This window comes from Ixodes scapularis, unplaced genomic scaffold (genome assembly GCF_016920785.2).
Source record: "Ixodes scapularis isolate PalLabHiFi unplaced genomic scaffold, ASM1692078v2 PGA_scaffold1__304_contigs__length_218370807, whole genome shotgun sequence".
Classification (NCBI taxonomy): Eukaryota; Metazoa; Arthropoda; class Arachnida; order Ixodida; family Ixodidae; genus Ixodes; species Ixodes scapularis.
Genome location: NW_024609846.1, coordinates 79,228,495 through 79,350,390, shown reverse-complemented (window position 1 = coordinate 79,350,390; position 121,896 = coordinate 79,228,495). Strand labels below are relative to the sequence as shown.

Below are 121,896 nucleotides of genomic sequence, written 5' to 3'. Positions count from 1 at the left end.
AGAACAGCTTTAGTTTCCCTTTAAAGTTAACACTCAGTTTAAAGTAGCAGGCTGATGTACTCGTACATTTTCCAGAAACGGTGTACAAGAAAAACAGAAGACAACAAGGCTGACTTTCTTTTACTTCACGATGAAAGTATTGAACTCCCCAAACGTTCAGTGGATCAAGCATTTACAAAGTATTCCAGCTGGTAAGCCTGGTAAATCCTAGCTCTTAATAATCTCATAAGTGCTACCACTTTTGTCTTCTGGGCTGGGGAATGCATTCAGAGCATGCGCAGTAGCTCTTCCGTAGAATATCGGACATCATACACGCGACCACAGCCAAGTAGCAGGCGCCTATTGCTAGGGTGACCAATAATGGTGTGTTTGGTCAAGACAAATTCAACATTTCAGATTGTCTTTAAGAATTTTATTATCCGGCACAAAAACAAATTTTAAGGCGAGCATCTCCAACTGCACATTCACATAAAAAAAAGGACTTGTAGACACTGGTTTTTGCAGTATACCTTGTAGCGAAACACCGTACAAAGATACAAAAGCTACCAGCTACATCTGTACAAAAAAAGTGCCGTCTTGAATTACGACGCTTTCCAGGCACGCTGTGGGCAAAGTTAAGCCGCTGCATGACTCCCTCTCCCTTTTAGCACTGCAAAAGGAAAAGAAACACGCGTTCCTTCTCTCCACAATATTACTCAAAACCAAAAATTAATGTTTTACGAGGGGGTATAGCCCGTAAAGCTCGCTTAAAAGTGTGGACCTCAGTTTTCCGCTGATAATCCGTGCATTTTCCGGCAAGGCATCGAAATTGGAAGACGTGTAATCGTTCCCCTTCTTGCCTCCAACACAATCAATGATTGCACTTGCACAAATATACAGACTATAGTCAAAAAACAAAACAATTCTCCTGTCATCTTTGTGTCTTGGCCAGTGCAAGCCATGTTCTCAACATTCAAAAATATTAGAAAAAAAAATGCTTTGTTGTTGTGATGAGGCATTTTTAGAGCTGAAAACAATTGTCGCTTCGCTTTACAAAAGTTTGGTGCCCGAAAAGCGAGAAGATTTTGAACGTATTGACATGCTAAGTACTTTGGAGCACATTTTGAAAACCAATTCTTCGCTAGCCCGGAGCTTTCCCTTTCATGCCGAAGAACCAAGACGAAACTTCTCAAGGCCAAGACAAAAAGGTGTTGACCTAAAGGCAACTTTGGATGGAAACAATAATGCCGATTCATAAGAACACAAGGATTAGACTTGCCAGAGAAGTGCTTCTATGCTCGTGCGGCAGGACAAGCAAGCAAAGTGGCATCATTGACACATTCATGCGGTTCCTCCAGTGCAAAAACACTTTGACCTGGTCGGTTCACCCGATATTGACTGACACCAAAGCAGGGAAACAATTTTTCTTTTTTCCTCCGAGATGATGCACTTGACTTGAACAAGATATCATTGAACAAGATATTTCATGTAGATGCAAAATGCCAATGGTGTAATCTGTGCTTCGAGAGATACTAGAAGTGGAGAAAATGCACGCAAACAGTTTCCTTTTGGTTACTTGGCGCCAATCATGACCTTCGGCAGGGACTCTTAAGGGGTGAACTTATCGTATGTGCATTCCTCCTCTACCAATCAACCCTTTTGACCAGTAGCCCTAAAAAATACTTTAGTAGCAAAGGAGCCTGACCACACACTCCAACCTAAAAGTGTTAAATTCATACTTTGTCCCTATTGCACAAATATAGATGTTTCCGAGGACAGATAAACTGTAAACTGCACCTTAGACGGCAGGTTAAAATATCTACTAGTCTGTACAACCAAAACTCACACATACTGACTTTACCTACAAATTAAATCAGAGTTGAAACAATTATTAAATTTTAAAACTATAAATTCTTACCACGAGCACAAACGGAACCTAAACACCGTTTCATACACGGCATACATGGGTGCAAAGCTGCAAGCAGCACCTCATTTGCGCGAGCACGTGCGAAGGAAACGTTCCATCAAGCCACAGATTCGTGCCTATAGCTCTAACAGCGTTATACGCTACGTAGGAAACAAAGTAGTTGTTTGAGCAAATCACAATAAAAATACTTAAAAGTCAGCCACACAAAGAAGCTATCATGAGGCAAGAGTTTAGGGCCAAAACTTTCTTTAGCGCAAAACTAAAAATAGCGAAGGACGAAAACTATGTGATCCAATTCAACGAGACAATTACCCAACTCGCTAGCAAGAGGCCTTTGCTCTTTGACTGCAGGAGTAGTGAGCAAATCAAGATTAATTTACACTAAATGAGACATGGTCAGGAAACAAGCTCTCTATATAAGGTGGTCCCAGAAGCTTCCAATGGCAGAACGATCAAATATAAAGGCAACATTACAGCTTCCTTCCTCCACTTGCTAGACAGAGAGTCCTCCACTCAATGGTCGTTTGATGGCTGCCAAAACAGCAAACAAAAAACCACAACTCGATTGCAGTTAAGAAAGGAAGAGGATAAGGGATGCCAAGCATTAATGGTATCCCTCTACCAGGCAAGCAGAAAGGCAGAAAAATTAAGCTCAATTTAATAGGTCATTCCCGTTTCCGTTACAAGCTTGACCTTCGACATGCAGGCACCGCAAGGTTGGAAACCACAACAATGTTCCATCGCATAAGGCAGTGTTAGTCACAGCTCGGTAGCCGAAACTTTCAGACGGTGTCCCGTTGGCGTTTAAGGTTCCAGTACAAAACCAAACAATTGTAGCCATTGGGCATTCCGAAGTAGAAAACCCACTGATCGGGCATGCCGACGACTGGACCCAGCCGGGCCCAACTGGTCGTCGGTGACTTTGGAGGTGGGACTGGCATTTTTTTCCTTCCCCACGATATTGCAGCCAATGAAGAGATGGTTCAACCAAACATGGATGCGACAATCCAACAGCAAAACCGACAGAGACGTCGTGGATATGTCGAACGCTGCGCAGGGCACCACCGAGCTTACCTCGGCCGCCGTCATCTCGCTCCCATACGTCTAGGAGTGTGTAGAAAGGCTCCCTATAATGCGGAAAAGTACTCCCGCCAAAAGCTTTAAGCAGCCGTCACCATCCGAGGAAAAGCTCGCCTCTCCAGAGATCAACTTTACGAGACCCTTCCAAAGGCAGGACCCTCGGACGACGCTTTGCAGGTGTCGTCGAGCGCCACGGGATAGTTTCCCACGAAGGGAACGGCCCCGGATTTTCGTCACCCTCCCCGAATGTGCGACAATCGGGGCGTAGCGTCCCGGCGTCACATGTGGGTCACGTAGGGTGCGCAGTCCCCATCGCCGCCGCCGCCACTTGCGGCACCGGCAACTGCGCCGCTCGTGCCGTTGGCCATCACAGCGAGCTCTTCGGCCTCAACCTTCCTGCTCGGCGGCGAGGAGGGCAGCGAGTCGTCCCGGAGGGCGAGGCGCGGCCGCAGCAGAGAACCCTCGTGGGAGCTGGGAGCACTCGTGATCGACGACTCCCGCGAGAGCGGGGCCCAGGGTGACTGGTCCCCTCTCAGCTCCTCCTGCAGCTCCTTGTACGGGGGCCTTCCGCTGTAGAAGCGCATCTGCACCTGCTTGAACAGGAAGCCCTGCACAAAGTAGTTCTGCAACGAGAGGAAGGGGACCGTGAGTATGACTGACGTTCGGGGAGTGCAGAGGCTCTCTCTTGAGTTTCTACCAACTACTACGACTTGATGATGAATGCATAGGGCAGGGCTGGGCACAGGGACGTATGCACCCAGCCATAAAAACAGACACTCTAAGTGTAGAGCCACGGCAGAAAGGTGATGTGGCAGTTTTATTTCATTTATTTTATCTAAGTTGGTGGCCACAGGGTGTCTCCCTCATAAAGTAATTGCTCATTATGTTTGTTTCCCTACTCATAAAACAAGCACCTTGAAGATGACGTCGTTGTGGTCCCGAGCAGCTTTATGTATGGTGGCACAATGCTCCAAGAATGCAAGCCATCTTTTATTCTATATTTTTTTCTTTCTGATCTTGCAGGTGGAGGGCAATACGTTTACCAGAAAGCCACGAGCCGTGGCCACCCCTGGTATGGAGCTAGCATTGCTGAGCAAAGTTTGTTAGTCGGCGGACCGACCCGTGGAGCTTGAGGAGCAGAAGCTTGTATACTCTCAGAACCCAGAGATCTCGGCTTTAGCCTCCAAGGTAACATCCAGGTTAGCGGCTGTACTGTACTGGCTAACTGGCCCTCCACAGCATTGAATCTGTACTGGGAATCTTAAAGGCAGATCGATCCCACACTGCATGAACATGTGCTTTGTTACTTGCTGTCACTTTGGCATTGGGCGATCTGTATGAACCAGCGTTTCACAAAAAAATCCAGTGTTGCACCAATATTCAAAATTTAAAGTAGTAGTAACAAATAATACACTCTTTGATATTCGCTTCGGGACGAACTACGATATTCATAGTTTTCAAAGTTTTGATCGCGCCAAGTTAGCCCCGTTCAGCGTGCCTCTTACCGAGCACCGGTGAACTGCGGAGAAGCAACACTCACGCAGCTTGCTCCCATGGGTGTTGCTTTTCGACAATTGGCCGGTGCTCAGTGAGAAGCGCACTCAACGGAGTAACCCACCACGATCAGCATTTGGAAAAGTATGAATATTGCAAATGCCTGCTTGAGAGAAGAGCACACTTTCAAAGCGGGATGGTGCACGCACACGCCTGGTGTAAAAATAAACGGAAACTTTGTGAATGTTGATATCTACATTTCAGTAAAATTTTTAAAATTAAACTGTAGCTTTTATGCAAGAGTATATGTTAGGTAAAGATGCACTGATAACCTCCATTCATCATTCACACTTCCTTTTTTTTGTTTCTTTTTCTTATCTAAGGTTGAGGAAAGAATATTTGCAGATAGCCAGATTTGTAAGCCCACTCAATTAGGTATAGCTGGGCATATCTACAAGTTTAATTTTATGTCAAATCCGTCATTCACTTGCCATCCCAAGGCATTGGACTTTCTGAGGTCAAAGTTCATAAATATAGTTAGATTAAAATTATCTTATAAATGGACAAGTGGAAGCTTGGGAACAAGCTTCACAAGTTCAGCCGGGTTTTCGTTTAAGGGGGAGGGAGATTGCTATCAAAAAATTTTATTCCAGTAGGTAAAGTATTTACTCCAAAATAAATAATTTTCGACGTGCCAACGTGCTTCATAAGAATGAATGCGGTCTCACAAATTTGCTATTTTCAAACTGCACTTGCTCCGCATCCCCTAGTCCTAGTGCAGACAGGCACCCCTCATTGGAAAGAGCATTTAATGTATTAATCAAGTTGCAAAACTGATGTTTACAGGCCTAAAATCCTTCAAGAAAGCTAAGAAAGGTCTTGGCGGAAAGGGGAAGCTCACAAACATCAAGGTGAAGAAACCAGCCAACTACTCTGCCCACAAAGACAATGCACCCAACGTTACAGCCGTGCAGCGTGGAGCCCACACCAGTCCCCCGCATTCATAGTCCACTGACGAGGCGCCAAGGCACATCGATGGCCCCACTGGGATGACCTCCTGGTGACACTTAAACTGAAGCAAGCCCCTCGAGGAAGCGGGAGAATCACCAGCATCTTGGCCACACAAGCCAGCCTTCTCCAAGGAGATGGCAAAGGAGCTAGTGCCCTTGTACAACCGCCTGCCACGGAGGGATTTGCTTGAAAGATGTTCCCGGATGAAAACCCGGAAAGTGAATGAATCTCTCAACGCTTTGGTTTGGAAGAGGTGCCCAAAGGTGGAATTCGCTTCTCTAAAGACTGCTGAGTGTGCCGTGGCTCTTGCAGTTTTGAAGTTCAACCTGGGTCCCCGAGGCTTCGAAAAAGCTCTTTTGGGGATGGGCATTGGAGCCAGGAAGCCACCAGACATCACAAGCCGCGAAGGCTACTCAGACGAAGGTTGCAAAGGCCCAAGTTAAGGTACTCAAGTCCTCCGAGGCATTGTGCAAGAGACGAAAGATGGAAGGTGTGGCCAAAGCACAGAAAGACCACGCAGAGGAGGGACTGACATATACTCCTGGAGCATTTTAGGTGGAGTGGCAAGTGCCATCTAAAGTGGAGCACAATTGGGATTTTCAAATGCGTTTCCTTCAGCTTCGTGTTTTGACTATTTTTTCATTGCTCAAGAACTATCGTTGGATGACCGAAGTGCTTTTACAGTGCAACCCATTTATAACGATACTAGATATAACAATGTACCGCTTATAACGATCAGTTCCTAGAATTTCTAGACTGGAAATGATCAGTTTCTAGTCCAGATACAACAATAATTGGTTATAACGACTGAAATTTCGAGTTTTCTCCTTATCGTTATAAGTGGGTTGCACTGTATAACAGCTGTGCGGTTTTTTTGGAGTGAAATTTACTAGAGATCTCGACTATGCTCTTACTTTTTCCAGACTTACTTTTTTAACAACAAAATGTTGACTTTTGTAAAAATAGAAAAATGAACGTCCTTATATCCAAGCAAAAAAATTGTCAGATTTTAGTACTGTTTTGCAGTCATTGGTAAGTTACTTTTAAAAAGCAATTCATTACAGTTACTTTCAGAAAAAGGTAGCGAAGCTACCATTACAGCCACCACAACAAAAGAGTAACTCGTTACAGTTCCAGTTACCTTTAAAAAGTAACGACGTTACTTTTTAGTTACTGTTCTATAACACGAAAAATTTAGAAAAAAACGAGAAAATGCCACTCACCAAGTTTTATTGCATAACATTAAAAAGTATGCTTTTTACTTCATATTGCAACTTAGCAGCAGTTGCTTCTCGAAATTAGTGTCTGAGAGTTTCCCTCGTTTGATGGCGAACACGTCCCTGCCCTTGCTGAACAGACCCCGCGCAACCAGAGCAACGAGCGAACCCCGCGCAAACAGCAGTAAATTTTGCCTCGACTGTTAACACCACGCCGAAGTAGTGGTGTAAATCAAAATATCATACATGCGCAGTGTGGATTAGTGGCGATAATCAAAATACGACACATTTACAATGCCCTCTGTGTGCATTGTTATTTCACGGTTGACTCACCCGATTAAAAAGCGTTTGCGCAAAAAAAAAAAGAAAGAATAGCCGCAACATAGTTAGTGTTCCAAGATACTATGACGTAAGTGTTCAGTCACAAAGCACAAGCGCGTGCGTAAATATAACTAGATTCCTCTTTCATCACATCTACACGTGGCTATATTCGGGTCATGACTCGCGAGAAAGAACGCATTTACAAGTTTGTGCAAGGCCAACTTAAAACTCGAAATGTCGGAACAGAAAATTTGGAAAGTGCAAGGAATAGCTAGATTGTGCTCGTTCAATCATATAGTATTGTTCATAAAAAAACTGGAAAGTAACGAATAAGTAATGTCGTTACTTTCATAGCTGCCTGAGAAAAAGTAATAGAACTACAGTTACAAGTTACATTTTCAAAAAGTAACTCGTTACAGTTACAAGTTACCAAAAAAGTAACAAAGTTACAGTAACTTGTTACTAGTAACACGTTATTACCCAAGACTGCTGCTTTGTAAAGATAGTTCTTTTCCCTTGGTACTACTATTTTTGACATATGAAATAACTTGGCACGGAATGGACCTTTGCAGCAGAAAGTTGGTGCAGCCTCCTAAGCAGGGATGGGCAAAATACATGCAAATATGTATCGAAATACAAATACAAAATACTTCATCAAAAATGTATTTAATTACAAATCTAATTACATTTCCAAAAAAGTATTTAAATACAAGATACAAATACAACCAAATGTATTTGATCTCCTCCAAATACTTTTCCAAATACATTCCTCAAAATCTGCGTGAGCGACTTCAGGGCACCTGCAACGGGTTTCTGGGTATCTCATTATAATTTTGCATTGCACACTCGGGAGTTCCATCGTAAACCGGAGACACGGAAAAATAAAAAAAACGGACAAAACAACAACAAGTCTCAAACACAGCTTCTAGTTTATTTGAACACCTCCGCTCTTATATACACACCACAACCCTCCTCTCCAAAGGTCGACACACCTCCTCTCCACTCCATCAACGACATCTCAAACAGAACCAATGACACATGCTACCTCCCTTCCTTTCATACCAACCAAAAACTGACCCCTTTCCAATCCTTGAAACAGGCACTCAAACCCTGCTAACAATGAAAACACCCCCCCCCCCCCCCAAAAAAAAAAAAAGAAAAAAAAAAAAAAAAGATAGATTTTTCGGAATTGACCAGCCACAACTGATAACAGGCCTATCGAACAGACACAATGTTAGCATTCAACCACCCCTCAAAAAACAAAAAAATTTAAAGACATAGAAAGCGTTTCAGTTCACTTCCGAAACCCAAGGACGGTGTGCTGACACAATTGCCACGCTCCAAGATACATAAAGTCTCCCTCACAACTCTCCTACCATTTTCTTTCTCTTTATGCAATACCTGGGTATCCCCCCACTCAGGCTGACAGTGATTGCAGTCTACAACATGTTTAGCTATTTCTGAATGCTGCGCATTGTATTTTACCGCCCTTTTATGTTCCAGCAACCTATCATTCAAACAGCGACCAGTTTGGCCTACATAAGACAATCCACACCGCAACGGAATGTCGTATACGACTCCTACTTGACAAGTTAAATCAGGGTTTTGGTGTTTCTTTAGGCAACCCTGACGACCACCCGAAAAGGGGGTTAAGCTTTCCAATTTATGTTGTGCCTTGAAAACTAAATTTACTCCGAACCTCTTGGCCACTGACTTCAAATTGTGAGATTTGAAGTCTCACAACTTCACATTGTGAGGTGATTCTTCACCAGCTCGCCTGTGCTTTTAACCTTTACTCGGGAGTTAGTGTGCGAGGCTCTAGTAACGTAATAGAAATATAATCACAAAAAAAAAATGTAATCAGCTTGGACGTAATAGGCGAAAAAAGTACAGAGTTTCAAGTAGCTTTTTTTGTCGATTACATTTTGGTATAGACCAACAAAGAACCGAGACGACCAAGATGCGCAGCACTAGCTAGAGAATTTTTTATTGTTGCAACTCGCACCAGTTACAAAAATTTGGACGACCCGCGCATTTAGAATGTTCCAGGCAAAAATATGAAGGGAAATCAGGCTGGAAAGCTCACAAGTTGTCACAGGCACTTATTTAGCCAGTCTGCCTCTGAACATTGATTCCGTCACTATTCTTGCCCTGGACTAGCACCGTAATCGCAAAGTCACCAGACGCTTGTGCTTGATTGAGAGACACTGCATTCGGTGCAGGACATGGTTTTCTTTCTGCTCTGGACAGTGACAATAAATTTGAGGGATGTATTTTCGCCCACAAAATTGTATTTAATTACAATTGTATTTGAAATACCCACGTTTTAGTATTTAAATACACACGTCAAATACATTACCCAATTTGTAATTAAATACAAATGTAAAATACACAAAGTATTTGAAATACGCAATTCAAATACTTGTATTTGAAATACTGCCCATCCCTGCTCCTAAGTTTGCACGCTATTTCAATGAAATTGGCAGGGTATACTATGCCAATTTCATTAAATTAACACCAGTACTTAAAAAGCAGACCCTCCAAGAGAGTGCCTCCACTTAACATGGTGCAACTGTGGTGAAAGACTTGAAAAAACTATTGGAGGTTCAATTCGAAAATATTCGGCCAAACCACTACGCACTTTGAATTCACTTCAAACTCAAAATCCACTATTCACATGACTACAAAAAACACAATTTTACCGAGAGGCATAACTGCTTATAGGCGGTGACATGCAGCATTACCTGTTGCTGCAGTTACCATATATACAGTAATCCCTCGTTATAACAAAGTCAACAGAATGGAAAAATTTGATATAAGCGGTAATTCAATAAAAGCGACAGCCGAGAAAACAGTGACAGCAGCCTTGAAGGTGAACGGGAACACTGCAGTACACTCTAACCGTATATTTAATAAAAAAAACTTTCAGCCTTTCCACTCTGGTGAAAAAGGAAGACCAGCGAAGCTGTACTATGGTGGGACGACCTCAAGGACGACGCCTAGAGGATAACGTCTAGGACGACCTCGAGGACTACGTCTAGGACGACCTCAAAGACAACTTCTAGGATGACCTCAAGGATGACTTCTAGGACGACCACAAGGACGACGTCTAGGATGACTTCTAGGACGACCTCAAGGACGACGCCTAGAGAAATTCAGCCTTTCCACTCAGGAGAAAACCAGAGTGGAAAGGCTGGAAAGGCTGCCGACATACATGAGCGACGGCGGCAACCAGACGCGGGCAGAGAGCAGCGGGACGCAGGTCCTACTGCTCCATGCCCGCGTCCCCGCGTCAGAACATCGGCGTTGAAAGCAACACTCTGCCAGCTCTGCACGCTCTGCCCTCTATCAGCCGTATTAACTCCATTTTCCCAGTCTGTCGTTTGCTTCGGTAGAGAAGGAGGAGGGAACGTGTAGACCTCCGTGCTTTCGCCGTGCAGCCTTTGTAATAGGCGTGGTCGGCCGCCGATACACTTAGAATCACCCAGTTAAAGATGCGTGCATTTCGGTCGGGACCACGTCGAACTTCGATAAAAGCGATAATTCAAAAAAAGCGATTTCGTTATAACGAGGGATTACTGTAATTTGAAACATTGGGCTTGGTGTCCGAGAGATGAACTGTTGCAGTGGTGATTGTCTGTCATTTTGTGACTGTGAGGTGGTGGCTAGTTTACACAAACGGTCTTCAGAATGAGGCATTGTTCTGCTCTACTCTGGTAACCTTACAACATTCTTTATGAAACGTTGTCCCAGGTTTATTTCAATATACCAAATGAAGAAGTCCTCTATAAGACCATACGCGTAGCTGAGCAAAGAAGACTTACTTCTGGCATCTTGCAATAATTCCCAGTGTCCAGAATTCTTCCAAAAGTCGAGACCATAACTAAGATTCCGCATTTTCGGTTTCTATTTTTTTCAAAATTAGGCCTACTTTTTTCGGTGTTCATTTTAAAATCAAATTTTCGTGTTTTTTTTTACGTATATTTATGCGCACAAAAGATTATCGGCTTTATTCGGTGAATATAAAATAAACACAAATGGACACCAGATCAGATTATCCTTGTAGCTCCGATATTTGTGATCACTCAAAGAATATAGGCACAGGCACATTGAAAAAGAAATGGACACTTTATTTGGCTAATATGTGCAACTATAGACCATTCCATTTAGCGCTCTATGGGCGGCACCATTTTGTTCGACCGCAGCGCCCTCTCCATACATCCGGGAAATTCAGCGGGTTCAGCTGGGTAAAACGAGAGAGAGGGCACGCGCCCGGCTCCGCTAGCAGACGACAAACCGGGAGGTCGCCGTTCTCCATGTTTGAGTTGTACCGGCGGGCTGTACGGAACTTCGAACTCTCGCTCGTGGCTGCCGTTGTGAAGTGGTTCGCGTTCTTAGAATAGTTATGCCTACTCCAAAATCATCTTATAGCTCTCTGTTGCTCTATTTCTGTAAATGATCAACTAGCATATCTTTTTTCCGTTACTTAAATAGCAGTTGAGTCAGCCGGCAGCACTACCCTCAACTACTGCGTATATTGCGGCGGGAGAGCACGTTTTTATTTATCATTTCAGACTTCCACTCATGGTCGCTAAAGGCCTACACCAGTACGAACTTTGTATAGTAAAAAAGGTACAGCAACCGGATTTACTTTTCGCCAGAGAGACCGGCCAATCTGACGCAGTTTTCTCTATTTTTTTTTATTGGCACACAGGTAACAACGCAATTGGACCCTGTTAATCTTTTTATCTAGCATACTATTACACGACAACTGGTATACTAAAATCTGCGCATCTGCGCTCAAAAGTTCCAAAATGACACAATTTTTAACACAGTTCGCACGCCAGCCGGACGCTAGCTACAGCCCACTCGGGGGAGCAGACGACATTCGGGGTGAGAGGGGGAGTGCATTTTTTTTCTCTTTTACCCTCTCTGCTATGACCCTAATGGAACGGCCTATAAAAGAAACAAGAAAAAAAAAAAAAACACAGAAGCACATGAACCCTATGCCCAAAATCATGGAACTTCATCTTCTGTATATCAGGATTACCGTGATCTTATTATAGTACACACACACACATGTACTTTCCCATGTTCTCCTCGTTGATCTGAACTCTTTCTTTGCTGTTAATATGACACAGCTTCAAGAATGCCCTCTCAACGCTAACGCTGGACACTGGTAGGCTGAGGAGATGAAGCGCTGCCCGAGCCAAAATTGGCCAAACAATCAATTGTGACCGCCAAAAGAGACACGGTGCGACGTTTTGAAGCACAACACAACATGCAGAGCTTGCATCAAGTCAGTCTTCCTTACAACGAGTTTGAAAATGCACTCGTACATGGCGAAGTCTTGGGCATTTCGGACTTCACGTTCCGATCGATAATGCTCACATTAAACCAAATTGTTGCACGTTTCGACAGACACTGTCGTTCCATTTTTTCGCCACAGCTCTGCGGTACAACTGGAGGGTCAAAGTGACCTTTTCCGGTTAAAACTGAATTTTAGAAAATAAATTTGACGTACATTTGTCGGTTCAAATCGAAAATGCCGAACCTAAAAACTGACCTTTTTTGGTTAAAACCGAATTTCCGAAAATGGATTCGGCATACTTTTATCGGTTTAAACCGAAAAATCCAAACCCTAATCATAACTAACTTCGCTTCACATCAGTCACACAAGAACAAGGGACAGAAAAGCTATGCTTACCTCCAGGACGTAGGCGATGACGAAATGGCTCAGTGCAATGGCAGCGCATATACACCGAAATCCAATATCTGCGTCTGCGATGTCAAGCTGAAGAAAAAGAAAACACAGAGAAAGCATAAGTGCACTGTTGGCGTAGGGCCAACAGTACCAGGCACACCTAGAGCTTGCATGGAAAACACAGAGCCGCAGAACACGTCTACAAAAGGTCCTGCGAACAATTCCGGGAAAATGTATAAACATTGGAAACTATATTAAGATCCCACTGCGTCGCAAAAATTAGAACCCGCAAATTATTCCAAACCTTCAGCTTTTACCTAAATTGTGAAACAATGAGCCTGCGAAATATAAGTAATTTAATATCAACAACCACTGACAGAGTGCAGTGTAGAGAAATGAAAACTGCAGGAGGAAACAAGGGGGGGGGGGGGGGGGTCGGAACAGCTTTGAGCATGGGTGCAATCTAAACCACTGGTTTAGAACCTGTGGGGGCGACTGCCCCCACTGTGCCCCCGGTTCCAGAGCCCCTGGCTGGCTCCTTAGCAATGATGGTGACGTTGCTATAGAGCCACATGACCTGTCACAGCCAGTGGGATTTTAGGTACCGTTTTTCTGCTACATATCGCTTTAGACAAAGCCAACTTCGCTCCATAAGACAGTTAATGCTTTTGCATTAATAAAATTAAGGTGCACAAGGGTTTCAGGGTGCCCTCACCTCCAAGGCATTGACGAGGAAGTCCGCTGGATAAAGGATCAGGTAGAGGGTGAAGCTTGTCATGACAACTAGAGATCCCATGAAGAGGTCTGAGTGGGAGAAGAGGATACAGACAGTAAAAGAGATGCCAATGCTCCATACACTAGGAGCAGGAAACAAACACGCAAGTTTGTTCTAAGATAGCTACAGTATAGTTCAATACTGGTAGATGATATAATCTAAACCACCACTGTCTGTTGAGCAATATTTGAACCCTGTTTCTGCTGCTCCTTCCCATTCCTGGGTGTGAAAGAAAGAATCTAATTAACCTTTCCTCTTGCCACGTCCTACATAATATAACTTATTTAAGACTCATCATTCTTTGCAGCTCCCAACTTGCTTGAGAGAAAACAACTTTCTGTAAATCTGATTTTATTTATTTGCAAAACAAATTTGGCGTGTTACAAGTTTTTTTATTTTTTTTATTTAAAAGTTTTGATTACAGTAGAATCAGATTCACGAGTTCTCGGTTAACATGCTTTCCTGGCTGACACATTCATGAATGCCAGTCCCGTTGAACAACACCCACAAAGATATCCTTATTAAATTCCTGTTTGTTACATTTGCCCGCCTGACTGTTTTGCACAAAGGTGATCATGTGATATGGCCGGCACATCGCATTGGGCCGTCCTCTTCGTTTGGCTCTGCTCCCTTTCTTTTTTATCTCTTTTCCTCTCTGCACATTTCTTTTTGCCTGTTCTTGCCCGGTCGGGCATGACCTTGAACTACGCCTGGTACTGGAAGTGACCGAGCCTCTCAAAACTGCCTGTTCATCTTTCTGTCTATTGCTCTGCTTCTGTTGTGATTGGTGGCTTGGTTCTAGTCGTGCTAGCTTCATTTTGAGTGGAGTTCAGTGTTTGTAATTGTGTACTGCGCCACAGCGCACAATGAGCTCGTGGTGTGTGTGCGCCAAGCTTCACTGCTTGGCACCGATGCGCTAAGTGCAGCGGCTGAATCGGGGCAGCATCTTGGTTAGCTGGGGGGGGGGGGGGGGGCCTCGGAAATTTCACTCGCTTGTACAGGTCAACATTCTTCGGTTGCGATTACAGACTGACGCCCTCAAGTTGAAGTAAGAATTCTGAAATAAAAACAAAGTCGACGGCTATTTGAATAAATATGTTGGTTTCCCCTCAGCTGTGTGTCCATGTAACCTAAATTGTTGCATGAAGGTTGCTTCCTGCCCCATCTATTGGTCCCACAAAAGCGTTATCAGCTGTTGAGTTTTCCTCTATCACACAGGCTTTTATTGTAGTTCCCTGAAAAACATTAATGAGGTAGCCCGTGCAGTACGACCACTACCCCAGGATAGTGGTCGTACTGCTTGGGCTAAATAAACTGCTCTTATACAGCGCTAAACCAGCGTTGTCTATCTCAACAGCACATCTACTCAACCTCGTCCTGTATTGGTATTCACAAAGTATAATTAGTTTCTTTCTTCTTCGAACAACAAAGCTCAATTCAGGTAGGCAGTGAGAAAGGGGGTACCGAGACATGCTCACAATTGGACAGGATAGACTTGCGGTAGGGGCGGCCACGAGAGAAGATCACTGCCAGTGTGATGTACTGAAAGACAGACACTGCAAACACGGCGTAGTTGTCGTGGCACTGCAGCTCCTCCTCCTCGCGGTTGCTACTGTCGAAAGCCACATGCGGACGGTACCTGCGAGAGAAGGGAACTGTGGGAGATTTGGACACCGGTACCACTCGGAGCCGGACACCTTTCTGGCATTGACATGGATCTGCCTAACAATGTAAATCCTGTGCCTCCATGCCATTCCACTTTTGCTGCATGCTCACATCATGCAGCACCACTTTGCAACAGCACGTCTGTGATGAGTTTTATTGCTTCAAACCGGCGTTCTAGGAGCAGTGGATGTGGGGAGCATTTGGGTTAGGTCAATGGGCTCGCTAATTCCAGTCATTTTTAAAAGGTGACTGTTGTCACTCCTAGCTAAAACAAATTGTGCATAAAAAAAAAAATTAATTTCTATACATATCAAATTCAAATTCGGGGGTTTTACGTGCCAAACCGAAGAAGGGCATCTGGCACGCTCCAGCGGAGGAGTGATGATTAATTTCGACCACCCAAGGATCTTTTGACCTACAAATGAAATCTCGGTTGCACAGCACCTTCTCCACAATAAGCCTCCGTCGAATTGCGGACACCCTGGGTGAGATTTGAACCCACCATCCGAAGATCCATTGGCCGACGCTTTGCCTCCGAGCCACAGGCGCATTGAGAATGGTTTCCCCAAGTGGCAACGAATGATGTCGGAAAAGCCAGAGAGTCATGATGTCGGATGTCGCGATCCCGGCGGTTGGTCGTGTTAGTTCCGGCAAAAAAGAATGACCGAACGAGAGTGTCACCGTCGTCGCGGCATCCTAACACCTGGCTGCCGAAGCATCTGTGGGCTGTCAAGCTGGAGATTGACAAGCAGCAAAATGGGCGTCTACCACAGACACAACCGCCGCTCAACGCCGCCGGGGTCACGGCCAGCGACGGCATGAAACTTCTAGGACGCCGTCAGGCGGAAATTGTGGGACCGCCTTTTTGGACGCGGTAAACTTGCCGGCCGGACACGCGTGGCAAGCACTGTACCGAAGTGGGAAAGATGGGCACGCACCACTTCTGGCCCCAGAGGGTGACGAGGGCGAAGACCTGCGTGACGATGACTAGAACGATCTGACTGAGGATGGATGCCAGCGGGGTGATGCCCATCAGGCTGGACGGGGGCGGTCGCTTGTGCAGCACAGGGTGGGGCTCCGTCCGGCCAACTGGAAGATGACGGACCCGGTTACGAGACGCTCGGACGACGTTCGATGCCCGTGTGCTGCTACATTTCGACTGGCTGTTTTTAAAGTAAGTAATAATTTACTCCGGCAACGGCGGCGGCGGGAGCGGGGCAAAGTTACGCCGGGCGTTTGTGAAACAAACAATAGAAATGTGGCGAGTTTAAAGATTGCCTCTGGTAGTTTATTTGGCATGAGCATTGGCACTAATGTTGTGATCTGGTAATAACGTAGGGTGCTTTGTGCGATGTAGCCCACGATTATGAAGATTCATACACTGGATACCCTAACGATCCGCTGAATCACTTGAAATGCCGATACAATGTACAACCCTCAAAAATTGTGCTAGGTCTGTGAAAGATGGTATACGCATCCGATCCGCTGGATTTCAACAACTTTTCCTGCACCCTTCGAGCTCGCTCCAGAGACCCGTGGATATGTGGGACTCGAGCTACAACCTGAACTATGTTGCAACAAAAGCTGCTTTCCAATGAGACTATTCTCCGTTTCACTTTAAGTGCAAGCATAACAGAAGCCATGAGAGTGAGCTCGAGGCTTTCCGCACTCCTACAGAGACCGTGCGCCCTCCTACGGTGCAAGCATCATTTGGGACAACATGCTCATGCTGGTAGTTTTGGCTTACACATAAAGTTAAACAAACTACAAAACCTAACCCAGAGGAGGGCCAATTACAACTTGAGTCGCCAGTATTTTATAAAGCTAGACTTTCGATAAAAAATAAAAAATAAAAAAGTAAAAGCGTGGGTGACGCTATGTGACTCACAGAGAGCGGCAAAGAGGGTGATGAGGAAGAGGTCGATGTAGAGGAACTCGAGGTCGGTCAGGTTGCTATACAGTGAGTAGAGGATGAGCACCGACGTGAACTGGGTCATGCTGTAGCATGCCATGTACTTGAGGATTCCAAACGACGTCACCAGCGCTGCACGGCCCTCCCTTCAGGAAAGAACAGGGGGGACCAGACGTACAGTGAAGCACATCAGACGACAACCTTTCTCAAGTGGGCTTAGCAGTAAGGCATAACAGGCAAGGTCAAGAGGGCAAGGCAGCACTCATGTGTGCACTATGTCTAATCCTCTGATCTTCTTCACGCAGCTCCTAATCGCTCAGGCTGCTTTGGCCTGTCCGTTGTCGCGCCAGCATGACCCAGCGGACCGCTCCGTCACTGTGCCACTATCAAGTTTGAAGACTACTCAAGGACACGTCAGCGGCATCACCTTCCTCGCCGACAACGAGGACGACGGCAGAAACAAGCGCCTCGTCTTTGACGAAAGCACAAGATCGGCATCGACATCAACCGTGGCCTACGAAGCTACAAAAGGGCTGTCTGAACGGTTCGCCATCAGAGGGCAAGGCAGCACTCATGTGTGCACTATGTCTAATCCTCTGATCTTCTTCACGCAGCTCCTAATCGCTCAGGCTGCTTTGGCCTGTCCGTTGTCGCGCCAGCATGACCCAGCGGACCGCTCCGTCACTGTGCCACTATCAAGTTTGAAGACTACTCAAGGACACGTCAGCGGCATCACCTTCCTCGCCGACAACGAGGACGACGGCAGAAACAAGCGCCTCGTCTTTGACGAAAGCACAAGATCGGCATCGACATCAACCGTGGCCTACGAAGCTACAAAAGGGCTGTCTGAACGGTTCGCCATCAGAGGGCAAGGCAGCACTCATGTGTGCACTATGTCTAATCCTCTGATCTTCTTCACGCAGCTCCTAATCGCTCAGGCTGCTTTGGCCTGTCCGTTGTCGCGCCAGCATGACCCAGCGGACCGCTCCGTCACTGTGCCACTATCAAGTTTGAAGACTACTCAAGGACACGTCAGCGGCATCACCTTCCTCGCCGACAACGAGGACGACGGCAGAAACAAGCGCCTCGTCTTTGACGAAAGCACAAGATCGGCATCGACATCAACCGTGGCCTACGAAGCTACAAAAGGGCTGTCTGAACGGTTCGCCATCAGAGGGCAAGGCAGCACTCATGTGTGCACTATGTCTAATCCTCTGATCTTCTTCACGCAGGTGAGTAATTGTCACTCATTGCATTGTAAACGATCAAGCAATACTTTCCTTTTCCTGCTGCCTTGCCCCCGGATGTGCTTAACCTTATTTATTGAGTGCATTTGTGTCACTCGTGATTTATTGTTAAGCGGTGACATTGAATCGAATCCGGGACCTGATGACTGCCAAGGGGGTGGTAACCCTACAATGGAAGAGATGGTGAAGGCGATTCTGGACACACAAAACGTGATTATGAGAGATCTAAGTCAAATAAAAAATAACCAAAAGCAATTTGAACACAAATTTGAAGGTCTAACAAAAAAAGTAAATCAAATTGAAGCAACAGTTCAAGAAATGAAAGAACAAAAAGTTCAAATCATAAGCATTGAAAAACATGTTAAGGCAATCGATGAGGACTTGAAGGAATGCCAAAAAAAAATCGTCGACTTAGAAGATCGGAACCGCCGTAACAACCTCATGGTTTTTGGCCTCCCAGAGGCTCAAGGGGAAACAAATGACTCATTGCGGTCGAAAGTACTTGGTGATGTGTTTGAAGAAAAACTTGGAATTCATGTTAATACAGTCGAGCGTGTACATCGCGTGGGGCGAAAAACAAACAAAAACCGCCCAGTTGTAGTTAAATTTCTTGACTACGCAGAAAAGGAAAACGTGCTAAAAAAGCGAAGGTGTTTGAAAGGGACTAAAATAACGTTAGAACACGATTATTCTTGGCAGACTATTCAAAAGCGCAAACAGTTGTGGGAAACCAGTAAACCCAATCGCGATAACGGGGAAACTGTCTTCTTGATTCACGATAAAATTAAGATAGGAGGCCAAGTTTTCGAATGGGATGATAATGTGGGGCAAATATGCAAAGAAAGAAATCGACCAACTCGACAAAAAAGTGTAAAATGACGTCAAGCACACTCCGGGAAACCCCATCGAAAGACATTTCGACTTCTTTCCTTCAATGCGCAAAGTATTGTGAATAAAGTAGATGATTTGGAAACAATCTTGCTAACTCATGACCCCCACGTGATCGTCATCACGGAAACATGGCTTCACAGTGGTATTGGTGATAATGAAGTTATTCCGCCTTGTTACAGAATGATTAGGAAAGACCGAGGGTTAAGGGGCGGCGGCGTGGCTATTATCGCAAAAAGTTCGGTGGACCTGGTACCTTTAGATTGCGTTGTCAACGGGGAGGTGTTATGGTGTAAGGTTAAAGTTCACGGCAACGTGTTTGTTGTTGGTGCTGTATATAGGCCACCAAACACCGCCCCGAGGTTTTTAGAGGAATTGTATGATTACATGGCGTTGCGCTTCAATGACAAAACTAAAATTATTTTGACTGGAGACTTCAATCTTGCTGATATTGATTGGGCAAAGCAAAAACCAGGTAAAAATGAAATCGCGTCCTCCGAGCTTTTGTTAGATATAGCACTCAGTTTTAATCTTCAACAGTTAGTGGACAGCCCGACAAGAGTAACAGATACGAGCCAATCGATTCTGGACTTACTTTTTGTTAGCAACATAGTGGAAGCGGATAAAGCACATGTGCTCGACGGAGTGTCAGATCATAAAATGGTGTTTCTTGACTTAGAACTACATAAAACAGCTGCCGATAATGCTCGTCACGAACGTACTGTCAGAGATTTTCAAAATGCTGATGATGTGTCCATCCTCGATTATTTAGATGAACATTTTGACCATTTTAGTCAGTTAAGTGATGTTACCGAATTATGGAAAACATTTAAGAGTATTGTTTCCTACTGTACATATCACTTTGTTCCGACAAGGGGCGTGAGAGCACAACGACATCACCCATGGGTAACAAGAGAAATTTTGCAAATAAAGCGAAAGATCAAGCGCAAAAGGAAAGCAAAACAAAATTCCTCAGACATTGCAAATTTGGGGCGACAATTGAAGAATCTTATTTCCCAAGCTAGGGAAAATTACTGTGGCAATGTGCTCTCTCGTTTCTTGCTGGAATCTCCGCAAAAATTCTGGCGGTTTTTCTCGTCGAAAAAAGAAGTAATAACAGAAGTGATGGTAAGCGATGAGGTTGTATCATGTCCCATTAAAGTGGCAGAGGAATTTAACACGTATTTTCAGTCAGTCTTTACAGTCTCGAGTGACCCGCCGGTAGACCACGTCAGCAGCTCTGATGAACCTTGTATGTCAGATTTGGTTGTCTCGGAAAGTGGTATACTTAATTTGCTTTTGAATATTGATGTAAAAAAGGCGTCGGGGCCAGACGACATTTCAAATGCATTTCTGAAAAGATATGCTGAGTGGGTGTCCCGATATCTTTTCATAATATTTCAAGCCTCTCTCCAACAATCCAAATTGCCAGCAGACTGGTTGTGTGGTAAAATTATACCCATTCACAAATCTGGAAACAAAATGACAGTCCAAAATTACCGTCCTATATCATTAACGTCGACTTGCTGCAAACTGCTGGAACACATTATTTCAAATCATGTCACTCAGTACTTAGAAGAAAAAAACTTAATATACAAACATCAGCACGGTTTTAGACGGGGTCTATCGACGGTCACACAATTAATTGAGTGTGCGCATGAGTTCTCATCTGTTGTAAATGAGCGGGGTCAGGTTGACGTCGTGTTCATGGATTTTTCAAAAGCGTTCGACCGCGTGCCTCATAACAAATTAATTGAAAAGCTTCACCTTGTGGGTCTCAACAGCAATATAGTGTCGTGGGTCCGGTCTTACCTAACTAACAGAACACAGTATGTCTACTGCAATGATGCATGCTCTACCCGCCTTGCAGTGTTTTCAGGTGTGCCACAAGGGTCGGTATTAGGTCCACTTTTGTTTTTACTGTATATAAATGATATTGCAGATGATATGCCGCCAGCTGTCCAGGTAAAGCTATTTGCGGATGACTGCATGTTGTTTTCAAAAGTGCGTACAGTCGAAGACCAAGACTTGCTTAATGCCTCTCTAGAAAAACTTTACTTGTGGTGTGAAAGGTGGGGTATGGTAATTAACTTTGATAAAACAGTATTCTGCAGCATTACAAACAAACGAAACATTTTAGAATATTCCTATAACATAGGTGGCGTGCAACTGCGAAAGGTGGACGAATTTAAATATTTAGGTGTTATTTTTAGTTCTACCATGCGATGGAACAGTCATGTAGATTACGTTTGTTCAAAGGCCTACAAAAAGTTATTATTCCTCAGAAGACAACTTAGGCATGCCAATAGTGATGTTCGACAACTTGCGTACATGTGTTATGTTCGCCCATTGTTAGAATATGCATGCACTGTATGGGACCCGTATAGAAAATGCCACGAATCACAAATTGAAAGAATACAAAATCTGGCTCTTCGATTTATCTTCTCCAGATATAAACGTACAGAATCTGTTTCTTCAATGAGACAAGAGGCGCAGCTTGACTCGCTGGCAAAGCGACGGAAAATATCAAGGTTAAAAGAACTCTTTTCCATAACGACTGGAATGACAAAGCTAGATCCGCAGCTTTACTTGCGGCCTTCAACGTCTCGTTCCCAAAGGACTAGCAACGTCAGGGCGATTGCTCCGTATCAATACAAAAATGATGTATTTAAGTATTCTTTCTTTTGTAGGACAATAGTAGAGTGGAACGCTCTGCCAAACGAAGTCGTCAGCTGCTCTAATCTCAAGTCTTTTGAATTATCATTGCGCGAATTTTTAACTGAATAATGTATGTGTGCGGAATACATCTTCAGATGTGCAGGGTGTGACGCACCACTGCATGTGCATAAGTGCTCACTTGAGTGTGAATGCATTTTGCTTGGCTTGTACAACTTATTTTTCTCTCCTGTGTTGACCGTAAGGTTCACAGTATTGTAAATAAATAAATAAATAAATCTACGAATGCCCACTCAAACAACTGCTCATCCCATTTTTGCAGCTAAATGTCCACAAGGTAAACATATTGAAGCATTGCCCATGTCCATCAATTTCATGGCTGCCAAGCTACCGGTAAAAGAGAATGTGCTGCGGTTCCAAATGGTACATGTGAAGAAAATGCTGGTTGTGGTTTCTTAAGTGCACTTCATTTTTGCTGCAATTGCATCACAGCAAAAGATGTAAGCATACATGAAACATTGAACTCCTACAATCGAGTTCCCAGATTTCTTTTTTCCCCCATTCATACATCAATCTTTCACATATAAATCAGGATATCTAAGAAGCAGTTTTGGAAATTCTAAAGAAGACCTGGCGTTGGTTCGTAACTGGTTTTAGAGGTACCGGCGTTGTCGTATCTCCTCTGCTGCCAACCATCTTCTCTACCATCGCTTTCAGCGATGCGTGCCAGCAAATGTTAGCTAACACCTTACCTGCTCAATGTTTGCCAACAATACGCCGGAAAATTTTAAAATTTAAGTCCCCTGGAATTTTTGTTAGGTAGCAGCACAACAATGCTGTCATAGATGACAGCAAAATAAGAAAGAGAATGATGGGAAGTATATAACGGTGACAACTATACAAGCAGGCAGGACCACACACAATTGTACAGACGGAACCTGGGTCCTACCACCTAACCCACCTTAAGAAGAGGCATAGGAAGCAGGATCGTTCAATGCATGGAGCATTCCTTACTTGATGAGTGTGGGGACGCAGGAAATGTTGGCCACCTTGGAGGTAAACGGAGAGGCTACTGACGCCTCTGTCTCGGACAGCGAGATGCCAGCGTGTGCTGCTTTCAGAGCCTGTTACGAAACATTAATTGAATGCTAAGCAACAGTGCTGAGAGAAAGAGCAACATAAAGGAAATAGCTAGTTTATGAGGTGTCACATGTGAGGAACAAAACAATGATGCTGTTACTTACGCCACAGTCATTTGCTCCATCACCGCACATCCCAACGTAGTACCTGCAAGGAGAGGTGCAAAAGTGACCTCTAGCACAGTCTTGTTACACATTAAAATGAGATCTTGTCAACTGCAATAACTTGTACAACAATGGTCATGCCATATAAATTTGGTCAAAGACTTCTCAATGACCCGTGCTACCATTGTGAGAGCAAACCACCCGCCTTGCACTCTTCTAGCCTTAAAAATTAGAATTTTGCGTGAACTATCGTATAAATGCGAGAAAGGCCGCCCTTTTCTTGTTTTTAAATTTTGGGGCTAATTTTTTATGTGAGGCCCATACATGGGTAAAAAAAATAATTTTGGATGTGCATATAAAAATGCATGTACCAAATTTACTCGCATAATGAACACAGTTGCATAATAAACGCACCCCCCACAACAGGTATCAATATTTTTTTTTTTTTTTTGTTTTTTTCCCTTTGCATAATAAACGCATTTCCAATTTTCGGCTCCGTGAGTCTCGAATTGCGTTCAATTTAGCTAGCCACCAAGCCAATTTTCTTTTTCCGCCAGGCAGTCAGGCGAAGTCAAGCCAGGTCAAGCCGCTCTCATAAGGGCTGAAAATGGGTAGTTGCGCAAGTGATCAACCGTCAAATCGAGCGGCACGCACACTTGACGAAGCTTGGGTCCAGGAACTGCCCAGCCTTGGGTATTCTTTGCCTATCGCATGCGTTGATATCAACAAACACACAGTCGTTTAAACAGTGAAATCGTGAAAGTGGTTAGGCCTAAGAACAGTCGTGTTGTTCTCCGTGCTCAACTGAGTGAGCTTCGTAGGGTGCTTTTCCTTTGGCAAAAGGCACGCCGAAAGCGCCCTAAAAAGGTTTTTAATTTTTAAAGCATGGTTACTGTAGCATGCCCCCGACCAACCATGGGTGCGCCTTCATCAGTGGAGACGTGCCACAGTACCTTGCCATGTCACATTGGCGCCTAATATGACCTTTGCACGAAGAGTGTAAATGCAAAAATTTTACCCTGCAGAATGAACACACCCGAAAAAATAGGTCAATATTTTGGAAACAAAAGTGTGTTCATTATGCGATTAAGTATGGTACTTGCGATCGCAAGCGGTGGTCTCTAGCGCCTTTATTTCAATCTTGATTGTTGTAACCTGCGGTATCCTCGGTGCTCTAGTTTGACTGTTGCCAAGTGTGGTCAGGGTTGTCCTTTTGGGTCATTCAGTGAGTGCCTTTTTAAGGTTCGCATTAGCCATTTCTTCTATAGAATTTCACTTAGACGAAGCCGATCTTGGACCGCATGCTCTTCTAGCACCTTATGCAGATCTCGTCGATACCGTATCTGCGACCTGTTGTACGTGTGTGGCACTCCAAGGCTTAAGTGACAGCTCAAAAGTACTTGCCCACTGCTCCCATGTTTGCAGAGCTCGCATAAACCAACTTAGAACATAACATTCACAATGGTCAACGGCGACGTTTTGAAACTCAAGTGTCCGATCTCGCAGCAGATATTGTCACATGCGCGGAAGGTGACCGTAGATGATACAAACCCCCCCCCCCCCCCCGAAAAAAAATAAAAAGTTGGCTTTCCAAAGCTTTGCTTTCCTTATCCCTCTCATCTGAGCTTTAAAGGGATACTACAACGAAATTTCGGCGCTCATTTTTTGGTATATGTATGTGTGTTCAAAAAAGCAGCATCACACTGAACATACCAATATCTCGTTAAAAAAGTCACGAAAAGGAATTTTAAAACGAATTAAACGATTAGCAAAGAGCACCTGGTGGATGTCGCTAACGCCTCGTTTGTAATGCCCGTCTAGGAACCTTGGCAGCTAGTGACGGAGGTTGTCTCGTCTCCGGCCACGACGAGAGAAGAGGGGCAGGAGGAACTCCCCTCTTCCCGAGAACGCCTTTTGTGTGTCGCAGAAGTCGCTATTGTCCCCCTACAAGATTATAGAAGATTAACCCATCACTCAAAATACGTACAAAAGCAGCCGCTTCGGTGGCTGGAACGACCAGGCCATCCTCTCGACATCAGCCTCGCCGTAGCTTCGCTCGTCTTGAGACGACCTACGTCACGACTGCGTTGGATGTCACGTGGTCTCCGCTGGGCCTTCTCCGAGCGCTTGCCAGAGTGGGCCGTTTATAACGAAAAATACAGCCACCAGGCTCAAAATACAAACGTGCCATTGTCATTTACGGATATTGTGGATCATATTCAACCTATTTCTGAGCACGACGGGAATATTTCAAATTTCGTTGAAGTATCCCTTTAAAGGAATTGTCTGGTTGAAACCGGAAGTACTTCAGTTTTTGCGCTCCCTACATCGAGGGAGCAATCAGAGACAAAAGTCATTTTGGACTGTTTGCAATTAGGAGTGCTTGCAAGGCAAAGGATGCAGATTTTGCCTCTGGAGCGGCACTTAGGTACACGAAGCGGCATCTGGGTACACATATCAACGGATCCGCTGGATCGGTGACGAGGCTGCGGGTCGTTCCCTCGGAGGCGACGTCTGCGGGTTGAGGGCAAATGGCGAATCGTTCAAATGCATGTCGTCACTTGTGGGAGCCACTGGTTTCCCTCCCCCGAGAAGGCGTAAGCCGAGGACGTTCCGGGCGAAGCCGTCCAACTTCGAGCCCGGTCGCTCCAGATCGTGTTGGAGAGACTACGCCACCATGCTGGCTTACTCTCTCGCACTCCTCCGCGCGTCTCCCCGATTTCGGGGGAACAGCGAGATCGCGCGAGGGAGAGGCGGGCCTGCCCTCCGAGTGGACGGCCGTGTGGTCGAGGAGTCCTGGATTGGACTCCGGGCAACGGGTCGAGTTGCGGCGCAAGCTCGTCCGACCGGCGATGACTCCACGCTAGCGATTCCCCTGGCTCCGACAGTCGGCGTCCCCACAACCTGTGGACGTCCGTCTGCCGAGAGCCCTGGCCCCGAACTCCTGCGACGACGGGTAGCGGCGTGAGCTTGTCCGACCGGCGATGACTCCGCTCGCAATTACCCCTTTGGCTCTCAGGTCGGCGGGCGATGCGGGCACACTGTGTCCGCGGCTCGCTTGACCGCAGTGTCTTGTTGGGGACTCCTGGTACTCAATAAATGCTGCTGGATACCGGGACCATCGTTGTTGGCATGGCGTTGGCCGAACCCGGCGCGGCGACCACCCTCGCTATTAGCCGTCAGCCGTGCGGTGGGACGGGAACCGGATTCCCCTTTGAGCACCGGACCGGTCCCCAGACGTAAAGGTGCGTAATCCTCCCTCCATTTATTCCCACACATTAGACTTGGACGAGCTTGGTGAATCGTAGCCACACTCCAGTTTCACACGCGGGTCAAACAGAATCTGGCTGCACACGTGCTAAATACTACTTTTGGCATTGTTTCCAGATGGCCTAGCTGTTGGTTTCGGTTTCGCTGAACAATCAAACCGATTGATCCGATTTGGGCGAGGAGGGGGTGGACGTAGTTGAATATTGTTGGAACAGCATCAGACCTCAGCTAACGAGCCTTTTGTCCGCTTAGAGCTCAGCTCGTAGCTCTCTTCTGCGAGATGACTGCTGCATAAGCGGGATCTCGATCTTGACGGGACACCGGTCCCCACGCACGGCGACGATCCCTTTTGCTCGTCTTTGCAAGTCTCGCAGAAAAGTGTGGAACGTCACGTCTTGGCTCGCATGTGCTGCTCGGTGGTTGTGGCACCCAACCGCGCAACAAAAATCTCACCCATTCACGAAACAAGTTGAGCGCAACAACAAAAACAAAGCACGCTGCGGCGTACACTTGCAGGCAAACGACGAGATGAAAATGCTCGCTTTGTGTCGTGCGACGTCAGAGCTTCAATGTTGCCAACAAAAGTAGTGTTTACGCTAGGATGCGATTGGAGCAGTATAAATTCAATCACTCGTGCAGAAGGACGTATAAAATTCAGATATTGTACCTACGATGCATCTCGAAACAATAACAATAATATTCAATTGTTTTCCCGAATACAACTTGACAGTACAATCCCTTTAAAACACTGCAAAAAGTGCGAACAAGGGTGCATACATGGCAAGGTAAAGATGACGGAGACACAGAGCATGTGCCACTCTGCGGAAACGGTTGGTGTGCCTTAGGACGAGGGGGGTGCAACTCAGAGCCTTTTATACTGGGAGAGTTCGGCGGTTCTTTGATCCAGCCGCCAGTCTGGCAGCACTGATCAAACAGTCTGGCAACTGTGCGCATCCGCCACGATGTGCCTTGCCGTCTAGCTTGATTGCACCTTTGCATTTAATTGCATTATAATTATAACCTTAAATTGCAAGCTTCACCCTTGTTTGGTGTAAGGCTGATGGCGGCTGATAAAACCCGTTTGCGCTACTGACTCGAGCCGGCAGTCAGCTCGCTAGAGTCGACGATGAAAATGATCGTTCTGCGCTGCGCTCTGCCAGACGTTAGATGAAAAAGAAATGGGGGGCTGCAGTGCCGTTGGGTGCTCGAACAACGCGAAAAAGGGGTTCAGGATGTACCGGTTCCCGCAAGGAAAAGAAAACCGCGCAAGGCACAAGATCTGGGAAACCAAGAAGGGCTGACTGGAAGCCGAGTTCTCGATAGTGCGAGGTAAGTTTATGATTAACGTATGATTAACGTAACAAAATGCTTGATTTTTCGACTTTCTCCTCACGCCAACAAAAGCGTAAACGGCAAAACCTACACGCGTATACATCGCATGTCAATGGGGAACCACTTGCCGGGAGGCACATCATGGCGGAAGCGGCGCCCGCTGAGTCCGCTAGACCTAGCGGGCCGTAAGCCCCTCCCACCCGCCGAACTCTCCCAGTATAAAAGGCTCTGGTGCAACTAATACACAAATAATTTTAAAATCATTCTTTTTATATATATTTTTTTTTAACATGGGGGGTACAGCCCTTACACGAGTGCGGCCCACACACGCAATTATACGGTATTTACTCACTCTCAAGTTTTATCTAGTAAAACAGATTTTCTTTCAAACACTTCTTAGACACATAACAGAGTTGCCATGTGACAACAGAGTGCTGTGGTTGCATGGAAAACCTGTGCATCATCTGGTGGCATCTTTACAAATGTTTCTACAACTGCTACGAAACACCAGTAGACTACATAGATGTATTCCTTGACACAAGAAAGTCACACCAAATAAAGTGGGAGACGGTGTGCCAAACAGAACCGCACTGTGCCATTGGCTACTGACACCCCTTGTCGAAACAGGGCATGCAACGGGAACAACAAAACAATCTGGAAAAATGTTTGACACACAGTCTCCCGACCGAAGCTGAGAACAATGAGAGCGGCCGTGAGGCACTGTGAACACGCACCCCATTTCCTGAAGAAGCTCGATGAGCTGCTGCTTCTGGTCTGGTGCCATGCGGGCAAACACCGTGCCACACACCGCCACCTGGAGTAGGACAACCACAAGCACGCTGTTTAGTCTCCCGGCTTACGACAAAATTAGTAATGTATATAAAAAGGAAATAATTCAAACGTTGCTTTTCTCTCGTGGATACTAAAAACCCCAATTTTCGGAAATGACTGCGTGAAACTGTGTACCAGCAGGATCAACTTGAACAGGAAGAGATTAAATGCAGGGACAAACTTGACTTAAACATGCAGCGTAATCATGAGCCAGGCCGAGTTCGGAAGAATTCAGCCGAGAGGAGGAGGAAGAAAGTCAGAAAAATGTGTTGTCGTATCTGCCTCTGCATTTAGTCCTTTTTCTGGTAAACTTAATTACAACTAATGTGCTCATTTCAAGACTAACATTGTATCAACGGAAGCCCTTCCCATGAGGCAAGGGTCTAGTGCTTTTGGATAAACCTGAAAAAATCCGAACAACACTTGCAGGTAAATTATCCGTCCCAATTCGGATTTTTCCAAAATAACTTGAAATGTCAAGGTCACAATGACAAAATAAAAATTTTTTCTTTTACAAATAAACTTTACAAGAGCACAAGGTCAGTAGTCCTGATGAGATGCCACTACAGTTTCATTTGAAATCTCGAACTACTGACAAAAGGGGTTAGCCTTTTAGGTCGCCACGGTTCCTTCAGCACGACGGGTCATGGTACCCATACTTTATTTTGCTTTTGAATTTTTAAAAATTGGGAACACAGAAAAGTAAATTCCGAATATCAGAGAGGAATCCAACAGAAATAAACTCCAATAAACACTGAGCTTTCAGCGAAAAATAAATTCAGAAATACACCTTTTGAATTTCACGAAAAATAAACTCTGAAAATACGGTATCCTACCGTATTTACTCGAGTAATAGCTGCACTGTTTATGAAGAAAACCTGAGGGTTCACTTTTCCACAGAGCACACGGATCGCCAATCACCACGATCGACAACGTGACTCCAGCGGTTTACAGGACAGAGATAACGTCTTCGAACGAAGATACCACCTGTGAAGATTGCATTTGTTTGAAGAATCATGCTCTCGATCTAATTATTTGCTATGTTATTTATGCGCAACGCGATGATTGGCTGTATATGTGCTCTGCGGGAAAGTAGAAGCAAAGGCCTTGTTCATAAATAGTGCGGCTATTACTCGAGTAAATATGGTACTTATATTCTTCAGTGCTCTGCACGAGTTTGCACAGTAAAGCGCGAAACACATGTACGACGAAACCTTCCGATCCGACATGTGGACTGCCGGAATGACCTTGGGGGGCGAGGGTTTTCGTAGCATCGCAGAGCGTTGAAAACCCTCGCCTCCGACCGTCGTATTGCGTGGTCAGACGTCGGATCGGACGGTTTCGTCTTACATGTGTTTCGAGCTTGATTACAGTCACATCCTGCAGCAGGTGCACCAAGAATATGCATGACCTCCTCTGAGCACGTCGCCAGAGTGGAGGCTGACTGGGATGTAGCAAGAGCTTTGGACAATTCTATGTTGTCCTGATGAGAAGGAAACGCAACGAGGTAGCCCCATCGAATTGGTACACTTTGACCACAAACATTTCCTCTCCTCAGAACGAAGTTGAATTGGCCAAAACCCTGATGCGTGCTCCAAGCGAACCTTTTAGAGTTTCGGAAAGCGTAGCTAGCACGAGCAAAAGCAAACACGCAGAAAGAAAAAAAACAGTTCCGAGTAAAAAAACGACTCACCCGTCGCAGAATGTCCGGGTAGTGTTCCCGAAGCACGGCAAACGTTTTTCCGGTGATGGCAACATGGGGGTGGTTGGGTTTTATGGAAATGACTGTTACTCCCTGAAAGAAAATTAACAATCACAATATTAGGGAGTTTTAGAATAACATACGCAATTTTAGCGCACGCTACTGCTAAATTTAGCGCTTGCGTTAGCGCATGCTACATAAGAGAGTTTTAGAATAGTGTTTCTCCGCCGCGACCGCTGGCCGCGACGCAAAAGCCCAAGCATCTTGCGCTTGCAACGCCGCCAAGATAGTCGCAATTTTAGGGGTGAAGCTTCTTACGGTCTAGCCTTGCCCGTCCAGCGTCCGTGTTCACATCGATCTTGCTGGTACTTGTGATCGTGCTCGTGAGCTCACGTGCTCATGTGCTCACAAGCACGTGAGCATGGGCTTACGTGCTTGTGTAAACAAGAAATGATGAAAAAAAAAAAAATGACTGCATCTCCACGTGGTGAATGATGTTGATTGGGGCGAAGCTCTGGTGGTGCTTGTCTGCGTAGACGCTGAGCCAGAGCATGCCGAGCCTTTCGTTCGTTTTCATCCATGACAGAAAGAGAATGTGTGGTATGGAACGTGGTTATATACGCATTTGAGCATTTAACGCAGGGCCCTCTCGTCTATAAACGTTGAGCCAATGCATGCAAAGTTTATTGTGATTATATACACATTTGACCGCAGCGCCCTCTCCTGTATAAACGTTGAGCGGCTACATGCAACGTTTCATCCATGAAATCCCCAGCTCTTGAGTTACTACCACATCTCAGAGCCCCCTACTCGTCCCGCAGTCGTGGCCGAGTGGTTAAGGCAATGGACTAGAAATCCATTGGGGTCTCCCTGCACAGGTTCGAATCCTGTCAACTGCGCAAACATTTTTTCTTTTTATGTGAGCACGGACGCCGGCCGGACGAACGGACAAGGCTAGACCCTAAGGAGCTTCACCCCTAATAAAATGAAGTGGCCTTTTTTAAGGATTGTTAATCCCGTGCTCCACGCACTTTATTAATAAAATACCATCTTTACTGATTTTTATTTTGCTATGGTGACCTCAAAACTCGGAAGTTTTGCAAATAAATCTTAATTTACAAAAATGTTACCAGCAACTGTGTAACCCTACTGATGTAGTAACATTAGAACCGCTATGTTCTCCTCGTTAAAAGTAACACCGCTATGTTCTTTTCGTTAGAAAAAAGAAATGTCCACAGGAAATTAGAAAACTCAACCAGGCTCAACAAGCGAGCGAGTGGGCGGACAAAAGAAGTGACAAAGAGCGATGCTGGGCAAGTGGGAAAGCGACTCGGGGATGGGCAATGACTCGAAATATTACAGTATTCGAATATTCGCACACGCTTACTATGTATGATTTTGTATGCTACGTATGCTTATGCGTTGCCTGCTAGGGCTATGCATGCTTTATGTTGCCCCGACCTGCATGTAACGGCTTTTCGTTACACTAGAACATAAAGCTTGTAACGAGAAATCCAGTCCATAAACACATCTTGTGTTAAAATGTATGTTCTGAGCCGCCTCAATTCCCTGTGTGCCACACCACTGCGCTCAGCGGAGCAAATAACTTCGAAGGCAGTGGGTTTCGCCGACTCACGGGGGGCGTCAAGAGGCTGTCAAAGGAGCCCTTGGAGCGAGGAGCCTCTGAAGACTGCCAGCTGAGCACGGGGATCGAGTCGGTTGAGTCTGTGCTCGAAGACAGAATGAGCACCTCCTGGTCCCGCTCTATCATCTCGCAGTCGCGTGCAACGCTCACCGCCGTCAGCATGTTGTCCCCTGCAGAGAACGGGGGACGTCACCGAGAGAAGCTGACTTTGTCCAGCCGATTTCCAGCTAAGTTTGCAGAGAACTTCTTTCAGATCATTCATAACTTGTTTGTGCAGAGTTTAAGGATCCTGGTAGTCACTGCATATTTGCATAAAATTTTGTCCACATTTTCGAAATAGTGGATCAGAAAAGTATGAAAAGCGAAGTTCAGGATTCAAAAGACCTAGCTAAAATATGTGCTTGTTGTTGCGCGAAGAGGACTTAATGGACTCCCAGGAAATAGCCTACACAAAATCTTGCATAGCTAATTTTCGGTTTATAGAGAAAACAACAGTTTTAGATCAAACTCGTTGGCCAAAGGTAAATGCAGCACCTTCCCCCTCCACCCTTTTATCATGCTCCTTGCCGCCAGATGAAAGGAAGAAAAATCTCTCAGAATATTGAGGGGTGCTAAAAAGGTAACATCACAAAAAGAAAACCAGAAATAAGAGTTGAAAAAACTGTTCCAGGGTAATATTAGGTTTCTTGCTGAACTTAAGGGGAGGCACTCCCTTGGAGGGTCTACTTTTTAAGTATTTGTGCCAGGTCAATGAAATTTTTAGGGTATGTTAAACATCAAAACTTAGGAGGCTACACCAACTTTCAACCCAAAAGGTTTATTTTTTGACAAGTTACAGCCTTATTCGTTGAAAAAAATGTACACGTAGCAGTGCCAAAGGAAAAAAACTATCGTTTCAAAATATGAATAAAAAGGCACAATTTCTTTGTTGGGATATAACGCTGAATGACTAAAATAATCGGTAGTAGGCTTGAAATAATTTTTAAGGCCATATTTCACGTAAAAATTAACTTCCAATAATGGTATGAATTTTTAATTTTTTTCTTGTTTCACGAACGTCAACATTTTTGTGTGAAGAAATAACAATTCGCAAAAAGTAAGCACATAGCCGAGTTCTCCAGTAAATTTCATGCCAAAAAAGCCATACATTAGACTTGGGGGCGCTTAACTCATCGAACGATAGTTTTAGAGCTGTGAAAAAATGGTGAAAACATGAAGCTGAGAAAAACGGGTTTGAAAGTTCGAACAGTATTTTAGTTTAGATGGGGCTTGCCATTTCATCTAAAATGCTCCAGGAGCATATGTCACTCCTTCCTCTGCACGGTCCCTCTGTGCCTTGGCCACAGCTTCCATCTTCCTTTTTTTGTGGGACATCTTGGAGGACACGAGCGCTTTCACTTGGGCCTTCACAACCTTCATCTTGGTGGCCCTCTCTCCTTATGACGCTTGGTAGCTCCCTGGCTGTATGCCCATTTCCAACAGAGCTTCCTGATTCGCTAGGACGAGCCACGTGACGTGGCTCGTCCTAGCGAATCAGAGCTCTTGTTTCGCCAGCTTGACCAATAAGAGCGTGCACAGCTATGTTTTCTACGGGGTTTCACAGTCTGCGAGCACGATATCGCGAACAATGCTGTGAACAGAACGAAAGAGGGCGAGACGCTCATTCCAACAAGGGGGGCCTGTCCATGCTAGTCCTAAGAAACGCAGAGGAAGCGCGCTTTGAAAATGGCACATTTTCGTAATCGGCCGCGTCGTTGGCGCGCACGTGCAGCCGCCAGCACTTCGAAAATAATTTATTTCGGAGTAAATACTTTACTTACAGGAATAAAGTTTTTGGGCAGCATTCTTTATGAGCTGTAAAAGCTGGTCAGCCTATTTTCCAAAAATGTGACTTTTTTGAAAAAATCGCGATTCCTAGGCCGTGCCTCCCCTTAAAATGCAAAAGGGCCATCCACAACATATATAAACGTGATTGGGGCACTAGAGTGGATTTTGAGATCTTCTTTTTATGGCACGAATGCAATCCATTGGGGGGGGGGGGGGGGGGGGGGGGGGGGGCACCCTAACCAACCTAGGAAACCCAAAATTATCATCACGCGTGAACTTTCTAACCTCTGAAAACGCTACCAAACATCGTGACACGTCCCTTTTCTTATATATCTCGGTGAAAGGGCATGTTGCGGTGTTTGGTCTTGTTTAGAATAGAGGAGAGAAAGCCATGCATGGTTGTAATTTTGTTTTCTTTTATGAGTCTGAGTCACAAAAAAGAGGATCTCGAAATTCACTTTAGCGCCCTTTTAAGAGTGCAGGACAAGCACCTCCCCACAAAGCCCTCCCTTCTTGCCACTTTAACAGAACAAACAGTGGAAAAGATGCAAGTCCCTCCTCACCTCCTCTCCAGCACTCGTTCTGTAAAGTGGAAAGAGTGAAGGGCTTTGTGGGAGAAACTACTTCTGCACTCTTAACCTGTCACCGTCTATAGAAATACTTCACAATCCCGCAGGTTGCCCCAAACTCGCTGGAGCTGCCCACTACGCTTCCAAAACACATCTTACTGCACCAAACCCCAGACCGACAGGCAGGGAAACGAAGGCACCACAGTTGGCTGCTCCCAGCACAACTGGCGACCACGAGGAGTAACTCTCCCAAGCAGCACCTGCCACCGAACGGTTAGAAAAGAGCACAGTGTCACGGTTTGCTACAATACAGCGACACTTCGGTTCGAGATCAAGCTTAATGAATGAAACCATATGACTCACTAGCTGCAAGGATTCCGCGCTGAATTCAGACACACAAGTTGAGGATATGCAGGAAGTCCTTTCCACACTCATTACCACCAGGCAAACTTCCTCCGTGATGCACTAACAGTCCCCGCCGAGGCAAACGGTGTGCCAACGTTGCGTAACTCATTTTGGTTACCGCCTTTCCTAGTTAGTCTGCGCAGCCTCCGTGATGGACTAACAGTCCCCGCCGAGGCAAACGGTGTGCCAACGTCGCGTAACTCATTTTGGTTACCGCCTTTCCTAGTTAGTCAGCGCAGCAATCCCATACCGCGGCTGCTACGAGGCAGTGTTGATGCGATGCATTCTTAAATTGTCTGTCCAGCCAAGCTTTTTGCTACGAACAAACTCGCCTTGGAACCGCCTGACTGAAGGGGAAAAGCCACAATATCACATCCCCATCACCATCATCAGCATTGCTACAATGCCTGGAACAAACTTTCAACCCATGTGTTTAGCGTTCTATACCACCAAAGCATTAAAGGTGGCCCGGAAATGGAACCGAATTGAGTCGCACGAGTCGGCGTGTCGTGCAGTCAGATGTCACGATCTCGGCGGTTGGTCGTAGAAACGTTGGCGAAAAAGGCAAGTGGATGAGAGGTTCGCCATCGTTGCAGCATCCTAATTCGTGTCTGCTTTGATTTTCATCAACTGCCTCACCGCCCACATGGCCCCTCTAGTGAATCAGATGACCCACCGGTGACCATGACGGCCCGCACGTCGGCCCTCCGCAGGGTGCGGATGACGGCCGTGGTCTCGGGCTTGAGCCGGTTCTCCATGACCAGGAGCCCGACAAAGGTGAGACCGCACTCGAGCTCCTCCCGGGGCAGCCGGTGCACCTTGGCAAGGCCAGCCGTCAGGGGCCGGTGGGCCAGGGCCAGCACCCGGTGGCCTTGCTGCGTGTACCATGTCAATGTGGCCCCGAAGTCTGGAGGCACTGCGTTCCAGAAGGAGGGTGCAGAAACATCCGAGTCATTGCGTGTTCTCTTCGGAGCAGTCCACAAGCGGGGTAGGACATTTTCGGGTTTTAAAGTCCGCTTCTGAAAAATCAGGGAGCAATCGCGCTTTTCTTTGCACAACCACAGTGGCACTGAGCATGACATTTCATGTGCCTAGACTCTAGCAAAGATCAGGTTTTCAGGAACAGGCACGTTCTAGGAACTATTGACGTAATAACTGGCAACCATCAGGTGTACACGTGAAGGTGCCATTGTTTGTAGTACTAATAAAAAAAAAAAGCATGCATGACCCACATATCTACCTGTACGTTCAGGCCAAGCTCACGGCCGGCCCGAAAGTACAAAGAGACAGAGCCAGATAAAGGAGTAGGGGCTACCGACCTCTCGAGTCATGTGTGCCTCTTTTATTAGTACAAACGGTGGCACCCTCATGTGTATGTGTGACTGTTGCCAGCTATCTCAATCATTCGCCAGGTTCCCTCCACAAATCCCAATGGCTCCTGCAATGCTTTGCTCAAGTTTCTCTATGTTTCCCCCAACTTATCCGAGTCAACCAAGTGCTCGGGCAATTCCAAATTCCCCACGTCAGTAGGCACCACGTGCAAGACAATTTGTCGCGCAGGAATGAGTGCAGTACAAATAATTTGGTTCAGTCGTCCCAATTGTGCTCTGCATTTGCTCGTTTAGACCTCAATCTGTGAGAAAAGTGCTGGAACATTCCAAACTAGGAGATTATGAGGCAAAGAAGAGAAGTGCATCCTTTCAGAGACCTCGTATGCAGTGTATACTCACCAGACTCTGGCTTGGAGAGGGATGCAATTGTCTCCGGGGCACCCTTACAGAACACGTCGAAGTGAGTTGAGCCCAGACGCCTTGTGACTACGCTCATGCGCTGCAGCCCCGATGAAAATGGCAGCTCCCGCACTATGCCCACCTCATGGGAAGTCACCTGAAAGAAGCATCAGGTCCTTTCATACCCTCTCGTCCAATCACAACCGAGACTAGACTGCGATTGAGTGCAATCCCTTCCCAGCAAAAAGGAACAGAGTTGTATTTTTTCGAGAAAACTCGACACTCCCTCGGGGTCTAACATCAAAATTTTGTGGTCGCAGACAAGCTAAAGAATCGAGCATTTGTTGTTACAGTGAAGCTGTTATGCGCTAGGATCTGGGAAAAAATGTGTCCGCAGATGTTGACTCGAAACTCCCCACTGGTCATGGCAAGCATGAATAAATAAAAATAAAACGAGGGGGCAACCAGTGCGAGTCAGCCTTCCTTGGCATTATTATATAGTGAGGTCTTGATTCCTTGTTATCATCTCTAGGCATCGTCCGAGAAGTCATCCTAGGCATCGTCCTTGAGGTCGTCCTATAGTCCTCTAGGTTGTCCTAGAAGTCGTCCTATAGGCGTTGTCCTCGAGGTCGTCCTAGAGGTCGTCCTAGAATTCATCCTGGAGGTTGTCCTTGAGGTCGTCTTAGACGTCGTCCTCAAAGTCGTCCTAGACGTCGGCCTCGAAGTTGTCCTAGAATTCATCTTTGAGGTCGTCCTTGAGGTCGTCCTAGACGTCATCCTTGAGGTCGTCCTAAAAGTCATCCTTGAAGTTGTCCTAGACATCATCCTAGACGTCTTAAAAATAACAGCTTCACTGGTCCTCCAACTTCACATGAAGTAGAAAAGCTCTACAATTTTTTATTCCTTTTTTTCAATGCTTGATGTACCCGAACGACCTTAGTTTTCAAATGACGTAGTACCATGTGGCCCAAAACTTGGCTCTCACTGAAAGAGCACTTAAGGGGAGACACCCCCTGGGAGGGCCAATTTTTGAACCCTTGGCTTAAATGAATTGAAATTTACAGGGTAGGCTGGTGGTCATGCTAGAGGGTGCATAACAAAATTTTAGGTCTGTCGGTTAATTGGGAAGGAAATTAGGGCAGCTTCTATCAGCAACACCCCTACACTGTTTAGTTAATCTATCGTCAGAAAACTATCCCAATACTAAAGATTTTTATTCGCTAGGTATGTATCAGAATGCCTAAAGGGTGCACCTATGGAAAGGTTTTTGTAAAATGTAAATGATTTCTATCAATTTTCTCTTCTGCGAATTTGGTCAACTTTTTGGTCTTCTGTGACTCCGACAAAATGTCAACATTTTTTATAAAAGACATCCATAAAGTGAAAAACAAACTCCATAGGCGCATTCCTTATTAAATTTCAGTCAGGAAAAGTGAAGAATGAGCCTTGCTTGTATTTCCACTCTCAAACGATAGATTGACTAAAATGGAATTTATACAAAAAAGTGGAATGGAGAAAAATGTGTTCAAAGTGCTTCAAACCCTACCTTTCCTTTAGCTTTGGTGGACAGAAAATTATTTATAAAAAATTAACTATGCAGTGTAAACTAGTGAAAATTTCTGGGAATACTCTCTGGGTGTAGATGGATGTAAATATGTAATTTTTCAAAATCAACGTTTTTTGAAGAATCTTTTTTTCTCCGGGTAGTGTCCCCCCTTAAAACCTACAGTCCAGAAAGAACTAGACAATTACCGTAATTGCACGCCGTCTTTAGAGCATCTAAAGAGCACAAATCATCTAGTTTTCTTTCTAAGACTTGGAGAGAAAGAATCACCCACTTTCAACGTAGAAATCGGAAAGCATGTGTTTGCACTATGGTTGCGATTACTGTGCAAACATCCCATAGTCGTCACAGCCAATGACATACAAAACGCAAAAATTAAAGAGTTGCCAGCTCACCTCAGGTTCGCCGGATGAAAAGACAATGTTTTGAGAAGAGGCTGTTGTTACGGAGGCCTCCTTCGAGGTCTTGGGACGAACAACCGTCGGAGCAATCACGTCGTACTTGGCATTGTCGTCAATGTCTGGCTCCTCTAGGACCTGCAACAATATAAGTCGCTAAGTTCGCGAAACTAGGTACGATAAAATTAATTATTCCGGCGCAACCATGTGAACGTAGGTACTGCTTGCACGTTACAGAAAGCAATTGTACGTTCTGCTCTGCTTGTATGCTAGTACACAAGCAGGTGGCCGTGATTTTTAGTCAAATGTCGCACAAAAGAGAATTTCTTGCAACCTGGGTTGAGCACCTAGGCCGTGGTTGCACTGCAAACTTTGGTTTAATTCTAGGTTAAAAGCTCCTATTACAACATGGGCTCCTTTCCTGCTTAACCTCAGTGCTTTTATAACCTCTTTTCTTGATCAGGCTCGCCTCAATTTCAAAGCAACCATCAAATAAAATTTCTGGCACTTTTTTATATATGCAGAACCTTAGGTGGGATTCAAGCAAGGACAGTTTCTCCTGGCACCACAACGCAAAAACTGTTGCTTTTTATGAGGCACTCGAATGCCGTAGCTATACTCTGTGTCACTAGTTGCATGCAGTACAGGCGAAGGCAACGCCAGGCGAGGGGGGATAGGGCTAGCACTAGGAAGGCTGGGCAGGAAGAAAGAAACCTCCTCTCCTCTCTAACTTTCCGGGTGCTCTCCCTTTCTCCCCCTTTCCTTCATTGCCCTCCTCTTTCGTCCCGCGTTCCTTGTGCTTGCCCTTTCTCTCTTCGCATGGCGCTGCCTTTGACTGCACTGCACGCAACTAGTGACACGGAGTATAGTGCTGCCCGCAATTTCCGCACTTGATTGTCTACTTCTCAACCGAGTTTTAGCAATCCTGGAATTGCAGAGAAACCTACTCCATCTAACGAGCTTAGTCTTGCCAGCTTTTGCAAGGCTGCTTCCCACAGACCCGCATAACAAAAGTCGGCAGCTCCAAAAGCGTGCAGCGAACACCGATCCTTGGGTCTGTGTATGCAAGCTCTGCATCTCTGCCGTGCAGCTCGTCTAGTGGGAGACCGCCGACTCACCCAGTTGGTTGCCTCAAACATCTTGAGGTCGAGGGGATCCCCAGAGAGCTGCCGGTCGATGACTGTGATGGAGTGACATGTGGCCATGCCTCGCAGCAGGAGAGATTCTAGGGGAAGAGTCCATGGCTCGTTTAGCTGCTCCTGGAACCTGGCACGGAGAAATAAAGAAGACTCGCTTTCAGAATGAGCAACCAGATACAGATCCTAAGCTAGAGCACGAGTTCAGGCTGGATTCCAAGGAACCCAGGTTCCCCAGAGTTACCTAGGGGTTCCCCAAAGTTCCCTTGGGGTTTCCCCTAAGTTCCCTAGGGGTTCTCCAGAGTTCCCTAAGGCCTCCCCAAAGTACCTTCATGGGTTCCCCGAGCTCCCAAATTTCCTCGGCTGTCTCTTGTCCCAAGCAAAGAGTTCTTTCAGTTTAAGCATTTATTTTAGTAAATTTAAGCCACCCACTAATGCATAACTATGAGTCAAATGACTCCATAGCTTATGCATTGCCATTTACAAGTTCTCCACATTGAGAAGCATTGAATGGAAATGTTGAGGCAAAGAGTTGTCGCCTTTCTGCCATTTGGTCTTATTTTGTCGCATATATTTCCAAGACGTTTCGGTGGTCTCAAAATCCTAACCGAAGGTACTCTACAGAGGTTCTTTGTCGGACGACAAGCCCTTGTCCTTTGAATTCCATTCCGAGAGGCATTGAAAGTCCAAGTCGGAAGAGCCATTGCCCCCATTCGTTGCGACTGCTGCCCTTGCCGACACGCACGCGAGACCCGCTGCAAGGCAGGAAGTCTTGCGTGTGAAAACGTAAAATGCCGTAAAACGCTGAGCAAGCACCCACATAAAACTGGGAGGTGACCTAAAGAACGGGGGATAATTACTCGCATACTATCTGTACCCCGCTCGTTAGTCTTTAACAAGGACGCGAAAACTACGGCTCCACTGCTTTGTTATCCGGGAGGTGTGGGTTTGAGCAACACAGCCTGGGAGACAAGGCCGTAGTGCTGTCCAGCATTGGCCTTGGCTGATGACACTACCTGATTCAGCACTACCGCCTTGTTATTTAGGAGGTGTGGGTTGGAAGCAGGAGGAGGGGGCCTACTCACTTTCCCCCGCTGGCGGGCACGACCCCCCAGAGGTCGAGCCCCTCCTCGGTCAGGGTGCCTGTCTTGTCGAAGCAGAAGCAGTTGATGCAGCCCGAGATGTTGATGGACCGTGGAGAGATGCAGTACACCAGGGCGCTGCGCAGCCGTGACTGGGCAAACACAATGCCCATCGTCATGGCCGCCGGCAGCGCGGGAGGGATCACGATGGTCACCACGTCCAGGCTGCGCACTATGATAGAGCCCGCCGCCACTCCCCGCATCATCTGCACGCACGAGGCCCCAGAGAGTCGGTCAGTCACACTCGGCATTCTCGCAATTGGTGCCGTGCACCGCCAAAAGCGTTGTAGTGGTTGGACTTCCAAGACTATCGAAAAATTCGCGTACGACGTCTCGAGTGTGACGAATTCTAGATTTATTGACGGAGATGAAAAGATTGTGAAACTGCGAACTTTGACAATGTCGGTATGAAGAAGCGACGACTTCGAGTCTCCCGAGTGCTTTTTATGCGTGCCGTTGAAATTGTCGCTGGCAATTGATAATCCTGGTCGCGACGTTGCAGATGGCAACCGTAAAACGCCTCGTCGCCGATAGTCACTCGTGAGGTGGAAAACGGCAGGGAGGAGTTTCACCTCTCCTACTTCCAGCACGAGCTTTCCATCTTCAATAATGCTTCGGCGTCTCGTGCACCTCGAGCGCACACGTGCTGCGAAAGCATGGTGAAAGGCAGCGAAAGCACAATAGAAGGCATCGAGCGTACGCTAGAGGCTGGGCGTTCGAAAGACGCGCCTCGTTGTTCTCACTCTGTCGTCGGTGACTAGAGCACTGCTACAGTCACCAAGAGGATGAGATTGGCGGAGAGGTCCTTCAGTTGTCCCACTGGGTTCTGGGCACGTAAAATGTCTCACTCGCCGTGGAATTTTTGGTACGAGAATGTCATCTCATGTTTGTGATCTGTTAGACTATAAACAGCGCAAAAATGATTAGAGTATAGTTTTCCCTAATGTTTACTTTGAGGTTGTATGGGATCTCGAATACGATTGTGCAGACATTCCAATTGTAGTTTCGATTAATATGCTATTCGATATTCGTTCGAGATGAACTGCGATATTCATATTTTCCTAAAGGTTGATCACGGTGGGTTAACCCCGCTGCACACGCTTCTACAGAGCGCGGGTGCACTGCAGAGAAGCAACACGCGTGGAGGTGAGCGCCGCAGGGGTTGCTTCTCTGCTGTGCACCTGTGCTCGACAAGAAGCATGCTCAATGGGGCTAGCCTGCCGCGATAGATGCTGTGAAAAGTACAAATACTGCAGTTGCGTGGTTAAGAGGAAAGCACACTTTCAAAGCGGGATGGCACGCATGCAGCTGGTGTATTGAAAAAAAGACACACACTTTGTGGATGTTGATATCTACACTACGCTAAAACTTCCAAAGTTAAACTGACTATTACACGAGAGAATAGTATGTTAGGCTGAGATTTGCTGACAACTTGCATTCATCATTCATGAATGTCTTTTTTTTTTTCTCTTTTCTCAAGTTTGAGATTTAAGAGAGGATATTTGCATATATACATTCCTCCTGATTAGGCACAGCTGGACATGTCTATAGGTTCAGTTTTATGTCAAATGTGTCATTTACTTGCTATCCCAAGTAGAGAAACTATTCAATATTTGATTAAAAATATTTGGCCGAAACCACTAGTATTCGATTTGAACTAAAAATGCACTTTTTGCACACAACTACCATCAAACAAGATTGGCAATATTATCGGAGATGATTGGTGCGATGGATATTAATACACACTCTTTGAAAATGTATGTTCATTAAAGAAACTGCCAAATATTTTGTAATTGACACCCTGTCGGCACAATTTAAGGTCAGAACTCAGGTCCTACCTTGAGGACAACCGTGTAGATGACCCCGATGCTTGCCAGAGAGGCCAGAAAGAGAAGGAAGTTCTTGATGTGACGGTTAAACTTGAAATCCACGGGCTTGGGGAACATGATGGAGCGCACCAGCTCTCCCTTGGCCGTCAGGAATCCTGGTTCAGTTGGGAAACGTGAAAAGAAAGCTCAGAGACGCAGCTCACATGCAGAGTGATGCAGTCAGCACAAATGTTCCATGTCTGGTTACCTGCGTCCAGCCTGCAAACCTGCTGAAATGTCTGAACCAACTCATGAACCGAGAGTCTCTGTATGCACGAGGGCTCAAATTTTCCAATGTCTATGCACAGGTACACTTCACAGCACAGTCAGCACAAACATGACATTGATAAATTTCTAGATTTTAATCAAATGGGTTGTTGACGATCATCAGATGCTAGTGCGTAGATGGAGGCCCGAATGAGCCCTTTCCACCATATTAGTAGTCATAAAGGGAAACTCCGCTTCATTCTCGGTTGTTAGCAAACACTGCGACTCTCTTTAGTATCATCTAGAGAGACCGAATGTCAAATATTATAACGTAAGACCACCTAAAAGATCTATAAACCGGCGGACAAAAACTGAGACGCGCGAAGTCACCAAAATCCGCTAATTTAGCGGGCGACGTGCGGCGCAGCCAACGTTGTATTTCCGTTGTGGCTGACGTCTGTTGCATACGCAGTTTTTTTCTTGGTATTTTCTTTTTCAGGGAGAGCTTACAAGGGTGGCGCTACGGACGCGCTCCACGTCTGAGCAAGCAAAGAAGCGAGACAGACAAAGAAAAAAAAAATGAACAAGAGAAACAAAAAGAGGGAGAGAGAGTTGTACGGGATGAGTTTCGCTGACATACGTGCCAACTGATGCCAACAGACTAACTGCAAATACTATTTGATAACCGCCTGGGTTGCCGCCTACATAGCCTGCTTCGTCGCTGCTTGCGTTGCCTGTTCGCCGCCGCCAGTGACTTTAGGCCCGCCCTCCCTCCTCCCTCCTCGCCCTTCCCCTCGCATCCGCGTCCGTTCTGGGTTACCGCTGGTAGATCACGTGACCCATTGTATTCCACGTGGGTGCGTATGCAACTGACGTTGAGGATAATGTTGCCCGGCTGTGCCGAAGTTTCAGTTTCGGTTTGCGATTATGGTAAATAACAAATCACGCGAAAAATATTTTGCTTTTAATGAGACAAACGGTCTAGGGTTGTTTTGAAGTACTTTTCACGTTTATATCACCCACTATCTCAAAATTTCCGAAATCGAGCGGAGTTGCCCTTTAAGACACAAGACGTCAGAAATTCGTGGTCGTTTGTTCGTGCTTATAATGTCACACTCTAACTGTGCTCTTTCATTAAGTTTCACTTTTAATGTAGATGCATATATTTTAAAGGGCCTGTGAGATAAAAAAATGTCTTTTTAAAAGTCTGGTTGGGACACACGTAACAAAAAATTAATTGTACATGGAAAAAAAATTTTTTAGAGCAATACTGATGGCGCAAGAAGCGATTTCATCGGTAGTCACCTCCTTTCCACTTGTTTTCTCTCTCGGAATTTCGGGCGTGTAGAGGAGGGGTGGGTCGGCTTTGTCTTCACGTTGAGGTGGAAAGGGTGAACGACCGAGATGGTCATTCTAGAATGACCTATGACGTCATGAACATTGCGCGCAGAATTTCAAATAAATGTCACCGTCAATATTGCCCTAAAAAAACTTTCTTAACATAAAATATATTTCTTGACATGTGCGTCCCAACCAAACTGTATAAAATAAACTTCTTTTTCTTTTAGAGGTGAAGCTCCTGTTTAGCCTTGTCCGTCCAGCATCCGTGCTCACATCAATTTTGCTGGTGCTCGTGAGCTCACGTGCTCGTATAAAAAAAAAAAAAAAAAAAAAAGATTAAAAAAAAAAAAAGTTGCACAGTCGACAGGATTTGAACCTGTGTGGGGATACACCAATGGATTTCTAGTCCATCGCCTTAACCACTCGGCCACGACTGCAAGACGAGTAGGGGGCTCTGAGATGTGGTAGTAACTCAAGAGCCGGGGATGTCTTGGATGAAACGTTGCATCTAGCCGCTCAACGTTTGTACAGAAGAGGGCGCTGCGGTCAAATGCGTATACAACCGCAATAAACTTTGCATGCATTGGCTTAACGTTTATAGACGAGAGGGCGCTGCGGTAAAATGCTCAAACGCGTATATAAACACGTTCCATACCACAGATTCTCTTTCTGACATGAATGAAAACGAACGAAAGGCTCGGCATGCTGCGGTTCAGCGTCTACGCAGACAAGCACCACCAGAGCTTCGCCCCAATCAACATCATTCACCACGTGGAGGTGCAGTCAATTTTCTTTTAAGGGGCCTTTCAAGTGCTCACTCAACGTTAGAGTGTGTTCACTTTCACACTTGCTTCTTGGCAACTAAATGTGAAGCATGTAGAGAAACACAACATTAGAGTTGGACAGATCACAAATGCAACCACAATATCATATGCAGTTGGCTATTTCAAATGTGCTTAGCAGAGTAAAAGGCAAACATATACCATATTTACTCACATAATGAACACACTTTTTTCCCAAAGAATTGACACACAGTTGGGGGGGGGGGGGGGGGGGGGCGTTTATTATGCGGAGTAAAATTGTTGCATTTACACAGTTCGTACAAATGTAATTTGAGGTGCCAATATGATATGACATGGCAGGATAATGTGGCACGTCTCCACTGAAAGAGGCGGACCCATGGCTGGTCTGGGGTGCGCCACCGTAACCACGCTCTATAAATTGCAAACCTTTTTAGGACGCTTTTGGCGTGCCTTTTGTCGAAGCAAAAGCGCCCTACAAAGCTCACTGGGCACAAAGAGCGATGCGACCGTTCTTAGGCCTAACCATTTTCACAATATAGCTGTCCGAAAGCGGATCACAGACGACGGCGTGTCTGTTGACATCAATGCATCCGGTGGACAGAGCGCGTTTGAGGCTGGGCAATCCCTTGTGAGCGCTGCTCGGTTTCACAGTTGATCACTCCTGCAACCACGCAATTGCAGCCATTACGAGAGCGGCTTGGCTTGGCTTGGCTCGGCCTGGCCGCTCGTCGGCAAACTAAAATTGGCTTCAAGATTCGCAGAGCCTAAAACTAAAAGTGTGTTCGTTATGCGAGAAAAAGAAAAAAAGTCAAAATAATGATGCATGTTTTGGGGAGTGCGTTCATTATACGAGTAAAAACGGTAGTTCACACTTTTAACTTTCCCTCACGTCCTCCTCCTCACCCTATCGGAAGCGCTTGATCCCTGCCCAAATGAGCACAAAGGGCCGTGTGCCCTCCTGTCAGTTTCTCCCTTCTCTACCCTCACAGCTGGGGAGACTGGGAAACAATTCTGCTTTGCTGATGCTAGAGTTTGTAAAATGAGCTTTTAAACCCTGGTTCAAACCCTGGTTCAAACCCAGCTAAGCTTCAAGGAGAGAAGAATGGTGCACACCTAAAGTCTAGATCACACATTTATGCCTGAATGCGCTCGAGTGTAGAGTTTTTTCGTGACCACATATGAGAGAACATGCTGGCACAGTCTATCAGGTAGTCCTGGAGGTCTTCCCACCTTCGTTTCACTATATTTTTACCATTTTTTAGGCATAATTTTTTTTACCGTGGGCTCGAAATATTTCAAAACAATGTCATAAGCGAATGCATTTTTCATAGACAGTGAGTAGATATGATCTCACAAATACTGCAAAGCATTCAGTCTAGTTCTACAGAGAGGGGAAGAGTTTTGGGGCTACCCAATAAACGAAGCCAGCGGGCCAGTGTTGTTCTTTCAATGTAGGCAGTCGCAAGGATATGCGACGCACTTGAACACACACAAACACTGTGAGCTTGTGTGTGAGCCTGCCTTAAGCTCTAGGCAAAAGAGAATGAAGGCAGCTTACCCGTGCGGACGACCAGTGCCTCGACGCTCTCGGTCCCGTAGTAGCGCGTCTGGATGATCCGGGTGCCGCAGAAAAGCGTGTGCCGTGCATGCTCCTTTGGGTGAAATGGCACATCCAGCGAGGGCTGGCTGACACCAGGGTTGGGGAGCGGGGTCTTCACCACGGGGACGCTCTCTCCTAAGGAGGAACGTGCAAACAAAAGGTCAGCAAAGTTCCCTCGCATGGCCACATATCAAGTGAATGGCTTAAAACAAATCAGAGAATTCGAGAAGTGCAGCATCCAGGCTAGGGTTCTGGAACTAAACCCGAGCCAAGTGATGCGACAAGATCGTTCTACTGCTTAGATGTAGCCCCCTAAGCCTATTTCCCCTTCAGCAGTTGCGAAAAGAGGCGGCCCAGTTTCTGCGATTAGAGAGAGCGAGCGAAAGATGTAGAGCAAGCATAGAGATGATAGAAGCAGAGAGATAACACAATGAAATGGTCATGATTGAAAGAGAGAAGCAAAATAAAACATGCAACTTTTAGAGGTGTGTGGCATCTGGTCCTTCAAATACTCAGCTGACATTCCCCAAACATTTTCCACTCAGGCAGCTTTTCCACCGTGAAGGTAGTACAAGTTATATTCCCGAGAGAAACACTAGAGAAACGATGAAGGAAGGCGCTCACCCGTGAGCATGCTCTCGTTGACGATGCAGTTGCCTGCTGTGAGCACTGCATCGCACTGCATCACGCAACCGTTGCGGGGCACCACCATTACGTCCCCGGGAACAAGGTGCTCCGACGGGACGTTCTCATAAACTGAAAGTAAAAAAAAGCAGGTAAGACCAGTAAAATACACTCACCAAAAACATTTTAACTCATATTCTTCGAGCCCTAAAGACAACCTTTGAGCGTAGTATGTCTGCCTCGATCTCCTTCCTCCTTCCCCCCATAGCAAAAGGGATTACACAAAAAGAATGATAATTTCACCCTGCAATAAAACAAAGTATGCTTTAGGACAGTGGTTTTCATATGGGGGTCCGCAGACCCTTTGGGGTCCCTGAAGGCCTCCTTAGGGTCCTAGTCGTCAACCATAAACCAAGCTGAGCAATAAACTTTTTTTTTTTATGCTGACTGTTTCACAAGGGTATATACTAGACCAAACCATGAGCGCCAAGTCAGTAGGGTTGATTATTCCCCTTTTCAGAGCTTCAAGGTGGCTTTGAAATTGAAAACATGATGGTGCTTTGAAGACGGGGACATAGGAAGGACAGACACCACAGAGCCCTAGCTTTCAACTGATTTAATCTCAACCAATCCGTGGCAGGGCCACGGATTGGTTGAGATGTGGTGCGGTGACGCAGTGTGTTTCTACGCTGAGTTTCTTGGATTAAATCAGCTGAAAGTTAGCGCTCTGTGGTGTCTGTCCTTCCTATGTCCCCGTCTTCAAAGCGCAATCATGTTTTCTAACGTACCATACCAACTTGCCCAACAATCAGCATTTGAAATTGACTTTTGTCATTGCAATCATCTAGTAACCCCCCTCCCCCACGGTGGATTGGATCCCCCATCACTTCTGCTGATCCAGAAGGGTTCCCCGAAACATAAGTGCACTTAGAGTATACTTTTAGTGCCTTTATTTATTCATTGTGTCCAGATATGGCCATAGTCCTGATACTGGCACAAACAAACATACACAAGAAAAAAATGCAAGCAAGTACTAGTATTATTAATGGTAAGGGTGCTGCAAATCCCGTGTAAATCAATATCGTATGTGCCTCATACAAGAAAGGAACTAGTACACATTTTTGACCAATAAAAAAAGAAAAAGCATGTCCCTCTTGCTTAAATGCAATTTCTATGTGGAACGCAAGTTTGCCTGCTTCTTCCACAGGGGTTGCGATGATGTCAGATCGCCGATCTTTTATTGGCCGATCGAAAAAAATTGTGGGTAGGCATCTAGCATTGAGGTCTACCCGCTACGCCCGCACGTCAGGGATTCTCGAATATGATCTCCTACGGGCCCCATCACTGCCTTGACCCGATTCCGACAGGAGTAGGGCAGCATTGGCCGTGGGCGTCGTGAGTAGCATTGGAAAATCAATGCTGCTCCCGCTGCTTCCTGGCCGCGTCGGTGCATCAACACTGGATGCGGCGCTCTGTACACTCTGCCCTGCCCTTCCCTTCACTTCGTCATCCGTTTGCTCCGTTTTCTTGTTTTCCGTTCGCCTCGGTGGAGGAGGGGGAGGGAATGCAAGGGTCTCTGTGTGCCTCCGTGTAGGCTTGCATGCTTTCGGCGGCTCGGCCTTCGTAAAAAACGTGGTCGACCGGCGAGAACACTTTAAATAATCAGGTTGCAAGTGCATGCATTTTGGTCGGGACCACATTGAACTTCGATAAAAAAAGATAATTCGAAAAAAGCAATTTCGTTATAACGAGAGACTACTGTATATTTTTAAAATAACTAGAAAGGTGCACAAGCATTACACCATCAAAAAGATTCTGAAATGCAAACAGTAAAGAAACAGATCCATTATTTGGGACATCTGCCGAGTCACCCGATTGTAAAATAGGCACCAAGATGGATGACTTCTATTTTCCTAGAAAAACACCGTTTTTGGTGACAAACTGAATAAATAAGTTAATATTGGTATAAAAGCTTCAGAAGAGCCTTTAAACTATAGACGCTGATATGTTATCAGACCCCAGACAAATATTTCTGTTTTAAACGTCCAACGTGCATCTTTCTACTATGAAGTGATCACTGCTGAAAGGAGCGAGAGTGTTATCCATCATTGCAAAAGCTGTCCGACTATGTAGCAACGGGTGAGGGTTTGCAGATTGTGCATCATTTAGGAGTGCACTTGAAAGGTACGACGAAAACAACTCGCAGGCTACAATGGGATCAAAGTAAAAACCAGTAATGTTTGACAACACAATGGACGTTGCTCCCTTTCCCATGCCCAGTGCACTGTGTTTTCTGCTTCTAGAAAATGTCTGGGCTTTCCCTTTAAAAAATATCACAAAAATAAAAAAAGAGAAGAGCAAGACAAATAGTTCCTGATTATGCATACATCTGTCAAGGATTAGGCTGACGCAATTTAAAACTTTAACATGACATTGTAGAGGGCCCGATATTTTGACAGGCTAGTGTCGGTGCAGTGACTTACCGTAAGATACTGAACCTGCACCCATGTCGCAATAAGACCCCCCCCCCCTACTTTTAAAGCATCTGATATATAAAAAGCAAAGGACATATCAAGTGCCCAATCCTGCAAACTTCTAAGCACACCGAGCTCACAGAGATGCTTTCCCACATTAGCCACATCTCCAAACATGGTGATGCAAAGTGCATGAGCCAGTGCAAAGCAGTGACACTTGATGGGAGAGCACCAGTGCTAACCCAAGAGCAGTGGTGCAGCTGCTTTAAGAATTAGCGATTCCTCCAGACACCTGAAGTGATCCTATGGCATCGGATCACATAAGAGCCAAGCGAGTGCCTACTATTGTACCATGCGCCCCTTCCGCTTCTATGCTCTCAGACTTGATGAGCGCCCATTATTTTGTGATTATCTCTAACTCTTGGGTGGGCGTCTGCTCGGTATTTTACGCTATTACACTCATATAAAATATACAACTGTTCAAAATAAGCACTAATAAAAAACAAAAATCTTATTTTTTTTTATTTTTTTAACAGTGGATATCTGCTGCTTTTGCCAAGAGAAGGAACAAAAAGTGCACTGAAGTCACTTACCACCCTTGCTACGCTTCACCATGACAACATCTGTAGCATGGACTGTACTACTCAAAGCTTTCTGGTTCTGTAAAATAGAGGACACCAGAATGAAACAACCCCCCAAGAAAGCTATTATTATTACAATGCCAGTGTAAAACCAAACATCAGAGGAACCTACAAAACATATTGAGTGGTCTAGAAAAAGTCTACTAAGAAAAAGTACTGAGCTAGATTTTTTATACCAGGCCAGTTGGTTTCCCAACAAAAACATAAGTGAAAAATACAAACCAAAAATTATGTAAGGGAATTCAATTACATATAGGCAGCTCAAAATAAAAGGCTATGTAAAAAAGACCTTTAATTTGAAAACATTTTTCCTCCAGTAAGCCAAAACAAGCAGCTAACGGTATGATTCGTGTTGGCTAATGCCAACACAAAAACTAAGGCATTACTTTTCCTGCTCCTATTTAATTTTCTTGCCATCCTTTGCAAGATTACGCCTGTCACTCCAAGCTTTGAGTTCCCAATTCTGGTTGCTTTATTTTCAAGGAATTGCCCTCCTAGCATCAACTCACCAATCTGATCTGGTAGACTCCGCTGACTAGTGACAATGCCGACATCGCAATAATGCACGAGGCATAGTAGTAATAGTTATCACTGAACCAGATTGCCATGCTGAACACTTGAAACACATAAAATGGCTCCAGCACCTGAAAAAAACAAGGAACAGGGGTCACAGGTTGCTCCTCGACACTGACTGGCACACATTTCGGCTAGGCTTTGCACAGTGATATTACATTTTCCGGCGTATAATGAGCACCCCAAGCCACATACCTACTAATCCCTACACACACACTCTGAACACTTTTAAATTTTCATTTTTGTAAGGTGCAAAAACAATTGGAACAGCCTTCCTTAAACTGGTGTTGACAGCTCAAGTGCCTCATTATTCGTTCAAAATCTTGCCCACTTCATTTTGCAGCAATGTCTTACTTGCTACAATTACATGAATAAATGTTACACTTCACTAAATAACTGCTCCTGTCTTTAAGAAAAATACAGAAAAAAATATAGTATATATACAGGGTATTTCATATAACTTGAGCAAGTGAATGTTTCTGAGGATGCTCTACAACTTTGTCATTAGAACTCTTGCTCTAAAATGAATATTTAAAATGTTAAATAATTAATCTTAATTAATTAATTAATTAGACAAAATACAAAAAAAAAAAAAAAAACCTGGCTTGCTTTAAACAATGAACAAACTTATATGTTTGGTTTTGTCTCCCTAAAATGCACCACAATATCTTTAAACCTTGGCTCAAGTTGCGTAGAATACCACATATATATACAGTATATATATATGTGTGTGTAGGTATAAGAGGTGCAGGAGTTTGTTTGGAGGCCTAGGTTAACACACGAGGAAGCCCTGCACAAATAGCATAAAAATATTACAAAGCCCATTTGAAAGCCCTCCTGTAGACATGCCTTGTGCTCAAAATGCAGGACTTTGTTGTCCAATACTCACAGAGAGCAACCCTGGTGCACATAAACAAGTAATGGTCACATGAGGTGCATGTTATATACCGGAAAATGTGGGTTAAGAGCAGCTAATGGCTTTTGCAAAAGTACAAGCTTACATAAATGAGAAAGCTTAAGTCAGGGAGAGATTGTAACAGATGCATGCTTTACATTCAAGCACATTTTTGGGACAGTTAAATGTGCAGATGCTTTAACAATAAAAATATTAAAATACTGTACGAGAGCAATAAATGACATACATCTATCATAAGTGTGCTTTATTAACAAGTCTCCAGCTAGTCGTAAAAACAAAGTTTATAAGACCAAGCTAAACTTTTTCACTGGAGTCTGCATTTCTATCAGCTTCCATTTGGTAAAGGCAAACAAAGAGAAGTGAAACAGTTAGGCTGTTATTAGCATACAGAAAAAAGTTTATGGAGACATATGGTTAATACATTACAAGCAGCCAATGCTTCACTAATCAAAAGTGCACATTATCTTTAAGGCTGCTGCCATTTTTGGATAATTACGCTCGTCCAAAAGCCTACTGCTCACGGTTTGAATCACAGTGCTTATCCAAAGAGAAGTGACATCAATCCAAGACTAACCTCGTGAAAGAGGATACGAAAGACTGACTGTATTTGGACACTAATTACATTATCCCCAAAAAGAACTCGTCTGAAAAAGTGAAGGAGCATTGTTTCAATCATATGAGCTCAAACACACATACACACATACAAAGAACACTTCGCAAAATCATGAAACAAAAAAATCTGAAAGGTTTGGAGGAAAGGGAAAGAGGAAATAGCAGACAATGCCAAGAGGTTTATGTGCATGCACATAAAATCATGCTTAAAATTAAAGATTCAAGTGCAGAGTTTAAAGAAAGCCAACCCATGTATTGTTTTCTCTTTCTTTCTCGTCAAAATGTATGGGCCAGTCACAACCTTCCCAGTTCTACAAGCAGATTCGAAACACTTAAAAATATGCCCCTTTCATACTTCTACACAGCAGCTGGCAATAACCTTCTCTTGAAAACCGTACAATGATTCTTCAAAGGCTTGATAACGGATTGTATGTTGCTTAAATTTAGCACACATTGCAAGCTTTCTACATATATTTCTTAAATAATTGCAGTGCATGTTGTGTAATGCCATAACGAGGCATTAAACTGCCCATGTCGGCCCGCCTTACGGAAATGAAGAAGACATTGCATCTTTGAGCAGGCAACCCTAGGAAAGACAATAATAGAGCCTGGATCGCCAATTAAATTGGCTCATCCGATAATCATCAGCATACTTTTTTTTTATGCTAAGATATGCCACTTCCTACAGTTCAATAAAGAATGTGCAAAAACGCAAGTTTTCTCATTTCTTCACTTGTTCACAGCGTATTTGACTAAACTGAAGAATCATTCCATGGTATTATTAACAGTGAAACAATACCGAGAGAGGCATACACTTCACCCATGCAATTCATTTTTTAGAGAACAGCAAAAATCTATATGAACTGTTCATTTGCACTCACTCTCAGCTGTGGTATTTATTTTTATGCAATGCTAACATACTGATACATCAGCTGTATCCCCCCCCAAAAGTGGTTACCTGGAAAGTTTATAATCATGTAGCTTATATTTGCTTAGCGACAATATACAAAAAAGGCCTGTTGTGAATAAAACATGCACAAATTATCAGGTAAAAGTAGCGTACTAGAGTGCGCAAAGAGTTAATGACACCTGTTGAATGTACTTAAATTCCATACAGTAGCATATATTTATGGTCCTTCGTTTTTGGGTTTTGTTTTTGTCAACGACTATTCATCTCTTGTTCCGATGATTGTGTGCCCATTGTCCTCCATGTGTCGTTCATGACTGCACTATTTCTTTTGTGTCCCCTAGTTTAGGGGTTCAAAGCTCCCAGAGTATCCAATGGGTTTGCCCATTTTCCTGTTGGGACCATCCGGCCTAACCTTGATTTTCTTCTATGTGCTTCTCCATTTAGGGTCGTAGTCTGAAATAATTTGAAGAATTTAAAAAAAATGTTTGGTCATCCCAGTGATATCCCACATTGCCGGTGATAGTTACGAAATTACAGAGGGTAAGCAAATTGGCGAAGGAAAGAAATACTTTTGGTTCTTAATTTCTAGGCCAGGTGGCGCAAGCTATTGTCAGATATAAAGGGTACAGCCGTTAGCATCCATCTATCCATTCAATAAAACAATGTCAAAAAGAGTAAAAAAAATCCTTGCTTAGAAAAGTTATGGACGTGGAAATAAACAAAACCCGAAAACGAAGGACCCTACACATAGTATTTAAAAGCAAAACTTTGGTAGCCCTGTCACCTAGTAACTCAATGTGCAGTTTTTGCAACCTGCAGTGGATTTCATACAGTACTAAAAAGAGATGCGGCTTTTTTTTATTTTATTTTTTTATTTCCAATTTTGAAAGTTTTTGGCCTATGGAGTGTAAAGCCCAGAAGACATAAGAGTCAGAAGCCAGGACTATGGTGTGTAATACTGATACGATCACTATAAACCAAGTGTTTCTTATGAACAACTCTTAACCTGCCACAGTATGTACGAATATAAGGGATGCTGTTGAACCTATGCTTCACACTAAAAATATTCCTCATAAAAAGAAAAAAAAAAAGCTATGTTGATCAATCTGAGTTCCATTAGTGGAGCTCCGACTCTCCACTGATTTGACTCGCATGAGAGCTCTCAGTTGCCTCGAATGGTCCACTGCAAGGCAATGCAGTGGATACCGCCAAGCAGTCCCTCAAAAGGTCCCACTGATACTTGCATGCCCATAAATCCAAACCAGCTCTTCTGAAGTAGATTAAAATGTCTCTACAGAAACATTTTACTCTCTTACATAGCATGCCTCCACACAGAACTCTTCCACGTGTATCATTGTATCATTACGGATATACCGTCTGTGAATCTGTCGCATCATTCCTTTACTCTTGGGGAAAATCTTAACGCGCTATACACCACTTCGTTTTACGACAGATCGCAGTGGACGCTGCAAGTCATCCCAGTCAATCCAGCGCCCTGTACGTATCATGAGACTCTGCACACTGCGCATCGCTGCACCCTCTCCTAAGGTCACGTGACCCTCAAACGACATGGGATTAGCTTCGGTGCCTCGTAGCATCATATGCGGTCCATCGTAAGGTGAAATAAGGTATAGACAGGTTTTAGGAGACGTCCAACAAGAAACAGGTTAACAAGCACTCACGACGTGGGTTGGCCTCTAAACCGACAACACCAGAAATGAAGAAAAAAAGAGAGACGAAAAGGCAGAGAGAGAGATGGAGAGAAAGGGATAGAAAGGGAGCGGAAAACATTTGACTGGCCAGCCCGGCCAGACAAAAAGAGAGAGCAGTGTTGCAACAAAAATGGTTGTACGCTACCTAACCAGTTGCTCCTGGAGGGAAATTCCTTTCTGCTGGTGGAAATAAGAACACGGCACATTTCTATCGAAACCCCTCAACCTCGTAAACACTTTGAGGTCGTGGTCCCAGAGGTAGCGGACCTTCTTGTTCTCGAAGAACACTAAAGACTCCGTCGTTTCGAAGGCTCCCTGAAAAAACAGAGCGGGAAGGGGCTGTGGGGCACTTGCTGCGGACGTGAACGCAACGTCCTGCTGCCCAAACGGATACCGTACGTTGGGTCGTGCGCCAAATGCTGCGAGGGAAACGCAACGAGGAACTCGGTAACTGACAGACTGGGCACCTTCTCTTGTCTGCACCTGGCTTAGTTAACACTGTCCAGCAGGTGAGGGCTACACCTTTACCAGTTTACGTGCAAGACTAATCTTACTCAACACCCGACCCCTCTTCGAGTCTTCTGACCGTTTATATTCTGGGCACGCAGATCTCCATAAACAGTAAAGTTTTCGTGCCACATGAAATAAAAGGTGCAAACTTTCCTTGACTGAGACAAGCGTCCTGGGCGCCATGCAATGGACATTATGCGAAACAAAAAGAGTAGAAATAACACATGCCTACATATATCTTACTTTTATGCTGTTTGTTTTGTAAGTACAGATTACAGTCTCGGAAGATGTGCCTCACTTTAGTTGTCTATTATTTCCCTACAACAGACGCTCAATCAGCAGATGCAGACATCTTTGCTTTTCCTATGGAACCGACCGCACAAGCAAAACTCAAAAGTGTGAGAGAACAAGGAAGGAGGAAATTCAGCTTACACCTGGCTTCAGGGTTACCAGCTCCTTCATTTCATTCGGTCCGTCGGGAGAAAAATCCTCCTGCCCCGTTACAGAGACCATGAGGGGAACACTGCAAAAGCGGCGAGAAATGGGCAAGGACACCTGTCGCTAAACAGGCCTACTAAACGCATGACGCACAACGGTTCTTGCATTTCTTTTTCTACGCCCGTAGCTCGACAAGTTGTTAGAGCACGACACTGCCACAGACACGTTGCAGTCACCAACAGAATGAGAAGGGCAGGCAAGTCGTTCAAATGCCCAGAGTACAGCGAGCACTTTGTGCCTTCCATCGCGCTCCAACGACACGCCGAAGCATTATTGAAAGTAATAGGAAGCTCGCGCAGGAAGCGGAGAGATCGAAGCTCCTCCCTGCCATTTACATCCGGCCAGTGACTAGAGTAGACCGTAGGAGAAGCGCCGTTTTAATGGAACGGGCAAATAGGAAGGCAAACTCACTTTACTTTTGAAGGCAAGATGGTTTGGACGGGCTCCACAAACAGCTGTTGGTACTGATCCTGGAAATGACAAGGGATTGAAAGAACGTAAGCAGCCGCTGCGGCTGGAGAAGAAACTCTGCATGCACACTGCTGTACACGTGTTTGCAAACAGTCGACCACTAATTCACCGGTGTCAGAAACTAGACTCTTCTAGAAGAAATCACATTACATAAAGAAAGGGAACCTTATCAGCAGGTAGTGACAGGAGAAGAGGTCAGCTGATTGCGGCACTGTTTACTAGTTCCACTGAAGGCTGGGATCCCGGTACAGGGTTATGTTTGAAGAAAACGATTGTGAGACAAGGTCCCATTTATCTTTAAAAGGCAGCCCACAACCTAGCTCTTCTAGAAGGAACCTCTTAGTTTACTGCTATCAAAAACAACTGCGAGGATAGCAAAGGAGAGGAAGATGGAACCAAGAGAGAAGGACATGGTTTCACACACTGTGCAGTCGGGGAAAAGGGGATCAAATTTTGGGGAGAGGAAGAGGGTGTGGGAAAGGAGGCAGCAAGGAGAAGTGGGAAGCACCAAGTCTACCCTGGACTTCGATTTCAAGAAATGGTGACAGGCATGCGTTTCAAGAACAATAAATTGCAATTACTGTGTTTTATATATGCTTGATCCCTCAGCAAAGCTGCATCTCCACAAACAACTTCCATATGGAAAGCAAATAGTTTTTTTTAGCTATATGTATGTTTATTTTGCCTCTAACACCTCAACGAAAATTGGGTACCATAAAGGGCTGCCCAAATGGGGACTTTAGAATGTGTGAAGCCACACAACTCCGCCGTAAGGCGTGCAGCAGTTTGCTTCCGTCCGTTTCTTTTCGCCGAGGGAGGAAAGCTTCACTCCGCAAACGTCCGTTTCTGTTCTTCAGGGACGCCTAAAGCACGCTCATCACGTGGGTCCGGGCAGTCACTCACACGATCTGTTGGCTGTCAGTGAAACACTTAAGGCCTCCGCTACCATGGCGATGGAGAGCCATGGTACAATAGATGGGCAGGCAACAGGCACACCACTGGCAGGTCACATGTGACGTCAAGTCTGACGAGCACCAACACTGACATCTGACAAAAGCAGAGGCAGAAAGCCGTGATGTTTGCCTGGTGGATGTCCAAACAGAGGACGGACCGCTGGACTTCAACTTTCACTTCATATGGCGGTGAGGTGTCACCTCACATGTTTCGAAGTATCCTGTTTGGACACTCGTCCCGCAGGCTGTATAAGCTTCCCTTCATCAACATGCCTGCATGGCATATGAAAGCCTATCAACATCATTTATGAAATGAAAGCAGCAAAAGATGAGGCACTGTTAGCATCCTGGCTGAGAAATGCTATTCGCACAGGGATATAATTGTTATCGGTACCTCACTATCCACCGGTTTCTTTCCATAAACGACAGCGATTGGCTGTTCCCCTGCTTTGTGGCAAAGCAGATAAATGGGTTTTGTTCATAGGAGGCTTGTACTATACACAGGGACAACTTTCTGTGACATTTCAGAGGTGAAAAGTACACATGCACAGCTCTGATCGGTACTCAAGGTCCACCCATAGCTCCGACTGCAAAGCCAAAGAAAGCTGTTCCCGAGTATTGCTGCAAAACCTTAGGGTAATTTCTGGCTGGGGTGGCAGCTCTTCAATGTGTGGGTGCCAGGAGCCACTCACCACAAGCAGCACCTTGGTGGCCTTGTGCAGCGGGCACCTGCGGTGGGTGCAATAGAGCATCCAGGCAGGGTGCCAGTGAAACAGGAGCCGCAGGAACCCTGCCGTCAGCAGCACCCCGCACCACGTCGCCAGGGTGCGCAGGTTGTCCGCACAGTACCCAACCACCTCCTGGGGGCAAGGAGAGGAAAACAAGGGTTTCACACGTCAAGGTTCAAGAAGCTCGACAGACAGGCGAAAGAATGCATCGAAGAACGGGACGACAAAAAACGCTTCGAAGGAGCTACAGGAATTTATATTTAATTTAATCTTAATTCAGACAAATCTGCCCAAATTATTGGAGCACAATTAGATAGTGATCACCTCCTGTGGCACCAACATAGCTCACTTACGTACATAGGCCTTCTGACATATAAGTGTCCTATAAGCTTATCATATTGCAGATGAATACTGCCACCCTTGAACACCAGTTAATTTTCCCTCTCTGCCTGGCATTTGCACTGGACGAGGGTCAATCAAATGAGCGAGGCACGGAGCATGCTTGTTGCTCGATCACAATGATGTTTGATGCAAAAGAGCACCTCAGGTCAGATAACTTAAAGTTGATACTGTTCCCCTCCCTAATCACAGACAAACGCAGACAAACAGCCAGTTGCTTAAAGGGGTACTCCGGCGATTTTTTTTAGCAACCCCAGCTAACTATATTTTTGAAATCGTCATCTTTTAGTCTATTTAGTATGCTATTTAGTATTGCGAAATTCAAAATAGTTATTGTGAAATTGGCAAATGAAAAGGATCCCAAAACCAAGATTCAAATATACCCACACTTTTCATTGCCATGCTGTCACGGGATGGCAAGCTTACGGTTCAGCAAGCTGTCCAAAAAACTATGCCGAGCATTTGTTTCGTGCTGCTGCGCGGGAGCTGGAGCGACCTTCCAAAGCATTCATTTGACACCCTGAAACTGTTTTTAATCAGTTGGGAAATAAGTCTACAGCCCAAATAGTGAACCCCTGCCTTCCCATGGTGTCACTTTTCCAATGTTGCCAGTAAAGCTTTTCACTTTGAAAAACACGATGAGGATCAAAATTGTAAATTCTATAACTCTGCGAAAAAAAGTTATTTTGGCCAAATATTTGAGTTACTACTTCAGCAATGTTTGTAGGTGTGTTTAGCAAGTTTTTAGGCAAATCGGCGACAACAAAGAAAACGGCGGAGTACCCCTTTAGAGAGACAAATTACCAGCACAAAACAGAAAGACACAATGACAACAATGAAAAACATTAATGTGTTTAACGGGGACTTGATTTATCATTGTACCACAACACAGTTGTTAAATATTTGTCCCCCCTACCTTGCTGGCTGGCTTCGTGCCAGGGTGAGAGACCTTACCTGTCTCTATTCTGAAAACATATCTGACAAACAAGTGCAACACACCGATTGTGAGACATAAAAACCTTACATAAAGAACAAATGCCATGAACACCACCGGTTGCAACGAGTTCTTTTACAGCCCTTCCAGAGTTCTTTTACAGTCCGTCAACGTTCACTGCACATGAGGCACAAGCCTAGCGTTCTTCCCTCTGCCGTGTAATCTCCCTCGGGAGCTAGGCCAAGTGACACCTGCCTTATCTTGTACGGCATTAAGATCTCCACTTTATGGATGTCTCAGGATGCACTATCTCTGCCTTGACCATACACGGAGTGTCACTGCCCTCCGAACGAGCTTTCTTTTTTTCTCTGAAGCTCATTTTTTAATTTTGTGAAAGTGGGGAGTTTGATGACATGACCATATATTTTCTGACAGCAAGAAGACAAAACAAAAGTAATATGTAATAATTATTTGCCAGTCAAGTCGTCTCTTTGAAAAAGTAAGTACATTCGATGTGAGTGTTAAGACATCACACAGTTGGTCTGCCCATATACGGCGACACTGATTCAAGCTTTAGATGAGAAATTTAGCCAGTGCAGTACAACTGCTGTCCCGGGTTCTTTTTAATGTACATCATGCAGTAGCAATGCATGACCATTTGCCGGTACAATGCTTATTTAAATCTAAATGGAGAGAGGCAGGAATCGAGCTCAGAAATCCCGTGTTTGCACAAGCTCTCGCTCCACATGCTCAAAGCTGCAGCCCCATCTCGTCCCATGACTCGCCATCAAATGACCACTTAAACTTTTCTCTTGGTATGTTTAGTCAACAAATTTCATGCCCCACCTGCCTTCTTTAATAATAGGTCATTTGACCTCGATGTGACAAAATTTTCTTGCATCTTTCTTAGAGGCTATAGCTATATGTTTTTCTATTACTCTCGGTAAAAATACTAATTTAATGGCAGTGCTTTTAACATGGAACAGACACACAAATTCTTTTGTTGAAGAATTCTCCGTTCTTTGTTGGTTCATTTTTGCAATATTAGCTAGTACAGTGCAAGTTGTACCTCAGTTTAGGTCGGCTTCCATCTTGCCAGATGAATTGAGCCCATGCCTGCTGGCTCAGGTTGGGTTAGATAAGATATGGTTAGCTAACTCAACACAGATTAGGTCAGCTGAAAATATGTCTGCTTACAATTGCCTCAACATGTACATACAAGAGCCTACAATCAAGAATAATTCCATCGAGAGTAAAAATTACCATTATTGTTATGTCTTCGTATCTCCCTGGTCAACAAAGTTTGTCATTGATAAATGGCTAAGACAAAGCACTTCAAAATTTAAAGAAAAAAATTAATGAAGGCCTTTTTTTCGATATGCTAAGAACTCACTGCCTGTGCTACATTTTCCACAGAGATGATTCCCAGCAGAGGAAGCAATGGTACGAGCTGTACGCCGACGAAGCAAAAGGAATGTGTGAGAAGTTTACACAACATCCTATCCTCAAAATGCGAAAGACCAACTTGTGTCACAGTGTCCCCCTATCCCAAAACACTCCTAATAAAATTAAAAAAAAAAAAAAAAAAAATGTTAAAAAGGGGCACTTAGATAAGGCATGCAGGTGTCAAATTGAAAGGGTGCGGTCACAGGTCCAGGGCTCCCTTCAAAAAAAGATTCTTCTCTTTTCTTTTTAGCATGGGGGGTCACCTTGTACATGGACGGGCTACATACAGGCAGGCTGCTATAAGAAACCATATTAAATTTGCATGTTAGTATATAGTAGCTTGCCAAGTGGACTGTTCTTTAAATAGAGTACATGCACCTGCTCTAGAATGTGCAATTTATAGAAAAGAATGCAGCTAAGTAGTACCACTGGTACTTTCTGGATGCAAAAATGAAGCCTTGAAGCAACCATATTAGCAGCACCAAAGTCCACAATATTGTGTATTGTAGAGTCGTGATACCGACAGGCCATTGGCAATGCAGTAGCTGTGCATCCACTAACCTCAGCCTGTACGATAACATGTTCTAGAGTGCTCTGTGCCCTTGATTTTTGTGCTTGTTGATTTTTTATGCCGCCAGCATCTGGACAAAAAATCGTCAACAAAGCAATTGGGCTCGCAATGAACACTTGTGTGAATGTGTACACTGAAAAGTGAGTAAAACAAAGTGGGGAACAGAGTGGGATGTCATCTCGTCCTCACAAAGCTGCAACTGCACAGGATGGTTCTTTGAAGTTCCCCAAAAAAAATCCTCCACACGTGAACACACTTGTTACGCTCTTGATATCTGGCAATTGTAATTATTCTGTTCCCCATAGTTTTGCCTTTATTGCTTTTGCCTATAGGGCAGTTTCATTTGAAATCGGACAGACACGTCAAAGTGGGTATTTTGATTTGCCTCAAAAAAAGATATGCAAAACTGTTCTTCAATTTTATTTTTGATTTATTTCCTTTCTTGGAAGTTTTTTTAAGTGGAGCAAGGTGAAATGCTACATTTCGGCTGCTTGACTTTTGTACCCAGTTCTGTCGGTTGCTACAAAAAAGTAAAAACGAGAAACTCGCAAGTTTTTATAGAAATGTATATAGTGCACCTAATTTTTTTAGTTCAAATTAACCTTTTTTGGTATAAATCATGCCAGAAATAACAAGTGCTATACATCACACCTTTGACGTTTTGGTGACATATTTGGAGCCTTGTACCTTAGGAGTCCCCATCACAAATATTACTTACTAAATACTGTAAACCTGCAGCCCTCTACATTGACTATTGACTGGTAACACTTTAATTCATTTTCACTCAGTAAATTATATAAATATTGTAATTTCATCAAAAATAAAATTTTGCCATATCTTGAGCCCCCTTTATTAAAAAAAAATGACATTTTATTTCTTTCTAGTTCTTTGCTATTATTCCAAATGATGTCACCTATCTTTTAGCATAATCAGAGTTCCCCCTTTTTTTGTTCCATTTTCTGTAGATGTCACCAAACACAGATCTAAGGACCCGAATAGACAAAATGATAGTTTTGCAAGTTGGCTTTACTGCAAGGCTTTTTTTGCTCAAATAAGGGCAGTGGCTTTGTAAGCTTTTGGGGAGTGAAAAAGTGACGGGAGCTGACAATGGAGGGGGGAGGGAACGTGTTATGTGGACGTGGCACCAATAAAGAAAAAATGTCCGACCGCAAAAAATGTTGTGGTGTATATTGTTGTTTATATCAGTTTAGTAAATATATTATTTTTGTATGTATACATAGTCTTGCCAGTGTTTCGCTGCTTGTCATGTTCTTTCCTTCCCAAAAAGTGTATGGCTCTATCTTAACGGCTTTTAAAAACCAGAAGGCAAAATCTACAATCCCGCTGTTGTAGCAAGCATTCCAGTCCTCTGCTTCAAATTTCTTGCATTCGAAGTTGCTTGTGTTCAGATTTCTCAATGGCTGACACTCACAGATCTGGTTGAATCTGCTTACGATGGTCAGCATAAAAGAAATATCAGAATGGAAGTTTTCCCTCTGTGAAGCACCTCAATATGGATCTGATAAGGTGTGACGATATGAACAGGACTTAAAACGAAAGAGACGAGGCAGTGAGAGCGCGCGCAGGGATGCGCTCAGGCCAGAGAACCGAAGGCAGTGATTGAGAATGAATGCATCGCGACACCGGTGAACCAGACGCCCGAGTTAAACCCCAGACAGGCGCCGAAAGGCCTGTGGAAGCTGAAACCAGGCTTGCTGGGGATCTGCCGCCTGCTCGGTGTCATCGCCATGAAGAATCAACATCCAGGCTCAAGGCTGCTGTGATTACCAAGAACAAGCGGTGCCTTGTAAGTGGAACCTCTCTGACTCACTTTATGTGGACTTGTATATAGCTCACTCTGCTTCCCATGCTTCTTGTTATTTTTTTATATTTTTGTAAATAATATCTATTCTTTTGCACAGACCGTTCTGGAATCCCAAGTCCTCATTTCCACCTTTTTCCATCACATAAGGTCAGCTATGACAAAAGCTCATGGGCATCGGCGCTTGCTTTTAATTTCATCCTAAAGTGAGTATGTCTTAAAGTGAGTATGTCTAACAAATAGACCTTATTACATATATTTTGACTACACTTCCCTCGTTGCAATCTTAAACGACTTACCTGGGCACATTCCATGTTTGGACTTTGATTTAAACATCCAAGGTTGCCCTTGTGCAGTACCCAGTGGCCAAGTGCAACACCTCTTATTTTTTAACAAAATTACTCTTTTAGATGTTGGTACTGTCCGTGCGGTGCAATACCTCGATGCTATAATCTTTCACCCGCAGTAAAGACATCACAATTTCCTTTTCGCCTCAGTTAACGAATGCTGACATGAGTATCCGATGCTGGCATCCAGTAGCACACTGTCTTGACAACAACTTGATGCACATTGATTCACCACTCATCACTCGAGAAACAGGAGCAATAAGCTGGCAAGTTTCAGTTCCTTAATTGGTCTAGCAAACAGTAGCTAATTATTTTCTTCTTTTTCTTTTTTAATTTTCAGGCAATACAAGTTTTAGTTTGCCTAGCTTTCTTTTTAGCTCCGATTCTCTCAATTTTGTGCTTTTCGCCAATGGAAATTTTCATGAACTAGTGTCTAGTCCTCTGCTAGGAATTCTTTCCTTGAAGTCTGTGAGCACACAATGCTCGGAAGCAGCACTAAGTTGGGGACGAATCTGAGCTCAACTCACTGGCACAGGATGCAGAAAGTTGCCCCAGGCATGCGAAGCAATTCTGGCAGAGTATGTCAGTATTCTGGCAGAATAAGTCAGTGTCAGCATTCTGGCAGAGTATGTTAGCACTGAGATGAGTCCAGGATGACCTCAGCAGATGCACAGTGAGACAGTTCTCAGAGCAAAAAAAGCATTACTTTTAATATATCTTCTTTTTACGTCGACCATCCAAGGAGGCTGCACCAAATCTGAACGTCGGTCATTGATAAAACTGGACACAAGCGACTTGTAGGGAAACTGGAGCAGGTGACTGGAATGCTAGCCACAACATTAGGGCTATTGGTTGTAGACATTGTCTTCTGGTTTTTAAAAGCCGTTAGGATTGAGTGGGTACACTCTTCTGGAAGGGGGGGGGGGGGGGGGGGGGGGAGTTATGATGGCAAGCAGAAAAGCACAAACAAGGCAAGAAATACAAAAACATTATATATACTAATCTGACATAAACAACAATATGCACACCTACTTAAATGGCCTAATTCAAATTAAAGAAAAAAAAAGGAGCTTGTTCGTTTGACTACTAAACAAAGACCATGCAGGGAAGTCAGGATGTGTCCTGTGCGCCCCGTAGGCATGCAAGACACTAACACAAACCGTACTGTGTGTGGTTTGTGGTAGTTTTTTCATCATGCACTACAGACGATAGCCAAGGCAATACTGAGCGAACGAGCTGCAGGTGTGCAGTACTTAGTAAAAAAAATATTTTTGATCAATTCTAAGATACAAGGCTCCAAATATGTCACCAAAACATCACAAATACGATGATTTGAATTTTTTATTTCTGGCATGAATTATACCAAAAAAAGGTAAATCTGAACTAAAAAAACTTTCAGTTATTCCACTCTGGTGAAGAAGGAAGACCAGCGAAGCTGTACTATGGTCAGACGACCTCAAGGACGACTTCTTGGACAACCTCAAGGACGACGCCTAAGGACGACGTAAAGGACAACCTCAAGGACGATGTCTAGGATGACCTGAAGGCCGACTTCTAAGACGACCTCGAGGACAACGCCTAGAGGACGACCTCAGGGACGAATCTAGATGACCTCAAGGACGACTTCTAGGATGATTTCGAAGCAATGTCTAGGACGACCTGGAAGACGACCTCAAGGACGATGTCTAGGACGACCTCAAGAATGACTTCTAGGATGGATTCTAGGACGACTTCGAGGACAACCTCTCGGACAACATCAAAGAAGACCTCGAGGACGGCATCTAGGATGACCTCAAGGACAAGTCCTAGAATGACCTCGAGGACAAACTCAAGGACGACGTTTAAAACGACCTCAAAGACGACCTCGAGGACGACGCCTAGAGAAATTCAGCCTTTCCACTCTGGTGAAAACCAGAGTCGAAAGGCTGGGAAGGTTGTCGCCATCTAGGAGCAAGGCCGGCAAGCTGATTGTCTGGTTGCCACCGTCGCTCATAGATGGCGGTAGCTGTCCAGAGTTTTGTGTCAACATTTTTTTGCGGGGGACACGATCCTGGGGAAACTGGCCCTTAACAGCTCCGCTGTAAAAATATGCCGTGCATTATACTTTTTTTTTCATTTATTGTGCTGTTTTTAACTCTTTTATAACAACTGACATAACTGGGTACAAGAATCAAGCAGCCGAAATATAGCATTTCACCTTAAGAATTTTAGTGCAAGGAAATAAATCTAAGGCACTGGGCATGAACAGCAAGGGGAGAGGGGAGGGAACTATATCATTTGGGGGGGAGGAATCAATCTGAAATTTCTCCTCATGGCCATTGACACAGTCCACGCCATCCCTCATGGGCAGTTCCACTGCTTGCCAGTTCGCAAATACTACAAATCCCGCCTCATCCAATTCAGACGTAGTTCTAGAGCCAAATAGCTGTTGCACATTGTCTGAAGTTTGGATATGATCCAGCTTCACCAAAAGAGAACACCCAACTTTTGAACAGTGTCCAAACCACTGCCTGCTGGGGACTAAATAGGAGGAAAGGTGGCAGAGAGAGAAAGAGAGAGAGAGAGAGACAGGAAACACATGAAGCATCCTAGACCAGAAGGAAGGGCACCCACCATTTGATCCTCCTCGTGGGCATTGACGTAGTCCACGCCATCCTTCATGGGCGGTGGTCCCAGCTTGCGGCATTTTCCTGGAAGGAAACGATTCACGGTTGGTGACCTCCCCCAATCGCCTGAGCGCAGAAATAACGACGAGGACGAGCATCGGCGCGTGCCAGCGCTAATCGGCGGCCGGCCGGGTCGCGGCACCGGCCAAGCAAAGGGGTTACGAAGGACGCCGAAGCCGGCACGCAAGCAGCGCGCGCAACGTGTAATTTGGCGGCCCACTCGTAGGACCCTCATCGCGACCACCCCGAAGACCGCGAGATCCTGGGGGAAAGGGGTAAGCCGAACCGTGCAATCGCCGCGCCGCGGTACCCACTCGCGAATGTTGTAGCACGAGGAGCGGCGTCGGGTTGCGCGTACGCACCGTGGTACGCACTCACGTTCATCGCCCTTCCCGGTTCAGGGGGGGGGGGGGGGGGGACGTAACCGGCGCGAGCTCGGAGTTTTTGACGTGTGTGCGCTCGCGCAGCGGGAGCGCAAGATGGCACAAGTATGCAGCTAGGAAAGCGGACGAGATCGCAGCTGTCACAACTTTTACGACAGCCCGAAAAGCTGGGTCTGTCGGACCACGTCTCACGAGCGATTTTTTTATCGACACACGTTCCGTGGGCGCACGTTTCGTCGAAAGGAAATTGTGACGTTTTGGGGATACTCATTTCGTTAACCATGTTGATTTAACCTGAGACTGGGGTAGAGAAGAAGCATCAAAACGTAGAAGGGACAGAAAATAGACAGGACGACGTCTCACTACTCTCAGGTTAAATCAACATGGTTAATATTCACCAGCTCGCCTGCACCCATACGATTTTTTCTATTACTCATTTCGCGGACACAAGATCCTTTGCAAGTTGATTAACGTTACAGCGCACCACAATTGATCAACATGAACTACCAACTCGCCCAGTTTTGCAAGATCCTTCGACAAATAAATAAACAAATCGTCGACAACATTTTATGTGGATTGGACAGGATTTCTGGCTTCATTGTTCGCTTCGGGAATGCCCCGATAAAGCAAAAAGGAATTTGCGAGCCTTAATCCTAATCTTCCTAATATACCGCAATATGGGCAATCACCCCTTGCTTGGTTCCGCTCGGGGCTTGCACCAAGGCGATGTGCGGCACGGAAAGACTATTTTCGACGAAACGTCGCAAGGTGCGTCGCCGAAACGAAATTTCATGCATGGAACGCGTACAGAAACATGACAAAAACCATGTTGGTGCACTTTTGACGTCGGGACTCTCTTTTGTGTTCCTCAGGCGTGGCGGACGTGTCCTTCCGTAATCTTCTAGAGTCCAGAAGATTAAAGAAGATTGACCCGTCACTCAAAATTTGTACAAAAGCAGCTTCTCCGCCTTTCTCTCTTTCTCTCCCGTGGTGGTGCGAAAGGGATGATGTGACGTCAGTACAAGGCATGTTATCTGTGCAGGTCGCGCACCAGTCACCTAGCTGTGTTAGGAGATTTGTTTGTCCTTTGTCCCTCTTGTTGCCCTTCTCCGGGGATTATTATCGTCATTCCTGTCCAGCTCGCTTGCACCTTTGCATTTAATTGCTATATAAAGGCCTGTTCACACATACAGCGGAGCGCTAAGTTAGCGCCAAGTTAGCGCTACGTGAGCGCTCCAAGGAGCGCTAATGTGGCGCTTCCTAGCGCGTGGCTTAGTTCTAACATAGCGCACGATTAGCGCTTCTGTAGCGCCTTGTTAGCGCTCCAGCAGCGCTTTGTAAGCGCTCCAGTAGCGCTTTGTTAGCGCTACAGTAGCTCCTTGTTAGCGCTTCAGTAGCGCTTCTTGTACCGCGGTGCTGCGGATTAGCGCGTACACTGCGGTACCGGTTCCTGTGGTTGGGTGTGCATCAGCAGCACCATGGCGGACATGTGGGATGCTGAAATAGAAATGCGACAAATGCTCTTAGACAAGTGATTAGTGCATATGTGTGAGGACGGCTTAACGCCCAGAAGCGCCTTCTGGGTGCGCGAAATCTTTCGCCATCGAGATACCGACGGGTCCCCGGCGAACCTTGTTCCTAGGCTGAGGGACCGAGACACAGAGCTCTTTCGAAGGCGATTATTTTTAACTGCGTGTCTTTGAAACCAGGGTCACGCATATCGAATAGAAAGCGATGAGGTCGTACCCAACCAATTAGTCGCTCAGAGTTCATGACTGGATCGCCTGCCCGACCCTTTGCTTGGAGAGCGGCTGTTTTACTTCCTCTTCTTTCAATGCCAAAAGAAAAACAGCAAAAGAATCGCCGTGCACGCGCTGTTCCGCAGCAGCAAGCACGGCACAAGGAGCGTGAACTCCTTGTATACCGTGTACCATAAACTCATTCGCTCAAAGAAGATGACTTAAGTCAAGATCGGCGAGCGTAAATCACCTTTTTATAAATATAATAAAGACATTTTCCAACCAAGGAGCGTGAGAGCGCTAACAAAGCGCTTCTGTGGCGCTAACAGAGCGCTTCTGTAGCGCTAACAGAGCGCTAACAAAGCGCTTCTGATGCGCTAACAGAGCGCTACATCACGCGCTAGGAAGCGCCACATGAGCGCTCCTTGGAGCGCTCACGTAGCGCTAACTTAGCGCTCCGCTGTATGTGTGAACCGGCCTTAACCATATCGGTACTCCCCGAGTTTCTTGTGGGCGCCGCCATCTTGGTTCTTTCTCCACAGCGGGATCAACTGGCGATCGCTACGGGTCAAAAATTCGACTTCCCAGATTCGGACACGGTGTCGGGAAGTTCAGGCGATATAATTTTGCCCTGTCTCGTAGCCTTTTCTCGTTGTCTCGTCTCGTTTACATTACTGAAGAACGAAAAAAAAATATATATATATTGGGTACATCTCGAGGCTTCTAGCATTGAGGTCTATCCACTGTCTTCCGATCAAAGCCAATCGGAACTCGGCGTCGTTCTGTCGTCACCGCAAACCCACGAAGACGACGAGACCCATGACGATGTACTTTTGGCGCTGCTCGATGGATTGGCTCTATGTGGAGAGCAAGTCGTCTGCTTCTTTTGCAGGGCTTGTGGTGACGTCAGAAGGACGTCGAGCTCTGATTGGCCCTGGGTGAAGGACAGTGGGTCGATCTCAAAGCAAGCTGCCTGGAGGCCTACCCATTGACCTTCAATCAGAGCCAATCAGAGCTAGGCGTCGTTCTGACGTCACCACAAGCCCTGCAAAAGAAGCAGACCAACTTGCGCTCCGCATTGAATCGAAGCGACGGCCGCGTGTGTGTAACTTTACCCAAACGCAAACGCGCAGTGAATAAATTGCGGACTTACTTGAAGACCGTTTAGTCTCCATATCCGTCGTCCCCTTAGCGTTGATTGAATTATAAGGGTCAAAGGAAAGGTCTATATAAAAGGCGGACCTGCGGTCGGGATCGATGCGTAAAAAAAAAAAAAAAAAAGCCAAAAAAGAACAAAACCACGAACGTTGCTTTTTGGTACAGAGAAGAGAGTTGGTGAGGTATCGCTAGAGCATACGCCGAGATGTGGAGAAGGTGATAAAAGAGGGGAGTGCACATGTCGTCGAGGACGTCAGATCTACGAGGAGTCGTTGGTCGGAGTCGGGGAAGCTTGAGGGCAGGGCGAGGGCTAAGAAAGATACGGGCGATCCAATAAACAATCAAACTGGCGTTGTCGAAAAAAAAAAAAAAGAATTGCTACACACGATACTATCTTCTGATAAAACAAGAAAAGAAAAGCCATGGTTTTTCCACTGCACCACTCGATTAGGGTGCCTCGGTGTGCTCGATGATAGCCGACGCAAACACGCGAGGAGACTGGCATTTGCGATGATATAAGGGCGCCGGAGTGCCGAACCCGACCGACATCAAAGACAGGGCCCTGTCTTTGATGTCGGCGACCCCTTTCCTTTTCAAGAAAACAAAAACGAAGCAAGAAACCGACGCTGCTCAGAACCAATACTATAGTTGTTTCTTTTTTTTTTTTTTTTTTTTGGAGGGGGGGGGGGGGGGGGGTTTGATAGTTTTTAACGTTTTCGTTGACATTTCACTCGACTTTCTGGTCAGAGAAAAGAGCGTATTTGGGCTAAAGATTGTAAATTCGATGCACAGTGACCCGACCCCTATAAAGGAAAAATGGCGCCATTCATTGTTGTGGAAATGCGCGAGACACGTGCCATGCGCCACTTCTGGGAAGAACATGGCGTCTGAAATCTAGCTCAATCAGTGAGCTCAATGCTGCGCTGCGCCGTCATGATCTTGACGGTGCACGTGCTTGGTGCATCGACGCACCTTGCGCTTAAAACATAAAGGGGCTTTACCTAAAGCTCCTCCCATCCTGGGAAAGTGGCGCCATTCATTGTCGTAAAAATGATCGAGACACGTGCCGCGCGCCACTTCTGGGAAGAACGGGCGGCGGAGAAAAGCTCACCGAAGAAAAGCTCACCGGAGAAAAGCTCACCGGAGAAAAGCTCACCGGAGAAAAGCTCACCGGAGATAAGCCCACCGGAGATAAGCCCACCGGAGATAAGCCCACCGGAGATAAGCCCACCGGAGATAAGCCCACCGGAGATAAGCCCACCGGAGATAAGCCCACCGGAGATAAGCCCACCGGAGATAAGCCCACCGCAAAACCGGCAGATGCGGAGAAAAGCTCACCAGCCTTTGAGCGGATGCGGAGGAAAGCTCACCGATTTTTTCTTTAACTTAGCCGATTCTGCGTGAAACGTGGTAATTTAACACAATTCGCAATCGTCACTTCATTAAAATTACGTCCTCTTTTTTTGTGATATCCTTGAAGTTCATTGGGCATATTTACTAAATTCTCAGAAATTAGTAATCAAGCATTTTGTATATTAATGAAGCCGCGAGTATAAAATATGAACATTGCTCACCGGTAAAACAGACAATTTATTGACAACTGACAGTGCGCCGTCGGTAGCTCTGTCAAATAAAGAGGTGTGTTCTTTGCGAGTTAATATGAAGAGCGGTGTGAACCGTTTCAGCTCCAAATATTGCGTAGTGCCTAATAGATAAGTAGGTGTTGATGTAATCAGTGTCGGCTACGCTGTTTTCTTTGTTAATTTCACTAACAAACTTCAGTTGCGAGAACAGCTTAGCCCTGTCGTGTTTGTTGTCTTCACTCCTTCGTCGTCGTGTGAGCGGGTTTCATCATGTATAACGTTTACCAACTCGCCCTATTTGCTACCTTACGGATTACTAGTTCTTATATGGGTGACGAGTAACAACGGTGACAGGGTGCAGCCCAAGGTCATCGGTGGATCACCGTAGAAGGTGGATCACACAAAGGCAAGGTGTAGAAACACCAGCACGAACGGCTAGAAAACGGGCATGTTCGTGCAAGAAAGAAGCCTCGATATCCTACTGACTGTTTTATACTGTTTTCAAAGATTAACAAAAGCTTCAAAGAGAATTTCAGGCACCGCGTTGTTGCGCATGCACTTTCAGATTTTCGGCATTGGGCGTTTTGATTTTTAGGTTTTAGGCAGACATTATTAAGTTTTTGAACTTTTTCCCGTTCTTCAAGTTCATGAAGTTTTCAGTTAAGCTTTCGTTGCCTATGGAGTAAGCCACAGAAAACACTCCACCGCATTTATTAATTTGTGAGCAATATACCCAATAAGCCTGACAAATAATACAAAAAAATGACATTTTATTTTTTACAAAGCTGAGGAATTTTAATGGTAATAGATTAAAATATGTTACGCACGATCCAACTGCCTCCATATAAAAAAGAGAACAAAAATCGGTGAGCAAATTTTTTCCGCATACGCTCAAAGACCGGTGAGCTTTTCTCCGCATCCGCCGGTTTTGCGGTGAGCTTTTCTTCGGTGAGCTTTTCTCCGGTGAGCTTATCTCCGGTGAGCTTTTCTCCGGGATTCGGGAAGAACATGGCGTCTGAAATCTAGCTCAGTGCTGTACTGTGCCGCCATGATCTTCCCAAGCGCTGCACGTTGCACGTGTCTCGTGCATCGACGCACCTTGCGCCACTTTTAAAACATGAAGGGCTTTAGTTTTACCGACCCCAAGCCTCCCCCCCTCCCCCAATTAAGAAAAAAAAAAAACTTTTACTCAACGTCAACTTGTTTTTTTATTTTTTTTTTTTTGCTGCGTCGTGATGGTTAGCTTAGCTTCCGCAGTGACTCAACGTTCGGCGTAACCTCTTGGCACGATAGCGCGCGTGCAATCAATCCACGTTCAACGTGACGACACGAGCTAAACTCTGGCGAACGATCTACGAAATGTCCTTTCTGCTCCCGCTGACCGCAAATGACCGATACTGAATGATGCGCTGGAGAAGAACATTGTCTCCCGATAAGGTGACCGATCTGAAGTTCCAGATAAGGCAGTTTTTGTACGATGGACAGAACGCGTGGAAATATATTCTTCCCTTCAGGAATGCGTTTCACAATCGGACGGATAACGCGTCGAGTGCCGCTCGAGTAGCGTCCCCTTTCGGACGACGTGCTAGCTTGCACTGATAAACGAAGCACGCACATAACGGGCAAAGTTGTTTTAATTGCACTGAGATAAGAAACTGGCGAATAAAATACTATTAAGAATAATATCGCGAAAGAGCTTAAGTAAATGTTTGTTACTTTTAGACAGGAGGAAGTCGGACAGCAGGAATGGCCATCTGGTATACCCAGTGTAAATGAGCAATGTAGCCAGTGCTGCGCAACTGCTAGCGAGTCACGCAGTAGTGACACACGACCGCACGCGGGTTCTGAGTGAAATGCGAGAAAACACAAAAAAAAAAAAAAAAAAAAAAAACAAGCGAAAACGACGTACTGTTGGGGCGAGAAATTCCCCCTCCTTCATAGGGCTGCTCTAAATACCGGGGGGGGGCTTTAGGCTGTTCGAGGAAACTCCTCGCAGACAACGCTGTGCGGTTCAAAAGTCAAAGAGGGGAGATGATGAGAATGAGCGGGGTCGTCAACACCGAGCTCCAGTCGGAATGGTTAGTGGAGACGCAGAGCGAGATGCCGTTGTCTCTCTTGACTCAGCCCTTGGAATCCGTACGTTTCCTCCTCTCCCGCAGTTTCTCCCCTTACGAAACGCGAGCTCCTCCCTTTTATAACGCTGTCGGGGAGCTGCGCATAAGAAAGCTAGCCGATCGCGCCTGTTGCGTTCGTTTGAGTCCACGCTAAGGCGTGAGAGACCAGTTTGAAGGGAACTTAGGGAACTTGAAGGGTATATAGTATGTATAAGCCCCTAAGAGCGGGAAATATATCGCCTGACCAAGAGAAGTACCCGCTCGAAACGTGGGACTAAACTCTCTACATACTTTTTTTCCCTCATTTTTTATTATAGATATTTATGTAGGTATAAAGTAAGGAAACAAAAAGAAAAGAAACATACAGCTTGGTCATGCTGAAACGACATGTGAGCGCAGAATGTGTGATAGGCATTCCAGGGAAGGAGAGAAGGGCGTCTGAAAGGCACCACCCACTGAAGATTTCCTGCCATTACTGACATACACCGGGATAGAGCCACTAAATAAGCTGCGCTTAGAGTATCGGCACTCCGTTCCCCGACATTGTTGTGGGCGCCGCCATTTTGGCTCGTATGCAGAACAGACGCAACGGCCGATCGTTATGATTCAAAAGTGCGACTTCCTCAGCATTAGAATCGGTGTTAGGAAGGTCATGTAATATTGCTTTGCTCTGTCGCGAACGGTTTAAACATTTGTGAAGGGCGGAAAAGCATTTCCTGTGATTTCAGATAAAGCTTCAGGTAACTGGCAACCATGATTTTAAGCCACAATATGGCCAAGTGTCGTTACTCTGAAGCGTAGCTTATTTAGTGGCACTACACCGGGAGACACCGCAGCACGACAGAAAAGGTTGTGAGGCGCGCGACTGCGCGTGTTGCGCGCGCTGTGCCAACGGGTACCCATTGGCGCAGCACGCGCTTAAACAGCGTGCGCTTAATTATTTCATTTCAAAACCACAACGAATTTTTTTCGACAGCGTATGAACGATGGTAGTATTTTCCTTAAAGGATTATTTAATTTTCACGAACGGAAATGTATGTAAAACAAGTTTCCAAAACATCCAACCGTAAAATCGGATATTCTTTTTTAGGTTGTACAGTTTTGCAACGACGACCTGCGCACATGATGCATTTTCGGCGTGCGTTGCATTTCCATGAGGCGCGAATGCACGTCTATCGGCTACTCACGCGGATGGTGACATTTCGCGACCGAGTTGACTTTTACACCTCCTTCTGCGCATGGTACGCCGAGGTATTTAACAACACTTGTAGCCCCCGAAAGTGTACACGTAAAACACATTCATAATGTCGCCTTTCTCTTGGACCGGGACCAAAGACAGGAGGGAAAGAGCTGGGCAGTTTTAGCGTGACCCCTGACACGTCGTCCAGTGGCTAAACGCGCGACGGGCCAGCCGGCTCAAATTTGATATTCCAGGTCCCCACTTTGGCGGGCACGCCCGAAGCATGTGTACGTATTCATGTTTTATTCCACGAAATGGTTTACGCAAGACTGCAGCATAGACAAAAAATGTTTCAGAGCAGCAGAAAGCGTCGCAGGTAACATTTTTTTTTTTTTTTTTGGGCTTGGCAACAGACACAGAGAACGACGTGCCATAGTGATATGGCATAGAGCGAGACGATAGAACATTTGGTCTTGAAGTTCACGGGGCTTCGCACCGCCCTCCTTGAGGGAGCAACGGATTTGGCGAGAGCACTTGGTTTTTGCCAACGGGATAGAAGAACGGAGGATAAAAGAGCTAGAGTTACAGACAGGAAGAAGATTGGTGGAAATTATCTAGGGAAAATTGAACCAAGTAAAAATAACTATAGTACTGGTGGGGGGAGGGAGGGGGGGGGGGGGGCAAGACAAAATGCGGACTTTAACCCCCCCAGTGGGTCCGGTGTTGAGCGACTCCAGCAAGGTTTCACCAGAGTAGAATTGTCGAGTCACTGGGCGATCAGCATTGACAGGGACGTGTTCCGTCGATTCGGATCAGCTCCCACTCCAGATTTCGATCCAGATCCGAGAGAAGTTGCTCCGTCGATTTCGGCGGATTACACCGGAAGCCAGACGGCCAGCCCTCGGTGCGCACACGTGACTTACTTTGTCGCCGGGAATCTCGTCTCGGAAGGATTCGTAATGGTCCCTCGCGAAGTGCTGTACGCTATAGACGCTTTCAGCACGCGCCAGGTTGAGCCGCCATAGCCGACCTTCTCTTATCCTACCGAGATGCCAAGCCACTGAAGCGGGCGCTGAAGAGCCTCCACAAAGGGCTTTGCTGGGGAGAAGAACACAGTAACATCTAAAATTGCAATAACCTGTCCTCTTGTGGTAATCATGCAGCGAACGGAATAAGAGAAAACAAAAACTGAAGGTCGGTTATGGCGGCGCCCATGCACAGCTGCCTGAAAGTGTCTATACTGCTGCTCCTGCTTGATGACTGTACGTCGTCAAGTTGCTCGAACAGCTCCCCCAGCAGCAGCTGCTCGATTAGCAGCAGCTGCTCGATTAGCAACGACGACGAGGATTGCTTGCACGCAGACCGTTTGCAAAAATCCAAAAAGCCCGCGCGCGCCCTCCTACGAGTAATGGGAGTCCTCGGTACGCGCCTCCCATCGTCTTTCCTGCCGCTACCACGTGACACACGTGAGCAGGCGCAGGTTACCAAGGCAACAACGTTCGAGCAGCCGATCCGGACGAGCGACCAGCGTACGGAAATGGGGAAGAGGGTATCGCGTCGGCTATCTTGCGAATTGTACCGGCTCCGTCGTCTGCTACAGATACGCTTCATCGAACCTCGAACCCTGCCACGGTTGCGGTGCAAATTAAGTGGATTGGGTGAGACTGCAAGACCTGGAGGTAAGTTACGACACATTAAATATTCAAATAAGTGATGGATGGATGGATGGATGTTAATGGCTGTACCCTTTGTAACGAGCGGTAGCTTGCGCCACCTACCCTAGTCTGAAAAGACAAACATGATTCCTCCCGCCCTTCTAAGACCAACTTTCTCCCCCTAACTATCACCAGACAGTGTGGGATATCACCAGGACGACCTTCGAGGGATCGGGCAAAAAAAACAAAAAAAAAAAACATCATCCCCGCCTCTTCCCCCCCGGCGAGGGAGTCGCCAATTTTCCTCTGGTCAAACCTTGTCGGCGTTACCCCAGCACCGTACCCACTGGGGGACAGCGTTGAGACTTTGGGCCGGAGCCACGCGGGAGGGAGTCCCAATTTTCCTCTGTCCCGCCCGTCCCAAGCTGTGCTAGTTAGTTGCGTATCATTCAATTTTCGCATGATCCGCTTCAAAGCATGTTCAACTTCTTCCATCTTCAATAACCAGAAGGCCGCCACTGACCCCGTAAGTGATGACGTCACAAAATGGCGCCCCGCTCCAAACAAACCGTTGCTAGGGCCGTTGTTATGGACAAGTGCATGGGGGCTCGACGTGAGGTCAAGTCGATTGTAGTAGGGTGGCTAGAGAGAGCTAGCCACCATAATTGTAGTGCCAGTGCACTAAGCCGGTGAAGAGTCAAAGACTCAAAGGTAGATAACTATTGCCCTGTATCTTTGGCGTGTTCTTCTGCAAAGGTTTTTGAGATTGTCACATCGTGTTTCTTTTTACTTCAGTCGAAAACTAGGCACCGTTCAGCACGGATCTATAAAAGGTCACTCAGTAGAAACAAGATCCGAAACTTGCTCGCCTGTCAGCAGTGATCCGCATCCGAGCGGGGGAATGGAAAGAGGTCCCCCCTCGGGAGAGAGTCGGCGCTCCTTTACTCCTGCTCCGACGCTCCGGGTTTCAAACTCCGAGCGCAGCAACTAAACGGCGCATATCGTACAGGAGCGCGACACACCGAGGCTGCGTTCCAAACCTACTCGAATGGATCCGAGTTACCCTGGCGTTTTATGTCACGTGACAACAAAAATAGAGAAATGGTGGACGCGGGTAGGTCTTCGATAACCACTTTTACCCTAGAGTTAGATCGAGTAAGTTTTGGAACACTGCCAGAAACTATCGACGGGCGCTACTGCAGGAAACGCAGAGATGACGACAGGTACGACAACTCTTATCATCCTCACTTTCGCCGAGATCAAGGGACCTACAATGTAGGTCGGAACAACTCCGGCCGCCAAGGAAGTATTTCCCCTCAGAGGTCGAGATTTGAAAGCCAAACATATCCTAGGCGTCGTTCCCCCTCTCCACTTCCACGCTCTGGGTCTCCGATGATTTTATCTACCCAAACCTACCCTAAATACCCAGCGGAAAACTAAAAAACGCAGTTCTTGGGGGGAGAACTGCGAACCAACGGAACCAGACAACCCCTCCAATCCCATCCAATTTGATTGACGTATGTGTAGAAGGTTTAAATGTTCTTGCTCTAGTTGATACCGGCGCCGCAATTTCAGTTATAAGCGAAGATGTCTGCAAAACCTTAAGAAAAGTCCGAACTCCCTTTCACGGTATACTTGTTTACAAGGAGCGGGAACCAATTTGATATATCCCTCCGCATTGTGCACGGCGAGGGTGGTAATACAAGATACCTGCCATCACATAGTTTGTTGTTTTACCAAATTGTACACACTCACTTATCCTTGACTGGGACTTCCTCTCACTTAACTCGGCAGTAATTGACTGTAGTCATCCGGAATTATTTTTGACCACTCTTGACGTCTGCAATACAGCTACTGATCACAGTGCGAAAATATCAGTTGAAACCGATTCGGTTATTTCTCCATTCACAACACACGTATTACCACTCGTATCGACAACCGCTTACATAACCGATGTCGTCGTACAACCATCGAGCACATTTCTCGCGAGAGGCATACTTGTACCGCACGCACTTATCCGTTTCATCGATGGAAAAGCTCTCATAGCTGTCTCTAATGTTAGTACTGAGTCCGTTCTCATTCCACATGGTACAGTTGTCGTGACTGCGACACCACACTCACCCGTTTCTCTGTGTTCTATATCCGCCCCTCAAACCAAATCTTTGCTTACCCAGAACTGTAAAACATTGTCTCTGCATACAACAATTAGCCAAGATCTTGACGAATCAAAAAAACGTCGACTCCTATCTTTGCTAGAGCAGAACAGAAAAATATTCGACATCGTATCACCTGCCCTTGGTCAAACCCACACGACAGAGCATCGGATCCACATTGAAGATTCTGCTATTGTTCATCGTCGTCCGTACAGGGTTTCCCCATCAGAGCGTTCTATAATCGAGGACCATGTAACTGATATGCTGAAAAAGGGTGGAAGGAGCTCGTGCGGCCCACGGCCCACACGAGCTCCTTCCAGACGTGGATACGGGTGGCAGAAGCCGAATATATTTCGAAGATAAATAATTAGGCCCGCGTGGAGCGGCAGAGTCTAAAGCAAACAAGAAGGCGACGTTATGAAGTTTCTACGAACGTTTTAATATTCCTGAAAGGTTTGCAGACTCTCTTCGTGCACATATGTGGAAGGACCTTGGTTGATCTATGTATTTATTGACCATGCATGCTGTTCCGATTTAAATTAAAGACAATATTCTTGAACCCGCTCGTCGACGCAGGAAAACCCTCAAATTTGTCAGAGATTTTCTGGTCCAGTCGTTCGATTGCACGTCAATTCGTTTTTAGGCGGTATGTATGAACAAACCTTTCCCGCAACGCTAACTGGTGTTTCGGCTTTGCAATCTAAGTATCTTTATTCGCTGGCTAAGCAGGGCAGCCGTCTGACTGTCTTTTCATCACTTTTCTGTCGCCGAGCTACCGGCACGCTCGTTCGATAGATCAATTAGTTTTTAGGCAAGAGGCACGAACAAACCTTTTCATCGACGCTCGCTGATGTTTCGGCTTTCAAATAAAAGTATCTTTATTCGCTGGGTTAAGTATTATAAAAGGGACAGAGGGGTCCGTATGTCTCCTCATCTCGACAACTTTTCTGTCGCTGTGCTATCGGCACGGTACCGTTCGATAGATTAATGTCTTTTTCAGGCGAGATGAACGAACAAACCTTTTTTGGTACGCTAATTGCTGTCTTGGCTTTCAAATCAAACCGTTTTTACCTGCTGGATTAAGCACTAATCAACTGAAAAGGGGCAGCGGTTTGCCTAAGCATTTTCGTCTCGACGGTCGCAAGAGCAGCGCAGCCATCTTGTTTGTTTACGTGACGTCACGGAGCGCGAAGAAGTCACTCGCGCTCCGAAAAATTCTCGGTGCATGAAGAGCGCGCTCGAGTGTCAGTCTACGGCAGTCTCCGGTCGCACTCCTGTCCGTTTAGTGAAAGGACCGCCAAACTTTCGCGCTCCGGAGCACGGACCGTGGCACGGACTTAACGCGCCCAGTGAGAGGAGGGCACTCCAAGACAGGGAATCCTCCGCTTCACGAACAGGTCGGAGCTCACGGCGAAGGCGGCCGAGCGTTCCGACCCGCGGCCGTTATCTCAAAGTATTTGGTTATCTTATCACAGCCATCGGGGAAGGGAGACCACAGGAATCCACACATCAGGGGCACTGAACCCTCCAAAATTATTTGAAAGTGCCTGGATCGCACACGTATGTCACAAAATAAAGTTTCCGCGAACAACTTCTTTAGTTCAATAATCACGCTGTGAGACAAGTTGTGAAAGAGTCCGGGAGACAAGTTATGAAAGAGTCCGAAATAGAGGTTAGGTCGGTTTCTTTGCAGAATGAAAACGTGCCTCCTAGCGCAAATATTAGGCTGAACACCGTATTTGTTTTCAGGATAAAGACGCGCCTGCGCTCATAACACCTTGGCTTCCTCGTATACAACCTTTTCGTTTAGCCTCGTACCCAGCCACGTTGTCCCCATATCCAATATGCGTTCCAAAAAAAAAAAAAAATTTCAAACCGGAAAAAGAAAAAAAAAATATATATATAAAGAAAGGAAAAACAAGAAGGAATGACGGTTGCAATTAAAATGTTAACATTCTACAGGCGAGGCGAGAGGAAAACGGTATTTTCACGCATACCGGAAGTTCCAGAATTGAAGATGGCGGCGCCCACGTGGAAAAGGTGTATAAGCAGTAATAATTTGAGTCACTCAGTGAAGCCAGCACACTAGACAGGCTCAACAACTGGTAGACCGGCACGCATCTCCGACCCTCACTGTAACCACTATACTGAAAAACGAGTGACGCCACCTATAGTGAATTGGAGTCGTGAATTGTCGCAGATGGAAACGGATCGAAAAGCGGAAAACAAAAAAATAAAGATTTAATCGGCGAACTTGTGCCAGAAACGAAAGAAAGGATGAGCGTCGAAACAGCAGCAGCGAGCAACGATGCGTCGGCGTAACAGCTGGTTAGCGCGAGAGTGAATAAAGTATAAACCGCATGTAAGCGATATGGCGAGCGACAAGACAAACGACGGCAACCCGCTTTGCTGTCGCTCGGTCAGATGGAAACGGATCGAAAAGCGGAAAACAAAAAAATAAAGATTTAATCGGCGAACTTGTGCCAGAAACAAAAGGAAGGATGAGCGTCGGAACAGCAGCAGCGAGCAACGATGTGTCGGCGTGACAGCGCATGTAAGCGATATGGCGAGCGACGAGACAAACGACGGCAACCCGCTTCGCTGTCGCTCGGTCAGTCGCACGACGAGGCACACCGCACGAAAGCGACGGGAGCAAGCGACCAAGGCGATGAGCGACGTTTTCTAGAAATCCTAAAACCGAGCGACGCGACGAGCGACAGTGAGAAATCTCGTTCGCTGGTCGTTGACTCTCGTCGCTGTCGCCGTCGCTCGCTAAGTCACTTACATGGGATTCAGCCTTAATTAAGCGCCTCGTCGACACGAGAGAAGCGAGTCGACAAAGTCGCCTTCGGCTCCTTATCGACTGCTTATCTCCTTATGAGACGTTGTACTGTGTACGTCCCCTTCTGCGTTCCTGAGTCTCGGGTTTTTATAACCATGAATCATCACCAGCTCGCTTGTTTTTTAAGTATTATTGCAGTTATCTACTACACTTGCCATCGCGAACATACGAGCTAGGCTGTTCGGCGGCTCCTTATCTTTTACACTCGGGATAAGAGTAAACTCGAATCTTCTAGAAGCACGGAGAAGCGTTCCTTCTCAGGCATGCATGCGGCGATATATCTTACCCGATGTTATTATACAAGGCAGGTACGAAACACACACCCATATTGTAATAAGTTTGGGGTATCGAACCGCTCATGTTAGAGTCAACATAATTGTTCCTTCATTACAACGCACGTCAACTGCAAGATCAAAGAGGGCCTGATGCTTCTTTGACGACATGTTCTACACAGATGCTTTTCTGGAAATCATGATGTAAGGCGCAAAAACAACGGACACAAGAGAGAAAACAGACATATCATTGTTTTCTCTCTTGTGTCCGTTGTTTTTTGCGCCTTACATCGTGATTTCCAACGTTCACCAACTATACCCAACCCCATGTTCTTCTACAGGTGCTTTTCTGGCTGAATGTTTAGCAGATATCCATGCGTGTGATGATTTTCGTCAGACGGTATCCCGTATCGCACGCAAGTACAATTCGTTTTTACAAACCTGACGAGTTTTCTTAGGCCTGCCGTGTTCCGAATAAATACAAAATCACAATCGTATCATTGTGCAGACGATTCAAACAGTAGCAGACGGCATATGCCAGTCATTCTGTGTGCGTTCGTCACGCGTTCGTCGTCTGCAGCAGACATCCCAAGACGTCTCGAGGACCGGAAGTTGTCGCAAATTTCTTCTAAACAAGCCAATTCTCGGCAAACTTCTGTCGTGGTAACTGTGAAACCTAGGCTTCTTATACCTATTCGTTTTGATAAATGTAACAAAAAAACGGCTTCACACAACAAAAAATAACAATTTTAATTAAACGTTTCGCATCTTCAGTAATGCAAAGAGCGAATGAGAGTCGCACGAAAAAGTTTGGCTATTTAGGCATAAAGTTTGTGTACACTTCTGGCAGGGGTCCACAGTTCTTGTTTACCAGCGATAAGTCACTTCCGCGTTTGTCGTTCTTGATGAACCAAGATTCCAGCAGCTTTCTGGGTCCCCACCTTTTATCCCTCGCCAAGGTCGATGCCTTGTCAAAGTCAAATTGGTGGCGTTTAGACGTTTAAATTCCACATCAGATTTTTGATCGATCGTTCTTTCGGAGCGGATTCCAGTCCCATGTATTTGTCCATAACAACGCCCCTAGCAACGGTTTGTTTGGAGCGGTGACGTCACACTTACGGGTGATGATGATGATAGTGATCAAAGTGAACAGGCTGAACACGGGCCAACTCCAAGGGCCAACTGAACGCGGGCCAACTCTATCAAAGCCACCCAACGGAAGGGAGGGAGACGAAAGAAAAGTGAGAGGCAAAACACGCCACGCGCTCGTTTCGCATAAAAAAAAATAAATAAATAAGGGAGACACATGACAAGTTAGAAGACAAAAATAAAAATCTAAATGGTACAAGTGATATGTAAAACAACAAAATTGCAGATAACGGACGCAAGATAATGGATTTGTTCATATATTAGCGCGTACTGAAAGTAAATAACACCGTCATTACGTTTTTATTTTTTATTTAATTGTTGTTTTTTTTTGCACAGAATAGGAACAGACCCGAGCCTATTACCGTCAGCGTTGATGCACCAGATGCGCACAATCCGCAAGTACTTTTAGAACGAAGTTGTTATTTGTAAGCGAAAAACGGTAAACAGAGCGTTGGAGCGTTTTATTCTGTACTTCGCAGAGCATGAGAGGTAACCGCGAAAACGGGTCACACAAGCTGCTCCGTAATAGCCTCGGGGCAATTAAATTTGGTGCGACACATCCCGCCATCTAGCTCAAAATATCTGCAACTGTGGGAAGCCTGCTGGCTCCAGGAGCTGTTCATGCATTACTTTGAAGATGCTGATTCCAGTGTTTCTGGTCTTTTATTATTAGCACTGCTATCAGCTGCCGCAGAAGAGCAACCGTCGAAGCTGTAGGTACTGTGGCGTATCGGACTGTCGCAACCCCGAAAGCTTAGAGGGCGCGAACCTCCGTAGCTTACCGTCGAGGCTGTGGGCAACATAACGCCGCCGGATATGAATAAATGCCGTAACGTGTGTACAATAAGCATTCCATTCACATCACAAGAGTCGAGATGAATTACTAAATGTACTCTCTCTGCTCCGCGGACACATCTTGTTCGAACGACGTTTTGCGGACGTTTGCGAGGTTCGAGAGTATAGTTACTGAAGTGAGCGTTTTCTTCGCTTCGCCGGTCGCAGAGCGGACGGTCGTTTGCGTCTTTACATTAATCGCATAGCTGCCCAAGAGGGCTGCTCTATTTCGACCCGTGCCGTTCTACCTTCGTCTCCGACGCGAGAAAACAGTCTACCCAAGAAATGATTAAAAAAAAAATAATTATGTATTTTACGGCAGCTATATAACTTTTCTCGAATTTCACTTTATTTTAGAAGTTATAGGCAAATTAAAGTTACAAAAACAAGCAAAAAATAACCTCCTTCATGACGTCCTTGGTTGCTTGAGTGGCCATGAACTAGACGAGGGGTAGTGAGCTCAACGAGCGGTCACGGCTGCCGCACTCCGTGTTGACGGCTCGAGAGGGCGCCACTAAAGCATCTTCTGGATAGGCAGGCGGCCGGGGCGGCTCGCATTGCATTTGCTGCGCGATTAAACACTAATTCGGCATGACACTTCATTGGCCACAAACGACAACGCAAACACGGGGTAAAAATCTGTTTAGAACGGGAGCCACTTCGCGCTGCCATACCGCCAAAAAGCCAGACCGTAAGCCAAAGCTGCTCGCCGAAGGCCATGGGAACGCTCGGAACCGGTCGGATCCTCCAGTCTGTACGACCGCTGCGCCGCCGCGTACATCCGGGACCTTTCTACGCTCGACGCTCGTTGGGGCCTTATCCCACTAGACCTTTCGAGTATGCGCCGCCTTTTCCACCGCTTGGTGGCGGGTGTGTCGACGAGCCATGTTTCCGTACTTTATAAACATCATATGTTTCTTTTCTGATCTAAAAAAGTAAGCAAAAACTACCTTTATAAATAACTGAAACAGTTCGCGGCACTTACTTTTTGTATTTCGACAAAAAATAAGCTTTTAGCGGCTCTGACCCGTCGTAAGCCCAGGACCTAAGACGTCACATATCGCGCGCTTTCGGCATCGCGGGCCGCCTCCGCAGGTGGAGGAGGTTTCCGCGTCGTCCGGTTAAAATATGACGCACTGATATTTAGTTACCCTCTCCGTGTCCGCTGGCTTGCCCGAACCCCGAGGGACGTGGAAACCGCAAAAAAGGTAGACGCTTAAATATGATTGCAGGGCCCCTTTAAAGAACCTAGCGATCGACAACCCCCCTTCCCCTCCCCTAATCGGGATCACTGCCCCTGGAGCTAGGGGAACTCCGCTGTTGCAAAATATAACCGTAGTCGGCGACGGGGTAAAAGTTCACGGGTAGCTCATTCCACCGTAGCAGAGCAAACGCTGGAGAGGAGGCGGCCTCCTCTCCAGCGTTCGCTCTGTTAAGGGGAAAGAGCTGGGAGGACCGACTACACATTAGTGCTGCGTCAACGTCCGGCGGAAACCCGGGTCCAAACATATGAGACACGAGTGGAGCGTCATCATTAGGCGTGGACTCCGGTTTAATCATGCGCTCCACACTCGAAGAGGACGCCCAAAGCATGGCGAACACCAATGTTGCCTGAGGAGGTTTTGTAAAGGGTCCATTGCTACAATCCATTTTCTCCCCTTCGCCACGCTCTCCGGAAAGAAGACGCCGCTACTGCGCATGCGCGGCGCTAGCCTTGCCTGCAGAGTCCCGGATCTCGTAGCGGGTCGCGGAGAAGGTTGCGGGACAGCGGAAACCATCTACAAAACTCCATAATAGGAACTTTTAGCAAACCGTTACTGTGTTCCGCGTGCCGCTCTACCGGAGCTTTTGAAGCATGCTTTCAAGCGCGCCTGGGAGATACCGTGACCGCGGGGCGCGCGCATAAAAGCATGATTCAAAGGCTCCGGTAGTGCGGGTGGAACACGGTAACGGTGTGCTCAAAGTCCCCAAGGCTGCGCTACGACTCCCTCATCTTCTACCATGAAGATACATTCACGAATGCGACAGCTGCTCTGCATATAGTTCAATTACTACAACGTAAAACAAAAGTTTCACATGAAGTGTGATACGGAATTTTCACATATCAGGACGCGTAGAAAAAAATGAAAGACGTTTACAACTCCCTGTAATGCCGAATTAGAGCGCAGCTCTTGAGGAGGAGGAGGGGAAGGTACGGAGAGGAGGGTATGCCCCGCCCGTTCGCTTCCCATTTAGGAAAAAAATTTCCGCTAAATTTAGCGGAAACATTAGAGAGTTTTAGTAGATCGTTTTCAAAGGCACGCTACCGCTGCGGGCGCGCTTCACAGCATGCATCAAAGTGGCAGCGCGAGCTCCCGCTACTAATAGCGTGGCCTGAAAACACGATGTACTAAAACTCTCTATTTTCTGCTAAATTTGGCGGGAAAATTTTCCACTTAATTTAAGGGGGGGGGGGGGGGGGGGGAACTGTTCCGCAAAATTTAGCAAGAAAAACTTCCCGCTCAATTTAGCGGGGAAATTTTTCCGCTAAACTTAGCGGGGGAAATTCACCCATAATGCACTGCGCGGTTACGCCGACGCCGACGGCGACGCCGCTCAAGCCGGAAACGGGCACCTAAAAGCTGAACTTTAAAAGAAAATGCAGCGCAGGTGCTACTTTGCTTAAAAAGAACGGTAAGAAAGATGAAAGTACGCAATCCGATTCCTGCCACCTGCGACTGTCATCCGACCGCTATCGGTGAACCGCTGTCATCGCCTACAATGCCGTATGCCGCCTGTTGCTGCGATGAAATAACGCTGGCGGCGGAGAAAAGTCAGCTGCAGCTACCCGGCTGCAACGCCTACATTTCGTTTTTTTTTTTTTTTTTTTTTTAATTTTTGTTGCCACGTATGTTCTCGAAACGCTTGTCCAATAGCGCATCTGCTGCTGTTCGAATATATCTCCGAGTCTATAACTCTCTCGGCGAAAAAATATTTCCTAAAACATTTGCCTTGCTCTGGTGGCACTGAAAATACTGCACTCCAGAGTGCTCTAAGAACACCATCAAGAAGACAAGCCGATTACTCTAATACTATCTTCATTTCCACAGATGGGCTTATCTTGTTGATGATGTCTTGAACACATACACACCGCCGTGAAATATTTTTACCTTTCCCAGAAGGAGGCATAATTTCGAAAGAGGACTATTGGTGTTTCTTGAATTGGCAAGAACATGGTTTTGCCTTCCAAGGCCAACCAGTGGCTGGCCGAGCTTGGCACGAGCATGGGCCGACACTGGCTCTGTGCTGGGCCTTGTCTGGCTGTCAGTCATTAACCAGTGATTGGAGACTGGAAGGACGGTGTCAATACCCATGAATGGGCCAGGCAGTTTGGCCAGGGAATGGCCAAAGATTTTTCCGTTGGCCACCCATGTGCGCCCGCGCGGGCGCACATCGAGCGCGGGCACGTCCAAACGCCGAGCTGTGACTGGAATGATTAATGGTTAAAGCTAGCTGCGCCTGTGTCTCTACTGCCATAACCTCTTATAAACCGTCCCACTAGGAAGATCGGAGAGAGCAAAAATGCCTTCCCCCACTCACCCCGCGCGTTTTCTGCTCCGCCGGGTGGGCTGTACCATCCAGCTGGCGTTCAAACTCGGTCTAATATCGCGTCATTTCGGAAATTTCAAGCGCAGATGCGCGGAATTCGATATGCAAGTTTTTATTCGCACCTGCGTGCGAATAAAAAAAGAAAATAGGGAGTTTTAGAATAGCGCACGCTAAAGCTTTGCGTGCGCAAAGAATAGCGTCGTCGCCACTGCGCATGCTCCGAACGCAAACCAGGTTTCGCGCTTTGCGTGCGCAATTTTAGCGTGCGCTATTTCTCGGAAATAGCGTGCGTACGCAAAGAGTCTTTGCGCTTCTCCAAGGAGGATTCGTGATGAGAAGTTGGCTTAAGCCAAGACGAGCAGAGTTTAAAAAAAAAAAAATGGCGGCTTCCAGGATGGTGTCGGCGGCTGCTTTGGCGGGGTCGTGCGTGCAATTTTCAATACGGGACGACAATGTACTCGGTTTGGCAGCGATCACCGGCAACTTGATGCTTGCGACGCGCGAACATTTCACGGCGAAGGAACGATGTGCGAAGGTCAGTACACGAGACCTCTCTTGCCGAGGCGACGCAAGCGGACACGACCGGTCAACCGCTCGCGTCGCGTTCTCATGTTTAAACAAATTAAAATGCTACTCTGGACCAAAAAACTCGTTTTATTTTAAAGTTACATCATTTCGTGTGTGAAATAAAAATTTGACTATCTTGGTGGCGTCGCAAGCGCGAGATGCTTAGGCTTTTGCGTCGCGGCGGAGAAACGCTATTCTAAAACTCCCCTGCGTCTCGTGCGCTAATACAAGCGCTAAATTTAGCGCTAGCGTGCGCTAAGATTGCGTACGTTATTCTAAAACTCCCTAATGAAAAACTGTCAAGTGGCCGGTCGCTCCGGCGAAAAGTAAATCCGGTAGCTGTAGCTGTTTTACTATACGAAGTTCGTACTGGTGTAGGCCTTTAGCGACAATGGGTGGAGGTCTGGAATAATAAATAAAAGCGTGCTCTCCTGGCGCAATAGACGCAGTGGTTGAGGTGCCGGCTGACTCCACTGCTACTGAAGTAACGAAACAAAGATCATTTATTGGGATAAAACAACAGAGCGCTAAAGGCTGATTTTGGAGTAGCCACAAATATTCTAAGAACACGAACCACTTCATAAGGGCAGCCACGAGCGAGAGTTCGATGTTCCGTACAGCCCGCCGGCACAGTCCAAAGATGGAGAACGGCAACCTCCTGGTTTGTCGCCTGCTATCAGACGACAAACCGTTTAAGCCATTTAATCCTACACTTGTATTCACTTCAATACCGGTATGTGTAAAAAAAAAAAAGGTTCAGCTTTTTGCGCATTGTCACTAATTTACCCTTTCGTGTGTTTAACTGAGAATAATGAGATACATGTAGGTGCGTCTTAAATTAGCTTTGCATTATTTTATCGAGACGTATGCACGTTTTTCTCTTTTTTTCTTTCTTGATGCAACAAATATAATTTGCAGTCTTTTTTTTTTTTTTTTAATGCACGTGTTCGTTGTTTGTTGCGCTATGTAGGATTACTGGATTAAGTGGCAGCAAGCTTTCTCAAGACCTTCGAGCAACCCGATATGTTGTGGCAGACGAGTGCAAGCGAACGTATACAGCTTGCACGCGATGCTATAGCTTTATCGAGCCTGCAATCATCCATATGGTAGCGGCAAGTATACGGGCCGGCCGCTGGCGCTTCTCAGAGTGTGAATGCTCGAAACAGCAAGTGTTCGATATTTTCCGTCTAAAGATTATTGCAACACGATAAAACAAGGTGAGCAATCGAGGGTCACCACCGGAAGGTCAAAGAAAACGACGTGAGTGCTACTCGAAAACCGAGACCGGTCTTAATTCCCTTGACGGCTGACCTCGCGTCGCCGTGCATTTCTCTTCCGGAAAGGGGAATGTGGGACAGCCAGTCGAAGATATTCAGCGAGGACGACAGAGGGAGCAAGGAATGCCGGGGGGGGGGGGGGGGGGGGGGGGGGGGGGGGGGGGGGGCAAACAAAAAAACCGCGCAGAAACGTGGCGGCGGAGGCGGGCAGGCCACCACCACCGACTTCAAACACAATCAAAGCCACTAGAGTTTCGACGTCATCACAGAGGGATCGAGCGAAGACAGATTAGATACGACTGCTAAGTCAGTGTTAGGCCGAGGTCCATTCAACGCGAAGGACGCTCGGCAGATTGTTCATCCATGACGTCCTACGGAGGAAGAGGAGCATGTTCGCTGTCCACTATATTACTCGCGGACAACTTTCTGCGACTATTACGGATCAAATAAATATATACATATATATATATGTGCGCAAGCTCGTATACGCGAGCTTGCGCACATCAAGTGCCTATTAAAGCCGCGCGCATGCACGCGCACTCTTCACATCTTCTGATACATTACAGAAAGTTCTACGCGAGCGTAGATGAAACGTATCAGCAGTGCTGTGCAGACAATTCACGACCTTGGACGGGGCAAAAAGACGAGTCAGACAGCAAACAGAAAAACAAGAGCACGCAGGTGTTTGCGATCCAACACATTCCGGGAAAGAACTCCTTTCACAACACAACATTTATCGCGCAAACAGCAAACACGTCACACAGATGTGAATCTGTGGGTGTATAGTACAAGCTGCAACGAATATATGCTACTAAAAGAAGTTCGAGCTCGTAACTTTGGCAGTCACTCGTGCTGCGCGAGGGTTCGTGTAAGCCGCGGAGTGCGCGTCCTCGAGCAAGGAGCCTGCGGTGGCGCAGTTGTTGTTGTTTTCAATACGAGCCGAGCCAAGTTGACGCCAAAAACGCGCAGCCGTCATCTTCAATACGTGCTCAGAGTAGGTGATCAAGCAATGGCGAACAGGCAATAACTCAAACTTTTGGAGAGGAAAAAAAAAAAAAAAAAAAAAACCTCGTTTTACCAGTCTTGGATTACGTGATCCCGCTAACCTCCCGCCCGCGCGCAGAAAGCGGAATCTTGTAACCGAACGGGTGGCGGTCGGTTGGTCCAGTGAGGGCGCAGTTCCCATCAGATTGTCGTCAGCACACGGGGCGAACGGTGTAGAGCAATCATGTCACAACACGCCAACGCAGGAAACGGTAAATTCACACTAGACAATTTTAGAGAACCGTTTTTGCACATCCGATATACGGTACGGCGGGCCCTCCGGTATGAACTGCGCATGCGCCATGGTTCAACATGTCTGAAACGTGTCCGCAGAAAATACCGTCACCATCAGTGTCTGCAGCATCCGTGTTCGTGCACTGCAAGCTCGGTTCGAACCCACATCCTCGCACTTTCCGCTCCCCTGGTAGTCAACTAAAACTGAGCATAAAAAAGAAAAAAAAAAAGGTTTGGTAACTTCCAAAACAAACTTCTCGTGCTAACTTTTTTTTTTTTTTTTCGTAGTCCTTTTTGTTTAGTCCGAGTCGCACTTCACCTACAACAACGGCAGCTGGCGTATATTTCCTGCGGAGTTTCCACCAAACTTCCCCAGGCGGCAACTCACAAACTACAAGGCGGCGCGCTGGCGCCTGTCAAAATGACTGTTCATATGGATGATCGTCCTTATGAACAGCAGTACGAGGCGGAGTCTGCGACGCGTAAGTAATTATAGTTATGCTTTATGCGACCAGTATTAGAGCCTCGCTTTATTTTTTCACCCCAGGAAGGTGTAGGCAAGCACCTTTATTAGGAAGCCGATCATTCAGGAACTATAGGGAGCGGCACTCTCGCACCGCGGTACCACCATCGCTGAAAAGTGCAAATAGGACGCGTCGCGAAAAACTGTCACTCGGTGCATATGGTGAAGTTTGTCGCAACGACGCGTGTATGGTGGTATGAGCGCAACCGTTATTATTATCGAACTTCACGATAACTATGATAGTAACTGCGCAACAAAACACGAGTGTAAAAAAGAAAACGCATCGTACGAAATGATTTTAGCCCTTAACCGAAGTAAATAATCATTAAGAAAAAGCCTGACTAAGAGGGAGAAAAAAAACGCGATGCTATCAACACGTGCCTTGGCAGCGGGCAATCTGTCAAAAGCTCTTTATACTCTCAAAGGCGCGCCGCATGAAAAGGGGCAAAGAGGCCGCGTTGCACGCCTCTACAATTCAGGCTGGAACGAGTAGGTTTCCCATTGGAGAAAAACACCTTCCGGCCGTGACCCCGTCGTCGCGAACGCTGATCTGCCGACAAACAACAAAGTGCCGAAGAAGCTGCTTCTCGACGTGCCTGGACACGGTCAACGAAGCGGTCTGGACCAACGAAAGATAAACACAACATCGTGTAAAACTACCACCTTTCACAGTTCATTCATACCTCGACCCACCCTTTCACGAAAACACTTTCCAGCGTCTGTGATAACTTTGTCTCATGGCGCCGCAGTTACAACTGCTTTAACAATATCACAGGTGCAGTGGTGTCTTAACAACTCATTACTTGCCTTCTTAGAACTTGTAACTTTTCTTGTTATGCAGTCTTTTTTTTTTTTTTTTTTTTGCAATGTCCTGGTGGTTTTGAGAGAGTTTGAAATAAATAATAGATAAAAAATAGAGCTCAGTGGGTTCGAAGGTGGAGGAGCCGCGTTGGGACACCGCTGTTATCCGCTCTTTTTATCGCGTTCGGTTTCCTTTCTTCGTCTGATTCGCGGTCGTCCATACGAGCTACTGCCTCACTTCCCGGAGGTGGTCTCGGCGGGAAAGCGTGTCGCTGAATTGGGTCTCGGCCAACTCGTCGAAAGCCAACTTGTCGACGGCCAACTCGTCAGCGGCCCATTCGTCGAATAGGCCCATTCGTCATAGGGCAACTCGTCGAACGAAAACTCGTCGAAGAGGCCAACTGGTCGCCGCTATTTTAGAGACAAATATATAATTTTTGTCTTAAATTTGAAAGCAAACACTGCCCTATAATAATCCGTGTTCTGTCTTTTATGTGTAACTCTTTCGTGAAAAAGTGTATACAATAGGCGCTCCTTAAAAAACTGACCTCCAGTCTGCTCTCTCTTGTCGAACGTAACAACTTGCCACTTTCAGGGTGCAATGGGGGCACGGTCACTACGTCGCTCGAGTATCACTGGGGCGCGTGTTAAGCTACCCGGCCCATCAGTAGACTCTGTTTAAAAATATCGACCCACGTGGCTCACCCGTTCACGCCGCTTCGCGGCGACAGTCTGCTGTAGGTCATTACAAAATAAGCAGTAAAGGAAGGTAACAAAAGGACGATCATGAGATGACACATTTTTCAACTTGTCTAAAGGTTCTCTCCTGTCTTTGCCCTCTTGTAATTTTTCTTTCAATCTTGCAAGTTAACAAGGGCGCTGACCCTAGTCCAAATACAAATAAAAAAATGTAGGTCAAAAGATTAAAAAGAACCGCGAGCTTTTACCTCAGACCGTCCTTCAACCCATTCGACTAATCGCCCTTCGACCGATTTTCCCTTTCGATAAGTTGCCCTTCGACGAATTGCCTTAATACGAATTGCCCTATTCGACGAATGGGCAGTCGACGAATTGGTCGTCGACGAGTTGGCCGGGTCCCCGCTGAATTATAAACTTCCCCGTTAGATCCCCGTTAGATCAGATACACAACGCTAAAACTCACTAGTATTGCGTATACGAGCGAACGCAAGCGGCCGCAGGATGCGAGAAAAGTTGATTCTAGGTCACCCATAAATATATCTGCAAAGTTCGGGGGCCATTCGGCTCCAACCGATGTTCTACAAAAGGTTTATTGATGACGTATTTTTCTATCTGGTCATACGCAGGAAAATGAGCTTCTCAAGTTTATCGCAGATTTTAACTCCGCGCACTCTTCCGTTCCCTTCACTGAGTTACTCGAAAACTGACATTAATTTCTTAGACGTTAGAGTAATAACTAAGGACACAAATCTGGTCACTCAACTGTATCGAAAGCCCACGGACAGCCAGAAATATTTGCACTTCAACAGTCGTCACCCTCGGCCTTGCAGAACCAGTATTCCGTACAGCCTAGGTTCACAGATCATAATGTAAGGAAGAAACACGCAGACGGTACAAGCGCTTGTACCGTCTGCGTGTTTTTCTCCTTCGTCCGTGTTTGTTTGCGCTGTTTGATCGCGACCTCTTGTTAGGTGACAGCGCTGCCCAGGCGGAAACAAGCCGACAGGCCAGCCTCGTGCTGACCTTCAGCAATAACTCTCCGAATGTCACCGCCATATTAGGGAGACATTTGAATATTCTACAACAGAGTGAACGCCTCGCAAACGTTATTACCCGTCCCCCGTGTGGTGTACAGACGCTCGAGTTACATTAAAGGGACACTGAACCAAAGAATTTAGTGTCCATAATAAGTGGCGCACGTTCTTTCCACGAGCCAGCAGCCGTCGGTGTGCGCGAGCACACGCAACGAAAATGACGTCAGAGACCTCCATTCGCGGTTGAGATATGACAGTGAAATGCACGGGCTTCGGACTAAAGTACAATAAAGACAGGCTTTTCATCTCTACAAGTGAAAGCTACGTGCTTGTTATACCAATTCATCGCTTACCTTTTACGCCAGACACCACTGTGTAGATAAAAAACTTGTCTCTATTCTCCTTTGGTCCGAAGCCCATACATTTCACTGTCATCTTAACCGCGAATGGAGGTCTTCGACGTCATTTTCGTTCCGTGTGCTCGCGCACACCGGCGGCTGCTGGCTCGTGGAAAGAACGTGCGCCACTTATTATGGACACTATATTCTTTCGTTCAGTATCCCTTTAAGGATTCCATAATTAGGTCCAAGACAAACTGTTACTAAGAGCACTGGGAGTCGGCCACGCGGGAAGTCAAGATGTGGGGTCTGCCCACACCCAGCCTTCCTACACCGTTGCCAACACGTAACACCGAGAAACTCTATAGAGAGTACAAACTCCAATTTCACCTCTACAAAATTTATAGCAAATTGAATTGCGACACCAGTAAGTTACTACACCTTTTCCAATGCAGTCTTGCGGTGTGCAGTACGTGGGCCAGACAGAGACGCCTATCTGACTGCGGTTTAGTAATCACAGAGAGCGTGCAAAATCAATCCCCACACTCCCCATTTCAAAACATGTCAGCATGCCAACACATTCATTCGATATGCTCGAAGCTACATTTTCACAGTCTGGTTTCAAAAGTAACCGAGATCGTGAACAAAAAAAATCGTACCTTAGTCACAAGTTTAACACTGCCAAAGCCGGGATCAATGAACATCCCGGCATTATGTCTTCCATTAACGCGGTGAACATGACCAGCTCCTGTATTTGCGTGAGCTACACGTGTTATTTTATGTAAAGGACATTCTAATATTTTAAACTGAAAAGGCAGCTGCTAACGTGTTTTTTCAAATGCTATTTTTTTAAGGTTTTGCGTTTGTTGATTTTGTTTTCCGCTGAGCATCTGGCGCCTGCTGTTTTGTGGCTGCCTCTCCGTTTACGTTCAATCACTTTCCAGTGATGTACGAGTCTTCTTCCCCGGCCAGGCTGACGCTGGGGGCTCATCCTTCAGGCTAGGCCCCAAAAGATAGGCTTTTGTGGCGATACCTGTGTCGAGTCTACCGTGGGGCTCTTGAAGGAGCCAGGTATTTTGAATATGCATATTCGCTTGACGTCATGGGCCACGCGATGTAGCCAAGGAGTGTCAATATTTCGTCTCATGTAACCGGTCTTGAAAAAGGTCTGTCTTAGGCCGAAACGTCGACCGACTTCACAAATAATATGTTATAAAACTCCAAAGAACCGTCTCAAGTACCTTTTTCTGCCGTTTATACTTTTCGGCATCCTGCGCTACGTTTTCTCTCTTTCTCTCTAATTATATATATATATATATATATATATATATATATATATATATATATATATGTGATGTCTCGCTAATGTGCACCTCCGTTCCCCCCTCAAAAAGACATCCATAATGTGAGTTGTCCATAATGACAAGAAAAAAATGCATGTATTTCCCCAGATTGTCCCCAAAAATGGTGTCTACACAGAGGGGTATTCATATTAACGGGATCCGCATAAATGAGGCATGACTATATATATATATATATGTCGCGACTGTTTTCATTTTTCCGCTCCCGAGCCAGACGGATCGGCGTCAAAAGAACGTCTGCGTGAGTACGCCTGAATTGGTAAGCAACCCTGCATTTTAAAACATCGAGGAACAAAATTACCTTGACCCTTCTCGGGGGTAGGGGCAACAGCACCGCTCTGCACTAGTGTCGGTTTGCTGGGAGCGAACGACGTCGACGAAACGGTGGAAATCGTGGCAACGGTGGTCACCATGGGGACAGGCCGCGGTACAAGCACTCACAAGTCACAAAATCACAACTCGCACGAGTTCAGCCGTCACGCCTCGCACCGCGCCGTTCGCAGTGCGGCCGCGAGTTGCAGACTTCACAACCACGAACGGCACGTTTGTGGCACGCAGGCAGCAGCCATCGCGCTTATCAAGCTACAAGGAGACGACTGCGACGGTACATCGTTACTTCGTGCGCACCTGCGGCAGAAGACGAGATTTTTACGGCGTCGCGAGCCGGGAGCAAAGAAAGGCACTTGTGCGGAAAGCAGACGACACGCTACTTCTGCAGCAGACGCCGCGGCGTCGAATGCCAAATCAAACAACGTTCTTGCTCGCTCCGGCGCGGTAGTGCCATCTATGTGCAGCTCTGTCAAACGACAAACGTTCGGAAGGCTGGTTTCACCAAGAGGCGCGCGCGCGCGTTTGAACAGCCTTTACGTATGGTGGTGACGCTGGTTTCCGCTGTAGGCGAGAAGTTTAGCCATTACAGTGAAACCGTTGCATCACGTAACAGTGATTACACAAACGCACGGCGGCATAATAGAGAGTTTAGTAGGTCGTTTCGACGCCCCCGATACGATGCACGCGCAAAGGCGGCGGCGGAGTATCGGGTATGATTACCGGGGACGTCGGAATGATCCACAAAACTGTCCAATGCCTTGGCGTGACATTGTTGATATAGTCAGTGCCCCAGCAACTTGGGCGTTACTACAATGCTGGCCTCGCAGCAATTCTCCGAGAATACGAACGAAACGAATGCCTTCCAGCTCAAGAACATGTTGAACTCGATACAACAGGAGCTTGTAGAAGCTCAGGAAAACTAATCAATCAGGGCGTGATTATTATCCCGCGAAGTCAGGGCCGCGTGTAGATAGGGAAGCAGAAACACTTCTTTAAAAAAACGAGATAGAGGTTGATTAAAGCGTATTGTTATCCCGTGAATCTGAATATCAACTTCGTTTTCCACGAAGATGTAACTAAACGAGAGAGAACACGAAAAACCTCCGTCCAGTTGTGATGTCATAAGAGGACCTTTCGGCCGCCAAGCGCGCGTCGCTCAAGGGCCGCGCGCGCAATCACAAGCTTGCCAGGTATTGGCGACGTGCGCGATCGAAAGCGTCGCTGTGTTTGGCCTTCCACGATTGGCCGAATGCTGACAATGACGTGAGCAAATTATACCTCATTGACGGATAAAAGAGAAATGTAAGAACTTCAATTTCGACGGTGTTGGCAGTTTTGGTTTCAGAGCGCTACGATTTCAATCTTCCGCCGTGCTCCTAACTAACACCATGGAACTTGTTCGCAAGGTAATGACGTTACGAGAGGTAAACACACGAGGGCGCCACCGAAACATCCCGCCGCTCCTGTTCTGCCCTTTTAAGGGAATAGCGAGTGTGCGCGTGCATAGCTTCGATAGGCGCTCAAGATGCGGTACTTTGAAAATAACTTTCTGCAGCCTCCATGCACCAAATTAATAATAATAATAATAATAATTTTGATATTTGGGATCCTGGAGGTCAAATAGTGTTCCCTCAAATACAAAACCGCTTCAGCTTCCCTTTAAAGCGCTGTCGCACTGGGGCAACACGACGGCAACAGCAGCACATGTTGTTCAACGGTCGGGCAAGTTGTTGCTCGCTCCCCGTGTTGTCCGACAACCCTGTCACATCGTGGCAACATCAGCACAACATGGACGACAACGACAATGTTGCCTCGGTATGACACCTTTCGGCTACAAAACAACAGCAACTTGTTTCGGACCACGCGTGTTGCCCAGATCGGTGGATGAGCTAATTTCGTGCCGTCAATACGACAACACAGATATCGCGCAAGCAGCTGAAATAATCTTGAAGAATGTTTCTACAGCGTAATTACGGAAACCGATGATCGAAATGGTCACAGCCACGGTCATGAACGTTCAGACTGGTGTTGAAAATAAAACTGCCCAGAGACCAGCTCACATTACTGCTAGTGAAATAAACTGGCGTGCACGCTTACTCACCCCTGATAAAGTGTAATAAAAATAATAAAAAAAGCAAATATTAAAAAAAACAAAAACGTCGAAGCATTAAAACGACCACTCTGATCATGATTGTTGATTTCATTTCATTCATTATACTCTGAAAGCGTCCATAGGGATTTACATAAAGGAGGGTAAAGGGGTGGGGGGGGGGGGGGGGGGGGGCAATAATAAATTCAAAAACAAACATAAAAGAAATAAAACAAGAAAACGTGTGTAACGGTTGCTATGCGTATAAGTGTTGGATGATTGCAATATTGTCAGGAAGGGAGTTTCATTCGTATGTAGGTAACTGTACATGGTGAGAATTTAAAGAGGTTGGTTCGTGGGGTGAACAAATGAAGTTTTTGCGAATTGTCAGTACGCGCGGAAATATGTCTTGCAGCCCGGCAATACATGATTCTCTCTTCGATGGGCAATGGTAATACAAAGTATGTAATGATGCAAGTCTTTGGGTTTCCCTTCTGTCTGCAAGAGGTGGTAGTTCAAGTTTTTCCCTTAGTAAGATGATGCTTGTGCGCGTGTAGTTTTTTAAGAATAAAGCGTGAGGCTCAGTTTTGCACCGATTCAAGTTTTTGTGTGAAATAAAACTGATGTGGATTCCACATGATAGAAGCGCATTCGAGTTGAGATCGAATGAGGGCGATATATGCTACAAACTTTGTTTCCCAGTTGGCCATGTGAAGAATTCGTCTTAGAAAACTGATCGCTTTGATTTGCTTTTGCACTTATATGATTGATGCGGGCTTCCCAGGAGATGTTTGACGTGAAATGAACCCCAAGATATTTATATGTATGCACATGTTCAAGAACCCGATCGAAGAGAGTGTAGCTAAAATCTGCTGGACTTCGCATAGTAAACTAGGATTTACAAATTTTGTTTTTGCCTGGAAGATGGAAACAGCCGCTACTTGATTTGATTCAAAAATGCCTTAGGAAGTTTGAGGAATGAAGCGGTCACATAGGGCGCAGGCAAATAGACAGTGTTGAAAAATATTTATTCTACCAAATGTTATGAAGGCCGATCGTGTCGGTGTCGCAGTTTTTAAGCACTGTCTGTTCAGCTCAACACCACGCTACAAAAGACGCTTTGGGGTACTGCCGGTGCTAACTCAATTTTAAAGCAGAAATAGGAATTGCATGGAAGAAAGGACACAAACACTTCATACGGTGACGTAAATCCCGAAGATATATCAGCGATTTCACTTTCCTCGGTTAGGCGTTACAGGGGGTATTCACTGGACGCCATATTTGAGGGCGATGTTTAGAGCGCATGCTCAGAATGAGCTCACATTAATAGCCTGCTAGGACCGGCAAACCTGGTGGTGCGGAATGCACGATGCAAAAGAACTGCGGAAGCTCGCCGTCAGCACGCGCTCAGCAGCCGCGCACACAGATATGGCCGCCAGTGAATACTCTCTATTCATTTCCCGCCGGGGTTACCACTGCCTGGGGACAGGGCACAAAAACGAATTGTGCGAATCACTGCGAACGTTTCTTGGGCATTTGGAATACAGATGTTCGAAAAATATAATGCACGCTATTGTGCAGACCAGTATCCATTGCTGAGCAGCTTTAAAATATACAATAAAAGCACCTAGCAAATCTCGCGCAGTATATTCAACCCGTTCGGCGGGACGCTAGGAACAAATAAAAGGTTTACGAAGCAGGTATCCAAAATTAATGCAGCCTTTACCTTCGAGTGTCATTACACATGCCATAGCAACGTCACCAGGGTTAAATTATTTCAGAGAACCGATATATATATATTTACTAATCGAACGACGGCTCTTTCCAATTCTGTTTTTACAAAGAAACTGTATGACCAGATTGGGATAGCTCTGCTGCAACCTCATGCTACAAGCCAACACTTGTCTTCTTTTTTCTACTCTCACACGTGTAGTTCCCTCGTCGATCGATATCGAGCACCTAGTCAGAGTTACAATAGTCAAGTTCTGCAGAACCCGTAAGGCTCGATTCCGCTTCCAGTACGGACGGTATACAACAGTAAAACTACTCACCGTCCTGCATCACGGCGTCTTCGACGTAAACAGACGCTCGAAGACGTTCGGACAACTTAAGAGCTACTCAGTGTGGTTTCCGCATGGAGTTGCAACATGTGTCGACATGTCAGCAGCGTTCCTCAACAGTCGTCGCACGACGAGTTCAATTGCCGGCAGAAACCGAAATCCGGGAAAAGGTTCCGAAAAGGCGTTAGCCGAAAATAACAGGTTCGCGCCGTTGCTCATCACGTTTGACAGACTAGCGGTAGAACGGGGCTGGATTATAACGAAGGCTCCGTGTTTTCGAAGTTATTTTTTTGTGTGTCTGTGTGTGTGTGTGTGTGAAATTCAGAGGGTGTTTTTCTCGGATTTATTTTTTCGCTAAAAATGCGAAGTTTATCAACGATCCTTTTTTTAATGGAATTGGGAGTTTAATTTTACTGCATTCAATCTTTTTTTATTAAAAATAAAAGTAAAGAATATCCGGACACAAACGCACCCCTTAATTCATAAGAACTCACCTGTAACGAACGATATTTCAGCAGGCTGCATTTGGCAAAGGGCGCGAATGCTAAAAGCCGACTGTCCCACGACAAATCTGGTAAGAAAGTATTGCCTCGATTAACGTCGATAGTTTGAAATAACTAAACACCGGAGGACTCAATAGGTGCGTAGCATAAAAGCACCAGCTGGAGCTTTCTGACGAGACATCGCAATCATGAGCGTTTACTCTCCAGAAGTTTCGCGCCTCGCACTTCTACTGCCTTAGTTACACTAGCGCTCTTAGCTGTCATTAAATCAACGGCAGTTGACTCGATCGCGATTGGCCGGAGTTACATGGCGGCGTCAACTGTCATTGAGCCGCTAACGATCTTACCTCGGTTATACTTTATTTCACCTTATGATGTACCACGGGAAATGCTACAACGCAAGCTCTTTGCTCTAGGGCACATCTCGGCCGCACAAGCTCTCGTGCATTAAGGGCAACTGCCAACGCTATGAGCTCGCGCTTCTAGCCTTCGCTGCAGTACAACATAAGGTGAAACGGAGTATAACTGATGGGGGTTCGCTTCTCAATATAGAGCTCAAGATGGCGGCGTTTGCCGCATCGCCGCCAATGCGGCCAGCACCAGCGAAGCACTTGCTACTGCGGAAGATTGGGGGAGGTATCTAGAAAGTATCGCAGCAACAAACATTGTCGGAGGAGGTATGATTCGGAGACAAAGCTGCCTCTAGAACGATCACGGTACGTCGCCGAAGCCAAAGTGTATGGTGCCTGGAGCGCGTTTTCGACAGGTGTGTTTAGCGTCCCATGCTGCCCATACATCAAAAGTAGTTCCGAAGTGGCAACAAATGACGTCACAGAAGTCGAAAAATCATGCTGCTGCGTGTTACGATCCTGGCGGTTGGTCGTAGCAATGCTAACGAGAAGCTGCGAGTAGCACAACCGAACGCGAGTGTCGCTGTCGTTACGGCGTCCCAACCACTGGCTGCTCGAGTTTCCGTGGACTGCCAAAGTGGAGAGCGACCTGCAGCAGAATAGGCGTCTGCCACCTACACGACAGCTGTTGAAACGCCGCCAGGATCGCGACCGGCGACAGCAAGACACTTGTATGACGTCATCACACGGAAATCAAGGGACCACTTTTTCGGACGCGGTAAACACGCCAGCCGGAGACGTGTTCCAGGTACCATAGCCAAAGCTCAGCGAGGGCGGCCATTGTAATGTCGGTGCCACCGTGCCGGTAAGACTTTCGTTGTGTCTCTCTTGCTTGAACTCTAAAAACAAAACAAAAAGTTTATTTGATTTGATTTTAAGCTTTTTATAATAAATGAAAGTTTGCATATAATTTATTTGCATCGCTATTAAAAAAAAATTGCCATGTCTTTGGTTTTGCTTTGGTTTCAACTGAGTCTGTTAACCCGCATCTCAACTGGGGTTGTTTAGACCTATGCACCGTGTAAGGTGAGCTCAATGACAGTTGGGAGCTGTCAACGATCGCTGTCTTAATGGCAGCTGAGAGCGCTAGTGTAACTATAGGGTATAAAAGCCTGCAAAACGATGTCCTTTATAAACTGGCGAACCAGCGGATGCCGAGGGGGCAAGCGCGGTCAGAACCGTGAGCTTCTACGCTTATTCCCTAAAGGCCCTGTACGAATTGCCAGTGAAACGGAGGTAGAACATCCGGCTGCCACTACCTTCGCACAACAAATTGTTGGGCCGTTCGAGGTTGATGGCGACTTTTATTTCTACAGAGGAAATGCGACAAACAGGAAACAGCTTCGCAGCTACATTTACACTCCTCGCCGTTCTGATAGCTGGAACTGCATGCGCTTGCGTCAGATACGTCATTCCGAGCGCGGGCACGCTACATACACTGGTTCGGCGATTTCTTAGGGGCGAAAGTCCTGGTAAAGCCTGAACGACCCTTTGCTGCTCACTCCTACCTCAAACTCTAAACCGTTTCTTTCTTTCTTTCTTTTTTTTTTAATACTCTTAGATGGATGGTCTCAGTTTCGTTTCCATTATTAAACGCTTTCACACTTCGTCGTGTTACTCTGACAGGGAGCTGCGAATTTTCAAACCTAAATTGCACAAGCAAAGAAAAAACAAAAACAAAAAGTACGATCACAAATTACGACGCCCGTTGTTCGTAAATTAACGCGAAGCGTAATTAAATAAAAACAGCAGATAGAAAAGTAAAAAAAAAAGTAAAAAAACAATTAGCAAAAAAAAAAATCAAACAGCTATTGAGGTGAGACCGACAAGTGTCGCCATCTGTGAGTGAGTGGAGCAAACGCGACGTCGCGCAACTCAATGCTACCCAATACCGACGACGAGCTGGTTTGAATCGAACTGACACCTGACACCTGTCATTTTCTATTAGATTTCAACGAACGAACGTCTTGATGACCAGGTGGCAATACAATCAGAGGTTCCAGCCTTGAGTACCTTATACGTCTTCAATACTACGGAAAAGTGAACGATATGACGGAAACAGAAAATACATATATGAACGGACACCGCGAGGTTGCCTCTAAATGACCGTGCGGAAGAAACCGGTGCAGGGATAAAGCAACGCCTGTCCTTTCTAGCTCCACTAATTGTTACGGTACAGAAAAAGAAATATTTGGAAATGTTAAAAAGGGCTAAAATTTCGGTAACGAAACGCGGTTAAATTTTTTCGGAGATCGTTTCGTTAATTGATCGTTAAATATAATAAAGAATAGAGGTGCTTGTCAACGAAGCGAGCTATGAATCAGGTGAAACAATTATATTTCATCATTATTATAATTTAAGTGTTATTAGCACACCGCCTGAAAAAAACGACGCCTTTACGATTTCGGGCTCCTTTCTAGACGAAACAACTGTACACAAAAGGTTCAGCTCTGGGGCGTGTGGTCTCTCTACGAACTCGAAATATAAGTTACAAAAGGAGTCGGTTGGTAGTGGGCAGGTGAAGGATCAAGCTAACTTGCTAAAAGAAAAGGAAAAAAAAAAAAAAAAAATATCGCGTCACAGAACATTAAATGCCAAGAGTGGGCGTCAAGGTCACCGATTCTTGTGGAATATAAAACAAATAAATGAAAATTTAAAAAATATACACCGGGACAAATAAAAAAAAAAGTGAAAGAGGCAGTAAAACGGTTACCGGTCTCCCCGAAGATGGTTTCGCCACTGAGCAAAGAAGGGAAGCAGGGAAGCCAACCCCGTGGACGCTCTTCGCTCTTTCACGGTTTGCAACAGCACAAACAAGCGATCGCCGGGGTCTTCTGCTTTCCTACGAGAATTGAAAGGCTGCCACCAAAAACTGTGAGCATCGAGTTTCTGGGCGAGAGCTATCTCCGACGAGACTAATCAAGTGCATTGAATGCGCTTCGACCTTGCGCATTTAGCACGGGTACACGTTTGCGCCTGTGCGAGTCTTCGGCTGACCTCGAACTTATAATGAAACTATTCTAGCCAAGCACTAGCGTCTATCGCTCCGAAGTGTTCGAGGAAGCGCTGACCTCTCGCTCGGAGTATATAACTAGCAACTCCGGCGAAACATTCCTTTTCGCCTTCCACGACGCCCAGCGGATTATTTGCTTCGTGCGGTAGAGATTAAACGATTCCGACTATTCTGATAACTTCATTAGTCACTGACGCTGTCACAACCTCACTTTGTGTCAGAGCACACAGATGTCGTCAGAGTGGACGCAGCTGTTCGCTCCTGAACACCCTAAAAATTTTTCACGCGGAGCAAAGACAAAGCATGGCTTAGCTGGGAGGGCGATTAATATTTAGGGACCAGCGGGCCACATCAAACTTGGCTATACCCCGTTTCACTTTAAAGGGACACTGACAGGGTATTTATGCTCGCAAAGGCTTTTATTTGTACGTGACATATGAGAGCGCAACTACCCAGAACACAATTTGCGGCTCGAAATTTGTTTTCTTTCCGCCCGAAAACCACCGATCAAGAAGTGGCCGGTTTGAGTCGCGCTCACTCTCTTCTTCATGGTCACGTGCCGTTTTCTATGGTTTCGAGACAACCACCAAATATAATAAAAGCCGTGGGTCATCGAAGACACGCAGTCACTATTAAAAATAGAAAACAAATATTATACCCAATTTAGTGGCTTCTAGAAAGCTACAAATGCGTAGATTAAAGAGAAAAAAAGTTGAACAGAGATTTGAAAGCACTGTGCCTTCGCGTAATTCTCAGCATGGCGTCGCATCGCGCTGGGAGTCACGGGCTGGACGACTAAACGAAGCGGACTATGTGAGGGCGGCGGATGACGGGCGTGGGACTTCTACTTCAGAAGTGTTACGTCTTTTCCGCCTATTCCTCGGATTCTTTTTTTTTTCTTTTTTTAAGTGTTATAAAATAACTTTAGAAAGCAAGTAAACAAACAAAGAGTAGCTAAGACCGAACGGTACGCTCCGTCCTTTACGAGTTCCACAGTACAGGAGCAGGCCACAACATTCCGACCTAATTTTTAACATCCTAACAAAAAAAAAAAAAAAAAAAAAACTACAACAGTGACAGGATGAAACAGTTCGTAACAACAGTTATAATACGTGGTGAGGGACATACAAAGTAGTCTCCAGGTCGCGAGTGAGCAATCACGTTTCATACATAACTTGTTCCTCTTTTCTTTCTTCTTTTCGGGAGTTAAAAAAAAGTCGTATTATACTCCGTTTCACCTTATGTTGTACCGCAGCGAAGGCTAGAAGCGCGAGCTCATAGCGTTGGCAGCTGCCCTTGGTGCACGAGAGCTGCAAAAGCAAACATATATGATTTAAACATGCACGTGGCGTGTCCGCACGCAGCTCTCTTCACGGCTAGGTGGCGCAAGCTACCGCCCAATATAAAGGGTACACCCGTTAGCATCCATACATCTACCCAGCGAACACACCGTGTCTTTTGCGTGATGTACGAGCAACGCAATGAGGTAAAGGGGTTTAGACTTTAGAGCGATGAACTGGCAGCAGAAAGTGACCCCCAATTGGCCGCCGCCTGTTGCAGTTTTTGACTAGACATGTGACCTAATAGATTTACGTTGATTTTAACGAAGTACCACGCACAAATAATTGCTTATTGATCTTTAATAACAGTACCGACGAGATAAGTTGTGCAGTATTTTGGGTTTTTATCGGAGCTAGACACTAATCTCTGAGGCTAACAGTATTGGGAAAAAAAAAAAAAAAATATATATATATATATATATATATATATATATATATATAGTTCATGTTTTTTTTACAGCGATTGCAATACAGATTTCGGCTGTTTTGCGTAAAATCCTCAGGATTCGAAACGGTCACGTGTCTAGTGGTCAAAATTCTGCAATAAGGCCGGAGCCAGGAGGGGGTCACATTTGCCTGGTGGACATCCCGTCCACCAGGCGCCAGTTTATCGCTCTAAGCCTCTCTACCTCGTTAAAGCAACTTGGCTTTCTCTATAGAGATACAGACGCGGCTCAAAATATGCGAGGGGGGTGCTCAACAAGTTTTGCCTTTCTAAACTGGGTGATTATTATTATTATTTATTTATTGATTTAATTAAGCGATGGGATTGCAAGGCGTCTCATTCGAGTGAAAGTTTGGAATCTCCTCTTTGCCAGGAGTGCACCGGTGGCGATGCCCTTCCGCCACCGGTGCACTAGAGTTTCTGGATGCCGTCGTAGAATATTGAGGGCGGCTGTCGACCGACGGCGCACGCCGCACTGGTGACCTCTTCGTCGGACGCGGTTGGATCGATTGAAATCGATTGAAGACATGAGCATGAAATAGAGGTTCCTCGTGTATGGGCTGTGGGCCTCGGGAATGAGGGGATTTGTGTGGTCGTATACGTGGAGCGAGTGACGAGGCGCTATTAGATGAACGAATCCCCACTTTGGGAAACAGCCAGGAAGTCTGATGGCGCCAGGTCCGGGCCGTAAAGGCCGCTTCACACACTGGCGACTGCATACGACCGTGTGGCCTTTTAGATTCTCTAACGACGAGAGAACACACTGACGCCATCTATCGGGTGGCAATGGAGCAACGGAACACATTTCCGTATGTTTCCCATTTCCTTGCGCGCATCACTCTTTCCTTCTAGTCTCGGAATAACTTCTGACATTGTTATAAACGACACTTTTCTCATTAAGAACACATGATCTCGAAAGTACCTCAAAACCCTTGGCTCTAGCGAAATGCAGTTCAAGGGTCAGCTCATAGATGGCGCCAGTGTGGTCTCTCGTCACAAGGGACCATAAGAATTCGGTCGTAAGCAAACGCAAGGGTGTGAAGGGGCCTTAAGTTGGGTGCACGGCGGGAGGGTGACGCAACACATCTGGGAACTGCAGCTTCTCCAGTACTTTTTAAGTCCCGTCAAAGGCCGCTTCCAGCCTACTACGACAGCATGCCGAGACCAGTACACCGGTGGCAGAAGTGCATCGTCGCTGGTGAGAACTATATCGAAAAGTGATGTGCTCCTGTGCGAAAGAAGATACTCCAAACTTTCATTTGAACGCAACAACTTTCAATTCTAACACTAAATAAAAAAATAAGAATAACAATAATTACAGCCCAGGAGGCAAAACAAACTTAACACACCTATAGATGAAAAAAGAAAAAAAAAAAAGGGTGAAGTTTATCAATTAAAGCCAGTGAAGAACACAAAAAAGAGGTCGTCAAACACGTGGGCCGACATACTTGGAGACGCGCCAGACATTTATGAAGTCGTCGCTGACACCGAGCAAGATGTCCCTTATCGCTGCAATTTCGAACGGCGTAAGACATGCATGACGTCACTGCCCCGCCTGAAGTCACAGGACAAACAAGGGAAGCTGACACCAGCGTCAAGAATCACGTTCACGCAGCTGCGCATCCATAAACACATTATCTCTGCTTGACACAGTCTCACGAACCAAAGGGGACAAAAAGAAGAAAGAGAAAAACGTACGGGGGAGCCACCGCTGCGTGCATTTTTATTGCGCGTAGACAGTGGAATCGGTGCTAATGTCCACAAATATTAGGTAGTTATATGCGTAAATTAGAGCTGAAATTGTATTATATGCTTTCCTTTTGTTGCATTCCTGCATCGGATGCTTGGTGCAACTACCTATCACACTCTTCTATAATGGCCTTCGAGAGACGGCCGACAGGATACGTAACAAATAAATTAAATAACTCGAGGTTGTGGACGTCGCGAGCTTGCGAGGATCAGGCTTGAGTAGGCTCGACGTTTTAAAGCTTTTACCAACGACAATAAACAAATACAAAAACAAACAAAAAGATCTGTAAGAAAAAAATAATAATACAGAAACAAAAGAAAACTCGACTTTCACAAGTCGGTGATCAAATGGCCCCGGCCAGGGCAACTGGAAAGCAGAAAAAAATAAATGCAGAATAAACGAGGGTTTGCGCGACCTAAAGACGTCCTCAACCGTGATTCCCAAGTTCTGCGAATGTCAGAACAACTCGCAGTGGTTCTGACTGAGGCTTACCAAAAGCACGAACAAAGCGAAAAAAGTGACCTTCCACGGGTTCACCAGCATGCCGGCAGATGGTATTCCGGAAGCGGAAGGCGACAATCATGCCGTCTTTCCTCCCACATTCAAGCTGTCACAAACGCGTTCGCTGTCCAGTCTATTTCCGGCCAGACTCGTAGAGGTCAAGGGTCACTCTGTCACCTCAACATACTGCGCACGTACTGTGGCCGCAATTTTACTCTAGACAGCTCGTGAGCATGGTGGATTTACGAGACCTCTGTACCGGGCGACAGGGCAACTGCCAACCCTACCCCTAGCAAAGGAACCGCAACATACAAGAAACATTTCGTGCAAGTTGGATATGACACTGAATTCCGAAAAGACTAACGAGTCGTGGGGAGATGTAAGCGTTTTGTGGGCAAAGATAAATTACTTGTAGAAAAGCAAGTACTTCGTTTTCATCTCAAGAAAAAAAAAAAAAAAAAAAAGAAACTTTGCGCATTGTTCATAAGCTGCGCGTAGTAGTTCGTGTATGTGATTGCAAGAGGAAGACGCGATGCTTTTGGCGTTTGAAACGTCTACATCTTGATAAGATAACATTTATCTAATATAGCATACACCTACATCTACCTTAATTCTCTAGATAAAGGGAGAAATTAGTCATGTTCCGCGAGAAATCTGACTTTTTTTTTTTTTTTTTTTTTTACTACGGTTTTTGGGGTGGAAACGAATGGAAGAAATAACCCTCAACTGAGCTTGAGACCCTCGTGTGTTTGTCCCGTTCCTTCGTTTCGTTGCCCGGCATTTCCTCGGTGACGTAGATGCACGCGTAATAATAAGTGACGTCACATGAGGCAGCACAAAACACCGCAAACAAGGGACATCCGACGGCTGCATGAAAGAGTCTAAATAAAGAGCGCGCGCGTTTTTACTGCATACTCCATGGCTTCGCGTTGTTCCGACAGCAGAATGCCTTCCGATCGGTCAAATAGTCTCTCCTCTCCAGACAACTCGGACGAACTCCAACACCCACGACCTTTATCTACGAAGTGCCTCCGAGAGGAAGCAAACCCACGTTAGTTCTGGCTCCGACGTACCGGACGACAAACAAAGGCGCGCCAGCATTGCGAGTCCTAGCACCCCTGTCAGAGAAGCAAAGTTATTCTAGTCTGACTCACCGCGCTCGTTACACGACACCCACACAAGCCCTCTTCTTGACCTACAAGGCCGACATTACGCTCGAGAAACGAGCCACCCCTCTGGCCGCTTCCATTTTCAGGGTTCGTGCGTATGGCGCGTACTTTGCTCGCTTTCCGAAGCGACGATCATGCGCGCGCACTACTGGGGCTGTGATTTTGTAAACGCCGGAACGGCGCACGCACGAAGACGCTTTCACAAACAAGTCCTCGTTTTCCCCCACCAGGCGTGGGCACTGCGCACGCGCCGTGTCGACGGCAGTACCACCACAGCGCTGTGACGTCAGAGAAGCGAGTTGGTGTAGAGTGCGCAAAAAGAGGGCATTCGTGCGTTGCAGTTACGAGGACTGGCGCGAGTGCCCAACGAGTAGTGGATTTGGCGTCGGAATTGGGCGGATGGCTATGTGGCTATTTTTAGGCTATTTCACATCCTAACGTGGCGTTATTTTTATTTTATTTTTCGTTTGGTTTAGTGGAGATTTACAAAAAGACACTTCAGCATGGACACAAAGCGTCAGTCCACCGCTTTCGAATTCCCGCTTTCAGGGATTATTTTTTAGTGTGAAGATGCGTGAGCGTGACGCTTGAGCTACCGTGACCTATAGATTCAACGCTGAAGGGAAGCTTTTGTATTCATTGTGGCTTATCTTGTGCTTCCCAATCCTTTCTTCCTCCTACTGGCGTCTCTTATTTTCTCGAGTTTCCCACCATCCTCCTACAGGAGGCACTCTAGTGCCTCCTACAGGCTCCCTAGAGGCTCCCTAGGAGGCACCTCTTCCGAGGAAAAAAGACACTAAAGGCAACTCAAGACATCCACCAGAATTTGATGTCATCCGATTACGCGTGCTGTACCGGATATAAAGGAGGCTTTTCCGCAAAACATGAAATATTCTTAAAGCACAATGAGTCATAATAAAAGAACAGATTTAAAACAATGAATAATCCGAACAAGGCCAAGTTTGAAGCTCAGGAGCAGCCATGTTTCGGGCTATCCGAGCTTGTCATCACGCTCCTGACACTGCCCATGTCGAATGCCGGAGAGAGTATTTAGTAACGTGTCCTTCACAAAGTCAGAACTAAGGAACAGGATGTCCCTTCCAACTTTTCAACATCCTCTATGTAAAGCTTGCTTTTATTGGGAAGGACGAGTGCCGTAAGGACGTCAACCCTACTGAAGAATGTTTTGTCCCTTTTAAAACGAAAATCAATCAAAATCAGTCAGCCGAGCACGAACGATTGTTTGATAAGTATGTAACCGTAAAAACGCGTGGAAAGTGTTAGTACTTTTTTTGTGTTTCAAATAAAACGTTTTCAATAGATTTCAAGATGTCGTAGATCTTGCAAGCTGCTCCTAAATTCTAGATATGCGGACGCAGTACTTTCGCCTTGAGCTCGTACATTCAAGCGCACGATTCTTTGGTTTCTGCAGAGGTTTCTTGCAGAAACCAAAGAATTGTTTTGGTTTCTTGCATTTGGCTACTTTTGGGCTACACCATCTGGCATTTGGCGGTTTTAGCTAGAACCTACCTGGCAACCCTGGATACAACGATTGCGCCAACGTTCGGCTCAAACTTGACCCGAAGTCGATCGAGCACTGACGCAGCACTCGTTTGCTTCCAATCTGTTTCCAGCGTTGGCCTTCTCTGATGACGCCAACTGATTCGGTACTACGGCCTTGACTTCTAGGCGGTGGTAACTGGCTTCTCGGGACTAATCTTCGTTTCAGCTTAGGTCCGGACGCAGCCGACGCTACGAAAGCGCACTGTCTTGGTGTTCGTCGTGCACCTGTTCTATCGGAAAAGTATATCACCGGCAATAATAGACGCCTTTTAAAAGTCACATGCCGACTATTAGAAGGACGGAACCACTCGACGAGGTAGAGGGCCTTAGGGCGATCAACTGGCAGTTGAAAGTGACCCCCAATTGGCCGCCGCCATGTTGCACGTTTTTGACCACTAGACACGTGACCTTATAGTTTCACGTCTAGATTTCAACGAAGTACTGCGCACTAATAACTGCTTATTGATCTTTAACAACAGAACCGACGAGATAAATTACGTTTAATTATAATGCAATTAAATGCAAAGGTGCAAACGAGCTGGGCAATAATCTTTTCTCCAGGATTATTTTCGTCAAAAGTTATGTTTCGTTTGTTTTAAGTCCAAAGTGTAATTTTACGACAAAAACTCGGCCAGCTTCGCAATGCCTCCATAAGATGCGGTCAGCCGCGGTGCTGTATTTTGCGGCACAGACACTGATCTCTAAAATAACAGTATCGAAAAAAAAAAAAAATATATATATATATATATATATATATATTTTTTTTTTTTTTTTTTTTTTTTTTTTTTACAGCGATTGCAATAGAAATCTTGGCTCAGTTTGGCGTAGAAGCCTCAGAATTTGGTACGGTCACGTGTCTAGTGGTCAAAATTGTACATGGCAGCAGCCAAGTGGGGGTCACTAGGGCCACTAAATGACAATGTTGTGGGCACCGCCATTTTGGTGCTTGTGCAGAGCAGACGCAACTGGCGATAGTCATGATTCAAAAGTGCGACTTCCTCAGCGTTAGATTCGCTGTTAGGAAGCTGATGCAATATTGCTTTGCTTTATCGCGAACTGTTTAAACATTTATGGAGGACGGAAAAGCGTTTCCTGTGATTCCAGATAATGAAGATTAAGATAAATGGCAACTATGATTTCAAGCCACAATATGGCCAAGTACCGTCACTCTGAAGTGTAGCTTACTTAGAGACATCAGGGATCACTTTTGCCTGGTGAACGGGATACCAGTGTATCATATCGCTCTAAGACCCTCTACCTCGTTGGAACCACTGCACAATGGCGGAACAACTGACATCGCGGAAGGTGCAAGTAATTTCATAAGATAGGGACAGTCGGAGGTCAGCCAACGCTAGGGGGCGAAGATCCAACCAAACAGCGTCAAAAGTGCAACGTCACTGCGTTCGCTCGTCACCTTATTCCGTGGGTGTGTTTTGCCTTCTAATCCAACGAAAAGCATAAAGAATACCGTGACGTTGCGCTTTTAGTCCGCCATTGTGCAGGGATTTCACAGCTGCCAACAGAGGCCAGTGTTTCGAAGGGGGTCCATTTGTGTAGACGTATAGGGCGCTATTACCTGACGACGCGTGGCAGACTACAGCTTGCACTATGCGCTACCTCCGCAGGTTTGTATAGAAACGAACTGCGAGCACAGGAAATGATCCCAGAAACGGCGCACGCCGGAAATTGCGCGGGTTCTTTTCGTTGGATCTGTCCCGATTTCGCGAAATGACGCTGCACACACAACGTCGTCGCTCAGCTCTGGTGTGGTGCGTTTGTGAGCCTAAAATATCATTTCGCATTTTTTCAGAGGAAACGTGTTTTGCTCCCAGAGCTTTGCAATGAGAACGACGACGAGGTTCGTCGGAGCGCGCGTGCCGTAGACGCGAAAAATTTTTCGTGAAGAACCGGTTTATGTAAAACGCTCTCGCATAGTTATATCACTTAGATTCCATTGCAGGGTTGACAATGGCACGTGCACCTATAACGCTGCTGCTATCGACGAATGAACAGAACTTTGACGTTCTGCACAATGTGTGGCGCCATCTGCAGCACCGAAAGGATTGCTGGGAACATCCTGTATAGAGCTTTTCCACAAGGGCGCCGCCATCTTGAATTGCCGTCACTTCCAGTATGGGAGAAAACATCGTTTTGCCGTTGCCACGCCAATAAAAGACATTTAGGATATAAGCCTAACCATCACACATTCTCGTTTTGACTCCCCTCTATTTTTTTGCTAGTTACAGGTTGAAACGTTTTATTATTTTGTCGTCGCCCATACTAGAAGTGACGACAATTCAAGATGGCGGCGCCAGCAGGAGCATCTACAGGCAATGCTCCCATGAGTCACTGCGCGCTCCTTGATTTGCAGCCCGAGCACACAACGAAACAAATTGCGAAGGCCCGTCTGTTACCTCCACGCACGCGCACGTGCGAACCCGGAAATGGTCCACTTAGCGATAAAGCCGAATTCCCAGTTGAGTTCCGCCCCAGCAGACGCACAAACTTGGCTCTTCGACGAAGGCGTCTTCCTGAACCGATTCAACCGAACACCACGCAGCGGGGAATCTTGGGCGTTGTGCGCAGGAGCGCGGAGACCGCTCCGTTGTCTCATTTTTGAGCCGATAAAATGTGAGCGCGTAGGACGACCGACACCCATGCTGCCGCTACTCCCTGGGCGGTCAAGTGACAGCGACGACACACGAAGCCCTTTCTATCTGCAGCTAGGTTCGGACGACTGGTAGGCGGCTGATACCGTTCCTGCGTAGACGGATCCAACAAGTGGGCGCAACGGATCGACGAATGCTGGCTCTTCCTTCGGTGCTAGCAATACTTCGGACACAGCGGCCGTATCGAATGAGCCAACTGATATACACGTTTGCAAGTCCGGTCTCAGGGCGCCGCCATCTTCCTCAGTGGGGTGCGCTCTCGGGAGCGGCCATAATCCGATTACGACGCCTTAGCAAGGCTTCGTAATCGGATTATGACTGGTTCAAGCGCACCCCAGACAGGCAAGATGGCAGCGCCCTGAAGCCGGACTTGCAAACGTGTATAAGGGACGCAGCTTTTTTTTTAGGTTTGAGTTTTTTTCGCAAGATGCTGAATGGTGCCAGTTGTCGACAACAAGCTCTACTTTCTCACTGAAACTTTCAGAACATCACTTGTGACTTTTGCATGAGATGACCGATCCTTCAGATACTTTGGAATCTGCTTCGGAACGCTAGCACTACATTTGGGCAGAAAACAAGCGTTCAGCAATCCGTAATTTATTTTGGTGCAAAAAAAAAAAAAAAAGAAAGGATAAATGTTTTGGATGGCCACATTCTATATGCGGATATATGCATTTAAATGGAGTATAGACGCTTCACGCACGCACGAGATTACAGCGGCCATTGCTGACCTTCTCTTGTCTTACCGAGATACCAAGCCACTGAAGCGGGCTTTGGCGAACCTCCAGAAAGCCTCATGTTGGAAAGAGGTCACTGTCGAATCTAAAATGTCAATAACCTGTCCTGCTATGGTAATGATGTAGTGAAGCGATCAAAATGAGAGAGAATACAAAAAGTGATGGTCGGTTATGGCGGTGCCCATGCACAGGTGCTTGCAGCAGAGCAAAAGAGAAGGAACGGAACAAATGATCTCACAAGATTAGGCGATCGTCAGGCCCGGTAATATTTGTGGAATATCATCTTACGTCGTTTTCTTGCTTGTTTTCATTTCATTTTTTTATTACTTTTAATTGGCAGAGCACTAAGCCTTCAATACTGAAGGCTGACAAGACGAAAGGGTAAACGATTTTGCCGACGCCATACATGCGATGTGACACCGAGTTGACGTGTAAAAAAGATGTTAATTGCTTTCGGTGCATGCAACTACGTCGCGCTTAATCACATCTGTTCCCGCCGTTCTCGGAACGCGCTTACATGAGCGGTTGGCGTACATAACACTGTCAACATAATCGCCAAGAAAAAAAAACATTTTTTCTCTCCTTTTTTTGAGCAGCAGCTTGCTTTGTTCAACCACCAACCAGTAAAGTTCTCAGTTGTATCAAAAATCAAGCACGCATTTGGTCATTAACACTTTGTCTAAACTGATTAAGATTTTTTTTTTTTTTTTTCTTTTTCTGACCGTTGTTGGGGGACTTTGTTTTCCGGCTGCTGCGTAGCGGCTCGAATGTTGGGAAACACGAGGAAAGAGTCGACTGCTACGCATTGGTGATGCTCGAGTACCGACAACACCCTTGCTGTTAAACGGAAAGTTGGTTTTCTGAACACGACGTTACACACGTCCGCTAAGGGACGGCGAAGTTCAGTCCGCTCAAAACAGTGGCATTTTCCCACAGACCGTAGGACGTTCATTCACACAATGCGTTTTGGTCTAATCAGTCAACTGGAAGACACAGAAAAGTTGCGAGAGTGCAAGATGAGGTACAACTCACCGCTAACTCCACCGAGCAGTCCGTCTCCTTCGGCAGGGCCGGCTCCGTTGCACGGACCCAGCTGAATGCTGGACTGACGTCGTCGCTGACGACGGCCGCACAACAGTCGGTGTTCCCGCTGAGTCATCGTTCTGACGAGTCGGCGACAGCAGCCGAACACTGTCCGACAGCGCAGAGCAGACCTCAGCGCACGCAGTCCGCAAATTCAATCGCACCAGCCCGCGCAGAGTGGTGGTGGGGCCAGTCTCATCTGGGCAACATGGTTGCCTTTAAAAAAAACGCTAAGCTCAAAGTGAATTCGTGTCAAGATGATTCGGGCTGGCCCAGACACTCCATGGTTCCTGCCGGCTTGTTCGAGCGCGTCGAGGATGCGGCGATGTTCGACGATCCGGCGGCGGCCGGGTTCGGACGACGAAGCGTGAACTCGCTTCTACGGAGGAGTTAGGCCTAGCTCGACAGGCCAAAGGCGTCGGGCCCTCGACGGCGGCGAAGTAGGATGATGGTGCGGGCTGGCCGGCCCGAATGGGAGAAGAAAATCCGACGGGAAGAGCGAAGTTGGAGATGGAGATCGAACGGACCGATACGGAGGTGTAGGTAATCAGCGTAGGGGAGGCCGCGGCGTACTGCACGGCACGGATCTGTGACTGATAACACGCGCACACAAGTTGCCACAGCGATGAGAGACCCGCCGCCCCGCCGGAACAACGCAACCAACGCAACGATCAGCCGGATCGGCTCGTTTACCGGCGACTAGAGAAAACTTCGGCGCGCACTTTATTGGATGAAATTTGGTGACGTCACGACCAATAGGAGCACGGAAACAGACGCGGTCCCCTCAACGGCCGGAGAAACATCGGAAACATCGTGCCTGACGAACGAGAGGTGAGTGGTTTGAGTTTTCCTGTGATGTGATCTCTATGTGTGTTCGTTCCACGCGTCCGAGCTGTTTCTTCGTTTCAGATCTATTTGGCGCCGCTGCCTACATTGTTTGAGCCTGCGTTCACAATTAAAACAACCATCGCAGAAAGCTGAAAGCCCGCCGAAGAACGGCTAACTTGCGAGCTAAACCTAATTCAACAAAACCATTTGATCCGACAAAATAATGTGCTTGATCTTACATTTCATGTCAACAAAGAACTGCGCTGTCTGTCTTCGTCCCTACATGTTTTATTCTTTCGTGTTTTTCAAATCTTTACCAACCCGCGTCCAATCGAATGCCCCGATCACAAAAAATAGTTGGTCGTGCTCCGGTGGCCCTTATCATCAGCCGGTAAGGCAGTTACGTTTATCGTTTCTATATTTTGACCCAAGTAACGTCATATTCTCAAACTGTGAAATTCTATCACCACCTCTAGTTTCACATTCTGGTGCACCGTGCACTTGCAGCTTCCTGCACCCCTGCGAGGTTTCCTGCGATCGTACCTTGTGTATTATGGATTTCTCGCCGCACGCGAGTGCTCTCGAAGGCGTGCTATACACTCTGTAACATAGGTTGTGTGCAGAAAAGGCACAAGCCCGAGCACAAAAGCGCCCTTTTTGCACGAGCAGCCGTGCAAAAAGAACATTCTGCGAAGCTACGCCCTCGCACCCGTGCCTCTGCTGCACACAACTTATTAATAACCGAGCCGTTCTCGTTTTTGTTTTGCATATTACTGGTCGCGACTCAACACCGTTTCTTTTGAAGCTGATGGGCACCACAAGGCGTGAAAGAGGTGACTTGCAGCTTTGCCAAGGCAGCAGCAAGACACTACAAGCCTTCGCATTAACTGGCTAGCCAGTGGCGCTCTGTTCTGAACAGCACTGCGTGCCATGCAGAGGGTTTGTGCAAGCTTGCTGGGTGGCGACGCTAGCCACGGTAAGTGCATCCTATGCAGCTTTCTTTTAGGGATATATGTGGCTTGTAGGCCATGTCGTGCATGTGCCACCCAAGGGACAGCAGTGCCAGTGGCAAGGCTGTGCTGATGGTAATCACCACTGCACTGTGTTTTCATTCAATAACTACTGAAAAGGAACCAAGTACTTCCGAGAGATTCTCGGTTGTGCTTTGATGAACTCCAGCTCGCTTACGGACTTGATGTCTGTGTTAACAATGTAACGAGAATTCTTTTTAGTTTGGGGCGTTGTTTCTGCTGCGGATGACTAGCATTGCAGTAGAGAAATATGCAAAATAGTGTAATGCTTGCATTAGTTACCTAAATTGATGGCGGGAATAACTCACCTACATTTCCACCGACTGCATTTCTCAGAGGAATAGCCTGGACTAGATAGCTCGCTGCACTATGACCTTCCTCCTTAGCCTGTACAACTCGGCGTCTTTTCCTGATTGTCTTATGTGGCTGCTTCTGTTTGCCTAGGCACTCGGTTGAAATAGTGAAAGCTGTCTGCATCGCACATAACTGCCATGAAAGCCAGTGTGGACGTAGCTGGGGTAGCCCCCAATATGGCTTCTCTAGCTCGACACAAGTAATGTTCCTACCACTGTCGTGTATAATGCCAATCCAAGATTGAAATATACTTGTGCTTTTCATTGCCGTGACGTCACGCAGGAACATAGCCAGGATTTTGTTTTGGGGGCGAGGGGCGGCAGCGGCGGGCCGGGCGGGGCCGGGCTCCATGAACCCCTTCTAGTTACGTCCTTGCGTCGCGGGATGACAGGCTCACGGTTCAAGCGGCTGTGTAGAAATGAACTATGCCGAGCATTTGTTTCGTGCTGCTGGATGGGATTTGGGGCGACCTTCCAAAGCATTCTTTTGACACAATGAAACTGTTTGTGATCAGTTGTGAACAAAGTCTACAGCCCTAAGAGTGAACCTTTGCCTTCCCATGACGTCTCAATTTCAATGTTGCCGGTAGAGCTTTCCACTTTGAAAAACAGAATGGTGACCAAAATTGTAAATTCTGTAACTTTGCGAAAAAAAGCTATTTCGGCCAGATATTTCGGTTACTATTTCAGCGATGTTTGTTGATGTGCTTAGCAAGTTCTTAGGCAAATCGGGGACAATGAAGAAAATGCCGGAGTACCCCTTTAAAACATGGAGTGCACGTAGTACACAATGGAGAAGTTGCTCGCCAATCATTCTCTTAGAAGTGTGACTTGACCCCTTCGAGGCAGTTTACTGCCGCAGCGTGCACTTTAATCCGCCCGAGAAGAGAAAACGAGATGAATGACGAGTAGGATATCTTTGTTTCAAGGCTTGTTGAGACAGGAAAGGCCAGGGAACCAGTATTGTTGCTTCTTACTACCCGGTACGAGACTCAAGCCCGACATGTAAGGAAGTCGAAAGGCCTCTTCATGTGCCCTCTTTCTGCTTCCTTGTGCCTCAAGTTTTAGCTGTGTCTACAATTCATGCTCGCCTGCATGCCTACTCTTTTGGTCTCTTTTTTGTTCACTGTGTTACTGAAGTTTTCTGTCGTTGCTGTCCCAGAAATGCTTTGTGGATGCACAGAAATACAAGGTGCTCGACGCCTGCGGCTAATTGGTATTGCTTTTCCCAGTACCACGGCATGAAGGAGGTGGCCCCTCTCCCTTCCAAGCAGCTGCGATATACTACAAGCACTGGGTTACAACTGCAGCTAGCCCATGGGTACCGTTCTGCATCCTGCACTGCATGTAGTTCCGAGAGCCATGTGAAAAGGCAGGTGTGACCTTTTTAGGCACTGTCACTTTGTTTTGTGCATTTTCTGCCGCTTTTTCGGGGCAACTTCTTTTTAAGATTCAAATATTAGAAAACGGACTCCAGTGAGAGAGGGGGTTTTCTGAGAAGACTGGCTTCTTTGCTAAACCATTGGGACTGGTATTATATCTATAGAGTTCATGTACACCTTACGTTATGTACTTTTTCTTTAGTTTTATTTTACTTGGTACTTATACTTCGATGTTACACGACAGCCACTAAAAATGAAGAAAAAACAAAAAAAATGTTGACTTGTCGTTTTTTTTTGTTTTTTTGCAATATGTTGGAAGAGTCAATGATCTGGTCGGTCATTCATATTATTTTTCCTACACGCATGTCCAGCCTATGTTTACATAAAGCCCCAATTGCCCCTTAGCAACGGAAATAATCTGTGCGACAGACTAGGTGGCAGCATTGTGGACGGAAACTGGCCCGATTATATCTGCCATGTTTAGAAACTACATTTGATGTCAGGTTATGAATTCAGTGGCAAATTCCCCCCAAAAGAATCTACATCACTCTGCCAGCCAATCGCTGCCGTCAGTTGTCGTGACGTCACGTCCAGCAAAGAAACTGCAAACTAGTATATTTTTTTTTTAATGGCAGGCCGCTGCTGTTGATGCGACATAGCACGTCAACACTCAAGCAGTTCTTCCGCTCTTGACCTCTCCGGTTTCACCTTACGAAGTCGTGACGGTGTCTGCTTTTGTTTGCGGTATTTCCCATGTGTCGACGTGAGAAGGCAGCGGTTGTATCGCCAAGTAGCAATCAATCTGTGCATTTGCTCCAGCGGCACAGTGTTACAAACAGGACTCTTTCACCAAGGGCAAAGTCTAACGACTGACCCTACAGTTGCCAGCATCATGCAGCCGTGAATGCGTAACTTGTCCGAACGCTTTTATGCTTTCGTCTGTGTACAGTGACAAAATGACTCGCTGAATGCGAAATGCCGTACAGCAAACTACAGTAGAGTCTCACTCATTCAAACTCCAGGAAGTCACAGATTTTAGTTTGAATTATCAGAAATTCATCCAAATATGATACTGGACAGCATTATGATTTGTTACATGGATAGCTACTCATACAAAGCAGATTTTTGCCAGTTTCCTCTACATAGGCCTAATTATAAGCAAGTACAGGCATAACACATTAGTGAAAGAGCTGTGACATTGAGTTTGTTCATCCGGCAAAAAATTTGTCGATTGTGGACTGTTTAGTCAGCACATACAATCTCAAAATTTTCAATACCAGCCAATGCAAGTAGCTCTTTACGGGACTCTTCCTTTGCAGACAGAAACTTCCGGAGCTGATCGATGTGCTCAAAGCTATGGCTGTGACAGTTGGTAGCAAGTCATCCCTTTCTTCATTGTCATCTTCACTCTCACTGCTGCACTGTGCTGGCATTACTTCCTGTACTATGTCCTCTAATGAGTCATCACGACAAACACACACATCATCGTCAAGACTAGCATATTCCGCCTGCTCGGCGTTCACATTATGTGCTTCAAGGCCAGAAAGCATGATGCCAGTGAGCTGGTCTTCATCCTCGATGTCGTCTTGGTCATCATTGCTAGTCTTGAAGCACATAATGTGAACGCTGTTTTCTGCTAATGTGTGCCCGCTTGAGCCCCGTTGAGTGTGCTTCTTTATGAGCACCGGTGCACTGCGGAGAAAGAACACTCATGAAAGCACGCTCCGCAGGTATTGCTTCTCTGCGGTGCACCGGTGCTCGGAGGGAAGCATACTCAACAGGGCTGCGAGTACAAAAGTATGAATGAAAGGAGTCATGAAACGCTTTTCCAACTTTTTCCTGTTTAGCTTTCCTCTTCAACTCATAAATCGCGCATTCTACCAAACAGTTAAAGAAGATGGAAACGGGGCAGTCCCCTCTTGCTCGGACTTTCGTTTGAGACACAGTCATTGTCCCCCTAAAAGATTAGCCCGTCGCTCAAAATTCAGACAAAAGTTGCTTTCCCCACCTCAATCACCCCAAAGCTGACAGTGCTGCGGAAGCTACGTGCTCGTTGGGCCAGCCACATTTTTGCCACGTGATCACGCTCTCTCGCGCATACCCACGCGCAGAGAATGAGGTCAGGTGATGAAAGGGAGGCGGCTGATTGTCCGGCAAGCACGTAGCTTCCACCACAATGTCAGCTTAGGGGTGAAGGGATTAAGTGAGGTCCGGTGCCGTGTGACGTGCGTTTGGACCTGGTGACAAGCTGGGGGGGGGGGGGGGGGGGGGGGCTTTGCAACGCGCTACAAGGACCGCGGATGTATCACAGTGAAAAGGCAGAGAGATAATGAAGGAAAGGAGTTACGAAATAGACCCTTGTGTTTTCGAATTTTCGTACCGAAAGTCAGGCTTTTGACTTTCTACCTTTTTTTCTTTTGGCCCACTGAACGATGTGTTATTAGTAAAATCCCAATATAAATTGATTTATTCCAGCCAAAATTTGTCTCATGGGCCCTTTAAGCGAAAACGCCGTTTGAATTAAGTGGCTTATAAATACATTAAAAACATAGCGGGACAACCAAAATTTTCAAGTCTGTTTGAATGAACCGGAAGTACGAAATATCAGTTTGAATTATCACAAACCTATTGTATCAATTACTTTCTGCAGCAACTTTGCGCTTAAAATTGCAATAAAGTGATTTTTAGGCTAAATTCATTTTTCTGGACTGTTCGATTATTCTGAGCTTTGTGCGACCCCTTCATGTTCCGAAATATTGGTCAGTGACTGTAAAACTTAAACACGATGGTTACACACCACAGGTCCCGAGGACCATGACATCAATGAGCTGGCTTTCACCTTGTTCAAGGCAGCAGCGGAACACTATGGGCGGGACCCTGGGTCGACGCACCGGCCGGCTCATGGATGCCGTCCTGTACCTTGCACGGCACTGCGTGTGGCTTAACTGGCCAAGCAGAGGGTCATCGCATGGCTTTTATGAGGCGTCGCTAGCCATTGTAAGTATATTTTTTGACGCTCATGTCTGGTGATGTACTTTGGTGCTGTACAACGGAACACATTTGGTGGCAGTTCAGTCTTGCCAATTAGGCCATTTTGAAACGGAACACATTTAGTGGTGGCTCGGTTTAGGTTTCCTGGCTCGGCAATCTTGCAGCAGTGTCTAGACTCAACACAAACCTTTTTTTACTTGGCATTGACTGCGCTGATGATTGCGCCTCCCGCCGCATGCTAGAGTTGGCAGATTTCGGCCAGTTGGCTCACTTGAAGGTTTGCTGGCCAGTTTAATAAATATATAGACGGAATTAGATCGTAATATTTGACTTGGGGTCTTCCTATATGATACTGAAGAGGGCTACATAGTTTTCTAAATATCGGAAATGAAGCGGAGTTGCCCTTTAACACACGCACTAATATACATTACTCCGAAACCTTCACAGAACCCCCAACGATCGACAATTTGGAAGAATACGAAACTACATCGACAACACCTTACACTTAAAACGGATAACCTAATCTGTGAAATACATGTTTGCTACCCGGACAAAAAGTTCCGCCTCGTATGGACGCCTGGCCACCAATGCGTGGAGGGTAATGAGACAGCCCATCGTCTCACCCTCGAGAACTCCCCGGGTCCCGTCTCGTCATGGCCAGCTATCTACTCGGTAGGCGCAACAAGGAACGCTCGCAGAGCCCTGCGGAAGTCGAGGTTAAAAGAACAACCTGAAGAGCGGACCATTTACCCTCACCCTCCAAAGACCATGTCTAGGCAACAATCCTCCCTCGTCAGGCAAGCC

General features: G+C 46.1%; 1 protein-coding gene across 1 annotated transcript; it reads right to left on the bottom strand.

The window, feature by feature from the left end:
* Positions 1-390: 390 nt before the first annotated feature.
* On the bottom strand, positions 391-115,161 carry LOC8042181 (polyamine-transporting ATPase 13A3). Its single transcript, XM_029980552.3, has 28 exons — positions 114,457-115,161; positions 66,265-66,341; positions 58,097-58,264; positions 56,392-56,450; positions 55,915-56,005; positions 55,118-55,287; positions 52,313-52,382; positions 50,759-50,893; positions 50,202-50,268; positions 47,135-47,266; positions 46,469-46,645; positions 42,530-42,675; positions 40,635-40,897; positions 39,532-39,679; positions 38,411-38,551; positions 36,452-36,608; positions 35,398-35,637; positions 31,912-32,090; positions 30,267-30,368; positions 28,477-28,556; positions 23,141-23,183; positions 22,911-23,020; positions 17,062-17,231; positions 16,112-16,262; positions 14,987-15,147; positions 13,449-13,537; positions 12,737-12,823; positions 391-3,609 (listed from the first exon to the last, which is right to left on the bottom strand). The coding sequence occupies exons 1-28, from the start codon at positions 114,581-114,583 to the stop codon at positions 3,265-3,267; spliced, it is 3,885 nt and encodes a 1,294-aa protein (XP_029836412.2). The 5' UTR covers positions 114,584-115,161; the 3' UTR covers positions 391-3,264.
* Between the last annotated feature and the right edge of the window lie 6,735 nt (positions 115,162-121,896).

Excerpts from the sequence above, each read along its gene's own strand:
- LOC8042181 (XM_029980552.3), bottom strand. The coding sequence starts at position 114,583 with ATGACTCAGCGGGAACACCGACTGTTGTGCGGCCGTCGTCAGCGACGA. Across the intron at positions 50,894-52,312 it reads TTCGTATCCTCTTTCACGAG|GTGCTGGAGCCATTTTATGT; the intron begins GTTAGTCTTGGA and ends TGTTTTTTTCAG. Across the intron at positions 3,610-12,736 it reads TCATCGCCTACGTCCTGGAG|AACTACTTTGTGCAGGGCTT; the intron begins GTAAGCATAGCT and ends CTCTCGTTGCAG.